Source organism: Neoarius graeffei, chromosome 9 (genome assembly GCF_027579695.1).
Source record: "Neoarius graeffei isolate fNeoGra1 chromosome 9, fNeoGra1.pri, whole genome shotgun sequence".
NCBI lineage: Eukaryota > Metazoa > Chordata > Actinopteri > Siluriformes > Ariidae > Neoarius > Neoarius graeffei.
Window position 1 is genome coordinate 50348748 of NC_083577.1, and position 103506 is coordinate 50452253.

The 103506-nt window shown below is 42.2% G+C and overlaps 1 protein-coding gene across 1 annotated transcript; it reads left to right on the forward strand.

Annotated features, from left to right (window-relative positions):
• The first annotated feature begins 12574 nt into the window (after positions 1–12574).
• cacnb4a (calcium channel, voltage-dependent, beta 4a subunit) lies at positions 12575–91896 on the forward strand. The gene is made up of 14 exons (XM_060928744.1): positions 12575–12637; positions 14729–14812; positions 75709–75825; positions 75958–76080; positions 76176–76303; positions 78070–78146; positions 78326–78345; positions 83422–83502; positions 87265–87323; positions 87449–87558; positions 88992–89143; positions 89909–90004; positions 90094–90279; positions 91666–91896. The coding sequence occupies exons 1-14, from the start codon at positions 12575–12577 to the stop codon at positions 91894–91896; spliced, it is 1527 nt and encodes a 508-aa protein (XP_060784727.1).
• The last annotated feature ends 11610 nt before the right edge of the window (positions 91897–103506 follow it).

Here is a 103506-nt window from a genome sequence, read left to right on the forward strand (position 1 = left end):
AAGCTAAAAAGCCTGTGTCTACACTTTTCTTTCGCCGAGTGGCAGCTGGGAGGGACATGACTGAATGGGTGTTTCTGATTTGTCAGCTGTCTTTAACTGGGGCGGGAGGGCAGGACATGACTGAATGGGTGTTTCTGATTTGTCAGCTGTCTTTAACTGGGGCGGGAGGGCGGGACATGACTGAATGGGTGTTTCTGATTTGTCAGCTGTCTTTAACTGGGGCAGGAGGGCGGGACATGACTGAATGGGTGTTTCTGATTTGTCAGCTGTCGTCCTTACACCGTATGGCATGCCCCAAGTGTTTACAACACGGAATTCCAAGTCCTCCGCTCCAAAATCGGCAGCTTCAAAACAATTGATTTTTTTTTTTTAACCGACAACCAAAAAAAAATTAACCGGTTGACGTTGATTCGGTCAACCACCGGTCAAACGGTCATCGGTTAACATCCCTACACTGGACCAGCTCTTTACCCTTGTTATGGTACTGGAGGGTGCATGGGAGTTTGCCCAACCAGTCTACATGTGTTTTGTGGACCTGGAGAAGGCTTACAACCATGTTCCTTGTGGTGCCCTGTGGGGGGTGCTTCAGGAGTATGGGGTTCAGAGCCCACTACTGCAGGCCATTCGGTCCCTGTATAACCGGAGCAGGAGTTTGGTTCGCATTGCCGGCAGTAAGTCGGACTCATTCCCAGTGCATGTTGGACTCTGCCAGGGCTGCCCTTTGTCACCGGTTCTGTTCATAACTTTTATGGACAGAATTTCTAGGCGCAGCCAAGAGGCGGAGGGTGTCCGGTTTGGTGGCAGCAGGATCACACCTCTGCTTTATGAGGATGATGTGGTCCTGTTGGCCTCATCAATCTGTGACTTACAGCATGCGCTGGGACAGTTTGCAGCCGAGTGCGAAGCGGCTGGGATGAGGATCAGTACCTCCAAGTCCATGGCGCTCAGCCGGAAATGGGTGGAGTGCCTACTCCGGGTCAGGGGGGAGTTGCTACCTAAAGTGGAGGAGTTTAAGTATTTCGGGGTTTTGTTCACGACTGAGGGTAAGGGGGTGCGGGAGTTGGACAGATGGATCGGGCAGCGTCAGCAGTGATGCGGACACTAAACCGGTCTGTTGTGGTAAAGAGAGAGCTGAGCCAAAAGGCAAAGCTCTCAATTTACTGGTCCATCTACGTTCCCACTCTCACCTATGGTCACAAGCTATGGGTAGTGACCGAAAGAATGAGATCATGGATAGAAGCAGTAGAAATGAGTTTTCTCCACAGGATGGCTGGGCTCTCCCTTAGAGACAGGGTGAGAAGCTTGGACATTCAGGAGAGACTCAGAGTAGAACCGCTGCTCCTCCACATCAAAAGGAGTCAGTTGAGGTAGTTCGGGCACCTTGTTAGGATGCCCCCTGGACGCCTCCCAAGGGAGGTTTTCTGGGCATGCCCCACTGGGAGGAGACCCCGTGGCAGACCCAGGACATGCTGGAGAGATTACATCTCTTGGCTGGCCTGGGAACACCTTGGTACTCCCCCGGAAGAACTGGTGGAGGTGGCCGGGGAAAGGGAAGTCTGAGCTGCTCTGCTTAGGCTGCTACCCCCGCGACCCGGATCCAGATAAACGGTAGAAGATGGATGGATGGATGGGTGGATGGATGGATTGGCTTCTTTTCATTATAGCCATCCTTCTTTTTACATCAAACCCACCTTTAGTGTTTATTACAAAAAGCTCCATTTTTGTTCCATCAGACCAGAGAACACAGTTCCAGTCAAAGTTGTAGTAGCATTTTACAAACCTCAGGAACTTACATTTGTGGTTCACTGACAGAAAAGGCTTTTTTTCCCTGGCATACCTTCCAAATAATCTGTTGGCATGGAGGTGGCATCTGACGGTGGTTTTGGAGACTTGGAAACCCCCAAGATTTTATTTTTTCTTGTAATTCACCAACAGTGACCCTTGGGGATTTTTTTTGCCTCTCTTACCATCCTCCTAACTGTACATGTGGGCAAAATAAACTTGGTTCCTCTTCCAGGCAAGTTTGTAACCGTTCCATTTGGTGTCCACATTTTATTATTGCCCTAACAGTAGAAATTGACATTTTCATGTTAGTAGCTTTTTTTTTTTTAAATAACCATTTCCTGACTTATGCTGGTCAACACACTTCTTCTCCCTCATTTGGTTTGTGTGTTCTCTTATCTTTCCCATGTTGATGGATGACTAAGGGAATTTGGCCTCTGTGTTAACTCATATTGTATTTGTACTCCAGTTAATCAGGAAGTCCTGGATTACAGCTTGAAAGTTCCTACACACTCCAATCAACTCAAAAATACTGTACAACTGAAATGGGAAACATACTTCAGTTACACTGTGTTCACTATAAATTCCAGGGGTGTCAATAATAGGGGCACGTGTTTTTGTTGAAAAAAAAAAATTTCTTGATGAGGGATTTGTTTTTCTCTGAATAAATTAATTTCAATTAAAGGTTGGATTTTTCTCATTTTTTCAGTGTGAGATGAAGCTACTTCACCAAAAGGTGGATTTTTTTTCTTCCCTTTTTTACTAATCTTTACAAGGGGTGCCAATAATCATGGAGGGCACTGTACATGCATCTTACAACCAATCAAGCATCTCATAAATGAGGTGATCAAAACAATATCAATGTCTTCTAAGCATATTTCAGAGATACATTAAATCATGTAACAAAAAAAAACTATAAACAGCTGCACAAATCATAGATCTTATTTCTTTAGTCAAGTTCTTTTGATTTGAAGATCCTGTGCAATGCAGTTAAGAAGACTGACAGCACTGCCTTTCTGATGGACATGCACATAAGAATCATCACCAGGGCGTATGACATTTAAAATTCTATACCACCCTACCATCCATTATCTGTAGCCACTTATCTTGTTCTACAGGGTCGAGGACAAGCTGGAGCCTATCCCAGCTGACTATGGGTGAGAGGTGGCGTACACCCTGGACAAGTCGCCAGGTCATCATGGGGCTGACACATAGAGACAAACAACCATTCACACCTCTGGTCAATTTAGAACCACCAGTTAACCTAACCTGCATGTCTTTGGACTGTGGGGGAAACTGGAGCACCTGGAGGAAACCCATGCAGACACGGGAAGAACATGCAAACTCCACACAGAAAGGCCCTCATCACCCACTGGGCTCGAACCTAGGACCTTCTTGCTGTGAGGCGACAGTGCTAACCACTACACCACTGTGCTGCCCATAATACATATGGGTATTTCAAATAGTGTTGTTCTTGTTTTAATAAACAGAAACTTTGTCATGTCTACATTTTGTAAAGAAATGTTTTCGAACAGGGGCGGCACGGTGGGGTAGTGGTTAGCGCTGTCGCCTCACAGCAAGAAGGTCCTGGGTTCGAGCCCCGGGGCCGGCGAGGGCCTTTCTGTGTGGAGTTTGCATGTTCTCCCCGTGTCCGCGTGGGTTTCCTCCGGGTGCTCCGGTTTCCCCCACAGTCCAAAGACATGCAAGTTAGGTTACTTGGTGGCTCTAAATTGACCGTAGGTGTGAATGTGAGTGTGAATAGTTGTCTGTGTCTATGTGTCAGCCCTGTGATGACCTGGCGACTTGTCCAGGGTGTACCCTGCCTTTCGCCCGTAGTCAGCTGGGATAGGCTCCAGCTTGCCTGCGACCCTGTAGAAGGATAAAGCGGCTAGAGATAATGTGATGTGTGATGTGTGATGTTTTCGAACAGAAATTCTAAACTGTTTAACTATTTAGCAAGTTCACAGTGCAGTAAATTTAAATATTTAGTAAAATGGCTTTCATTTGAACATTTTAAAGCTCTGGGCTGCTCTGATCCTTGTGTTTGTGTCCCTAAAGCTTGAAATATGCACACTACCTCAAATCTATGTGCTGCGAATGGCTCTGCTCATTCTCCTATCTCCTACATACTGTAAGCAGTACTGCTGTTCAACTGCATTACAAAATGAAAGTGAACAAGATATGCAATGTGTATAGAAAGGATTACTTAGAGCAAAAGGCAATCATGTGAGGGGAAAAATGTGAAATACAGTACATAATTTGTATTTTTTTTCATTAAGGACATGGAGAAAACGTACTACACTGAAAGCAAAACCTTCATTTCATTGCTCTTATGTCTGACATCCTGCAAGGTAGCCAAGTGTAGTATAGATCAGGGATCTCATCTCATTATCTCTAGCCGCTTTATCCTGTTCTACAGGGTCGCAGGCAAGCTGGAGCCTATCCCAGCTGACTACGGGTGAAAGGCGGGGTACACCCTGGACAAGTCGCCAGGTCATCACAGGGCTGACACATAGACACAGACAACCATTCACACTCACATTCACACCTACGGTCAATTTAGAGTCACCAGTTAACCTAACCTGCATGTCTTTGGACTGTGGGGGAAACCGGAGCACCCGGAGGAAACCCACGCGGACACGGGGAGAACATGCAAACTCCGCACAGAAAGGCCCTCGCCGGCCACAGGGCTCGAACCCAGGACCTTCTTGCTGTGAGGCGACAGCGCTAACCACCGCACCACCGTGCCGCCCTAGATCAGGGATATTAAACAAAAATTAAAAGTTACATTTTAATGCTTAAACATTAGTAATTAGTTTATGGCTATAAATAAAACAATTAGAAGTGGTTATGTTTTGTTTCATAGTACCACTTCACCATTTTTGACTCATGGCCCAGACTCACACAGACACAACACACCTTCAGGGGTCTTGTGGAGTCCATGCCTCTAATGGGACTTATACAATATTAGGTAGGTGGTTTTACTGTTATGGCAGATTGGTGAATATACAGTTGTGGTCAGAAGTTTACATACAGTGATATTAATGTCATCTTGGATATGAATGTCATGGCAATATTTGGACTTTCAGTAATTTCTTTGAACTGTTTATTTTTCCTGTGGCAGAATGATTGTACAGCATACATATTTAATTTAAAACACACACACACTAGAATTTGGTGCACAAGTTTTAATTTTCTTTGGGTTTTCTGAAATCAACACAAGGTCAAAATTATACTTGCAGGGTTAAACATTTATATACGCTCACTGAGATTATTAATTCAGAGGTGCTGAAACTTCCAAAATGTCTCTTATCTTTCCAAGGCCGAGGTCTCTTAACTTCCTGTTAGTGATTATGATTGACTACAGCTGATAGCTTCTCTGTGCCTTCATAAAAAAGATTTGTTTATAGCACTCATTGGATTGATCAGCACACAGTAAAAGGGGAAAGTCCAAGGAGCTCAGTGCAGATCTGAAAAAACTTGTGCACCAAATTCTAGTGTTTTTTTAAAAAGATGTATGCTGTACAATCATTCTGCCACAGAAAAAGAACAGTTAAAAGAAATTACTGAAAGCCCAAATACTGCCATGACATTCATATCCAGGATGACATTCATGTCACTGTATGTAAACTTCTGACCACAACTGTAAATGGATAGGACAATTTGTTCAAACATCTCCATTCAGGAATGAGAATCCACTTTTTGGACATTTATTTCTTAAGTAATGCAAGAAAATAGAGCAGTCCGAATATGCACATAAATTTCTTTTAAAAAAATAATTTATACAGTACTGTGCAAAAGACTTAGGAGCATGTAAAGAGATGCTGTAGACCAAAAACAGCTTAAAAATAATGAAATGAAATGTATCAACATTGGAAAAATAATATAAACAGCAGTAAGCCATAATAAATTAAACAAAGTCAATATTTGGTGTAAGACGACCCTCTGCTTTAAAAAAATAAACAGTAGTCTCAGGTACAATGAGTGCAGTTTTATAAAGAAATGAGCTGTAGGCTTTACTGAGCATCTTGCAGAACCAGCCACAGTTCTTCTGGACACTTTGTCACACTTGCTTCTTAATTTTGCTGCAAAACCCAGCAGCCTTCATCATGTTTTTTAATTTGAAAAGTGGTCTCTTTTGTCATATGTGGAGACTTTACAGTTTACCGTACTGTGTATTCAGAAATCTAGGGTTAGGGTTAACCCTAGTTCCAGCAGTACAGTAAAGTGTAAAATAGCGTAACATACTGCTCAGATATAAACATTTTTTTTCCTGAAACATTTAAGTCTGTGTTGGAAAACATCCATCCATTATCTGTAGACACTTATCCTGTGCAGGGTCACGGGCAAGCTGGAGCCTATCCCAGCTGACTATGGGTGAGAGGCAGGGTACACCCTGGACAAGCTGCCAGGTCATCACAGGGCTGACACACAGACACAAACAACCATTCACACTCATGGTCAACTTAGAGACACCAATTAGCCTAACCTGCACGTCTTTGGACTGTGGGGGAAACCACCTCGTCAGCTGGTGGGCTTGAACCCAGAACCTTCTTGCTGTGAGGCGACAGTGCTAACCACTACACCACTGTGCTGGAAAGCAAATGTTTGGAAAACGTAAAATATTTCTGGACTGACTCAATAATGTAGACGTCATAAAATGCTTCAGTTACATTGTGTGGGAAACCATTGCCTAATGGTTAGAGAAGCAACTTGGGGACCAAAAGGTTTAGTTTTAGAGTTTAGAGAGTTTAGAGTTTATTGCCATTTGCACAAATACACTGCAGTACATGTACATTGGTATTTTTGAGCGTTTTCAATGAGTCAGCTTCATAGACATTATTATTAAAAAGGGGGGGATTACAAAAATACAAAACAACATACATTTTAAAATTTAAAACACTATAATACACAATTATAACAATAAAAAAATAAACAGTGAGGGAACTAGATAGAGCTATGTAAAGCTGTCATTAAACTGGGTGCAACTGTATATGAATAAATATATTTTTAAAAAGTAATAAATATCTATCTGAAGTGGTATTGCACATATTGAATATTACACAAATTGAGCGAGTATTGCACATTTTGCTTGTTGGTTTGATTCCCTGGGTGAACAGGAATGGCTGAAGTGCCTTTGAGCAAGGTACCTCATCCCCAACTGCTCTGGGTATGTTGTACGTTGCTCTGGATAAGAGAGTCTGCTGAATGCCTGTAATGTAATAAAATTGAAATCTGTAACAAAGGTTGTATGAAAAAATAGGGTGCTTAAGACTTTTGTGTGTATATATATATATATATATATATATATATATATATATATATATATAAAATCTCATCTCATTATCTCTAGCCGCTTTATCCTGTTCTACAGGGTCGCAGGCAAGCTGGAGCCTATCCCAGCTGACTACAGGCGAAAGGCAGAGTACACCCTAGACAAGTCGCCAGGCCATCACAGGGCTGACACAGAGACAAACAACCATTCACACTCACATTCACACCTACAGTCAATTTAGAGCCACCAATTAGCCGAACCTGCATGTCTTTGGACTGTGGGGGAAACCGGAGCACCCGGAGGAAACCCACACAGACACGGGGAGAACATGCAAACTCCACACAGAAAGGCTCTCGCCAGCTGTTGGGCTCGAACCCAGAACCTTCTTGCTAACCACTACACCACTGTGTGTGTATATATATATATATATATATATATATATATATATGGGGCGGCACGGTGGTGTAGTGGTTAGCGCTGTCGCCTCACAGCAAGAAGGTCCTGGGTTCGAGCCCCGGGGACGGCGAGGGCCTTTCTGTGCGGAGTTTGCATGTTCTCCCCGTGTCCGCGTGGGTTTCTTCCGGGTGCTCCGGTTTCCCCCCATAGTCCAAAGACATGCAGGTTAGGTTAACTGGTGACTCTAAATTGACCGTAGGTGTGAATGTGAGTGTGAATGTTTGTCTGTGTCTATGTGTCAGCCCTGTGATGACCTGGCGACTTGTCCAGGGTGTACCCCGCCTTCCGCCCATAGTCAGCTGAGATAGGCTCCAGCTTGCCTGCGACCCTGTAGAAGGATAAAGCGGCTAGAGATAATGAGATGAGATGAGATATATATATGGGGGCGGCATGGTGGTGCAGTGGTCAGCGCTGTCACCTCACAGCAAGAAGGTCCTGGGTTCGAGCCCCGTGGCCGGCGAGGGCCTTTCTGTGTGGAGTTTGCATGTTCTCCCCGTGTCCATGTGGGTTTCCTCCGGGTGCTCCGGTTTCCCCCACAGTCCAAAGACATGCAGGTTAGGTTAACTGGTGACTCTAAATTGACCGTAGGTGTGAATGGTTGTCTGTGTCTATGTGTCAGCCCTGTGATGACCTGGCGACTTGTCCAGGGTGTACCCCGCCTTTCGCCTGTAGTCAGCTGGGATAGGCTCCAGCTTGCCTGCGACCCTGTAGAACAGGATAAAGCGGCTAGAGATAATGAGATGATATATATATATATATATATATATATATATATATATATACACACTAGTGCATCTCAAAAAATTAGAATATTGTGAAAAAGTTCAATATTTTCCATCAGTTATTTAAGAAAGTGAAAATGTTATATATTATAGACTCATTACACATAAACTAAAATGTTTCAAACATTTTTCTATTTTAATTTTAATCAGTATGGCATACACTACAAAAACATTAAAAACCCCATCTCAAAATATTAGAATATTTCATTTCGATTTTGAGTAAAACAGTATGAACACAGTGTATCTCTCGGTCTAGTTCAGTACACACAACCACAATCATGGGGAAGACTGGTGACTTGACTGTTGTCCAGAAGATGATCACTGATGCCCTCCACAAGGAGGGTAAGCCACAAAAGGTCATTGCTGAAAAGGGTGGCTGAAAAAGGTGCACAAGCAACAGGGATGGCCGCAGTCTTGAGAGGATTGTCAAGAAAAGTTGATTCAAGAACTTGGGAGAGCTTCACAAGGAGTGGACTGAGGCTGGTGTCAGTGTATCAAGACCCAGCACGAACAGACATCTTCAAGAAAGGGGATACAACTTTCGCATTCCTAATATCAAGCTACTCCTGAGCCAGAGACAATGTCAGAAGTGTCTTATCTGGGCTAAGGAGAGAAAGAAATGGACTGTTGCTCAGTGGTCCAAAGTCTTCTTTTCAGATGAAAGTACATTTTGCATTTAATTTGGAAATCACAGTTCTAGAGTCTGGAGGAAGAGTGGAGAGGCACAGAATCCAAGGTGTTTGAAGCCCAGTGTGAAGTTTCCACAGTCTGTGATGATTTGGGGTGCCATGTCATCTGCTGGTGTTGGTCCACTGTATTTTATCAAGTCCAAAGTCAACACAGCCATCTACCAGGAGATTTTAGAGCACTTCATGCTTCCATCTGCTGACGAGTTTTTTGGAGATGCTGATTTCCTTTTCCAGCAGGACTTAGCACCTACCCACAGTGCCAAAACTACTACCAAATGGTTTGCTGACCATGATAGTACTATGTTTGATTGGCCAGCCAACTTGCCTGACCTGAACCCCATAGAGAAACTATGGGGTATTGTCAAGAGGAAGATGAGAAACACCTGACCCAAAAATACAGATACTCTGAAGGCCACTATCAAAGCAACCTGGGCTTCAATAACACCTCAGCAGTGCCACAGACTGATCACCTCCATGCCACACCGCATTGATACAGTAATTCATGGTAAAGGAGCCCCAACCAAGTATTGAGTGTATGAATGAATATACTTTTCAGAAGTTGGACATTTCTGTATTGTAAATCCTTTTTTTTGACTGATCTTAGGGAATATTCTAATAATTTGAGATACTGGATTTCTGATTTTCATGAGCTATAAGCCATAATCATCAAAATTAAAACAAAAAAAAGGCTTTAAATATTTCACTTTACATGTAATGAATATAGACTATATGAAAGTTTACCTTTTTGAATTAAATTATGAAAAAAAGGAACTTTTTCATGGTATTCTGATTTTTTGACAGACCTGGGCATTTTCCGGCCCGCGGGCCGCATCCGGCCCTTTGGTTCATTCTGACCGGCCCGCGTAAGGTTAATTAGAAATTACAAAATAAAAGTATTTCCTAATTTTACCTCATGCATGGACTGAATGTGCATTGCTTTTATTTTGAAGTTGTGTTCAACAAAAACGCAATGCGCGCGACATGAACATGATATGAAATCCCACGAAACCTAATCCCGCGATAACTACTTCCGTAATTTGTCCAGACCAACCACAAACTTGTACGTCATCCTCCAAACGGTCCAGCCAATCACATAGTGTGACGTCACCAGCAGGCGCCGGAGCCCGAGCCGATCTGTAGATCTGAATCCTACACCGAATCGACTGATGATCATCTGTCAGCTGTGCTTCGCATCTCCACCTCAGACATTCAACCTGACTCTGATGCACTCGTTAAAGAGCAACAGAGACTAGATTTCTCTCACTGAACAAATAAAAAACACCAAATGAGGTGATTAGACTACAAATGTGGGCATCATTATTATAATATGATGTATCTTGCTTGATATTTGGAGTAGAAAGACAATATTGTGATGTCTTTATTGTGTTTTGGGGTGAATGTGACTGAAAAAAAATGGTACAAACGTTCACATTTTGTTAACCATTGTTTTGGGAAATTTGATTGAATAAATGACATTTTTTGTAAGGCAACCTCGTTTTTTCCATACTCTTACCAGTCTTAGCAGCTTGTAAAAACAAATGATATTTATTGCTTTATATAAAGAAATACAATTAATATTATGCAGAATTTAGTTCAGCCTTTTGGTCCGGCCCTCCACAAAATTTTCTGTTTCTCATGTGGCCCCATGGAAAAAATAATTGCCCACCCCTGCACGTGTGTGTGTGTGTGTGTGTGTATATATATATATATATATATATATACAGAAGGTGGTGTAGTGGTTAGCATGTGTATATATGATTTATGCATTATACTTGGTCATTTATTTATTGAGGAAAATGATCCAGTATTACATATCTGTGAGTGGCAAAAGTATGTGAACCTTTGCTTTCAGTATCTGGTGTGATCCCCTTGTATAACTGCAACTAAATGTTTCCAGTAGCTGTTGATCAGTCCTGCACACCGGCTTGGAGGCATTTTAGCCCATTCCTCCATACAGAACAGCTTCAGCTCTGGGATGTTGGTGGGTTTCCTCACATGAACTGCTCGCTTCAGGTCCTTCCACAACATTTAAGGTCAGGATTTTGACTTGGCCATTCCAAAACCTTAACTTTATTCTTCTTTAATCATTCTTTGGTAGAACGACTTGTGTGCTTAGGGTCGTTGTCTTGCTGCATGACCCACCTTCTCTTGAGATTCAGTTCATGGACAGATGTCCTGACATTTTCCTTTAGAATTCGCTGGTATAACTCAGAATTCATTGTTCCATCAATGATGGCAAGCCGTCCTGGCCCAGATGCAGCAAAACAGGCCCAAACCATGATACTACCAACACCATGTTTCACAGATGGGATAAGGTTCTTCTGCTGGAATGCAGTGTTTTCCTTTCTCCAAACATAACGCTTCTCATTTAAACCAAAAAGTTCTATTTTGGTCTCATCTGTCCACAAAACATTTTTCCAATAGCCTTCTGGCTTGTCCACGTGATCTTTAGCAAACTGCAGATGAGCAGCAATGTTCTTTTTGGAGAGCAGTGGCTTTCTCCTTGCAACCCTGCCATGCACACCATTGTTGTTCAGTGTTCTCCTGATGGTGGACTCATGAACATTAACATTAGCCAATGTGAGAGAGGCCTTCAGTTGCTTAGAAGTTACCCTGGGGTCCTTTGTGACCTCGCCGACTATTATACGCCTTGCTCTTGGAGTGATCTTTGTTGGTTGACCACTCCTGGGGAGGGTAACAATGGTCTTGAATGTCCTCCGTTTGTACACAATCTGTCTGACTGTGGATTGGTGGAGTCCAAACTCTTTAGAGATGGTTTTGTAACCTTTTCCAGCCTGATGAGCATCAACAACGCTTTTGCTGAGGTCCTCAGAAATCTCCTTTGTTTGTGCCATGATACACTTCCACAAACATGTGTTGTGAAGATCAGACTTTGATAGATCCCTGTTCTTTAAATAAAACAGGGTGCCCACTCACACCTGATTGTCATCCCATTGATTGAAAACACCTGACTCTAATTTCACCTTCAAATTAACTGCTAATCCTAGAGGTTCACATACTTTTGCCACTCACAGATATGTAATATTGGATCATTTTCCTCAATAAATAAATGACCAAGTATAATATTTTTGTCTCATTTGTTTAACTGGGTTCTCTTTATCTACTTTTAGGACTTGTGTGAAAATCTGATGATGTTTGAGGTCATATTTATGCAGAAATATAGAAAATTCTAAAGGGTTCACAAACTTTCAAGCACCACTGTATATATTGGAAAATCCAGTATAAGAGACTTGAAGGCAGTGGAACTGTACAGAGACACAGGGACTGGTCCATGCGCACCTGCATGACCTTTCTCTGATGACGCAGGAGCTCATTGGGCGCTGTAGAGGCGCGCGCTGCTGTACACACACACACACACACACACACACACACGCGCGCGCAGTTGGAGCTCACACTCAGTGAAACAGGAAGCGCGCGTGCAGTAGCTGAGCTTCCCTCTCTTTCTCTTTGTGTGAAAATCCGTCGAGCCGCAGGTGAAGCTGGAGGCCAGCAGCATCCATCTCTCTCCTCAGTATGAGTGCAGCGGCAAAGAGAGACAGCCTCCTCCATGGAGCGATGAACTGGCCCAGATGTCCCGACACATCTACACTCGACACGGGACAAACGATGGAGCTTCTAAAGCCGTGTTTCAGGTGAACGGAGAGGACAGGCTGTCTGGGAGCTGTGCGTGGGGAAGGGTGCATGCTGTCATGGGGTAGGATTCATGCTGTCAAGGGGAAGGGTGCATGCTGTCATGGAGAAGGATTCATGCTGTCATGGGGAAGGGTGCATGCTGTCATGGAGAAGGATTCATGCTGTCATGGAGAAGGGTGCATGCTGTCATGGAGAAGGGTGCATGCTGTCATGGGGAAGGATTCATGCTGTCATGGAGAAGGGTGCATGCTGTCATGGGGAAAGATTCATGCTGTCATGGGGAAGGGTGCATGCTGTCATGGGGAAGGATTCATGCTGTCATGGGGAAGGGTGCATGCTGTCATGGGGAAGGGTGCATGCTGTCATGGGGAAAGATTCATGCTGTCATGGGGAAGGGTGCATGCTCTCATGGGGAAGGAGTCATGCTGTCATGGGGAAGGATTCATGCTCTCATGGGGAAGGGTGCATGCTCTCATGGGGTTTTGTGTTTACATTTTTGAGATTTGAAGTGTTGTGTCTCCAGCGAGCTCCGGGGTTCCTCTCTCTCTCTCTCTCTCTCTCTCTCTCTCTCTCTCTCTCTCTCTCTCTCAGGGTTAGTTCCATCCAAATGTGCAGGCATATTCCCTTTGGGAAAAATTATCTTTTATACATGTAGTAAAGTCTTATAATATGTCCTGTACGTTTCTGGGTATTGTGTCCCCTACAGGGTTATGAAAACTATCATTTAAATTTCTTCATGTATCTCACATTCAGTGTTTCAGAATTCATGAAGCAAGCTGGTTATAGCACAAAAGACGATAGGTTTATTTCTGGATTTAAATGTTGAACTTTAATATTCATTCATTCTCTAAGTTAATTCATCAATTCCTCCATCCACATCTCCGAACAAAATCGTACTAAACTGTAGCTTTCCTTGGTGGTACTTTGAGTTTCTTGTGCCTTTAATACAGTATGTATCCTTTACCTGGAAACATGGATATTGTACAAAAAAAAAGGTCACCGGTTTGATTCCCTGGACTAGCAGGAATGACTGAAGTGCACTTGAGCAAGGCATCTAACCCCCGACTGCTCCCCAGGCTGCTCTGGGTATGTTGTACGTTGCTCTGGATCAGAGCGTCTGCTTAGTGCCTGTAATGTAACATAAAAGATTTAAGTGGCACACTGGTGCAGTGGTTAGCACTGTCACTTCACAGCAAGCAGGTTCTGGGTTCAAATCTGCCGGTTGACTGGGACCTCTCAGTGTGGAGTTTGCATGTTCTCCCCGTGCCTGCGTGGGTTTCCTCCCACGGATTAGGTAATTGGTGACTCAAATGTGGCCATAGGTGTGAATATGAGTGTGAATGGCTGTCTGTCTCTCTGTGTTAGCCCTGTAATAGATTGGCAACCTGTCCAGGGTGTACCCTGCCTCTCGCCCAATGTCAGCTGGCTCTAGCCCATTCATGATCTGTTTTAGTATACATTTTTTCTAAAAGTGCATCCATCAATCCATCTTGTTGGAGTATAACTGTTTAATAATAAGAGAAGTATTTATTCATGCGCATGAGCATTGAGCAGACTGCATTTGATCATCCTGCAAGCAGCCAGTCTGAAGGACAGTTTAGCCATAAAGAGAGCATCCTGGTGTCTGTGCGCCACTGCAATGTCCAACTCCTTGGAGATGATATGACACATTTTCAGAAGCTTTTGCATGTATTTGACAGTCATTTTAACAGCCTTGATAAACCAAACCACAGCAGCTTGCTCTGCATTTGAGTTTATAAAATGCATTAGTGCTTTAATAGGTGGATTTTAATTGTGACTTTAGTAGAAGTCAGTATGTGACTTTCCTGCAAATATGCATAGTGGAAATAATCTTCTTCATATAAATACCCTGAGTACTTTTCATGTTGCATGGATGTTATGGATGAACATATTAATGACAAAATATACTATTGAGTAGCAGCTTGTTTCAGCAGCGTATGGTTTTGTGCCCGAGCGTAGGGCTGTTTGTGTGTGTGTGTTGGGGGAAGAGAGGGAGGTGTGTGTTGTGAAGGTGCCCTTGTTATACCTAAACTAAAGAGAATAATGAATTGCCTGTGCTCCTGCTGCAGATCAACAGAGGCACCTATTCCCGCCGTAGCCGTCTCAAGAGGTCTGATGGCAGCACAACTTCCACTAGCTTCATCCTCCGGCAGGTAGGAACATTCAGCTTGAGAATCCTACTATCTACTAAACATCTACTAATTATTATATTGGGAGAACTAGTAAGCAAGTTAGCTAGCAAGCAGTATTGTACACTACAGAGAGACCTAGCGAAAAGGTTTGAATTGGCAGTGACCAAATAGAGTACAAATAGAACTAGAGTTCCTTTTTTTTTTTAACCTGGGTTCAAATAGCTTCTGCCTAAAATTTTAATATGCTCAATCACGTTACTTATGTCAGCTCAAAAATAATAAAGCGTAGTACGGTGGCAAAGTGCCTCACAGCTGGATTCTGAATTGGATTTAGCGTTTATGTGGATTTCCTCTGCGTTCTCTGGTTTCTTCCTTCCTTGTAAAAATATACTTATACAGTGGTGCTTGAAAGTTTGGGAACCCTTTAGAATTTTCTATATTTCTGCGTAAATATGGCCTAAAACATCATCAGATTCACACAAGTCCTAAAAGTAGATAAAGAGAACCCAGTTAAACAAATGAGACAAAATATTATACTTGGTCATTTATTTATTGAGGAAAATGATCCAATATTACATATCTGTGAGTGGCAAAAGTATATGAACCTCTAGGATTAGCAGTTAATTTGAAGGTGAAATTAGAGTCAGGTGTTTTCAATCAATGGGATGACAATCAGGTGTGAGTGGGCACCCTGTTTTATTTAAAGAACAGGGATCTATCAAAGTCTGATCTTCACAACACACGTTTGTGGAAGTGTATCATGGCACTAACAAAGGAGATTTCTGAGGACCTCAGAAAACGCGTTGTTGATGCTCATCAGGCTGGAAAAGGTTACAAAACCATCTCTAAAGAGTTTGGACTCCACCAATCCACAGTCAGACAGACTGTGTACAAATGGAGGAAATTCAAAACCATTGTTACTCTCCCCAGGAGTGGTCGACCAACAAAGATCACTCCAAGAGCAAGGCGTGTAATAGTCGGCGAGGTCACAAAGGACCCGGGGTAACTTCTAAGCAACTGAAGGCCTCTCTCACATTGGCTAATGTTAATGTTCATGAGTCCATCATCAGGAGAACACTGAACAACAGTGGTGTGCATGGCAGGGTTGCAAGGATAAAGGCACTGCTCTCCAAAAAGAACATTGCTGCTCATCTGCAGTTTGCTAAAGATTACGTGGACAAGCCAGAAGACTACTGGAAAAATGTTTTGTGGATGGATGAGACCAAAATAGAACTTTTTGGTTTAAAGAACCTTATCCCATCTGTGAAACATGGTGATGGTAGTATTATGGTTTGGGCCTGTTTTGCTGCATCTGGGCCAGGACGGCTTGCCATCATTGATGGAACAATAAATTCTGAATTATACCAGCGAATTCTAAAGAAAAATGTCAGGACATCTGTTCATGAACTGAATCTCAAGAGAAGGTGGGTCATGCAGCAAGACAACGACCCTAAGCACACAAGTCGTTCTACCAAAGAATGTTTAAAGAAGAATAAAGTTAATGTTTTGGAATGGCCAAGTCAAAGTCCTGACCTTAATCCAATCGAAATGTTGTGGAAGGACCTGAAGCGAGCAGTTCATGTGAGGAAACCCACCAATGTCCCAGAGTTGAAGCTGTTCTGGATGGAGGAATGAGCTAAAATTCCTTTAAGCCAGTGTGCAGGACTGATCAACAGTTACCGGAAATGTTTACTTGCAGTTATTGTTGCACAAGGGGATCACACCAGATACTGAAAGCAGAGGTTCACATACTTTTGCCACTCACAGATATGTAATACTGGATCATTTTCCTCAATAAATAAATGACCAAGTATAATATTTTTGTCTCATTTGTTTAACTGGGTTCTCTTTATCTACTTTTAGGACTTGTGTGAAAATCTGATGATGTTTTAGGTCATATTTATGCAGAAATATAGAAAATTCTAAAGGGTTCACAAACTTTCAAGCACCACTGTAGGTGGACTGATAATGTTAAATTGCCTCAGATGTGAATGTGTGTGCACAGTGCACTGTGATGGACTAGTATTACAGACCACTGGAGTGGTTACTGAAGATGAATGAGTGAATGATGAAAAAGAATATAATGATGGCAGAAATGCTGCTCTTTAGCAATAATTGCACTACACTCAATGTTTCTGACCATCTCGGTCAGTGAGCAGGCTTTATGAGCACAGCATTGAGTCTAACAGTAAAACGAACCGTGAATCTCAGAATTATAACTCGCGTATGTGTGAAAAATAACAATCGAGCAGTGCAGTAGGTCAGTAATGGGTGTGTAGGTCATTGTTTTCCTTTTCTACTGAATGTAGTGTCGGATTGTTTCTAAGGTGAATTGATTCAAGCAGTGTACTACACTCTACTGTATTATGGCACTCAAGCAAACCTTGTCGTCGATTGTTCTTTGAACCTTGGGTATATTGTTAAATAAGAACATAAATACGTATCTTTTATTAAGACCGGTAGTTGTGAATAACTTTAACACTTCCTTTATAGAATTGGACAGTAGTGATGTCCATATGACTTCCAGGAAGATGACTCTCACTTTTTTCTGGATCTAAATGATAATACATTCAGGTGCTTTTTCAGGAGCAGTTGCGCATCCATAGATTACATCTCTGTGATATGTGAAGAACCAAAGATTGGATTTGGAGTTTGATTAGTGTAAAATGTGGTCCAGTCTCAGTTTCACCATCGACACTGGTTAGTGTTTAACCTGGAGGAAGCCGATGGGGTTTGAAGTGCTCCTGAGGGAAATAATAGCCTTAATGTCCGTGTCAGTTTGCCTAGCTACAGCAGCCTCCGAGTTCAGCATCCCTCATGCATCTTTCATGAAAGGCAGGCGGCTTTTAAAAGATCTCTACGCAGCTCTTTGACAAATGCAAATGTTCTTGTGTTGTAAAGTCATTATGATATGGTGTGCCCACCACAGTGAACACATCTGTTGCTATGGGTACAGAAGAACGGCTACTCCGGGTAAAAGGCTACTGTACAGCTGTACACCTTATTGTTTCATGTTCATGTTCTGTGGATTAATATACTTATTTATATATTTATACTTCTGTCTTCACTAACTGCTTAATTCCCATCTGGGATAAAGATTTTACTTTATTTAGTAATATACTGTATGTCTCAGGTGAATACAGCACATCTGTGTAACGCAGGAGAAAGTGTGTGTGTGTGTGTGTGTGAGAGAGAGAGAGAGAGAGAGAGAGAGAGAGAGAAATCTAGGTCCCTTTGCACCTTGAGAACTTCCATTTTTGAGTAGCTTGCAAGTTTTATTTTAGCAGTGAAGTCAAAACACTACCCTCCATCTGCAAACATTAATCATTCGACGATGTGCATCTGGATTTGTGGTTTCGTTTTATTTGAAGGAACTTATGGTTGATGGCAATAAAGTTTACTCAGATATTTCGAAGTAATTGGCTTAAACTGTGTGATAAGTTTCACAGTATGTTTAGTCCTTTTTTCTGTAAACTTAAGCCCACTCATAAAATTGTTACAAAAGAGTTGCATGGCCCCATGGTGACGCAGATGAATACCTCAGATAAAGGAACATGACTCAGGCTCCGAGGCGCAGCCATGGAAACTATTCAGATCTCCACTGCATTCAAATACAGTCAACTCTATAATTGACAAGGACACTTTTTCATATTTTTTCATTATATCTTGGTCTTGTCTCAAATGTTTGTTTATTTGTTTATTTATTTATCCAATAGGTCTATTTCAGTAACATTTTATGGCCCTTTTCCACTACCCTTTTTCAGCTCACTTCAGCTCGCTTCAGCTCACTTCAGCCCGACACGGCTCGCGTTTCGACTACCAAAAACCAGCACGACTCAGCTCGTTTCAGCCCTGCTTAGCCCCTAAAACTCGCACCGTTTTGGAGTGGGGCTGAAGCGAGCCAAACCGTGCCGAGTGAGGCTGGGGGCGTGAGCAGACACTCCCCTGTGCACTGATTGGTGAGGAGGAGTGTCCTCACATGCCCACACACGCCCCGCGAGCGCGCTGGGATCTGTAAACACCGCAAACCCGGAAGAAGAAGAATTACGAATTACGAGAATTTCTGAAGCCTTATGCGCCTCGCCTCATCTATACGCTCTTGCCAGTATCTGTTGGCGTTGTCGGTGACAACAAGCCACAGAACCAAGACCAGCAACACTAACGACTCCATGTCCTCCATGTTTATTGTTTACTATCCGGGTCGTGAGACTACCGCTTAAAAGCTCACTGAATCAGTGACATACAGAGCATCGTGGACGAGTTCGCGGAGCGCAAGGCTCGTCGTATGCCCTTCAAATAATGCGCGCAGTAGGCTATTGATGTTTTATTATGAGCCATGTACAGTATGTCGCCTAATGTTTTTTTTGTTTCTGAGTTACATGTTCGTTTGAAGGACTTAATGTACAAAATAACATAGTTGCACCCCGTAGTGCTGAAATTGGTAAACACAGTGAAATTGGTAAACACAGTGAAATTCAGTGAGGTTTGCACCGCCCTCCCTTTATTTCTGACTCTTCCTGTCACCACTCTGAGCGCTCATTCGTATGCCCTTCAAATAATGTGCGCAGTATAGGCTATTGATGTTTTATTATGAGCCATGTACAGTATCCTAATGTTTTTTGTTTCTGAGTTACATGTTCGTTTGAAGGACTTGATGTACTAAATAACATATAGTTGCACCCGGTAGTGTTGAAATTGGTAAACACCGCAGTTGCGGACATTTTGTAGCCTAAAATGATGTTATGATAAGCTTTAATAAAGGGCCCGGTCATTTGCCCCGCCCCTGGCCCGGCTCTGACTTGTTCCGCCACTGTCACTGATGTCACTGTTTGCGCTACTTAACGACATCATGTGACGTCCACCCACTTTCACTAACTCCACCCAATGTGTCCACCCACTTCCAGCCAGCACGGTTCAGCGCGGTTGTAGTCGAAATGCAACTCCAACAGCCCCGCTCAGCTCGACTCGGCACGGCACGGCTCAGCCGCGTTTGTAGTGGAAAAGCGGCATTATATACAGCATGCTCGAAACCCAAAACCGTTTATGTAAAAAAAAAAAAACACCAGAAAATACATTGTTAATCCTTTAGTTTTTAATGTATCAAATTTTTGCCAAAGTCTTACAGCTAAATCACAAGGAAAGATTTACTGTTTGTGTCTCAGCACTGGGATTTAGGGAGCCTTATTGCATTCTATCATGAGGTGATTAGTGTTAGGCGTTATCAATATTTCATTTAAGCCTGTGGTAATAGATATAATTATATAGAAGCCTTAAATAAATGAGCTATACTGAGCAGATACATGCCAAGGGAGTTAAGTGAGCAATTTAATTACTAACGTGTGTTTGTTCCTTTCTTGACCGACCATTACTGGTCATGAGTGACTGCTTTAAGACATTAGTGTATGAGCTGTGCAGTATATGGCTGAGCTGTTTAATGTATTTCTTATTATTGATGCTGTGTCCTCTGAACACCAGCCTGAACAGTACATCAGCAGACTACAGTTAACATTGAATTGATAACTCCTGACCTTTATTATGTTCTTCATTAACATTCTTTGGCTCTTCATTCTGATTCATGATTCAAATAACATCCACATTGAATATTTGAGTCAGATTTATCTTAGATGAGAAATGCAACTTGTAATAACAAAACTTGTAATAAAAGTTTTAAGATTTAACTGGCACAAAGAGGGATAAGTTTATAAAATATGTTGAAATGTCTGAAGTTGTGGAACTGAAATATATATTAAAAGCCAGTTCATTCTCTCATCTCATTATCTCTAGTCGCTTTATCCTGTTCTACAGGGTCGCAGGCAAGCTGAAGCCTATCCCAGCTGACTACGGGCGAAAGGCAGGGTACACCCTGGACAAGTCGCCAGGTCATCACAGGGCTGACACATAGACACAGACAACCATTCACACTCTCATTCACACCTACGGTCAATTTAGAGTCACCAGTTAACCTAACCTGCATGTCTTTGGACTGTGGGGGAAACCGGAGCACCCGGAGGAAACCCACGCGGATACGGGGAGAACATGCAAACTCCACACAGAAAGGCCCTCGCCGGCCACGGGGCTCGAACCCGGACCTTCTTGCTGTGAGGCGACAGCGCTAACCACTACACCACCGTGCCGCCACCAGTTCATTCTGATTATCATAAATGAAACCTTTGGTGTCTACATACACTGTGTCTTGAATACAAGATCATTTTAGAAAGCATGCGATTTATCAACTGATTCACAAATAATAAGGAAAGATTTTACCTGCAGAGAAGTATTATGCAAGTTTGTTTACTTAGTGTATTATGGTTCACTGTCACTTCTAAATATATTTGATATATTTGAGAAGTACATTAGGTGTAAAGTTTTTCTTCTAGTTGTAGTAATAAAAATAGGATTAGAGGCAGTAGTACTGTACTTTTACTGCCCAGTATATTAAATACTCTCTTCTACTCGTATTAGGGGCACTTACTTCTTTCTTTTACATCAGCCAATGAGTTTGATGATTGACTGAGTATTGATTTTTTTATATATATATAATGTGTGTGTGTGTGTGTGTGTGTGTGTGTGTGTGTGTGTGTGTGTGTATATATATATATGTATGTTATTTACCAGCTGGGAGGTCCGTATCGTGAAATACCGTGACCGAGGTCTTGAAAGTACTGAGCGAGGCCCTCTGGGCCAAGGTCAGTATTCAAGGCCGAGGTCGCGGTATTTCACGATACAGACCGACCTTAAGCTGGTAAATAATATATTTATTTTTTCTTTACCAAATTCTAACAGAAAACAAGAGCGCCCGAAAGGGAAAACCGAGCCGAGCCGCCATTTTGAATCCTTATTCACGGCTATAATGCAGATGGCTTCCTCCTCGGTATACAAGTGCACTTCCATGGCAGGAAAAAACTACATTTTGCCGCTTATGTAGTCCCCTATTTATACAAAATTGAGTCATTCAGGGTTCAGCCATGTTTTTGCTCAATGTTAGCAAATTACAGGTTTTTAACTTTCTCCTGAAATGGTTTCTTTTATTTCTTCTTCCTCAGGGTAGTAAAACTCGCTTTCACTGTGAACACTGTCATTATCGCTATCCATGCTGTAAAATTAATGCTATTTTGAATCCTCATTCACGGCTGTAATGCAAATGGCTTCCTCCTCGGTATACAAGTGCACTTCCATGGCAGAAAAAAAACCCTACATTTTGCCACCTATGTAGTCCCCTATTTATACAAATAGGAGTCATTCAGGATTCAGCCATGCTTTTGCTCGGCGTTAGCAGCAGTTACAGGTTTTAGTTTTCTCCTGAAATGTTTTATTTTATTTCTTCTTCCTCAGGGTAGTAAAACTCGCTTTCGCTGTGAAGACTGTCATTATCACTATCCATGCTGTAAAATTAATGCTATTCTCCTGAGAAATGCGAAAATAAATGTTGACAAAAATTGCTACTATGTTTGTTGTTGTTGTGAATATATATATATATATATATATATATATATATATATATATATATATATTAGTTATGCCCGGCTCTGCTGTGCTGTGGCTGTCTCATTCCTCCTCTACATAGCCAGTCTTCCAGCTCCCAGGCTGCAGGGGGAGCTGGTCAACATGGCTGTATGGGCCATGGTGGCCAGTTTGCCAGCTAATTGGAGCTCATTGGGAGGGGGTTTTAAACACCTCCTCCTGGGACACTTGTCTGTCGTTTCCTGCTCTGGCTGTTTCGGCCCCTTGCTTCTAGGGCTGACTGCATGTGGCCTCCTTTTTTTATTCTCTCTCTCCCTTTACCTTTTTACTCATTACATTTTACAATGCTGACTTTCACCACATTTTTGGTTACTTTACTGTAAAGCTCTCTGAAGTGTGGGTGGAGCACAGAGGACAGCAGGACAAAGCTTCAGGTACTAATAGGCTTTTTATTGCCAGACTTTTCAGTATAACAGCCTAGTTTTATTCTGTAGAGAAACACACACACACGCTGTGTTCTTGTCCCGGGATGAGCTCTCCTCTGCTCTCCCTCTGCCTCCTTAAATAGGGCGCGGTTACTAGGAAGACACACAAAACACAGGTTAATTACCATCAGGTGTAGTGATTCTGCCACTCACCTTCCCTGGCTCTGCCCTCCTGTCACAGACCGGCGCTTGACCATGCCCCCGCTGCCACATACCCCCACTGCCTGACTCAGGCTGGGCGCCCGTCCGGCCCGCAGCCGACTCCCCCCCCATTGACGGGAGAGGAAATCCGCCACGACCATCTGCGCCCCCGCCCTGTGGACCACCTTGAAATTGAAGGGTTGGAGTGCCAGATACCAACAGGTGATCCGCGCGTTGGCATCTTTCATGCGGTGGAGCCACTGGAGGGGTGTGTGGTCCGAACAGAAGGTGAAAGGGCGCCCCAGCAGGTAGTAACGGAGGGCGAGGACCGCCCACTTGATCGCCAGGCATTCCTTCTCAATAGTGCTGTAGCGCCCCTCACGCACCGACAGCTTCCTACTAATGTACAGGATGGGGCGGTCCTCCCCCTCCACCTCCTGGGACAACACCGCCCCCAGCCCTCTGTCCGACGCGTCGGTCTGCAACACAAAAGGGAGAGAGAAGTCAGGGGAGTGTAAAAGTGGCCCCCCCACACAGTGCAGCCTTTACCTCAGAGAAAGCCCGCTGGCACTGCTCCGTCCACTGGACCAGATCTGGCGCCCCCTTTTTAGTGAGGTCAGTCAGCGGGCTGGTGACGTCCGAATAATTAGGTATAAACCTACGATAGTAGCCAGCCAGCCCCAGGAACTGTCTCACCCCCTTTTTAGTCTTGGGCCTCGGGCAGGCCGCAATTGCTGCTGTCTTATTAATTTGGGGACGCACCTGCCCGTTGCCCAAGTGAAAGCCCAGATACCGTACTTCCACCCGCCCAATCGCACACTTCTTCGGGTTGGCAGTGAGACCCGCCCGCCTCAGCGACCTAAGGACGGCCCTCAGGTGTTGCAGGTGCCGCTGCCAGTCGTTACTATAAATGATAATGTCATCCAGATATGCGGCCGCATAGGTGGCGTGGGGCCGGAGGACCCTGTCCATCAGCCGCTGAAACGTAGCGGGCGCCCCAAACAGCCCAAACGGAAGTGTGACGAATTGGTGTAAGCCGAATGGTGTGGAAAAGGCCGTATTCTCCCGGGATAATGGAGTCAAGGGGATCTGCCAATATCTCTTCGTCAAATCCAGTGTCGAGTAAAAGCGAGCCGTGCCTAGTCGATCGAGCAGCTCGTCAATACGAGGCATTGGGTATGCGTCGAATTTAGACACTGCGTTGACTTTTCTATAGTCCACACAGAACCGGACCGACCCGTCGGCCTTGGGTACCAAGACCACCGGGCTGCTCCAGTCACTGTGGGACTCCTCGACGATGCCCATTTCGAGCATGGTCTGAAGTTCTTCCCGAACCACCTTTTTTTTGTGTTCGGGTAGCCTGTAAGGGAGGCTACGCACTACCACCCCCGGGGGCGTCTCTATGTGGTGTTCTATGAGGTTAGTGCGACCGGGCAGGGGCGAGAACACATCCGAAAACTCGGCCTGCAACTGGGTGACCTCCGTGAGTTGGGTCGGGGAGAGGTGGTCTCCACAGGGGACCGGAGAGGTACGTGATGCCAATGTCCCTTTTTGAACCTCCAGCCCCAGCTCTGCCTTCTCCGGAACTACCAACACCAACGCCACGGGGACCTCCTTGTTCCAGAGTTTAAACAGATTGAGGTGGTAGATCTGTAGCGCCCCCTCCCTGTCCGTTCGCCTTACCTCACAGTCGACGTCCCCGACTCGCCGTGTGACCTCAAAGGGTCCTTGCCACTTGGCGATTAATTTGGAGCTCGACGTGGGCAACAGTACGAGTACCTTATCTCCCGGAGTGAACTCTCTAAGGCGCGTGCCCTTGTTGTACAGGCGGGCTTGCCATTCCTGGGCCTGCCGCAAATTCTCCTGAGTTAGGTGGGTGAGCGTGTGGAGTTTTGCGCACAGGTCCATAACGTACTGAATTTCGTTTTTACTCTGTGAAGGCCCCTCCTCCCAATTTTCCCGCAGCACATCTAAAATGCCGTGCAGCTTACGCCCGTATAACAATTCAAATGGGGAGAACCCCGTGGAGGCTTGGGGGACCTCTCGCACTGCAAATAACAAGGGTTCGAGCCATTTATCCCAGTTACGTGCGTCCTCACTTACGAATTTTTTAATTATATTCTTGAGGGTGCGATTGAACTGTTCAACTAAACCATCCGTTTGTGGGTGATAAACGCTGGTGCGGATCGGCTTAATACCCAACAGCCCGTACAGTTCGCTCAGTGTTCGTGACATAAACGAGGTGCCTTGGTCAGTCAGAATCTCTTTCAGGATTCCAACCCGGGAGATGACGTGGAAGAGGGCCTTCGCAATACTGCGTGCTGAGATATTGCGAAGAGGCACCGCTTCCGGGTATCGCGTTGCATAGTCCACCAGAACCAATATAAAGCGGTACCCTCGTGTTGACCAATCTAATGGCCCGACGAGATCCATCCCAATTCTTTCGAACGGGGTCTCGATTAATGGTAGGGGGCACAAAGGCGCTTTTGGAATGGCCGCTGGATTTACTAACTGGCATTCGCGGCACGCCGTACACCACTTACGGACATCGCCGCGAATCCCCAGCCAATAGAATCGGGCCATTATCCGGGCTAGTGTCTTATCCTGCCCTAGGTGTCCAGCCATGGGATTAAAGTGAGCCACCTGAAATACCAATTCCCGGCGGCTCTTTGGAATTAACAGCTGTATGACTCGCTCTTTCGTCTGAGTGTCCTGCGTCACTCGGTATAATCTATCCTTCATAATAGAAAAATAGGGGAAGGACGGGGTGGCGTTCAGCTGGAGCGTTTCACCATCGATTACTCTCACTTGGTCAAACGCATGTCGCAGAGTCTCGTCTCGCGATTGTTCTAATGGGAAATCCGCGAGGGATTCCCCAACAGAAAGAGGAGGAGCCGGCGGCTCCTCACTCTGTCGCGGAGATGACGTAGACGGCTCTGCGACAGCAGCTCCAGCCAAAGCGACACCGGGACCTCCCCCTGTCAAATGGCAGGACCCACTCTTTACTAGGCACGTCATTAAACCCCGAAATCCCGGCCAATCAGTCCCCAAAATTAAAGAGTGGGTAAGGCAAGGATTAACCGCCGCCTTCACTGTAGATTTTTCCCCTCTGAAAAATATGTGGACCGACACCAAAGGGTAGCTGTGAACATCCCCGTGCACACACAACACCTTCACCCCCTGTGCTCCCCCCAATGCCTCGTCTTGCACCAGGCTTTGGCGGATCGAGGTCTGATTGCAACCAGAATCCACCAACGCCTGATATGTAGCCCCTTGTACACTCACCGGTATGCGATACGCTCCGGCCGGATCGAGGGCAGCTTCTGGCGCGTCGGGGATCCGCACCACCGCGCCCACCTCCATTGCTGCGCACTGTTGCTGCAGGTGGCCCGGTTCCCCGCAGCGCCAGCAAACCGGCCCGGGCTTTCCCTCTGCACCGGTGCTCTGGGGCTCACTCACCTGAGGAGGGGGAGAGACAGACACAGAAGGGAGAAACGGGAGGGCACCACGGGTGCGGCGGGCCGGCTGGGGTGGAGCCGGCCCCCGCCTCCATGGTGGGGGAATGGGGCGAGGACGGGACACAGAAGGGAGGGGAGAAAGAGAGAGAGAAGAGGAGAGAAGACGTCGTCGGTTGTCCTGCCGCCGGAACAGCCGCCAAATGATCCTCCGCCAGTCCTACTGCCTGATCCAGCGACGCCGGGTGGTGGCACTGGACCCACTCCGCGGTTCCGGCTGGTAAGCGGGCGATGAACTGCTCCAGCACCACCTGATCGATGATTCCCTCGGCGTCACGATTGTCGGCCCTCAGCCACCGCCAGCAGGCGTCCCGGAGCTGCTGGCAGAACGCGAACGGCCGGCCAACTTCCTCCAACCGCAGCGCGCGGAAGCGCTGGCGCTGTTGTTCTGGTGTGTGCCCCACACGCTGGAGGACGGCCCGGCGAAGGTCCGCGTAGGCCAGCCGGCGGTCAGCGGGAAGCTGTAGCGCGGCCAGCTGCGCCTCTCCCGTCAGGAGGGGGAGGAGGCGCGCCACGCGCTGCTCCATCGGCCACCCCGAGGCTTCGGCGACCTGCTCGAACAGTGTGAGAAACGCCTCGGGGTCGTCCTGCGGGCCCATCTTGGTCACGGTGAGGTGAGATGGGCCCACGGCCGGGGCACTGGTGGACCCCGCCGACGCGAGGAGATGCCGGAACGCCTCACGATCTTCCTGCTGGGCCAGCACCAGGGCTTCGAAGCGCCGCTCTTGCTCCTTTCAGAGCATGATGAGTGCCTGGTGCTGGCTTTGCTGAGCTGTGGCGAGGGCGTGGACCAGGTCCGCGAACGGGGAGGATTCCATGGGGCTGCGAGGTTGCTGCTCCCCCTTGTCCTGGGTTTCAGCACCACTGTAAAGCTCTCTGAAGTGTGGGTGGAGCACAGAGGACGGCAGGACAAAGCTTCAGGTACTAATAGGCTTTTTATTGCCAGACTTTTCAGTATAACAGCCTAGTTTTATTCTGTAGAGAAACACACACACACACGCTGTGTTCTTGTCCCGGGATGAGCTCTCCTCTGCTCTCCCTCTGCCTCCTTAAATAGGGTGCGGTTACTAGGAAGACACACAAAACACAGGTTAATTACCGTCAGGTGTAGTGATTTTGCCACTCACCTTCCCTGGCTCCGCCCTCCTGTCACAGACCGGCGCTTGACCATGCCCCCGCTGCCACATTTACATTCACTGATTTCTCTTGAAATTTAATGTATTAAACAAGTATTGTTTAACGTTGCATATCGGTGTGGTCTCCCTTATGCTGTCGCCGCTTTGAGCCAAGTGGTCATAACATATGGGGGCTCATCTAGCCATTTGAATCCCGAAGTTTTGTTGCAGGATAATTTAGTTTCTGTAGAGACTTTGAACTGGCATATATTTGACTAGGCTACTCCCACGGCTATGGTAGAGCGTGAGGTGTGTAGGGTTACGTCACTGGTTGCAACTTTATGAATGAATGGAACGTAAGTTGGGCCTGCCGGCTTCTTGCTGTGTTTGTTGTGGGAGATCTACATTGTTTGTGAGTGTAATGGCAGGGATGAAAGTCTTCCGGAAATACCCGGAAATCTGGATATTTGACAAAACTCTTGAAAATCTCCGGTTTTACGAATGGAGAAATTTATTTTTTGGATTTTTCGCGCTCCTAGACGTGGTGTAATACTTTACATCATCCTTGCATGGGCGCGGTCCTTAAACAGCCCAAACACAGTTCACTGATTAAAGACAGGTGTTCTTTGTTAACGGTGCGTGCGCGCCCTAGGCGGTGCGCCTTCAGGTGCACGTGCTAAGGCGCGCAGGACTGACACCATTCTGCGCAAGCACAACACGATCGCACTAGAAAGCATGTTCAAGCTGCCAGTGTAGCTGCAGTCTTTTTAGTTGCGAATTACGAGTATTTCCACTTGTGTTAATAATTCGCCATGTCAAAACAAGCGAACTTTCCTCCTTCTTTCGACGTGAAGAGAGGTAAACAATTTATTATATATTTTTTTCCATCAAAGTTGCATTTTGTGGTTTCAAAGCTAAGTTTTAGTGCCGTTTCTAGAACACAACATCAAGAAAACGTGGAAGAACCAGCAATAATGGAAGAGCCGGTTTCTAAGCTACCTAAAACTAGCAATGGTAATTATTTTTTGTTACATAATGTACTCAGGCTGCCAGTCAGTGTGTGACACACACACACACACACACTACGTCCCTGATTTACATGAGAAATTTGGTATTCATTGGTGTTTAAATTTACAGACAATACAAACTAATGTAAACAACTGGCTTCAACTCGCATAAATATGAATTGGAAATGTTTAGTTCACTTTAGCTTATGCAAACGCACAACTCTACTAAAAGATTGATAAACGAGGCTCAATGTCCCCTAACATTGAAACCTGAAAGCTTTAGAAACTCTAACAGACCTTTACTTTTTAACAGTACTGTTTTGGGATTTTGCTGAGTTTACCTTCAACTGTCTGATATTTTTCAAAGTAATGAACTGTGTAGCAGGAAAATCACCGCGTTTTCTAAATGCGCTCCTGAAAATTACTCATTAACTAGGGGAATTAAATATGATATTTTTGATATGTTAATCATTAATGTACATGAAAGAAAAAGGCTTAAAAGTTATAACTTGTTTTAGCAAAAAATAAGTACTAAAATGCACTAGAATGCAGGGTTTTGCATGTTATGTTATTAAAATATTTTCGGGGGATGTTGCCCCCCCATCTTAGTTTGACTTTCAAAAGTTCAGGGTTTTTTTCTTTGCTCCACTTTCATCTCTAGTAACATTAATATATGAGTTGGGAAGAGTTGAGCGGAACTGAGGATATAGTCCAACCATTTTTGTTTTCCTTGTTTTTGCGAAGTGTGATTTGCAATCCTGTAGCTGGGTATCAGCGTGTAGAGCTTACCTTATCCCCATTCTAGAGCTCTGTAGCGCTTGGGTTAGGCCACAGTGTCACTGGAGCCTGGACCTTGGGCACCGCCGTGGGTTACCGAGCTGGATCGTTTTACCGGGCAGTTCGGCTCCAGCTGCAGGGCCGGCTCTAGGTCTTTGGCTGCCCTAGGTGAGATTGAGTTTTGGCGCCCCCCCCCCCCCCCCCAAGAAAAAAAACCCCTCTAATAACATCTAAATAACACTTTAATCTAATCACTCTATTCTATTACTATTAAACAATGTACGGTGCATGGACAATAAACAAGAAGTCATTTTTATCTTTTTCATTATTGTTATTATTGTTATCATTATTCACATAAAGTGTCACAAAGTAAAATGACCACACAAATTCAATACATATCTCCATATAATGGGCAAAAACTCTTCCGCACCCTGTTCAAAGTGTAGTGCATGGACAATAAACAAGAAATTATTTTTAGTTTCTTTTTTGCTATTAAAAGTTAAGTCATCTCTGAAGAATTAACAAATTAAATGAATAAAAAATTCTACAATTCTAAATTGTGCAAACTTAAGCACCCTGTTAGGACATCAATGGGCTGTATTTTCAAACAAAAGTGCTATTATGGGTACTTTGTTATTGAAGTCTATTGCTGTTTGCATCTAGTTAGCTAGGCAGACATTGATTCAGGCACCTAAAATATTAATTTGCCACTATAATGGTTGATATGAGAGATTAGATCAGATTTACCTCTATACTTGGCTCTATTTGTTTCTTCCTGTAGCCTTCGTTTGCGCGCTTGCGCACCCGAGAGTTTGGATTTCTTCATTTAAGCACTTGTAGTCTGGGCTACTTTTTGCAGTGGATAGCCACTCTCATTCCCCGATGAGCACCACTCCCCCCGCCCCCCTTATAACCTATCATTGTGCATTTTTAGTAGGCATAAGGAAATCACCAACCACTACTGCGTAGGCTACACTTGTTTTTCAACCTTTTTGAGCCAGGGCGCACTTTTTTCAATGAAAAAATCTCAAGGCACATCACCAATAGAAAATGTTGACTGAAACTAAGGCCATGTACACACGTCGGGTATTTTTAAAACCGAACATTTTCCCCCCCTCCGTTTATAAAAATGTTTTATCCACACCACCTCGTCTTCGAAAAAAATCCCTTCCACACATAACCGAACATCTGCATTTTCAATCACATTCATAAGCATTCCAAACCTGTAGATGGCATTATTTCCCCAAATCCTACCCCCTAATCACATCAGAATAGCCCTCTGTTGGCGTCACTTCCGCCTAAACATAAAACATGGCGCCAAGCTCGTTTGTCTGGACAGACTCGGAGACAGAATTGCTTCTAAACACAATTTTGGAGTATACAGTAAACTTCAAAAGACGCAAGAAAACGTTGATTGGGAATCTTGTCAAAGCAAATATGTGGACATATTGACCCTGTTTTTGGAGCAGTAGTTGGGCTTCTAAAATTAAACATGTAAATAGCACCTGCACAATAATTAACGCTTTCAAGGCACTACTCCGATCCATTACTCTTTGTCCATGCTTAATCTGGCTTCTGCAGTAAACAAAGGTCGCACGTTTGACGTCAGGGCAGATTTGTTGTCATTTTTTTGGCGCAGATTGTGACGTTCTAAAACGCAAAACTCCGGTTATCTCTGTCTACACGAAAAGGCATACACGGAGTTTTCAAAAATCTTCACTTTGCCCGGAGTTTTTTTAAATATTCGTTTTTGATGTGTTTTCATGTGGATGACAGGCCAAAACGTAGAAAAATATCTTCGATTTAGCAGATACCCGGCTACGTGTGGACAGGGTCTAAAACGCTGTTGCCAATATTTACAATATACAGCCATTCTATAATTTTCCACGGTACACTTGGTGATCTCTCACGGCACACTAGTGTTCCGCGGTACTAGAGTTCGGCAGCACAGTGGTTGAAAACACTGTACACCACTGATGCACTTGGTAACATCTCCATTCAATAACTCCATCCCTCCTTTTTGATGGGGTTTTGGTCGCCCTTGGCGCCCCTGGGCACACTTTGCGCTCTAGGCAATTGGCGAAAACAGAGAATAGCCGCGGATGCGCACTTGTGTGCCCGAAGACACACTATAGACAGGGCGAACTACTGTTGAGCGCTTATTGTTTCATGATTAACAACCACCACCACACCCCACCCCGCTTTTTTTGACAAATCGCACCCTGACTACATGCTTTTGCTGTACAATTAAATTAGGCTAAGACATTATAATGCTGACTCGTTTTCAGAATAGTGGAAGTCATAATTTTTCTCCCCCCGTTTCTGCGCCCCTGGATGGACGCAGCGCCCTTAGCATTTGCCTATATTGCCTATGCCACGGGCCGGCTCTGTCCAGCTGTATTGGTGAGTGAATCTTTTGGTTTGCTGATCCTCGGTTCTTGGGTTCAGTGTGAAGATAAGTCAGTCTAGTGGGGGGTAAATGTTTAGGGGGAGCTCTGCTGTTACTGTTACGTGTATTGCAAGCCACTTTGTGTTATGGTTGGTAGAGTTAACCTGAAAGACAGTGGTTATTGATTTATTTGAATTGTTTGGTGTTTTTTTTTCTTTCTTGTTGTTGATCGTTGTTAAGTGATAAATATTGGAAAATGAGCATGCTTGAGGCTTTTTCTAGCAGTGCCATCCGAGAGTTTGTTGGTAGCTTTAACTAAAGACCAGTTGCGTAGTGTAGCTGACCATTATGTGATTGAATTAACGTTGCCAAAGTCCGCAAAGAAAGACTAACTTCTTGTATTTATTTCTGTTTAAAAGATAAGCAAGTGCTGCCTGGTGGTATTCCGCGGGAGCACGCAGGTGAGGGAACGTCTTCATTGAAAACCCCTGTTAGTCCAGAGATGCAACCGGTTAAGCCAAAGGAGTTCTCATCTCATTATCTGTCAAACAATTCTGCTCACACTTTGTTTCTCATCCAAAAGTGGAAATTAAATTAAATTTATCCCGGTGCAGGGACTTTGATCTCCCCCACCACATGTACCACACTCGCCACAAATTGTTAAAACACCTCATCACATTATCTGTAGCCGCTTTATCCTGTTCTACAGGGTCGCAGGCAAGCTGGAGCCTATCCCAGCTGACTATGGGCGAAAGGCGGGGTACACCCTGGACAAGTCGCCAGGTCATCACAGGGCTGACACATAGACACAGACAACCATTCACACTCACATTCACACCTACGGTCAATTTAGAGTCACCAGTTAACCTAACCTGCATGTCTTTGGACTGTGGGGGAAACCGGAGCACCCGGAGGAAACCCACGCGGACACGGGGAGAACATGCAAACTCCGCAGAGAAAGGCCCTCGTCGGCCGCTGGGCTCGAACCCAGGACCTTCTTGCTGTGAGGCGACAGCGCTAACCACTACACCACCGTGCCGCTGCCAAAGGAGTTAACATTTGAAAAACAAAAAGAATTGTTGAAAATGCAACATGACTTGTTAATGGAACAAAAACGGTTGGACGGGAAAAAGATCGTCAGTTGGAACTGGAACGAATTAAAAACCTAGAGCAGGGTCGTGTAGTAGAGCGATAACGTCTTAAATCCGAGGGGAGGGCAGCCGAGGGGAAACTCCAAAGGGCCTCCTCGCCATTGGGCTTGGCTAATATGGTTAAATTCCTTCCCAAGTTTGACGAACGAGATCCTGATGTGTTCTTTTCGTTATTCGAAAATGTAGCTCTTGATCAGGAGTGGAGCGATGAAGATAAAATACTACTGCTACAAACAGCTTTGACTGGGCGCTCGCAGCAAGCTTTTATTGTGTTGTCACCTTCCGAAAGGAAAAACTATTGTTCTGTCAAGGAAGCAGTGTTGAAATGTTATGAATTAATTCCTGAAACTTATAGGCAACGATTTCGTTTATGGAGGAAATTCGATAAGCACACATATGCGGAATTGGCTAGAGATTTACAACCCCGATTCCAAAAAAGTTGGGACAAAGAACAAATTGTAAATAAAAACGGAATGCAATGATGAAGTTTCAAAATTCCATATTTTATTCAGAATAGAACATAGATGACATATCAAATGTTTAATATTCCTGAGCCCATTTTGTGATTTACAATACAGAAGCATGCCTGTATGTGATGCAGTGCCGTCTAAGGGTCCGAAGATCACGGGCACCCAGTATGGTTTTCCGGCCTTGACCCTTACGCACAGAGATTCTTCCAGATTCTCTGAATCTTTTGATGATATTATGCACTGTAGATGATGATATGTTCAAACTCTGCAATTTTACACTGTCGAACTCCTTTCTGATATTGCTCCACTATTTGTCGGCGCAGAATTAGGGGGATTGGTGATCCTCTTCCCATCTTTACTTCTGAGAGCCGCTGCCACTCCAAGATGCTCTTTTTATACCCAGTCATGTTAATGACCTATTGCCAATTGACCTAATGAGTTGCAATTTGGTCCTCCAGCTGTTCCTTTTTTGTACCTTTAACTTTTCCAGCCTCTTATTGCCCCTGTCCCAACTTTTTTGAGATGTGTTGCTGTCATGAAATTTCAAATGAGCCAATATTTGGCATGAAATTTCAAAATGTCTCACTTTCGACATTTGATATGTTGTCTATGTTCTATTGTGAATACAATATCAGTTTTTGAGATTTGTAAATTATTGCATTCCGTTTTTATTTACAATTTGTACTTTGTCCCAACTTTTTTGGAATCGGGGTTGTATCTACTTTTTTCAGTCACTGGCTTACAGCTGAGGGCGTTGAATCATTTGATGCTTTGCGTGACTTGATGATTTTAGAGCAATTTAAAAATCTTTTGCCCGATCGAATTTGCACATATGTTAATGAACACCAGGTAAAAACAGCAGCAGAGGCTGCTGTTCTTTCAGATGGGTTTGCTCTGACCCATAAAAATCAGGTGCGAGATTTTGTGCCGCGTCAAGAGTAGAACCGTAGAGGGGCAGCGCTTTAATTGCATTAATGCTGTTCCACCCGCTATGTTTGATTCAGTCACTCCAATACACTCTGATCAACTTCAGAATCATAATACAGAAAATAGGTTTGTATGTCATTTTTGTTTGGAGCCAGGTCACTTCAAAAGAGATTGTATGTATGAAAATGTTGAATGAACGTGAAAAGAGGAGTGTTGAGCAAGGCAAATTGGGCCTCTGCGCTTCCTCCATCCATGCTCTGTGTCAGAATAGGTCGAATTTAAAATCTGATGTGTGCGTTCATTCCATCAAAGTCAGTTCATCAGTCACAATGTGCTGTGTTTAACGAGAACGAAAATGTTAATGTGCAAAGTGATGAGTGTGACAAAACAACTGTGGCTGACATGGCGGACTATGTTCCGTTTGTCACAGAGGGTTTTGTCTCGCTGGTGGGTGACTCGCGCAGAGTTCCAGTGAAAATATTGCGCGATACTGGTGCGTCTGAAAGTTTCATACGTCAGTCAGTCCTGCCTTTCTCTTCTACATCTGACACTGGGAATGTTGTGTTAATTTGGGGAATTGGGCTTCAGGCTTTTCCAGTGCCGTTGCACAGAATGCAGTTGTTTTCTGGTTTTGTGAACAGTGAAGTAATAATTGCGGTGCGTCCATCTTTGCCAATAGATGGAATTGATTTGATTTTGGGAAATAATCTGGCTTATGATTGTGTTTTTGCCTGATCAAGTTTTACCCCGGGCAGCACGGTGGTGTAGTGGTTAGCACTGTCGCCTCATAGCAAGAAGGTCCGGGTTTGAGCCCCATGGCTGGCGAGGGCCTTTCTGTGCAGAGTTTGCATGTTCTCCCCATGTCCGCGTGGGTTTCCTCCGGGTGCTCCGGTTTCCCCCACAGTCCAAAGACATGCAGGTTAGGTTAACTGGTGACTCTAAATTGACCGTAGGTGTGAATGTGAGTGTGAATGGTTGTCTGTGTCTATGTGTCAGCCCTGTGATGACCTGGCGACTTGTCCAGGGTGTACCCCGCCTTTCGCCCGTAGTCAGCTGGGATAGGCTCCAGCTTGCCTGCGACCCTGTAGAACAGGATAAAGCGGCTACAGATAATGAGATGAGATGAGAAGTTTTACCCCCGCCTGTGGTTAGGACTGAGGCTTTACCATCGGCTGAGCCAGATAAGTGCGTTTTGGATTTTCCAGAGGTTTTTACAGCGTGCGCTGTGACGCGTGTGTGGGCTGCAGAACCATCTGAGGTGTCCAAGAACACTTTAGCTCAGATTTTTATTCCCGAATTACCGGCACCTTTGTCCCGTGAGAACATTGTGAATGCCCAGAAAAGTGATCAGAGTTTGCAGAAATATTTTGATTTGACTGCTGATGCCAATAATCTCGATCATGGTTACTTTGTGCAGAATGACTTGTTGCTTCGAAGGTGGTCGCCAACTGCAGACTCTGAGGTGGCAGATCAGATTGTGCAGGTGGTGATGCCTGAGAAATACTGGGAGGTAGCATTAACAACAGCGCATGAGGAAATGTCAGGTCATTTTGGGGTGAGAAAGACCTACAGTCGTTTGTTGCAGCACTTCTATTGGCCACAAATTAAAAGGGATGTTGCACGTTTTGTGAAGTCCTGTCACGTGTGTCAGATAACTGGGAAATCTAATGCTGTCATTAAACCTGCACCACTACAGCCCATTGCATCCGTAGGCACGCCCTTTGAACATCTAATTATCGACTGTGTAGGGCCCTTGCCACCATCAAAATCTGGCTGTAATTATTTGTTCACAGTTATGTGTCAAGCTACCCATTATCCCGCGGTATATGCGCTCCGAACCATCACCACAAAATCTGTTGTGAAGTGTTTATCGCAATTCATGTCGATCTTTGGAATACCTAAAATCATTCAAAGTGATCGGGGGTCTAATTTCATGTCAGGAACATTTGCTGCTGCGCTCAAGCAGTTGCAAATACAGCTGCATAATTTAAGCTCTGCATACCATGCTCAGAGCCAAGCAGGGCTGAACGATATGGACAAAATTTCATATCTCGATATTCATGCCAGATATCTCGATTACGATATGACTTCGATGAAAACCAAGCATTTTTCAGAAAAATAAAAACATCATAATACAAAAAAATGTGGAAAGTGCAATTTTATTTTTAAGAACTCACTGCCAGTCATCAACATTAACATAAATTACGAATAAATAAATTACAAATCAAACATTTTACTGCAGCTCTGCTTTAACAGTAAATAACAAATGCAGCAGCTGGTGGAACATTGAAAGTGCATTGAAGTGCAACATCTTATATTTTTCAAAAGATCACATAACTGTATGCAGAAAATGCATTTATATGCATTATAACTCATTATAGAGTTTCGGAATGGCCACTTGATTAAAATGTGTTCGGGAAGGTATTTTATAACGCTTGTCCAGCGTCCGAACCATTTTTTTAAAGCCCTCTTTCGAGATTGTGTACACAGGTACCATGTCTTTTTGCAATGTGGTATGTTATAGCGTCTGTAATTTCTTTGTCTGGTGGACGTTGACTCGTACGGTGTAACGCTCCTGAACGCATCAGCAATCAAACTTTGCTTTGGCTTATTTTGGGATGACTGAGAAGTCCCCGGTGTTTCTCTCATTGTCATACACTCTTCGTGCAGCACGCGATGGTGGTGTTTCAGGTGGTGAAACATGTTTGTTGTGCTACCTTGCTTCTTCGCAATTTTTGCTAAGCACGACCTGCACAACACCTCACTCTGGTTAACATCGTCCTTTTTGAATCCAAAATGCCTCCAAATAATGGAGGAAGATTTATGTTTTGGCACCAAGTCAGATTCTGCACCGCCACCGACCGCATTATCTTCCGCACTCATTTTCTTTCTTTCTTTCTTTCTTTCTTTCTTTCTTTCTTTCTTTCTTTCTTTTTAATTTCCCCACTGTGTCTGTAGTTTGTGCGCGCGTGTGTGTGCGTGTCGGTCTCCGTCTCCCTCACTCCCGCCCTCATATGTTTGTCATTGGTTGGCTTCAGCTGTCGATCCACAGCAAGCATGAAATAAGGTTTGTGGTTGGCTGGCCTTAGCGGTGCATTCAAGGGCAATCGTAAAAATGATGTTTGTTGTGGCTGCCAGAGCTGTACATGCAGGGCGATCATGGGGAGGGGAAATCTATATCATCTATATCGTTGCTTTTTCGATATTAATATCTTGAATGTTCATATCTAGATATAGATACGATAACGATATATCGTTCAGCCCTAGAGCCAAGGCGCGCTCGAACATTTTCATGCTACTCTTAAGTCTTTGCTCCGTGCATATTGCGTGGAGATGAAACGCGAGTGGGAAGACAGTTTACTGTGGTTATTATTGGTGGCTCGAGGGGTTGTGCAGGAAAGCACAGGCTTTAGCCCCAATGAGTTGGTGTTCGGCCACAAAGTGCGCACTTCGTTGTCTGTCTTGGCGAGTGACTTAGACACGTCTGACCCTTCTGAGAATTTGGCCAAATATGTCCATGGTTTCAGATGTAGGCTGTTTTTAGCGTGGAAAAAAGCCAGTGAAATTTGACCGGCGCACAGAAGAAAATGAAATGTAATTATGATCTCAAGGCTGAGGTGCGAGTCTTTAGCCCTGGGGATCAAGTTATCGCTCTTTTGCCCCTTCCTGGTTCTCCTTTCGGAGCAAAATATTCTGGTCCATACACTGTCGTTCGGCAGGTTTCGGATGTTAATTGTGGTCGCTACTCCAGAACGTAGAAAAGCTATACAACTTTGCCATGTCAATTTACTAAAGCCATTCTCTTCAGTTAAGGAGGAGAAGGTTGAGGTGAGAGCTGTTGGTCTGGTTGCAGTTGAGGGCGCACCTCAGGCCTCTCCGGTGGCAGCGGAGGATGGTGTGCGTGCGCCCGATGACTCAATCTTGCACGCACGTCTTAACAATTCTGAAACATTAGCTGATTTGGATGGTCTTTTTGGTCATTTGGAGTTGCAACAGCGTGAGGAGTTAAAGTTTTTAATTTTGGATTTTTCAGGTTTATTTTCTGATACACCTAGCTGCACTAGCTTGATTGAACACAACATTGATGTCGGTGATGCAAATCCTATACATCAGAGGTTCTACCGTGTTGGTCCTGATAAGCGTAAGAGTTTAGATGATAGTGTCCAGTACCTTCTTGATAATGGGCTTGCTAAACCATCTTACTCGAGTTAGTCATCACCATGTTTTCTTGTGAAAAAAATCTGAGAACACCTTTAGATTCTGCACTGATTACAGGAAAGTAAATGCGGTGACTAAGCCAGACTCTTATCCTTTACCTTGTATAGAGGATTGTGTCGATCAAGTGGGTGCAGCGCGTTTTGTTAGCAAATTTGATTTACTGAAGGGTTATCAGGTTCCTTTAACTCCTAGGGCACAAGAAGTTTCATCCTTCATTACACCTACTGGACTTTACTCTTACACACACATGTCTTTTGGATTGCGCAACACCCCCTCCAGTTTCCAGCGGCTCATGAACTGAGTCGTTGCGGGACTTGAGGGGTGCGCTGTGTGTATATATAGATGATGTGGTGTGTTATGCTGATACGTGGGAAATCCACCTCTCACGTATTCGTTCACTGTTTGAGCGGTTGACGGCAGCAACCCTCACAGTGAATTTAGCCAAATGTGAATTTGCCAAGGCCACTGTTGAGTATTTGGGTAAGGTCATGGGCCAAGGCCAGGTGTGTCCAGTCAGGGCCGAGGTCTTGGCAATAGACAAGTTTCCACCTCCAGTAACCAGGAAGGAACTTATGCACTTCTTAGGAATGATTGGGTATTATAGAAGTTTTTGTTGCAATTTCTCCTCTGTTGTAGCGCCATTAACTAAGTTGCTTAAAAGTTCAGTGAAGTTTCAGTGGACTGCTGAATGTCAGCAGGCTTTTGAGAATGCAAAAGCTCTGTTGAGTTCTGCACCAGTCTTGGCGGCCCCAAAGCTGGAAGAACCGTTCCAGCTACAGGTGGATGGCAGTCAGGTTGGGGTGGGTGTAGGGTGACCACCTGCTCATAAGCCCAAGGGGGGACAAGGGGTATGTTTTTGAGGGACAATGTGGGACGCCGCCCCCACTGCACCGCGCCAGCCGCTGGAAGACTCACAGATAGTGGTTTACCCATTTCTAGCACATACTACCTTACATGGTATATCAATAATACCCTATTCTGCTGTTATTGGTGATGTATGGTCATGAACAGGCCACCAAATGTGTTTTTTTTTTTAAAATAAACATTCATAATATTTTGACCATTCAGTGACTTGACAGACACACTTCCACTTATGATTTACTGAAGCTACTCAATTTTATTTATTTTCCATTACAATTTATTCACTTTAAATCAATCATAATATAATATTGAGTCTGAGGCTTTGCAGTGCATCAGTAGGGGAGAGCGGGGTAAGATGAGCCAGGGGGTAAGATGAGCCACCCCGTTTCTAAGAAACAGTAAACAAATGTGACCATGTGACCACATTCAAAGGGGGGCGGGACCATTTACTTACACTTGTGGAGAGGAGCACCACATGTCAAACTAGGTGAGGGAAATATTTATAAAAATGTGTTTTTGTGCTTTCTAAGTCAATTCCATGTTTGTCCACAGTGAAGATGATTTAGAGAAGACAAAAGTAGAATATTTAGACACATTAGGGTTAAGTTAGTGGCTTTCTAAGCTATGATATGAATGCTAATAAAAATAATTTTGATTAGCCTAATCCCCTTTATTAGCATTTTTCTACAAAATGGTGGCCACGGGGTAAGATGAGCCATTAGATGTGGGACAAGTTGAGCCACTGGCTCAACTTACCCCATTGGTGGCTGAGCTTACCCAATATGGATGACACTTAAGTTTTCACATTTACTGGTCATATATGACAACAACATATATATATGACATCAGATGAGGAAGACCAGTTGTTAGATGTGGAGGATTATGTTGTGGCAAAATTCACGGGGAAGAAGAAAGTGCATTTCTTCATTGGCCAGATAATCAAATTGGATGTCTTCGAAATAGAGGCAAGGTTTCTCAAAAGAAGCCGGTCATGCCATGGCTCTGCAAGAAAGCCAACCTTTGTCTTCAAAGAGAAAGATGAGGCTGTCCTGTCAAGACAGGATATTGTGAAAAAATTGCCCCGCCCCTTTACTGTTGGGGGGACAGCACGGAGGGAGAGGCAAATGGTGTTCCCTTGCAATTTGAACGCTTGGAACATTGAATAATGATGAAATGATTGAATGATTGATGGAATGATTGCTGCATGTTTTGGCAATGTTTTAACCTACTGAAAGAAATAAGATTTTTTGGCACTGTTCTACTGTTTTAGTAATTTCTATAATATAGTATATCTCTCATTCCCTCTCTAACCATCCCTCTTTCTATCTATCTATGCATATCTCTCTCTCTATCCATCTATCTATCCCTCCCTATCCCATCTCGTTCTATCACCTCTCTCTTCATCTCCCCTTCTCTATGCAACGGCCCTATCCCCCACTTGATTGACTTGACTTGATTCACTGATTGCATTTCTAATAATAAAAGTTGTTTACTTTGTTAACCTAACATGTTTTGTGTTGGCTCAATTTACCCCACACAGTGGCTCATCTTACCCCGGGCATGGGGTAAGTTGAACCACCTGACATTTTTTTTTTCAAGAGGTAATATCACTCTAACCATAAGAGCTTATCAATTATTTTTTGCTCAGATAGTAACAGTACACTTTGAAATTTGGTATGGTGTGTAGACTGGAAGCAAAAATGGCTTTAACATGTAGTTATGATGAAAAATGTAAAAAGTGGCTCATCTTACCCCGCTCTCCCCTACAGCAGGAATAGTGACAAGTCTCCATTTAGTTTTCAGTGGATTAACAGGAATTGTAGTGGCTCAGCACCACAGAAACAGTAGAAAAAAAAGTCTCTTAACTCACAACCACAGCTTTGTGCCACAATCTCCTGCCTGATATGATATTGCGTGTTGGACAGTGTGATACACATTCGTCACCTCTGCCGCAGTCACTTTGTCAGCTAGAGGGTCGTTTTTAGGCTGGAGGAAAGCATCCATAGATTTAGACGTTTCTTTCTGTTGCACAAGTTTCTTGTGAGTCTCCGCGAGCCTGTGTCGTTTCACATCGTATTCCCCGCCATGTCCGATTGAGAAAGATGTTTTGCAAAGGTCACAAAAAGCCCTCTCGGTATCCCCCTCAACCCCTTTCAGCCACAAATATTCATTTTCCCACTCTTTCCTGTACATACACCTTCTCTTTTTAACTGGAGGTGGCGGTGCCTCACCTGCCATCTCCCCGGTACATTTCTCCATTTTTTAATATGAAAGCAATGCATGCGTTGCACCTGCGTCCCTCGTCACTGTCTGTGCACGTGAGTGCGGTGTCATGGCAACAACAAAAAGTTGACAACAACCAGTCAGTTGTGAGGGGTGTGTGTGTGTGGTTTTGTTCTACAGTCTATAGTGGCGACGGTGGTGTGCTGAAATGTCAAGTACTCGTAATATTCGTTTGGCTGCCTGGGTGGCCCGGGGAGAGTGACAGCCCCCTCAGCAAGCATCAATTAGTTTAACTATCAGTTTAATATCAGTTTAACTATTCAACGATCGAAAAGGAGGCTCTTGCCCTTATCTGGGCCCTTCAGTATTTTGAAGTTTATGTTGGTGGTGGTGTGCACCCACTTATTGTTTATTCTGATCACAACCCTTTGACTTTTCTTTCTTCACTCCAAACTTCTAACCAGTGCCTTATGTGTTGGGCACTCTTCCTTCAACCTTATAAGTTATCCATTAGGCACATCAGAGGCTCTGATAACATCATGGCAGACGCCCTGTCTCGTGCGCCTGAGGGTTAGTGTTAGTGTTGGTCTTTGCTGTCTTACCTTTTTCCCATTTCTTTAATGTCTTTCAGAGTAATGGTCTAGTGTAACTTTAGTATAATCTTTTAGTGCCGTGGCCGGTGAGGGCCTTTCTGTACGGAGTTTGCATGTTCTCCCCGTGTTCGCGTGGGTTTCCTCCGGGTGCTCCAGTTTCCCCCACAGTCCAAAGACATGCAGGTTAGGTTAACTGGTGACTCTAAATTGACCGTAGGTGTGAATGTGTGTGTGAATGGTTGTCTGTGTCTATGTGTCAGCCCTGTGATGACCTGGCGACTTGTCCAGGGTGTACCCCGCCTTTCGCCCGTAGTCAGCTGGGATAGGCTCCAGCTTGCCTGCGACCCTGTAGAACAGGATAAAGCGGCTAGAGATAATGAGATGAGATGAAATCTTTTTTAGTGTTTTAAAGTAATTAGTTTACTTTAGTTTTGTTGGGTATGGGATTGGTGTTGTCTCTGACAGAACCCAGTTATGGGTGTCTGTCTTGTGGGGGGAGTGATGTTACGCCCGGCTCTGCTGTGCTGTGGCTGTCTCATTCCTCCTCTACATAGTATACATGGTTGCCTGGTCTTCCAGCTCCCAGGCTGCAGGGGGAGCTGGTCAATGTGGCTGTATGGGCCATGGTGGCCAATTTGCCAGCTAATTGGAGCTCATTGGGAGGGGGTTTTAAACACCTCCTCCTGGGACACTTGTCTGTCATTTCCTGCTTTGGCTGCTTCGGCCCCTTGCTTCTAGGGCTGACTGCATGTGGCCTCCTTTTTTTATTCTCTCTCTCCCCCTTTACCTTTTTACGCATTACATTTTACAATGCTGACTTTCATCACATTTTTGGTTACTTTACATTCACTGATTTCTCTTGAAATTTAATGTATTAAACAAGTATTGTTTAACGTTGCATATTGGTGTGGTCTCCCTTATGCTGTCGCCGCTTTGAGCCAAGTGGTCATAACAATATATTGAGTGGAATAACTGTTTTATTCTATGCACATTCACTGGATTTTGAGAAACAGAGCACTTTTATTTTTTTTTAATTCGATAAAGAAAAACTTTCTACAAAATGTCCGACAAAATCATTTCCACTTGGAACGTAAACATACTGGTGAAATGACAGTAGCAATTTGTAAAAAATACTATAATAATCATTCTTGAAAAAATAAATATGTTCTTACCACCAAATATTTTTCATTCCATATTTTGTTGCTTTTTTGTATTTTTTGAGGTTTTCTTCTTTAGGTTTTTTTTGGTGGTTGGTAAACCAACTTCAAGGTGCATTACTGCCACTCACTGGGCTGGAGTGTGGAACAGGAGCTACCTGGGGGGGGAACTATATTCTTTTAGCTATTGCTGTTAAATACTTGATAATTTTTGGGGTTTTGTTTTTGAGTAGAGTTTTAATTTAATTCTCGCTTGGTTCAGCAACACGGTCCGCCATTTTTTTTCTCTACTCATGGTATATGAGCTGATAGCCTAGTAGTAGAGTAGCCAATCAGAGTGCGCGATTGCTCATATCCAGTGAATGTGGATAGAAAAAAAATTTTTTTTCTTCACCTGTCCAGTGTGTTTTGGGTTGGGTCCCTTTCCTAGGCTAAGTAAGTACAGCTGGCTAGCTACTCCTCTGCTGTACAGCTTTTGGTCATGGACAATTTAGAGGTGCCATTTAGCCCCCACACAGACAGAACTTGCAAACTATACAAAAAGCCCCCTTATCAGCCATGAGGTTCGAACCCAGAACCGTCTTGCTGTGAGGCAACAGTGCTAGCCATTGCATGTATATGAAGTGTGTATGTGTATATACACATATACACACACTATATGAAGTCCACCAGTGTTGTGTTTGAGATTAAAAAACCCTTCTCTCCTTCTAAAATTCGATGATCTTTGAAGTAATATTTTACACTGTGTTCCTGAAGAAATGAAGTATGAAAGATGCACTTTCTCTGTTGAACATTAGAGGGCTGATGTGTTCCACTGTATTCATACCCTCCAGAGTGAGATGCAGTAATTATCAGCAGTAGATCCCAGTAGATTATTTGGTCATAATTATATGACACGAATGTGACCTACTATTACGTCTCTAAATTAAATTATGAATAGGAATAAGAAATTTAGATTTTTTTTCACACACAAATACTACGTACAACGATATATAACATTATTTTAGTTAATAAAGAGCACCTGAAAACACAGTTCTTGGACCCCTCCCTGACATGTCAGCATAGATTTATTTTTATTTCAGTGTCTCTTAGGCAGGTGTTACATCCTCGCTCTACACAAAGGGGTAATAAAATGTACTTAAACAATTCAGTAAAATATTCTCCACAGAGCTGTGCTATTGGCAGTGGTATTAGACAGAGAAGTGCACTTAAACTAATCCTCATCTATGAGACTATAAGGTTGAAAACACTAGCTTAACAATAAGCTTATGCTTTTTGTTTAACAAGTGTACTTGACTGTATTATACAACCTCAATTCCATAAATTTCGGAAACTGTGCAAAACGTAAATAAACAGAATATGACGATTTTATGTACCATAGATGTGATCCCCAAATTCTTTGCAATTTTACATTGAGGAATGTTATTTTTAAATTGTTGCACTGTTTGCTCACACAGTCTTTCACAGAGTGGTGAACCCCTCTCCATCTTTACTTCTGAGAGACTCAGCCTCTCTGGGATGCTCTTTTTATACCCAATCATGTTACTGACCTGTTGCCAATTCACCAAATTATTATTATTTTTTTTAAACATTACACAATTTTTTCAGTCTTTTCTTGTCCCTGTCCCAACTTTTCTGAAATGTGTTGCTGACCTCAAATTCAAAATGAACATATATTTTTTAAAAAACCAATAAAATTTCTCCATTTCAACATTTTAATATATTGTCTTTGTACTATTTTCAGTGGAATATAGGATTTCCATGATTTGCAAATCGTCATTCTGTTTTTTATTTACGTTTTACACAGTCCCACCTGGGCGGCATGGTGGTGTAGTGGTTAGCGCTGTCGCCTCACAGCAAGAAGGTCCGGGTTCGAACCCTGTGGCTGATGAGGGCCTTTCTGTGTGGAGTTTGCATGTTGTCCGCGTGGGTTTCCTCCGGGTGCTCCGGTTTCCCCCAAAGACATGCAGGTTAGGTTAACTGGTGACTCTAAATTGACTGTAGGTGTGAATGGTTGTCTGTGTCTATTGCCCCTTTTCCACCAGGGCTGGTTTGGGGCCAGTGCTTAGTTTGGAACCAGGTTTTCTGTTTCCACTGACAAAGAACTGGCTCTGGGGCCAGAAAAAACCGGTTCCAGGCTAGCACCAACTCTTTGGTGGGCCAGAGGAAAGAACCGCTTACATCAGCGGGGGCGGAGTTGTTAAGACCAACAACAATAGCAAGACCGCGAAAGGTCGCCATTTTTAAGCGACGAGAAGCAGCAGCTGTACAAACGCGAAGTCATCCATTATTATTGTTGTTGTTGTTGCTGCTTCTTCTTCTCCGTGTTGTTGTTGCTTCGATGTTCGCGCCAAGGTTTATGTAAACGCAGCGACGTAGCTGATGTACACAGCGACGTAATGACGTGGCTCCCCTTAGCACCCCGAGCTATGGAAAAGCAAACTGGTTCTCAGCTGGCTCACAAGTTGAATGAGTTGTGAACCAGCACCAGCACTGGCCCCGAACCAGCCCTGGAACTGATTTGGTGGAAAAGGGGTATATGTGTCAGCCCTGTGATGACCTGGAGACTTGTCCAGGGTGTACCCCGCCTTTCACCCGTAGTCAGCTGGGATAGGCTCCAGCTTGCCTGCGACCCTGTAGAACAGTATAAAGTGGCTACAGATAATGAGATGACATGAGACAGTCCCACCTTTATGGAATTGGGGTTGTATGTCTCTGAGAGAGGTTTGGTGCTTTTTTTATTTCAAGGGTTAAAGTAAAACAATTAAAGTCTACATAATAAGCACTAAAACTCTATGAAGGATGCATTTCACCCTGTGCTCACCCCTGAAGAAATATTTTTTGAACAAGAAACTCTTCCTTTCATGTAGAGTTAAGCATAATGGTAGTTTTAACTGACTAATGACATTTACCACATGCCCACAGTATGTTGAGATATTTTGTCTGGAGGTTTGCCTTCTTATCATTAGATAATGGAAGCCAAAGCTAAAAGGAGCACATCCGGCCTGACTCCTCCACACCACTGATACCTCCTTGAAGTTTTATCCATGAGATGAACCTTCAGTTCTTTCATTAAGTGAACATTTGTGACATTTCCTGGATTTTATTCAGTGAGGCTTATGTACATTCAACAGCTAAATCTTTGTCGATACTTGACCATCACGTCTGTATGTGGGCCTTCCCCAAACCTTTGCCATAAAGTTGGAAGCACACAATTGTCTATGTCTAGAATTGTCCTCAAATGCTGTAGCATTACAATTTCTCTTCAATGGGGCTCAATCATGTTCCAGCTTGATGGTGGCCCTGTACACAAACCATGAAAACATGGTTTCCCAAGGTTGGTGTGGAAGATCTTGCACAGAATCCTGACCTCAGTTGTTATAATTAATGAAGAGGACCTGAATACACAGTCCTTGGACCCTTCGCTGACATGTTGGTGTAGATTTATTTTTATTTCAGTGCCTCTTAGGCTACGTTTACATTACGTCGAATCAGCGGATCCTCAGATTAACGTTCTTAAAACGATTCGCGTTTACACTAAAACCGTTAGCCGTGCACACAGCAACACCAATACACGGATACGCTAATCACATGACTTTAGACGGCGCGTAACATGATCCCAGTGCATTTCAGACGGCGCGTAACGTGATCCCAGTGCATTTAGGGCATGCGCAAGGCTCACCACTTGCAAGTAGAAGGATGGCAAGCCGCGCAAGGCTCACCACTTGCAAGTAGAAGGATGGCAAGCCTAATACACGGATACGCTCGGCTCCGCAGGCATCCTGCGCTCCAAATCACTCCGCCCTGAACAGCGAGTGCCCTCTGGAGGGTGCGCACTCCGGCCCTGCGCAGCTCACACAGCGCGCGAGTGAAGTGAACAAACCACGATTCAGGACTGAGCCGCTGTGTGTGTGATCCCAGCGCATATCACTTACTACTTGCAAGTGGAAGGATGGCAAGCCTAAAGACAATCATAACTACACAATGGGCAGTATTTGCATCAGTATTTGCAGTATTTTCATACTTTTATACTCTTTAATGAAAGGTGATACAAGGCGGAAGTCCGCGCCGATTTTCAGCAGTCGTGTCACATGACCAACGCCAGCGAATCAGGAAGGTGGATGTCACAGTGACGTTGTCCAATGAGACGCCAGCTAGAGCTCAGCACAGCGTATCCGTGTATCTCAATGTTTACACAGCACCGGACCAGACACGATCTGGATTGAATATGTGGACGCTGGCGGATTCCCGTTTCCCGGCGTTTCCAGGGGGTTTAATGTAAACGGACAGTGCATCCGCGAAGAAAACGAGACAGATACGGTCTAATGTAAACGTAGCCTTAGGCAGGTATTATATGGCTGCTCTACACAAAAGGGCAGTGAAAATGAACTCAAATAATTCAGTAAAACATTCTATACAAACCAGTGTTATTAGCAGTTACACCAAATCTCATCTCATTATCTCTAGCCACTTTATCCTGTTCTACAGGGTCGCAGGCAAGCTGGAGCCTATCCCAGCTGACTATGGGAGAAAGGCGGGGTACACCCTGGACAAGTCGCCAGGTCATCACAGGGCTGACACATAGACACAGACAACCATTCACACTCACATTCACACCTACAGTCAATTTAGAGTCACCAGTTAACCTAACCTGCATGTCTTTGGACTGTGGGGGAAACCGGAGCACCCGGAGGAAACCCACGCAGACACAGGGAGAACATGCAAACTCCGCACAGAAAGGCCCTCGCCAGCCACGGGGCTCGAACCCGGACCTTCTTGCTGTGAGGCGACAGCGCTAACCACTACACCACCGTGCCACCCAGTTACACCAAATATGGTTCAATATTCAGTTAAACTTCCAGCCTTTTATTTTTCACAACACACACCTCCCATATGTTATGCATTTGACCTAATACTATTAATGTTGTTTGGGAAAAAAAAGTAGCTTGTTTTCTGCTTTTGAGAAAATGACATTTTGTGAGGAGCGTCCTCACATCAAGACCCTGAGACTTGGAATATAAAGAAAAGGTGGGAGTGCCGAGACAAAGGAGGAAACAATAAGCAAAAAATAGAAAGGGTGAAGGAAAAAAGACAGGAAATGGGCCTCAGTGGTGTAAGAGAGGATTGTTCGAGACCCCTTCCCTCCTCTATCCTTGTTATTCACCATCAAGGGAAGAGAGCGCACTTAGCCAATGTGACTGGAGCTGGTGCCAGCCAATCAGCAGCTAACACCCCCTCCTCCCCCTGCATTGTCATCAGCCTGTGATTTGAGAAAAGCTCCACTCTCCTGCACTGTATTTACAAGACTGATAAAATGTGAGGTGTCTTCTGCCTCTTAGGAGTAACTCTTTGCCTTATATGATCTGAAGGATCAGACCTGATGCACATTAAAACATCTGAGTGACCGCAGGTTTTGGAAAGAAAACTGAGACCACCATTTTTCTGTCATCCTTGCTTTGGTGGTCTTTCTGCTGGGACAGGAATCATATTTTGCTCATTAACCTTTCAACAAGAAACTCTTTGGGGATATCAGACCTCCATGTATGACAACTTGTACCTGCATGGCTTTGAAGACTCGGAGGCGGTAAGTGAGAGGGAGACACACGAGTCTGTATGGACCATGCTGTTTGCATGTTCAGGGGGTTTGGTGGCGAAATATCCATCTATATATAAAATCAGTCAATAAATGCATACACCAAGCTGCTGAAGATATGCAGCATCCAGATATGGCTGTACTGAGTAGACAGCAAATTAAGACTTGTGTGTTTTGTGAGTGTGTGTCAGGTACACCTGCTTATTTTCTCCATGAAATGCATTCTCTCTTCCTTGGAGGCTGTGTGTAATGAGGGACCTGGGGGAGGGCCGTGAAACAGCAGCCTGTTATTCCATGTCACTGAACAGCCACTCACGCTACACAGCATGTCTGGTGTGGTTTGGGTGTTGCTGAGTGGATTTTCCAAGGCTATCACTCACATTTTTTGCCTACAATCATGCATCATTTTGTATGCTTTAAAATAAGGACTTAATTTAAAGGACCAACGTTTCTGATCTTTCTCATTCACCACGAGTTTGAAGAGAGAAACAGAAGAGTGCTACATTACCTCCTTAATCATTTGAAAGCATATCGCCCTTATTACTGGGCCCAGTATTACCCCTTTTGTGAAATCCACTTTGGGATCTACAGGTAAACGACAGAGAACTCCACTTATCAAATATAAGGTTGATAACCTTCCTGTAGGGCTTATGGTTTAGCTAGTGCATTGGACTGTGTTATATCTCTCAGAGATTTGGAGCACTTTTACTTCAAGGGTTAAAATTAAAACAATTAAAGTGTACATAATAAGCAGTAAAGCTCCATTTCACCCTGTGCTAACCCCTAAAAATTATTTTTGTGAACCGAAAACAAGAAAAACTCTTCCTTTCATGTAGAGTTAAGCATTATGGTAGTTTCACTGACTAATGACATTTACCATATGCCCACAGGTACACTGAGATATTTTGTCTGGAGGTTTGCCTTCTTATCATTAGATAATGGAAGCCAAAGCTAAAAGGAGCACATCCGGCCTGACTCCTCCACACCACTGACACCTCCTTGAAGTTTTATCCATTAGATGAACCTTCAGTTCTTTCATTAAGTGAACATTTATGACGTTTCCTGGATTTTATTCAGTGAGGCTTATGTACATAATATAGTCAAATTTACTGTAGACCTCTGATCCTCACACCTGTATATGGTTCTTCCCCAAGCTGTTGCCATAATCTTAGAAGCACAAAATTGTCTATATCTTCAAATGTTGTAGCATTACAATTTCTCTTCACTGGAACTAAATGGGATTAACCATATTCTAGCATGAGAAAACACGCTGACAAGTTTCAGGACAACAGGTGTCCTCACAGTGGTGTAGTGGTTAGCATTGTCGCCTCACAGCAAGAAGGTTCTGGGTTTGAGCCGACGGGAGCCTTTCGGTGTGGAGTTTGCATGTTCTCCACGTGTCTGCGTGGGTTTCCTCCGGGTGCTCCGGTTTCCCCCAAAGATGTGCAGGTTAGGTTAATTGGTGGCTTTAAATCGACCGTCGGTGTGAATGTGAGTGTGAATGGTTGTCTGTGTCTATGTGTCAGCCCTGTGATGACCTGGCGACTTGTCCAGGGTGTACCCTGCCTCTCGCCCGTAGTCAGCTGGGATAGGCTCCAGCTTGCCCGCGACCCTGCACAGGATAAGCGGTTACAGATAATGGATGGATGGAAGTGTCCTGACCTCAACTCCACTGAACACCTTTGGGATGAACTGAAATGCTGAGTAGGCATCAAGCTAACATCAGTGTGTGAACTCACTAATACTTTTGTGGCTGAATGGACAAATCACTACAGTCACACACACAAATCTAGTAGAAAGCTTTCCCGGGGGGAGTGGGGGTGGGTGTCTAAATGTGGAACGTGATGTTCAAAAAGCACATCAGGGTGTGATTAGTCAGGTGTCCACAAACCTTTAGCCATATAGTATAGCATAAAAGTCATAAATTGTAGGTAAGCACAGGACACTACAGACACAGTGGCAGGTTTTAATGCCAGATGGCAATTGTGCTTTCAGCCTACGAGCTGTCCAAGGTTGTCATTTTATTCTGTTTATTTTTTTTATGTAAAACCACAGGTGAACACCAAGAACTCCGTTACGGGTTGTTTTACAATCAGGGTACGCAAGCTAAAAATCACATTTAACACTTATTATCTTCAATATCAAAAGGCTTGACTAAATAAACTTGGTTGTTTATTGTAGCCCTGTGATAGCTCTATTTACCATGCAAAAAAAAAAAATTGGTGATAACGTTATTTTTGGTGAATGTATGGCAATATATGTCATATTTAGCAAAATTACTCGTGTCATTTAGAAAAAGTGCTTTTTTGACCACAGGTAGCTCCAAAAGGGATGCACTTAAATCATTCTTTATACCGTAAAACACATATTTGGTTCCATATCATTGGAAACATAGTTAAGTTTTAATGTTGAATGCCAGTAAGTTTTCAGACTATTTTGATCAAATTAGTATGTAATTGTGTCAAAAAAATGTCCTCTCCGAGACAGCTAATTTTTCAATATAAAATAACATATCTAAAATGATTATTTTCATCCTAAAATGTGGTCAAGATATTGGGACATAAATATTAGAGACACCTAACACAAAGCTTACAGCCTTATATTTAAAAGCACTGTGGAAGTAGTGGATTCTGAATTGTCCAAAAAAAAATGTCCTCTCCGAGAATCACTTCATTTGTTTCTCCCAGCCCTGTTTAAAGCTACACTTAATCTTCTTTATCTTATAGCAGATTACACAAAACTACCATACACATTATGTCAAAAAAACTACCTGAAATCTGTTCTTTAACTTGTCCTTCACTTAAAAACTGGTACAAGAACCAGTTTGAATCAATTTGAATTTTGGACCCCTGTGACACAAACTTTGTACCCTGATTGTAAAACAACCCTTACACATGTTGCAGTGCACTTCCCAGCATGCACCTCACCGCTCCCCATCACCTGAGTATTAATCATGGACACCTGTTTACAATCATAGCCACTCTACTTAAGGACTCCTGCAAACACACACACCCATTCATGTTGTAAAGTACTGATCTTGTTCATACCAAGTTGTTTGGTTATCTTGCAAGTGTTTAAACAGACCCTCCAGGATTTTGCGATGTTGCGATTTGCAACATCAACGCAAATTCAACCAATCCCCGCGAATTCAGGGCGGTGTTGCAATTATATTCAATCACCGCAACTTTCCTGCAAATTTGACCAATCGTTGACGTCGTCTTGAGGTGACGTCGACAAACTACCTTCCGCCTTACTTCCGTGTATACGTTCAAGAGAAGCAGCATGTGCGAGTCAATGTTTATATAGGCTTAAATTCTGTTACTGAAAGTGTGTCATGTTTACAGTGAAGGACTGTGTGCACTTTACATTATTTTTTACTTAATACAAGAAATTAATGGATGCCAACGTTTTTGCCAAAATGGTATTTTATTTTCCATTGTTTAGGCAGTTTCAGCATCATACTGTGAGATTCTGTTCAAATTGTTTTTTTTCTTCTATGAAGCCTGAGCCATTTATTTTATTAGTTTATAATTATTGTTTAATTTAGTCTTCAGGAGAGACTGCCTGCACACAGTACTAGTATTAATAGGTTTTTTTTCTTACATGAAAGCTGAGGCATTTATATTATATTTTAAGGTAACTTCATGTTGTGCTGTGAGGTTCTATGCACTTTAACTTTTGAACCAACAGGTGCATTTGGATAAGTAAAGCCTATTTTTCTGCATTTTTGTAGTCCTGGTAATCTTTTATATTGGTAAAGTTGTTTATAGGACCATTTCTCAGTGTCTTTGTTCTTTTAATCAATAGTTTTTCAGTAATAACTTAATATTTAACATATCACTCAATTTTAATCACAAAAAGAGAAAATCGCAACAATTTCTCGCAACTTTCACTTCCTCCCGCAATGTAATCGCAACAAAAACCTAAAAAATACCGCAACTTTCATCGCAATTTTTTGGAAACCCCCGCAACATCAGACATTTTAGCCTGCAACAATCACAAAAAAGGCCCGCGGAATCCTGGGGGGACTGTTTAACCTGTTTTGCTTACAGCTCTGCATTTTGGATTTAGTCTACAATATCCTGCTTGTGCCTCGGTTTATCTCTGCCTGTTTTGACCATGATTCTGTTTGCTGTTTTGGATTTGCTTGCTTGCTTGAGCTCCCATTAAAACCACCTCTAACTGCACTTGCATCCTCTCATCTCATGCTTGGTTCTCATAACAATATGTTGTTTTTTTATGTATATCATCACAACTAAAGTGGTGCAAAGTCTGATTTATTTAAGAGACATCTGCCAGTTTCATTTGAAAAAATTGTGTTGTGTTTATCATGAGTAACAACACAGCTGCCGTTTGGTCATATGTTCCTTCCCATTCTGAGCTAGTAAATATAAGACATTACATAGATTTTGTTGGAGGAAAAAGTGCTGCTTTCACATATAACTGCACAGCTAGAAAGCTTTTCAGACTGCATGGTCAGACCTGCTGTATAACATTTAAGCTGACTTCTGGAAAAGATGGACAGAATCTAATTAGTAAATTTATAAAGTACTGTAGGTACAATTTAGCTGCCAGCTGGAGTCTAACCAATCTTGTCAGAGCCTCATGCTCTTTTAATCACTAATTGTGCTTGCTTTTCTTTTCTGTTGTGGACTATAGACATGAAATGTACAGCCCCAAATCAGAAAAAGTTGGAAGTATGGAAATGCAAATAAAAAAAAGAGAGCAGTGATTTCTAAATTTACTTTGGCTTCTATTTCATTGCAGAGAGAATGAACCCAATATATTTCATGTTCTGTCTGGAAAACTTCATTTCATTTGTTTATATAGATCCATTCCTGCAACACATTTCAAAAATGTTGGGATGGGCGCAATTTAGGGCTAGTAATGAGGTAAAACAAATAATGAGGTGATATAAAACCAGTGATGTCAACAGGTGATTGTAGTCATGATTTGGTACAAAATCAGTATCCAGGAAAGGCCTAGGCTATGAGGAGTAAAGATGGGCTGAGGATCTCCAATTTGTCAACAAATGCATGAGAAAATTATTTAAATGTTTAAAATGAATGTTCCTCAAAGAAAAATAGGAAGGGATTTGAATATTTTACCCTCTATGGTGCATAATATCATTAAATGGGATTCAAGGAATTTGGAGGGATTTCAGTGTGTCGAGGGCAAGGGCACAAGCCTAAGCTGAACTCCCATCATCTCTGATCCCTCAGAGGGCACTGCACCAAGAACCGTCATTCATCTATAGCTGATGTAACCACACGGGCTTGGGATTACTTTGGCAAACCTTTGTCGAGCACTACAATACGACATTACATCCACAAATGCCAGTTAAAACTTTACTGTGCAAAATGAAGCCTTATTGTTCAGAAACACTGCTGTTCAGCAGCACAGCACATTGTTCAGAAACACAGAAATACTGTGTTCAGAAACACTGCTGACTTCTCTGGGCTTAGAGACATCTGGGATGAACCATCACACAGTGGAAACATGTATTGCGGTCATATGAATCAGTATCCCAGGCAATATTCCAAGTGATTTGGAAAAAATGGACACTGTGTAACCCAAGCCCCAAAGACAAAAAGGACCATCCAGACTGTTACAGCAACAAGTCCAAAAGCCAGGATCTGTCATGGTACATTGAGATTTTGGAGCAACAAATTCTATCTTCAAGACGACATCGTTTCTAGGGATATTTCAACACGACAATGCAAAACCACATTCTGCACACATTACAAAGGCATGACTGTGGAAAGAGAGGATGTCTGTCCCCTCTGTCCTCAATAGAGAATCTCATCTCATCTCATCTCATCTCATTATCTCTAGCCGCTTTATCCTTCTACAGGGTCGCAGGCAAGCTGGAGCCTATCCCAGCTGACTACGGGCGAAAGGCGGGGTACACCCTGGACAAGTCGCCAGGTCATCACAGGGCTGACACATAGACACAGACAACCATTCACACTCACATTCACACCTACGGTCAATTTAGAGTCACCAGTTAACCTAACCTGCATGTCTTTGGACTGTGGGGGAAACCGGAGCACCCGGAGGAAACCCACACGGACACGGGGAGAACATGCAAACTCCGCACAGAAAGGCCCTCGCCGGCCCCGGGGCTCGAACCCAGGACCTTCTTGCTGTGAGGCGACAGTGCTAACCACTACACCACCGTGCCGCCTCAATAGAGAATATATGGCGAATTTTGAAATGAAAAAATGACAGCGACCGTGTACTGTTGCACACCTTAAAGTGCATATCACGGGTAAATTCAGGAGCAAGATCAATGTAATCCTCCTATTTTATATTAAACTTTGGTCAAATATCTGTAACATTCTGCATTCTCTGCAGTTTTTTACCTTGCACAATACCAGAAAAATTCAGTTGAAATCAAGCCATTTGAGGCGAATTGGTCCGCCTCTGAAAAAACTTGCCATTTGGATTTCCCGGAAAACATTGATTTTCATGACGCCATCTGCGGGACACCTCCTTCTGAATCCTACGTCAGCGCTGGTTTGTTTATGAGAAAACGACCTGGTGGTTTTCTGCAAATTTCTTCAACGTTATCACATAATTATTAAAATGGTTAACACATGTATCGTAGGAGGGTGTAGCAACACTAATCTTGATGGGATTAGTACTCATCGTTTTCCAAAAGACCGGACAATGAGAGAGAAATGGGAGCGCTTGGTCTACACAGGCTTTGCACTGAAACCGTGCAAAGCTTGCGCAGCCTGCTGGCGCTTCCGCAGGTAACGTCACGAATCTGGCTCCAGACTCCCTTGGGATTTTTCCAGAAGAGTTTTGTTTTTTTTTCTGCTGTAGACAGATGGCCTTGTGCAAAATTACCCTTCTGGATGAGTGTGTAAAGGGACATACTTTCATATAAAAAAACCCGAATTTGGTCCAGAATATGCCCTTTAAGATCCGTCTGCAGGCAGAATGGGACAAAATAACACCTGAAATGTTTCATCACTTGGTGTCCTCAGTCCATAAACATCTTTAAAGTATTCGTGAGAAGGAAAGGCAAAGTGATAAATGCTTTTATTGTCCCAAGATTTATTGAAATGTGTTGCAAGAATGAAAATTTAAATGTCTTTAATCTCATCTCATTATCTCTAGATGCTTTATCCTTCTACAGGGTTGCAGGCAAGCTGGAGCCTATCCCAGCTGACTACGGGCGAAAGGCGGGGTACACCCTGGACAAGTCACCAGGTCATCACAGGGCTGACACATAGACACAGACAACCATTCACACTCACATTCACACCTACAGTCAATTTAGAGTCACCAGTTAACCTAACCTGCATGTCTTTGGACTGTGGGGGAAACCGGAGCACCCGGAGGAAACCCACACGGACATGGGGAGAACATGCAAACTCCACACAGAAAGGCCCTCGCCGGCCGCTGGGCTTGAAGCCAGGACCTTCTTGCTGTGAGGTGACACCGCTAACCACTACACCACCGTGCCGCCCATGTCTTTAATCTGAAAATCAATAAATAAATAAATAAAAACCATGAGGTAAAACATGAAATAGAGGTCATCTAGGGCGACACGGTGGTGTAGTGGTTAGCACTGTTGCCTCACAGCAAGAAGGTTCTGTGTTTGAGCCCATCGGCCAATGGGGGCCTTTCTGTGTGGAGTTTGAATGTTCTCCCCGTGTCTGCGTGGGTTTCCTCCAGGTGCTCCAGTTTCCCCCACAGTGCAAAGACATGGGGTGGCCTTGGGCTGAGGTTGGGCTCAAGTGCCCTTGAGCAAGGCACCTAACCCCCAACTGCTCCCTGGGTGCTTTAGTGTAGTTGCCCACTGCTCTGGGTATGTGTTTGTGTGTGCTCATTGTTCACTTGTGTGTGCATGTGTGTGTTCACTGCTTTAGATGGGTTAAATGCAGAGGAGGACTTTCAGTGTGTGCTTAAGTTTGTGCTTGAGTGTATGTGTGACAAATAAAGGCTTCTTCTTCTTGGTCTAATCTTTGCAGGTCAAAGATTATTTGCAAATCATTGTTTTCAGTTTTGATTTCAATTTCAGCATACCATCCCAACTGTTTCTGATTTGGGGTTGTAATTGCGAAGTGAATCCCTGCACAATTTCTATTCCTTATATATTGTTCATTTTTTCCCCATATTTTTCCATAATAATGCTCCTTTTATCTCTATTTTAACAGCAAGGCAAAACGTAATTGTCCTTAATTATACTATAATACCATTTCAGTAGGAACAGAAGATGCTCTCTCTATTTTTTTTTTAAAAATATATAAACAGGAAGAGACCAAAATAGTAACATGTTTCAGTAATGCAATGTGTATGAGCATTTCAGCCTCAATCTGAAGCACATTACACACGGTGCCATGCTACATGATGAATAAAATACAGATCATGATGTTAAAACTTTAGGAAAACGTAAAGTCACTGCTACAGGTATATCTGTTTCACTTTTGGATTCATGATCGTTTCAAGGAAAGTTGGGACAAAGATCCAGACATGTAGTGGGCACTAAGTGCTTTTAGTACTGGCTCTCTTACTGATATCAAGCTTGGGACATAGCGGAGCCCCAACTGGCATCTGGAAAGATAAGCTGAGAGTGTGGTCTAACACTACCATGTCCCTACTCCTAACATGGTCAGATAATTGTGTGTGTGTTTCCAAACAAGTGGTTTTCAACAGTAAGACAAAATAGTTTTGGCAATATTGGGTGAGGACAGCAATCTGGAGCAAAGCAACATGGTCCAGGGGGTCCATACTCTATGGTGTCTGGGCTGAGACTGATGAAAATGCTAGATTCGGCAGCGTTTTATACCCTATCGGGGACCATTCCGGTGGCATTCTTGGTACACTCGGGACATTCGTATTACATTCTAAGCACATTCGAAGTATTCGAGCTGCATTCTCTTTGAATTCTTAGATGTTCGAAACACATTCGGCGGCTATTCTGGGAGCGTTCTGACTGCATTTGAGGTGAATTCGTACAGCATTCGAGGCACCTTCCAACCCGACTTCGGGTGGTATTCAGGCAGCAATCGAACTGCACTCGTACAGCATTCGAAGTGCATTCTTAATATTCTTATTGCATTCTAACAGCATTCTAGGTTTTCCTACTGTGTTTCAACTACATTTGAACTGCATTCGAAAGCTAATACACCTGGAATGTGCAAGAATCATTCGAGGCGGGTTCAAAGTGCATTCTAAGTATCCGAACGGCATTCTTACAAAGCTGTAAGAATGTTGGTTAGTTTGAAGTTCCCGCCGGAATGTGGCACGAATTTTGAAAAATTTTTCATTCCGGTTGGTTCTGCTTGATTCCTGCTAATTCCCAATAAGTGTGACAGGGGCTTTAGATTTTACATATTTAACGTACATTTAACAAAACTTAGATAATGTTACAATTTTGTAAACGCTGCTGATTTGGAAACACCTTGAACAGTCTTACTGTGTGTGTGTGTGTGTGTGTGTAATTTTAAAAATCATTATGTCTTAGCTTCTGTGAACTTATTAAATTTTTGCATTAAATTATTTTATTAATCATCTTATTTACTTAATGTGTTTTTGTTTTATTTATTTAATGACTTTCATATTGGTAATTAGATATTTTGTACTTGGGGTCAAGTTTATTTGTATAGCGCTTTTAACAACAGACATTGTTGCAAAGCAGCTTTGCAGAAAATTAAAGACTTTAAACATGAGCTAATATTATCCCTAATCTATCCCTAATGAGCAAGCCAGTGGCAACAGTGGCAAGGAAAAACTCCCTCAGACGACATGAAGAAACCTCGAGAGGAACCAGACTCAAAAGGGAACCCATCCTCATTTAGGTGATAACAGATAGCGTGATCATAAATAATTTGCTTCTATAGTAGTGTCCTATGGAGTCACAAAGTGCAACTGTGTAACCAGGAAAAATCCTAAAGTTAGCAAGTCAACTGTAGTCCTCAGCCATAAAAGCATTACTGTAAGTGTCCAGAGTGTCTTCCAAGTGCGACTTTTGACTGTCCATATGGGGCCGTCCTCCACAGGAGCGATGTGATGAGACTTCAGCCAGACGTAGGGCATCAGGATGGATCAGGCAGGTCCGAGGAGCAGAAGAGGTCAGCATCTCTGGTGTCTCAGGATCAACATGTAACTCAACAGAGAGGGACAGACAGAGGGAAGAGATGGGGGGACACAGGTTGTTAAGTATGCCCAATGTCACCTAATGAGTAAGAACAGGATACATTTTGCGCGGAGTGCAAGCAGGGACTCCGGCAAAACTAACTATGACAGCATAACTAAAAGGGGAGAGCCAGAAGGTAACACAGGTCTGAGAGTGAGCCGGGACATAAAGCAGCCAACTACTACACCGTCAACACACTCGAGTGAGCAAGTAAGAGTGGGGGGCTGACAGCATCCATACATCCCAGTTTACCAAAACACTCTATGTCTGAGGATCCTCCAGATCTACTCCTTTACCTAATAAAAACCATTAACAAAAGGCTTGACTAAAAAGATATGTTTTCAGCCTAGACTTAAACACTGAGACTGTGTCTGATTCCTGAACACTACTTGGAAGGCTGTTCCATAACTGTGGGGCTTTGGGTAATTGTCAGGGATTCTGAAGTCGGATGCCAGTGGTTTCACCTTATTTACAGGTGAAATAAAATCATTAACAGTACAAAAATAAGGAGTCTAAACGTGAGCTATGGACACAAAACGTAAACAGCGAACACAAAGGTGAGCAACACACAGCAGGTAACATGACAAACAGCAGGAACACACAAGAACCAGGGTTTAATTACAGTACTCATTAGGTACAATCAGGAACAGATGTGTGTGTGATCGAGGCTGATGGACAGTGTAGTCCACCTTTTTATACATACAGTACAGACACCTGACCTTTAAGTACAAAAACATCACATGTAACCATCTACAGATCTCAACCATTGTCTTGTGACTTCTTCAGTTTTTAAATAAACGGTCTTGAGGCTTTATGTTTCACTCCAATGGAGGAACAAGACAATTTCAAGGGGGATAAACAGTCTTTTTTGGAACTTTCTTTTTTTACGCTTGCTATTAAAAACAGGTTACGGTCTTGGGCAGATTAGGGTCATAAGGACATTGCTTTCACCACCACCACCGCTGGCGCTTGATTTTGACGTTGATGCTAGCAAGTTACAAAAAAATTTAATGTTGAAAGACATTTCCAGAACAAGCACACTGCATTTGTCTGGGGATGAGAGAAAGCGAGTGGTTTAGGAACCGCTGCGGAAAGCAGAGCAGAGCAAAGTTAGTTTTAAGAAATGGATCAAATCGCCACAGTCTTACTGCTGCTATTTCCATGGCAGCTCAGGAGCTAATAAGGTGCAGAAAGCCATTCACGGGTGGTGAATACATGAAAGAATCATTTATAGGCCAGTTTAGATTAAAAGGCTGTGGCACCTGCATTTAAAGGTCTCATTCTCATCTCATTATCTCTAGCTGCTTTATCCTGTTCTACAGGGTCGCAGGCAAGCTGGAGCCTATCCCAGCTGACTACGGGCGAGAGGCGGGGTACACCCTGGACAAGTCGCCAGGTCATCACAGGGCTGACACATAGACACAGACAACCCTTCACACTCACATTCACACCTACGGTCAATTTAGAGTCACCAGTTAACCTAACCTGCATGTCTTTGGACTGTGGGGGAAACCGGAGCACCCGGAGGAAACCCACGCAGACACTGGGAGAACATGCAAACTCCACACAGAAAGGCCCTCGCCGGCCACGGGGCTCGAACCCGGACCTTGCATTTAAAGGTCTCAAATATTTTTTTTGTGGCCCCAGAAAGATTTTTTTTTTTTTCCTTTCTGTCCAAAATTGGCTCTTTTAGATAGTAAAGGTTGCCAGTCTCTGGCTTGGATGGTATTACGGTATACTGGCGTATTTAGAAACCCCGACAGTATGATTTTCACTATCGTCAAAAAGACAGACACTCCTCTTTCTGTTAAACTGATAACTAAACTTTATTAAACTAGAGATGCTGTACTGAAGTGAGGTAGTGCACAGCACGACAGAGGTCAGTCTACTGGTGAGAAATAGGATGATTACATCGTTTGTTCTGTGACAAGGAAGTACAGTGGTGTTAATCTGTCTTCATGTTTCCCTACTGCTCAGTTTCCACACTGGTGACCCCTTTTACTCTGGAACGATTCTGGAGTTTACAGCAGTGGTCCCCAACCACCGGGCCATGGCACATTCACTCCCAAAATCAATGGAACATCTGCATTTAAGTGGACAAATGTTTTCTTCTACACAAAAGGGTTAAAAGTCAGTAACAGGAACAAACTTGCCTCACAGATGTTCCTTAATATTATATGTAACTATAAATGGTTAAAAAAAACCTGATCCCTTTTGTGTTTTATTCCTTAACCTATCATACCTAGAATTATATTAAATCCTATTAGTATTTAATATATGTAACTGGGAAGTGACCCTTCAAAATGGAGTCATAAGGGGTAGGAGTCGAAATCTTTACCTAGGGAATGGGACAACACTCGTTATGTCATCGGTAGCCGACAATACGTGGCACATACGTAATACACCAGTGATGAAGTATTTCCATTCTGGCCATTGGTTTCCACAATGCTAGTGCCAGGTGTGGTGTTATCATCATGATGGACTGTAATCATCATGAATAGTACTGCTGTATCAGTGGCGGCTGCTGGTTTTTAAAACAGGGGAAGCCCATTTTACACATTCATTGTAAAACCTGTAGGCCGGATATCAAAGCATAGAAAGGTGTGCCCCATTAGCATAGTGAACTAGACAACCCCACCTAGTGGCAGAAAGTATTTTTGCTTGTATATTTCATGTTATAGTCTGGCTTGCCAGGCTAGTGCCTCATATCCTTAATCAAAAATATCAAACATCCAAAAATCACTGGCTATTCAACGAAGAGCCTTGAACATCATACCCTGATATGCAACACAGAGTCTTTAACACAACACCCAGCTGTGCAACACATCCTTGAACATCTTCTGCAATACAGTCTGGAAATTCATAACCAGGTAGGCTATGCAACACACAGAACCTTGAATATTATACCCAGGTATAACCTATAACACAGAGCCCACCATTCTCTTAACATTACTGAACAATATACACACTTCAGATTCATGAACATTATATGATGCACACTATTTATACGAGCACCTTCATCGATGGCATGTTCCACCCTGATCCTCCCCAGACAGCTAAGTCTTGCACAAGAAGTGACATGCTCATTGCTCGTTTCATGCCTTTTGCAAGCCCTTTTGAAATTCACCAGGTCCCCAAACCCATCTTTTGACCAAACTAAATTTCCCTGAGAGGGCTTCATCAAAAGACATGGCCAACAGTACATTTTATTAGTCACAGGAGACCCAGTCAACCAGTTCACATTTTCATACCAAGACACCTGAAAAGACCTGTTATGACCTGCTGATTTTTGAATGAGATTAAGCTTGGGCTTTGGTCTGCCTTGCTCTTTAATTCTCACTTTCTCCTCATATGGCAGTGTCAAAACGTTTTGACAAAAGCATGTCCACGACGTTTGCCATTATAGCAGATAGATACCAGCTGTTAGCAGCTAGCACTGCAGATCCCAATAAGGCTCAAGCTAGCCTACAACGACGTTGATTGAACTACAAATGAAATAAACGAGTGAATTCATGAATTATCAAACTGATAGAATGGATGAAAGTTAACGGAGCACAACGAGTAATATTTACATTTATTTACAGAGTAATGTACAGAGACATCAATGAGAAGAAACGTTTATATGAAAAGAAATTCAGACAGCACTTTGGCACACGACTACACTTTCTCGACATCCGCTAGGGACTGACTGATCATGCTTACCGTGTTCCTCGCCGAAGTACAGCGACCGCCCTCCTCGTGTCTTTCAAACACCACCTCCAATAATCCTTTATCAGCCGGCTTCTTGGCCCTCCCATGTCCCATTTACCCCCAGAGATACCCGGTTTCCCTGGAAGTGACGATTTTGTCGATTTTAACCAATAACAACTAGCCAAAATTGGCTGTTAAGAGCTGTCTCGTAGACTGCAACGGATACCCGGCTGCCAGTCCATAGAGCCCATTGAAATAAGAAAGGTTACAGCCTGGCAGCAAAGGTGATTCTCGTAGCGAACTGCAAGTTCGTCAGACATCACTCAAATAAGTTACAGGATGACATAGGGATAGTTATGAACGTAAATACAGTCTTGGGCATATATTATGTAAGTTATTGTTTTTTTTGTTTTTTTTAAAGATATTTTTTGGGCTTTTTTTTCCACTTTTTTATTGGATAGGACAGTGTAGAGACAGGACAGGAAATGAGTGGGAGAGAGAGACGGGGAGGGATCGGGAAATGACCTCGGGTCGGAATCGAACCCAGGTCCCCGGATTTATGGTATGGTGCCTTAGCCACCTGAGCCACGACGCCCCCGCAAGTTATTGTTTTAATGAGAATTCAACGTCGTAGATGCCGCAGTTTGGGGAGAGAATTTTAGGGGAAGTTCGGCTTCCCTTGTTGTCTCTGAGAAATCGCCCCTGTGCTGTGTACAGTTTATATTCATGCCTGTTTCTTGCAACCATTATCAAAGATTATAGTGACAAATCTGACCAAATTTGCAGGACAGCCCAAGACAACATTAATCTATTGACAATAGAGACTATGCACATGGCATTATCATGACACTTCATACATATAAGTAAACTATAGATTGTATCTGTGCATTAGACACACAGAGACACACACACACACACACACACTTTCATGTCCCCCACCCACACATTTTCCTGCTGGTCCAGAGAATCGAACCAGTCCCAAACCTGCGTCTCTAACCTTTAGGCCATAGCTTTCCTTTGGAAGGAGTGTAGGAGTTCTAGGAGTCATGTAAAAATGACCAATGACAGGCATACATAGGTGGCTGCAAATCAATGAGCCATAAATAGTCACCACACCACCAAGTCTCCAACAATTATATGAGAACAGACTAATACAGAGGTTACTATGTGTATGTGAAAAGGTGAAATGAGGTGAGGTCCCCTAGAGACTGCTTGGGTAAGATGAGAAGTGTTAACATTTGAATAAATGATTTTGGTCACAATAAAATGAACCCGTTGAGAACCTGTGCAGTCAGGCATTATGGACTTACTAAACAATTAACAAATTAGAAATCCCAAATGCAGCTGCCTGTATGCCATTATGTGCGTGTGTGTGTGTTTGGGGGGGATAGATTGCCCTGCACAATTCTTATTATGCCATCAACGAAACCTTGTGATTTAATTAATTTCTCACCCGCTAACAGATTCATTGTTAGGCTACTGATAAATATTAGATTTTAGTCCTCTCATGTAATATCACCACTAGTCATCACTTTGCATTAGACCCTATTAGGATAAACTGATGGCTAATCAGAGATGAGTGTTGTATCATAAAGAGCATCATGAGTATAATTTTGAACACTGTACTGGTGGTAATAGTAGGATGATGCAGTGAATCATGAGAACATATTGCCATACTGTGTACTTAAAATGCATCAGCCATTATTATACAGTAACATATATTGCAGTGTAATTTTATTGCCTGATCTAATGGATCTGCATATCTACAGTATGTAATGAATGAAGAAGACAGAAACACAATAAAACTTGGTTTCATCTCCTCTTTTCAGAGAAATTTATATTTATATGTTAGAACTGGTATAAATCTGAATATTGGATGAGCTTAATGTTTATTTTTTGTTGTTTTGTTGGCTGAAAAATTGATGGTTCCCAAATAGAAACTGTATTAGGTGATGATTACACACCCATGAGTGAAATGAAAGTTGAACAGATGCTTGATCTGATGCCGTTTCATAAGAAATTCTGTATCATGTTGTAAGGAAGGGCTTTAATCTCAACTTTACTGAGGTTTTAATGAGACCCAGCTCATTATAGGTCCTGACTGGATATGAGCATATTGTTGATTCGAGAGTGTAAAAGCTCAAATTTAATATAAAAAAATATGTCATTAATGTCAGACAGATTTCTTATTAACCCATATTGTTTTATATTATTGACCAGTTCTGAACACTTTGTGCTATTAGACTGTATGTATAGTTGATGGTGGCCCAAGCTGGGGAAGCATGTTGGCAGCCATTTGTACAGAGATTGTACTGTCATCTGTTGGGTAAATATTGAGCCATGCTGTACTCTTCATTACTTTCCATCCATCCCACAGTAGTGCTGAATTGGCACCACAGTGGAAGAAACCCAGCTGCCCACTAAGTGTAGCGTTCCAAAGTGGAGAGCTCAGCTGACAGCACATTCTGTGAACACTAAGCTGATAGGCTGGCCGTGCTATTGCAAGTCGGCACCCATAATAATTAACACCAATGTCAGCCTGTACCACTGAGACCTTCAAAAAAAACAAAAACCCTGATTTCAGCTTTTCTTTAAACACTTGCAATTTTTCAGGGTTAATTATTTGGATTTTATTTAGGGACTTAAGTGGTAGGTGAAGATTATATTAAATTAGTAATCATTTTCTGGATTTTATCATTAGCTAAGTCATGGTCTTAGTATGGTAAGGTTCAATCTCTTCTTCTGTTCATTCTTAACCCAGATTGAACCTGACAATACTTAGGTCAGGAAGCATGCCTTTATTCCACTGATCCGCAAATGTTGTAAGTGCAAGTCTGCAGAATTTGCATCTTCATGTGCATCTTCAACATGAATTATGACATCGTTATGTAATATGGCATGGCATTTCTGTTCGTGGACCCTTCACTCCTAGAACGTGCAACCCTGTTTTGAAAAAAGTTGGGACACTGTGTAAAATGTAAATAAAAACAGAATGTGAAGATTTGCAAATCATGGAAACCCTATATTTTATTGAAAATAGCACAAAAACAACATAGCAAATGTTGAAACAGAGAAATCTTATTGTTCTTTTGAAAAATATGTTCATTTTGAATTTGATGCCAGCAAAAAAAAAAGTTATATAATGTTAAAAAATGTTAAGCACTAATTTGGTTAATTGGCAACAGGTCATTAATATGATTTGGGTATAAAAAGAGCATCCCAGAGAGGCGGAGTCTCTCACAAGTAAAGATGGGAAGGGGTTCACCGCTCTGTGAAAGACTGCATGGGCAAATAGTGCAACAATTTAAGAATATCGTTCCTCTATGTAAAATTGCAAAGAATGTAGGGATCACATCATATATGGTATATAATATCATTAAAATGTTTAGAGAATCTGGATTAATCTGTGTATGCAAGAGACAAGGCTGAAAACTGACATTGGATGCCTGTGATCTTCAGGCCCTCAGGTGACACTGCATTAAAAACAGACACAATTATGTCATAGAAATCGCTGCATGGGCTCAGGAACACTTCCAAAAGCCATCATCTGTGAACACAATTCGTCACTGCATCCACAGATGTAAATTGAAACCCTATATAAAGTGTGCTGTGGTCTGACAAGTCGATATTTCACATTATTTTTGGAAATCATGGGCGTTGTGTCATTCAGGCTAAAGAGGAAAAGGACCATCCAGATTGTTGACCATCCAGTTCAAAAGTCAGCGTCTGTGATGGCATGATGGTACATTAGTGCAGATGGCATGGGTAGCTTGTACATCTGGGAAGGCATCATTAATGCTGAATGATATATAAAGGTTTGGGAGCAATATGTTGCCATCTGGATGACCTTGTTTATTTCAGCAAGACAATGCGAAACCACATTTTGCACGTATTACAACTGCACAGCTCCATGGTAAAAGAGTCTAGGTGCTAAACTGGCCTGCCTGCAGTCTAGACCTGTCTCCCAGTGAAAACATTCAGTGCATTATGAAGCACAAAATATGACAAAGGAGACCCTGAATTATTGAGCAGCTGAAATTGTAATATCAGGCAAGAATGGGACAACATTTCACTTTCACAACTACAGCAATTGGTCTCCTCAGCTCCCAAACATTTACAGAATGTTGTTAAAAGTAGAGGTGATGCAACACAGTGGTAAACATGCCCCTGTCCCAACTTTTTTGAAACATGTTGCTGGCATCAAATTCAAAATGAGCATGTATTTTTTTCAAAAAAACAATAAAATTTCTCAGTTTCAACATCTGATATTTTGTCTTTGGACTATTTTCAATGAAATATAGGGTTTCCATTATTCATAAATCATCGCATTCTGTTTTTATTTACATTTTACACAGTGTCCCAACTTTTATGGAATGAGGCTTATAAATAACAGTGTCTTGCAAAAGTATTCATCCCCCTTGAATGTATGGGTTTCGTACCGGTACAGTATCGGTACTGTAGCGCTTCGCGTAGTGTGGACAGATGAAGCGGTTCTGTATCGATACAAATATAATGCGCATGCACAAAGTCACACACCTCAATCGATGTCTTCGCTGAATAAAATAGTGAAGAACGGAGATTCGTTTGTTTCTTTCTCAACTGCCTCGCGCGTTTTATACGATTCGACTGAATAAATGACCACCAGAAATACAGACTGTATATTGACAACAAAAAGCACACACACGTTGTTTCATCCGTACGGAAGCCGAGAGAGGCCCTTCATATAATCTTTTTTTATTCACCTTGTTATCCCGAGATAACGACATAATTAATTCAGGATCTCGAGAAAACAACACAACTAATTCGAGATCTCGAGAAAACAAAACCGTTATTTCGAGATCTCGAGAAAACAAAACAATTATTCCGTGATCTCGAGAAAACAAAATTATTTCATGATCTCGAGTAAACAGCTGAGAAATGGTTCATTCAGGTGCGCCAAGAGACTTGTGATATGCTGACTTTGGGGCTACAGTATTTCTCATTCTGTATAGACGCAACTTTGGTCATTAGAATGTCTGGAATAATCGATCACCTAATAAGGCAATATTTTGATCAGGGGTTGACACAGGGAGAGATTGCATTAAGTCTTTTAATAAGGGATAATTTCAAAATGAGTCCGCAGCACCTCCGCAGAAGACTGGCCCGGCTTCGTCTCTACCGATGGAGATACAGTGATCCAGCTGAGATCATGAAATAATTGTTTTGTTTTCTCGAGATCACGGAATAACGGATGCCATATATTCTCGGAAGGAAGTTACTCGGTAACCACGGAAACATTTTGCGCACACGCATTTCAACTACCGTGAAAGAAAACCGCAAACATTTCTCGCTAGTGTGGACAGATGCATTAAACTGTACCGGTATACTTTGTATCGATACAGTTATACCACTTTCGTACCGGTATAAGTGTGAACACAGCAGGTGTTTGTCCAAAGACACCAAAGATAACACTGAAGGAGCTGCAGAGATCCACAGCAGAGATGGGAGTATCTGTCTGTAGGAACATTTTAAGCCATACAATCCACAGAGTGGGGCTTTATGGAAGAGTGGCCCAAAAAAAGGCATTACTTAAGAAAACATGTTTGGAGTTTGCCCAACAGCATGTGGCAGACTCCCCAAACACATGGAAGAAGATTCTCTGGTCAGATGAGATTAAACTGAACTTTTTGGCCATCATGGGGAAACGCCATGTGTGGCGCAAACCCAACACCCTGAGAACACCATTTCTACAGTGAAGCATGGTGGTGCCAACATCATGCTGTGGGGATATTTTTCAACTGGTCAGGATTGAAGGAAAGATGGATGGCACAAAATAAAGGGCAATTCTGGAGGAAAGCCTGTTTGAGTCAGCCAGAGGTTTGAGACTGGGATGAAGATTTATGTTCCAGCAGGACAGTGACCCTAAACCAGGGGTCGGCAACCCTAGGCACGCGTGCCACAACTGGCACGCCGAGGAATTTCCGGTGGCACACTGACGATGATACACAAACCTAATTATTCAATACGTTAAAAATGTTCAAACGTCATCTTGAACTGTCATTAGCTGTTGCATGGCGAGCCTGCTCTTTTAGCATGACTACACAACAATATAGCGCCCCCCTCCCAGTGTTGCCAGATTCTGCTGACGTTTTCCAGCCCAAAATATGTTCAAAACCCACCAAAATGCACTTAAAACTGCCCAATCTGGCAACACTGCCCCCTCCCCATATTTCTCACGAGATGGGCCCACTTGATGCAGCAGTTGCACTAAGATGGCAAAGAAGCTGACAGTTCGGGCTTTCCTCTCCTCGTGGACCAAAGAATATGGGTTCGTTTCTCAGAGGGACCGTGCTGTGTGCACGTTGTGTTTTGAAAGTGTTGTGTGTCGAACATCCAGTGTTAAACGTCATTTCGAGGCAAAGCACAAAAAGAATTTCAAAGATCAGGCAGATAGGGACGAATCACTCTCACGCGCAGTGTGCAGATATGGGAAGCAAGCCCACACTTTAACAGTCTTTACCTCAGCTAAAAACAATGCCACTGAAGCTAGCTATGTAATTTCTCACTGCATAGCTAAACATGGAAAGCCATTCACAGACGGTGAATACATTAAGGAGGCCTTTCTCTCCGGCTCGGATAGTCTTTTTGAGGGGCTGCCAAATAAAGAGACAATAAAATCAAGAATAAAAGACATGCCCATATCAGCCAGAACTGTTGAGCGACGAATTGGTGAAATGGCAGAAAACGTAAGCGTGCAGCAAACAACTGGCATAAAAGATGCAGCGGTATTTAGCATTGCGCTTGATGAAAGCGTAGATGTGAATGATGTGGCACGTTTGGCAGTGATGGCAAGATATTGTGATGTGACTGTGAGAGAGGAGCTCTGCTGTTTAAAGCCAATGAATCCTGCTGGGCATCTTTACCCGAAAAGTTCAATTGTCTTCGCAATATCGCACTGGCTTTATTGTCAGTGTTCGGATCAACATATCCGTGTGAACAGATATTTTCACACATAAAGAATGTACTTTGCCCCTCCCGAAGTCATCTGACAACGGGTCATTCGGAAGCATGCGTCCAACTCAAAGTGACCAATTACCATCCCCACATCTCGGAGCTACAGTGGTGCTTGAAAGTTTGTGAACCCTTTAGAATTTTCTATATTTCGGCATAAATATGACCTAAAACAACATCAGATTTTCACACAAGTCCTAAAAGTAGATAAAGAGAACCCAGTTAAACAAATGAGACAAAAATATTATACTTGGTCATTTATTTATTGAGGAAAATGATCCAATATTACATATCTGTGAGTGGCAAAAGTATGTGAACCTTAAGGATTAACAGTTAATTTGAAGGTGAAATTAGAGTCAGGTGTTTCCAATCAATGGGATGACAATCAGGTGTGAGTGGGAACCCTGTTTTATTTAAAGAACAGGGATCTATCAAAGTCTGATCTTCACAACACATGTTTGTGGAAGTGTATCATGGCACGAACAAAGGAGATTTCTGAGGACCTCAGAAAAAGCGTTGTTGATGCTCATCAGGCTGGAAAAGGTTACAAAACCATCTCTAAAGAGTTTGGACTCCACCAGTCCACAGTCAGACAGATTGTGTACAAATAGAGGAAATTCAAGACCATTGTTACCCTCCCCAGGAGTGGTCGACCAACAAAGATCACTCCAAGAGTAAGGCGTGTAATAGTTGGCGAGGTCACAAAGGACCCCTGGGTAACTTCTAAGCAACTAAAGGCCTCTCTCACATTGGCTAATGTTAATGTTCATGAGTCCACCATCAGGAAAACACTGAACAACAATGGTGTGCATGGCAGGGTTTCAAGGAGAAAGCCACTGCTCTCCAAAAAGAACATTGCTGCTTGTCTGCAGTTTGCTAAAGATCATGTGGACAAGCCAGAAGGCTATTGGAAAAATATTTTGTGGAAGGATGAGACCAAAATAGAACTTTTTGGTTTAAATGAGAAGTGTTATGTTTGGAGAAAGGAAAACACTGCATTCCAGCATAAGAACCTTATCCCTTCTGTGAAACATGGTGGTGGTAGTATCATGGTTTGGGCCTGTTTTGCTGCATCTGGGCCAGGACGGCTTGCCATCATTGATGGAACAATGAATTCTGAATTATACCAGTGAATTCTAAAGGAAAATGTCAGGACATCTGTCCATGAACTGAATCTCAAGAGAAGGTGGGTCATGCAGCAAGACAACGACCTTAAGCACACAAGTTGTTCTACCAAAGAATAGTTAAAGAAGAATAAAGTTAATGTTTTGGAATGGCCAAGTCAAAGTCCTGACCTTAATCCAATCAAAATGTTGTGGAAGGACCTGAAGCGAGCAGTTCATGTGAGGAAACCCACCAACATCCCAGAGTTGAAGCTGTTCTGTATGGAGGAATGGGCTAAAATTCCTCCAAGCCGGTGTGCAGGACTGATCAACAGTTACCGGAAACGTTTAGTTACAGTTATTGCTGCACAAGGGGGTCACACCAGATACTGAAAGCAAAGGTTCACATACTTTTGCCACTCACAGATATGTAATTTTGGATCATTTTCCTCAATAAATAAATGACCAAATCTAATATTTTTGTCTCATTTGTTTAACTGGGTTCTCTTCATCTACTTTTAGGACTTGTGTGAAAATCTGATGATATTTTAGGTCATATTTATGCAGAAATATAGAAAATGTTAAAGGGTTCACAAACTTTCAAGCACCACTGTAAGTAAGGGGAAGCAGGGCCAGGGATCACATTGACTGATAGGCAAAACATGTATTTTGTAACAAGGCTACTTCAAATTTGCAGTTTATTGTTAAGCCACTTTATGTAGGCTACTTGTCAATGTTCTCTGACACTCATTATTTAATTTTTTTTCTGTAGTTTTATTATTCATCAGTTCCATTTCCATTAGGCTGCTACGTCTTTATTGTGAATAACTTGGGCCTGTTACCTACTGAAAGATTTTGGATGTTATTTTGTGAATTTGTATAAGCTGCTTGCAATGTTGTTATCCAATGTATGTGTGGGGGGGTGTTCTTAAACCTTGTGTGTGAGGTTAATGGCATAAAACAAGTGCAATGGCGTTTTACATTTGCTCAATGCATTAAATATCCATATCCGTCTAAAATGTGTGGTGCCTAATTACACATAGTTAACAACACCTATTTGAATGGCACACTAACTAACAAGAAAATTTCTAATTGGCACTACATGGCAAAAAGGTTGCCGACCCCTGCCCTAAACATACTGCTAAAGCTACACTGGAGTGGTTTAAAGGGAAACCTTTATATGTCCTTGGAATGGACTAATCAAAGCCCAGACCTCAATCCAATTGAGAATCTATGGCATAACTTGAAGATTGCTGTACACCAACACAATCCATCTAACTTGAAGGAGTTGGAGCAGTTTTGCCTTGAGGAATGGGCAAAAATCCCAGTGGCTAGATGTGCTAAGCTAATAGAGACACACCCCAAGAGACTTGCAGCTGTGATTGCAGTAAAAGGTAGCTGTACTAAGTATTGACTTTGGGGGGTGAATACCTATGCACACTCCAGATTTCTGGGTTTGTTTTTCTTTTCATCTTAATTGCTGTTTGTGTCACAATTAAAAAAAAATTCAAGTTGTAGGCATGTTGTGTAAATCAAATGGTGCGAACCCCCCAAAAATCAATTTTAATTCCAGCTGGTAATGCGACAAAACAGGACAAACACCAAGGGGGATGAATACTTTTGCAAGATGCTGCAAATACCTTCACATCAACCACAATGGTCCCCTAAGTCCCTTGCTTAGCCAATAGAGTTGGATCTTTTTTTCATGAGAAATGAAAATACATTTTGCTATACAAAGAGAGACCTGTAGCTGATGTACAAGTGGAGATAATAGGCTGGGGACCGAGGGAATGAGAATGAGGTGATGACAAGTTAGACTTTGGTATTATCAGGAGCTTCAGCAGTGCCTGTCAATAGATAAACCACTAAATGTTTCTTATGTAACACTGGTCGCCTGGCCTTGTTGGGCTGAGAGGTCCATGATTTTCTTGGGATGTCCAATACAATCAGATGCAAATTTTATCCTCCTTGGATATTCATTTGCGATTGAAGCCGAAGTAATTTAGTCTTCGACTTGTGTGCTTAGGGTCGTTGTCTTGCTGCATGACCCACCTTCTCCTGAGATTCAGTTCATGGACAGATGTCCTGACATTTTCCTTTAGAATTCGCTGGTATAATTCAGAATTCATTGTTCCATTAATGATGGCAAGCCGCCCTGGCCCAGATGCAGCAAAACAGGCCCAAACCATGATACTACCACCACCACGTTTCACAGAAGGGATAAGGTTCTTATGCTGGAATGCAGTGTTTTCCTTTCTCCAAACATCTCATCTCATTATCTCTAGCCGCTTTATCCTGTTCTACAGGGTCGCAGGCGAGCTGGAGCCTATCCCAGCTGACTACGGGCGAAAGGCGGGGTACACCCTGGACAAGTCGCCAGGTCATCACAGGGCTGACACATAGACACAGACAACCATTCACACTCACATTCACACCTATGGTCAATTTAGAGTCACCAATTAACCTAACCTGCATGTCTTTGGACTGTGGGGGAAACCGGAGCACCCGGAGGAAACCCATGCGGACACGGGGAGAACATGCAAACTCTGCACAGAAAGGCCCTCGCCGGCCACGGGGCTCGAACCTGGACCTTCTTGCTGTGAGGCGACAGCGCTAACCACTACACCACCATGCCGCCCTTCTCCAAACATAATGCTTCTCATTTAAACCAAAAAGTTCTATTTTGGTCTCATCCGTCCACAAAACATTTTTCCAATAGCCTTCTGGCTTGTCCATGTGATCTTTAGCAAACTGCAGACGAGCAGCAATGTTCTTTTTGGAGAGCAGTGGCTTTCTCATTGCAACCCTGCCATGCACACCATTGTTGTTCAGTGTTCTCCTGATGGTGGACTCATGAACATTAACATTAGCCAATGTGAGAGAGGCCTTCAGTTGCTTAGAAGTTACCCTGGGGTCCTTTGTGACCTCGCCGACTATTACACGCCTTGCTCTTGGAGTGATCTTTGTTGGTTGACCACTCCTGGGGAGGGTAACAATGGTCTTGAATTTCCTCCATTTGTACACAATCTGTCTGACTGTGGATTGGTGGAGTCCAAACTCTTTAGAGATGGTTTTGTAACCTTTTCCAGCCTGATGAGCATCAACAACGATTTTTCTGAGGTCCTCAGAAATCTCCTTTGTTCGTGCCATGATACACTTCCACAAGTATGTGTTGTGAAGATCAGACTTTGATAGATCCCTGTTCTTTAAATAAAACAGGGTGCCCACTCACACCTGATTGTCATTCCATTGATTGAAAACACCTGACTCTAATTTCACCTTCAAATTAACTGCTAATCCTAGAGGTTCACATACTTTTGCCATTCACAGATGTGTAATATTGGAACATTTTCCTCAATAAATAAATGACCAAGTATAATATTTTTGTCTCATTTGTTTAACTGGGTTCTCTTTATCTACTTTTAGGACTTGTGTGAAAATCTGATGATGTTTTAGGTCATATTTATGCAGAAATATAGAAAATTCTAAAGGGTTCACAAACTTTCAAGCACCACTGTGTGTGTGTGTGTGTGTGTGTGTGTGTGTATATATATATATATATATATATATATATATATATATATATATATGTGTGTGTGTATGTATGTATGTATGTGAGGGCGTCACGGTGGCGTAGTGGTTAGCGCTGTCGCCTCACAGCAAGAAGGTCCGGGTTTGAGCCCCGTGGCGGGCGAGGGCCTTTCTGTGCGGAGTTTGCATGTTCTCCCCGTGTCCGCGTGGGTTTCCTCCGGGTGCTCCGGTTTCCCCCACAGTCCAAAGACATGCAGGTTAGGTTAACTGGTGACTCTAAATTGACCGTAGGTGTGAATGTGAGTGTGAATGGTTGTCTGTGTCTGTGTCAGCCCTGTGATGACCTGGCGACTTGTCCAGGGTGTACCCCGCCTTTCGCCCGTAGTCAGCTGGGATAGGCTCCAGCTTGCCTGCGACCCTGTAGAAGGATAAAGCGGCTAGAGATAATGAGATGATATATATATATATATATATATATACAAAATAAAGAGAAAATACTTCAATTTGTACGCAAAATTTTATTGTGCACGTCAAGCCTGTTTCAAGAGTGACTTGCTCTCTCATCAAGTGTGGCAAGAATATCGATACACAGCTTATTCTTGCCGCACCTGATGAGAGAGCAAGTCGCTCTCGAAACAGGCTTGTCATGCGCAATAAAATTATGCATACAAATTGAAGTATTTTCTCTTTATTTTGTTGTATTATTGCTCCTAGTTTGAGCACTCTTGGGTCTAAGGATTACTTTATTATTTTATATATATATATATATATATATATATATATATATATATATATATATATATATGTATGTATGTGTGTGTGTGTGTGTGTGTGTGTGTGTGTGTAAGCATCACTGTGTGTGTGTGTGTGTGTGTGTGTGTGTGTGTGTATATATATATATATATATATATATATATATATATATATATCTCAAGATCTCATATACAGTCCAGAAAAAGCTGCTTATCCTGTCTTTCCATTTACCTGTGTGATGGATGGATAAATTCAGATGCACCTTAGTGACCTTTCATTGTCGAGGTTAACATGGTAAAGTAGATTTCAACTGAATCATTCGAAAGCACTCAATAAAGAGCTATTATAAATGCAATTTCATGATACTAACATAAATGGATGTGTGCAATTTTTCCCCCATTTTCACAGCTGTCTTAGATGAGTGATGAAACTCGATGATTGTCGTTATTAAAATTATTTTTAAAAGCATTCATTTACAAACAAATTCACAGTTTGTGTAGGTTTTTTTAGACCACTTTGAGGCAGTTCTGCATTGGCTGTACTTTTGAAAGTGCTACAGCAGTGTGAGCAATGAGTTGTGAGGTGACTGTAATCGTGACTCATCATTTTTGCAGGGTTCAGCTGATTCCTACACGAGCAGGCCATCTGACTCAGATGTGTCTCTTGAGGAAGAGCAGGGTGGTCGTCAGGAGAGAGAGCAACAGGCTGTGGTGCAGCTGGAGAGGGCTAAGGTCACATCACCATATACATCACTGCATTTTGAGTTATTTTGTGCAACACATAAATGTGTCGGAAACGAATTTTCATTCGCAGTCATATATTTAAAAGACAAACATCATTGAGGGAGGGTCTCTGTGTTATAGGCCAAAGCAGTAGCCTTCGCTGTGAAGACGAATGTCAGTTACTGTGGTGCTCTGGATGAAGATGTTCCTGTAGCTGGAACTGCCATTTCCTTTGACATTAAAGACTTTCTCCACATCAAGGAGGTAAAACTAACAGGCTAGAAGGATATGAAGACACAGTATAATGCTAATGATTTTACTGTAACTTTTTCTTCCAATTCTCTGCATGCGTCCCACAGAAGTACAACAATGATTGGTGGATTGGGCGACTGGTAAAGGAGGGGTGTGACATTGGTTTTATCCCTAGCCCTTTAAAACTGGAGAATATCCGTCTTCAGCAGGAGCAGAAGAGGGGACGCTTCCATGGGTAAGACTGAGTGCCTTTGCAGCAAAGAGTGTGTGCTCAATTTTGTTGGTCAACGTTTATTTATATGACACATTTTTATTGAAAAAATGATTTAAAAGTAGGGCGACACGGTGGTTAGCACTGTCACCTCACAGCAAGAAGGTTCTGGGTTCGAGCCCAGTGGCCGACGAAGGCCTTTCTGTGCGGAGTTTGCATGTTCTCCCCATGTCTGCGTGGGTTTCTTCCAGGTGCTCCAGTTTCCCCCACAGTCCAAAGACATGCAGGTTAGGCTAATTGGTGGCTCTAAATTGACCGTAGGTGTGAATGGTTTGTTTGTCTCTGTGTCTCAGCCCTGTGATGACCTGGCGACTTGTCCAGGGTGTGCCCCACCTCTCACCCATCGTCAGCTGGGATAGGCTCCAGCTTGCCCACAACCCTGCACAGGATAAGCAGTTAAGGATAATGGATGGATGGATGGATGGATGGATGGATGGATGGATTTAGAAGTACAGAGCACATGGCAGGCTGACTGGTTGAGGAGTAAGGATCTTTAATCAAGAACTCAACTGTAGTGTTCTAACAATTCTGAAATTTGAACAACCTTCTAGTCACTAGTGTAGGACCTTAACCCACTGTTAATACTAACAAAAAGAGTCCAGTGAAGTGTATTGACTGAGACAAATTTCTGCTTTTTTTTTGTTTTGTTTTGTTTTTTTCAATAATGATTAAACAATAAGGATCTTCAAAATGTGCTGATTATTATGACGCATGAAAGGCATAATTGGATCCTGGCTTACACGGTTTCCTGTCAACATCAGTGATACGCTGTGTTCTGTGTCAAGTCATGCATTAGTCATACTTTACCTCTGGAACTAAAGATAAATATTCATCTTGATTTAACCTTATAATGTAGAGGATATCACACTTAGTTAAATTTAGCCATTTAAAACTCCTTTTTTCATGAAGAAAATTGATTCATTTGAACAATTTGGTTGTGTTCACTTTCAAGCAGCCATGTCCAGAATTTAATTTTAGTTTGGTTGTGATGATAAATGTTGTCAAGCGGAGAGAATGTCAGAATGTTATTTCACATCATTGTTGTATATGACTTGATATTTATTCACTGAATGGTCCAGTGAAGCAGAGCTACTGTTACCACCTGTATGTTGATTATTTTCCAATAACAGCACATGCTGAAGTGTTCTGCTTCTCTTTTACCCCAGCACTAATATATATATATATTTTTTATTGAAGAGTGACATGCATGTTCTATCCAAGTATAATTATACAGTGTTGAGGAACAAGTTAGTTACGGTAACTACTTATGACATAGCAGCTCTAAACAGTCATTCCATCCTGAGCATCTCTTTTTCTCTCTTTTGAAGAAACATGCAGTTTGTCATGTTACAGAAAACCACAAAGCCCTCCGTTCTTATCCTTAACTGTTACAGAGTGCTGAGACTCCACCCCTAAAAATGAAATGTTTCCTAATAGAAAACTTTACCCTGTCAACAATTACACTTTTTTTATGTGCAGCATTCAGCACACAATTCATGTTGTACTTTACTATAGAGATGACAACATATTAGAACAAACTCATAAATAATGCATGAAGTCTTGCAGCTGGCACCGCTGTTAGAGCTGTGAACCTTCTAATCAGTCAGAATCCAGAATTCAAGATCATGATAGAATTTATAATATTTTATTATAATAATGACAGTTTGCTGGACATAAAATCGCTTGTTGGATTTTCATTTTCATCACGAGCTCTGTTCTGCACCCTGCAGGAAGTCCAGCGGGAATTCCTCTTCCAGTCTTGGAGAGATGGTGTCCAGCACCTTCAAAACCAATCCTCCCTCTGCAGGCAAGCACAGTGCATGCTGGGATTCAAGTCTTTACTCTATTCAGACTTTAAATCTTAACAGTAGACATAAGAGTGACTAATAGCTGTAACAGTTTGTAAGATAATTCTGTTTGAGTGTGACAGAAAAAAATATATTTACAGTTCTCCCTTCTAATGCTGTTAATTTCTCCTTTCAACAGCTAAACAGAAACAGAAAGTGGTAAGTAATGCTTTCCTTACAGAAGAGAGCAGTTCAGTCAGGAAAATTAGGAAAGTGGTTTTAGTGATGGCGGTGTAGTGGTTAGCGCTGTCGCCTCACAGCAAGAAGGTCCGGGTTCGAGCCCAGCGGCCAGTGAGGGCCTTTCTGTGTGGAGTTTGCATGTTCTCCCCGTGTCCGCGTGGGTTTCCTCCGGGTGCTCCGGTTTCCCCCACAGTCCAAAGACATGCAGGTTAGGTTAACTGGTGACTCTAAATTGACCGTAGGTGTGAATGTGAGTGTGAATGGTTGTTTGTCTGTGTGCGATGACCTGGTGACTTGTCCAGGGTGTACCCCGCCTCTCGCCCATAGTCAGCTGGGATAGGCTCAAGCTTGCCTGTGACCCTGTAGAACAGGATAAGCGGCTACAGATAATGGATGGATGGATGGTTTTAGTGATAGTTCACCTTATTGATAAAGTATATTATACACACATACACAATTTTTTATTTTTTTTTATTTCAGTGGATGATTTGTAGACCAGGGGCAGCACGGTGGTGTAGTGGTTAGCGCTGTCGCCTCACAGCAAGAAGGTCCGGGTTCGAGCCCAGCGGCCAGTGAGGGCCTTTCTGTGTGGAGTTTGCATGTTCTCCCCGTGTCCGCGTGGGTTTCCTCCGGGTGCTCCGGTTTCCCCCACAGTCCAAAGACATGCAGGTTAGGTTAACTGGTGACTCTAAATTGACCGTAGGTGTGAATGTGAGTGTGAATGGTTGTTTGTCTGTGTGCGATGACCTGGCGACTTGTCCAGGGTGTACCCCGCCTCTCGCCCATAGTCAGCTGGGAGAGGCTCCAGCTTGCCTGCGACCCTGTAGAACAGGATAAGCGGCTACAGATAATGGATGGATGGATGGATGGATGGTTTTAGTGATAGTTCACCTTATTGATAAAGTATATTATATACACACACACAATTTTTTTTTTTTAATTTCAGTGGATGATTTGTAGACCAGGGGCGGCACGGTGGTGTAGTGGTTAGCGCTGTCGCCTCACAGCAAGAAGGTCCGGGTTCAAGCCCCGTGGTCGGCGAGGGCCTTTCTGTGTGGAGTTTGCATGTTCTCCCCGTGTCCGCGTGGGTTTCCTCTGGGTGCTCCGGTTTCCCCCACAGTCCAAAGACATGCAGGTTAGGTTAACTGGTGACTCTAAATTGACCGTAGGTGTGAATGTGAGTGTGAATGGTTGTCTGTGTCTATGTGTCAGCCCTGTGATGACCTGGCGACTTGTCCAGGGTGTACCCCGCCTTTCGCCCGTAGTCAGCTGGGATAGGCTCCTGCGACCCTGTAGACAGGGATGAGAATTTTCCGCCGATCGGCGGATTTCCGACTTTTTCAGACCAAAATGATCGTTTTTGAGATCGATGTAAATCCATTGAGAAATTTTCGGGGGGGGTATGGTTAACGATCTGCGGTCACCTTATAACCCAGACATCCCAAGTCTCCCGGGAGTCTCCCGCATATTGATAGTGGCTCTCTGATGCCCACAAATTGGAGAATATCTCCCAGAATCTAGAGCAAGAGCGTGCACGCGAAACATTAATGTCTGCATCGCGCATCTTAGAATGTGCGCATATGACGGAGTGCGCGAGGGAGAGCGAGAGAGACTGCGCGTGTGCCTGTTCATGTAGCGCATGCTAGACAAAGAGCATCCTGATTGGGTTACTCAGCAAAATAAGCCAATCAGCTTTCAGTGTGGGCGGGCTTTTATCTCTTTTCTCAAGGACCGAAGTTTTCAGTTGAGTCAGTGCAGCCTACAGGATCGTCATGGCAGAGAGAGAGCGCGCGCCCCAAAAAACGAAAATACAAAACCCACTTCACCTCAGATTACACAAAAGAATCTCCCTGTCTAATAAGGGTCAACAATAATGACAGTTTTGCACGATGTACTGTTTGCAACAGTGATTTCAGCATTGCCCATGGTGGCTTAAATGATTGTAAAAGACATGTTGAGGTGAGTAGTGTCGTTTCATGTGCATTATATTTAGGTCTACAACAGGCTGTCATGAAAAGACCAAACTTATTGAAGATTTCCGTAAAATAACAATGTATGAATAAGCATCATACAACCCCGATTCCAAAAAAGTTGGTACAAAGTACAAATTGTCAATAAAAACGGAATGCAATGATATGGAAGTTTCAAAATTCCATATTTTATTCAGAATAGAACATAGATGACATATCAAATGTTTAAGCTGAGAAAATGTATCATTTAAAGAGAAAAATTAGGTGATTTTAAATTTCATGACAACAACACATCTCAAAAAAGTTGGGACAAGGCCATGTTTCCCACTGTGAGACATCCCCTTTTCTCTTTACAACAGTCTGTAAACGTCTGGGGACTGAGGAGACAAGTTGCTCAAGTTTAGGGATAGGAATGTTAACCCATTCTTGTCTAATGTAGGATTCTAGTTGCTCAACTGTCTTAGGTCTTTTTTGTCGTATCTTCCGTTTTATGATGCACCAAATGTTTTCTATGGGTGAAAGATCTGGACTGCAGGCTGGCCAGTTCAGTACCCGGACCCTTCTTCTACGCAGCCATGATGCTGTAATTGATACAGTATGTGGTTTGGCATTGTCATGTTGGAAAATGCAAGGTCTTCCCTGAAAGAGACGTCGTCTGGATGGGAGCATATGTTGCTCTAGAACCTGGATATACCTTTCAGCATTGATGGTGTCTTTCCAGATGTGTAAGCTGCCCATGCCACATGCACTAATGCAACCCCATACCATCAGAGATGCAGGCTTCTGAACTGAGCGCTGATAACAACTTGGGTCGTCCTTCTCCTCTTTAGTCCGAATGACACGGCGTCCCTGATTTCCATAAAGAACTTCAAATTTTGATTCGTCTGACCACAGAATAGTTTTCCACTTTGCCACAGTCCATTTTAAATGAGCCTTGGCCCAGAGAAGACGTCTGTGCTTCTGGATCATGTTTAGATACGGATTCTTCTTTGAACTATAGAGTTTTAGCTGGCAACGGCGGATGGCACGGTGAATTGTGTTCACAGATAATGTTCTCTGGAAATATTCCTGAGCCCATTTTGTGATTTCCGGGCGGCACGGTGGTGTAGTGGTTAGCGCTGTCGCCTCACAGCAAGAAGGTCCTGGGTTCGAGCCCCGGGGCCGGCGAGGGCCTTTCTGTGTGGAGTTTGCATGTTCTCCCCGTGTCCGCGTGGGTTTCCTCCGGGTGCTCCGGTTTCCCCCACAGTCCAAAGACATGCAGGTTAGGTTAACTGGTGACTCTAAATTGACCGTAGGTGTGAATGTGAGTGTGAATGGTTGTCTGTGTCTATGTGTCAGCCCTGTGATGACCTGGCGACTTGTCCAGGGTGTACCCCGCCTTTCACCCGTAGTCAGCTGGGATAGGCTCCAGCTTGCCTGCGACCCTGTAGAAGGATAAAGCGGCTAGAGATAATGAGATGAGATGAGATTTTGTGATTTCCAATACAGAAGTATGCCTGTATGTGATGCAGTGCCGTCTAAGGGCCTGAAGATCACGGGCACCCAGTATGGTTTTCTGGCCTTGACCCTCACGCACAGAGATTCTTCCAGATTCTCTGAATCTTTTGATGATATTATGCACTGTAGATGATGATATGTTCAAACTCTTTGCAATTTTACACTGTCGAACTCCTTTCTGATATTGCTCCACTATTTGACGGCGCAGAATTAGGGGGATTGGTGATCCTCTTCCCATCTTTACTTCTGAGAGCCGCTGCCATTCCAAGATGCTCTTTTTATACCCAGTCATGTTAATGACCTATTGCCAATTGACCTAATGAGTTGCAATTTGGTCCTCCAGCTGTTCCTTTTTTGTACCTTTAACTTTTCCAGCCTCTTATTGCCCCTGTCCCAACTTTTTTGAGATGTGTTGCTGTCATGAAATTTCAAATGAGCCAATATTTGGCATGAAATTTCAAAATGTCTCACTTTTGACATTTGATATGTTGTCTATGTTCTATTGTGAATACAATATCAGTTTTTGAGATTTGTAAATTATTACATTCCGTTTTTATTTACAATTTGTACTTTGTCCCAACTTTTTTGGAATTGGGGTTATATATATATATATATATATATATATATATATATATATATATATATATATATATATAAAATACACGTCATATATAAGTGTGTATCTTTTATAAATGGGGTTAGCTTGTCTAATGTAGCATGTTGGGGAGAATCATAGTATCGTATCTATATTTCTGATAAAATTTTAGGTATGATACCATGTATAACTCTCCTACTTATTGCTCATTTCATGGGGGGGAATTGCTGGCATGTGCCGCACGGGAGCGTCTGCCCAAATTTTTTAGGCCAAGATGAACTTATAGTTTTTGATTTTAAAAAAATTTCCAATATGTAATGCCAATTGTACATGCCTGTTTAATTCAAAATCACCATCTTGATCTTCAAATTGACCATATGGTATCTGTATTACATTACACAACATCCTGTCCAGATAAAACCTAGTTAGTACACACAACAGTTGAAAGGGAAGTGATGAGTGATGTTGAATGTTGCCTGCTTAATATGCAAGACCTCCTGCTACCATGATAACATCAGAAGAAAGCTTAAGAGAATTATATGATAGAACTTTTTTCTGGTTTGCACTTCATTTTAAAGGATTAGAGTATTAAAAGGCATGAATAGCAAAAATGCAGAAATATAATACTGTAGAGCTCGTTTATAAAAATGGTGCATTGATTTTTTTGAAATCATCAAATGTGAATTGATTAAAAACAAGTCTCTTGTACCATATTAATAATTTTCACCTGGTAGTCCACCAAGAAGGGGAATTTATTTCCAAATAAATTGTAACTTTTTGCTGATAAAATGAATGGTTTTGGGGTAAAAAAAAATAGCCAAAAATCATTAGCTCCCGCCCCCTGGGCCCCGCTGGGTGCCTGCAGCCCCCAAACCCCTGTCTTTTTTCAGACTTTTTAAATATTTTTCATTCTCATCCCTGTGTAGAACAGGATAAAGCGGCTAGAGATAATGAGATGAGATGAGATTTGTAGACCATGTGTTTATGTTGTAGGCTGAGCATATTCCTCCATATGATGTTGTCCCCTCCATGAGGCCGGTGATTTTGGTTGGTCCATCACTAAAGGGATATGAGGTAAGCATCATCCCTTGAGACTCTTTTTCATGTGTATATTTAGATGTGCTAAAGAGATCCTAGAAGGAGCAGAGTGTCTCTCTTTAAGCGTAGAGGGAGAGGTAACTTGGGTCCTCACTGAATACCCATCATCTTCTCCACATTGGGTTGCTAAGGCAACAACCTTCTGGGTACAGCATGCCATAGTCTCAAAAGTGGAGCATGTTTTGAAATTATAAGCAGAGAAAATCAGTCCCCAATATCACCGTGGCAATAATACATTTTGCCATCGTAGGCCACTTACTGTATAAGAGAAATCCTGATGCTCTCGCTTCCAGTAATTTAATGATTTATCGAATGTAAAAATAGAAAGAAATTGAAAACAACGCATATTGCAAAACAAAGAGTGAAGCAAAAGGGAACATCCGAGTGAGGGTGGAGTAGTTGCCGTGCTTACATGTTTTGTTATTTGAATTTACCAATGAATATACCAGTGACAGATTGTTAGATGCCAGATTTTCCAGAACACTGACAAAAAAATTATCTATAAAAGTCAAAGCATGCCTTTCTTGAAAATGTGCTTTCATGTTCTGTATGATTTTATTCTGGCTAAAAACCATCTCTTCTTTTGTAATACAAAATATTTTGGTTTCAAATGGTTTCAAAATACAATAACCTTATTTTGGATGAACGTGTGCTTCCAGGGTAACACATGAGAATTGTTGCGTCCCAATGTTGTAAAAGGTTAAATGTGTTAAAAGAGAAGAAATAATTGAATGAAATTTCATAGTAAGTCAATGAAATCATGTCATGAAAAGCACAAACTTTATGCATGAAGTGGGCGATGCTCATCATGTTTAAAATGAAGTAAAATTATTTCTTACATATCAATTAGGGTGCATCAGTTGCCCCCTAAAAATGAAAAGTTCCTCCGATCATGATGCATTTTTGTTTTTATGTTCCTTTTGGTAAGAAAACACACTGGGTGAAATATTTTTGACAAAATTCAAAAGTTTAATGGTGGCACCAGGAGCTCAAAGTTATGGAAAAAGCTGCTATTTTATGACTTTTATGACAAAATTTCGATCACTTTTCATGAAACATTATGGCACCTTATAGAGTATACCAAATATCTTAGATACACATTTTTAGTACGTATTCTAAATATATTATCAAGCACAGTTTGAGTTTTAGCTGTTCATTGAATCATTGTTCAACTACTTTTAAACAATACAAATGTATTATGAATCACATTAATGCTTCTCAATCCCTTGCAAAGGTTCTTAACATGATCTCTGGCTCACAAGAAATCAATAAATGGAGTCCAACATTATGATTCAAACCTTACGCGAAAACATAAAATAAGCGTTTTTTGGCAAAAAATGAACCTCATGGTGCCACCATTAGACTTTTGAATATGGTCAACAAATTTTACAGGATGTCTTTATTGGTGAAAAGGAACACCCAAACAAAAATGCATCAGATTTCATGAAAGTGAGGGCAACTGATGCACCCTAATATCAATCATATTCAAATAGTGTAGTGGTGGATGTGGGTTTGGTAAAAGCACATTGACGCAGAGTGTTTGAATAAATGTTTGATACGTTTTTATGTCTGTATGCTTGTGACAGAACATTGATGCTCATCGTATAGAAGGTGCTATGTTGCTGCAGACATTTTTTTTCTGTGCAACTGGGTTGCAAAATTAAAGGATAAATTACTTTTACATTATTAGCTTTGTGTTACTCATTATTTATCTATGGGAAGTCAAATTAAAAATAGGCTGTATTCATGTGAATGACCTACATATGTACAGTACACTATAAAGAATCCTATTTGATATGGCCACATGATTTATCGACAAGATAGGCTGCATACATATTTTCATAAATAATTATTTATTGGGGCGGCACGGTAGTGTAGTGGTTAGCGCTGTCGCCTCACAGCAAGAAGGTCCTGGGTTCGAGCCCCGGGGCTGGCGGGGGCCCTTCTGTGTGTAGTTTGCATGTTCTCCCCGTGTCCGCGTGGGTTTCCTCCGGGTGCTCCGGTTTCCCCCACAGTCCAAAGACATGCAGGTTAGGTTAACTGGTGACTCTAAATTGACCGTAGGTGTGAATGTGAGTGTGAATGGTTGTCTGTGTCTATGTGTCAGCCCTGTGATGACCTGGCGACTTGTCCAGGGTGTACCCCGCCTTTCGCCCGTAGTCAGCTGGGATAGGCTCCAGCTTGCCTGCGACCCTGTAGAAGGATAAAGCGGCTAGAGATAATGAATGAATGAATGAATGAATGAATAATTATTTATTGGCTACAGTGTCTTGCAAAAGTATTCACCCTCCTTGGTGTTTGTCCTGTTTTGTCGCATTACAACTGGAATTAAAATGGATTTTGGGGGGGTTGGCACCATTTGATTTACACAACATGCCTACCACTTTAAAGGTAAAAATTGTTGTTTTATTGTGACACAAACAATAATTAAGATGAAAAAACAGAAATCTGGAGTGTGCATAGGCATTCACCTCCCCAAAGTCAATACTTTGTAGAGCCACCTTTTGCTACAATTCCAGCTGCAAGTCTCTTGGAGTATGTCTCTATTAGCTTAGCACATCTAGTCACTGTGATTTTTGTCCATTCCTCAAGGCAAAACTGCTCCAACTCCTTCAAGTTAGATGGGTTGCGTTGGTGTATAGCAATCTTCAAGTTATGCCACAGATTCTCAATTAGATTGAGGTCTGGGCTTTGATTAGGCCATTCCAAGACATTTAAATGTTTCCCTTTAAACCACTCCAGTGTAGCTTCAGCAGTATGTTTAGGGTCATTGTCCTGTTGGAACGTTAACCTTTGTCCCAGTCTCAAACCTCTGGCCGACTCAAACAGGTTTTTATGTGACTTAAGAGGTGAATTGGTTGGACCAGCTCCTATTTAGGGGTTTCATATGAAAAGGGGTGAATACCTATGCACACTCCAGATTTCTGTTTTTTCATCTTAATTATTGTTTGTGTCACAATAAAACAACAATTTTCACCTTTAAAGTGGTAGGCGTGTTGTGTAAATCAAATGGTGCTAACCCTCCAAACATCCATTTTCATTCCAGCTTGTAATGCGACAAAACAGGACAAACACCAAGGGGGATGAATACTTTTGCAAGACACTGTATTTGGTGCTATAAAGATCAACCTCCATAGGACAACTGCTGGCCAATCTGTAGACCATTCTCAATACAACTGTGATACTGACTATTTATTACTTCTCGCGCACTATAAATATAGGCTGCCATTTTGCCCTTAAGCCTATTTCATGAAGATGGAACATGTTGTAAACCTGTATATATTTGCCCCACAAATAAGAGTATTTGGGCAGTGAGAGCCATGTTTTATTTTATTCTTATTTTATGACCTTGAATTCTGAATGCATAATGAGTCTCCAAATGGTAAAAAATACCTTTTCCAAAAGCATGACATTTAATGAATGATTTGGTTTTCAGGGAAGGATACAAGCAGGGGTCGGGACAGGGTGAAGAAAAAATTTGAAAACTTGTATATTAAATATGATATTCTTTAAATTTAGGTCAGTGTGTTTAAAGCACAAACCATGTGGGGAAAAAAACACATTGGAATCACCTTTGATCTGTTTCTGCTTTTCCTTATCTGACTTTGTAATACTATACTATGGCTACTCCATGACTACTGACTTTCTTTTCATTGTTTTCCTTTCCTCCCCTGTGTCCATATCTGTCCCTCTCTTTCATCTCTCATTCTTTTCGGACTTTCCCATGGGGTTTGTCAGGTGACAGATATGATGCAGAAAGCACTTTTTGACTTCCTGAAGCACAGGTTTGATGGCAGGTGAGGAGGTTTTGCTTTCCAGTGGAGGCTATTTTGGCCCAGGCCATGTTTAACGTCTGTGTTGTGGAGGAGGCACATTTTCCAGCCATCCTTTTCATGATATGGCTTTGTTTTGTCAAACACAGGATATCTATTACAAGAGTGACGGCAGATATCTCATTAGCAAAGAGATCTGTGCTCAGCAACCCAAGCAAGAGAGCCATTATTGAAAGATCCAACACCAGGTCAAATTTGGGTATGTTTTCAGATTCTGGGTTTTGAATGTTATGCTTGACATTTGCTTTAAGTCTCTGTCATTAACCTTCATCCTACCAAGTGGGGTCCATCTGGACCCCGCACCTATATGTTTGTTTGCCATTTTAAAAATATGTGACATACTGCCTCACCGTTTTATGAATTTGTCGGAATTTATGTCTTAATTAAAACACTAAAGCACTGGAAGATCAGCTTTTTGCATTGTGAAGGTATAATTAATTTGTTACTGGGGTCCAACCGGACCCCAGAGTAAAGTTTATCTGTCTTTCATTTTATAATTGAATAGCACACTGAAAGTTAACTTCTTTTATTTCTTTTATGTTCCATAATGAAACTACCAAGGCATTCCTTCTTGGGGTCCGTGTGGACCCCACTGCTGCAATAAGCACAGGCTGCAAAACAAAAGCCCTAAATTATTTTACAATTACTTTTTTGTTTTAAATTCTGTAAGAAAAGACCTAAGTTGTAATCCAGAATGTTTTACAGCTGCATGAGCTGCAAAAATCATGTATATAATGCCAATTTTTTTGTGGCGCTATAATTTGCTACATGTATGCTAGTTATTGCAATATTATTGCAATGTTATTGCATTTATAATACATCATTGATATTCAGCCATAGTGGATTTTGTTCTTCAATAAAGTTATGTCTGTTTGCTGCATTGAATTGGTTCTTACTGCATTGATTTCAAGGTATTCCCTCCTGGGGTCCATACGGACCCCGCCTGGTAGTTTGTGTATGTAAAATTGGCTGGTAGGATGAAGGTTAAGTGTGTTCTTTATGCCTTGGGCCCTATAGTGTATTGCTGTTATTAATACAAGATGTTCTGAACAAAACTTATCTGGTGATTTTGTCTTTATAAGCTTTAATTTTAAAGTAAAGTATTGGGGTCCAAACGGACCCCACATGGTAAGATTAAGGTGTAAAATAGCATGGTAGGATGAGGGTTAATAAAGTGTCTTTGCAAAATTAGACACATGATTTCAGCTTACCCCGTCCATCAGTAGAACGGGACAATAAATGACTTTAACATGGTAGTATGTGTTACTGCTACAAAAGAATTGCCCATAGTAGTACTGATGTGGTTTTTAAACACTGTTTTCATTATTGGCCATTTTATTAGACACACTTACATTGCTGATCCATCTAGTAGGTGTAAAAAGACTATAGAAGATTTTCTATGTTCATCACCGGTTGGGTTCTGACCATAGCATCATTACAGGCTTGATACTTTTACTTGACTGATTGTTCTTAACCCAGCAAAGTTGCTATGCCTGGCACACCTCACACACTACCATGCCAGAACTACTATTGCGATATGCTCCATCACTCAAATACAAGTTAAAAGGAAGGTATATCTTTAAAAAATGTGTGCCAAGATCTGTAATCACAAATAATATCTTTTTATAATAGCGGAAGTCCAGAGTGAGATCGAGAGGATCTTCGAGCTGGCTAGAGCTCTTCAGCTGGTTATTTTGGATGCTGACACGATCAACCACCCAGCTCAGCTCATTAAAACCTCATTAGCACCCATTATCGTGCATGTCAAAGTATCTTCTCCCAAGGTAAGAAAATGTGTAAGTTCCTCTACAACCAGATCAAATGTCTTCGATCTTAGAAAATAAGGATCATCTAATTCTTTGAGGATGGCAATTGATGTGTTGCTGCCCTCTTCTGGTTCATACAGTTTGTTCAAGTGCACATGGGTAAGGGTAACATGAGTCATATTTTTATCTATCTGGTGAAAGGTAGCTAGCTATAAACCGTTAGGCATCTATTTTTCATTATGGGTTATTTTAATTCTCATTCTCATCTCATTATCTGTAGCCGCTTTATCCTGTTCTACAGGGTCGCAGGCAAGCTGGAGCCTATTCCAGCTGACTACGGGCGAAAGGCGGGGTACACCCTGGACAAGTCGCCAGGTCATCACGGGGCTGACACATAGACACAGACAACCATTCACACCCACATTCACACCTACGGTCAATTTAGAGTCACCAGTTAACCTAACCTGCATGTCTTTGGACTGTGGGGGAAACCGGAGCACCCGGAGGAAACCCACGCGGACACGGGGAGAACATGCAAACTCCACACAGAAAGGCCCTCGCCGGCCACGGGGCTCGAACCCGGACCTTCTTGCTGTGAGGCGACAGCGCTAACTACACCACCGTGCCGCCGTTATTTTAATTGATTTCTGTTTATTTATATTAGTTGACATAATTAATATGAATTTATAAAAAATATTTCCTGCAGCCTCCATTCATGTTCTGGCTAAGCCAGTGTTGTAACACATTATGGTCCCTCTGATTCAGTTTCTTCTGTGTTACCAGGTCTTGCAGCGGTTGATCAAATCACGTGGGAAATCACAGAGCAAGCACCTCAATGTACAGTTGGTGGCTGCAGATAAATTGGCTCAGTGTCCTCTGGTTAGTCTCAACACACAAGTCATAAGAAGAGGTTTATTGTATGTTTTCTGTCAGTGGTCTGTTGTCCTAAATCAGAATATGCCTTCCAGGAAATGTTTGACATTATTTTGGATGAAAACCAGCTAGAGGATGCATGTGAACACCTGGCTGAGTACCTGGAAGCCTACTGGCGGGCAACACACACATCACTGAGCACTCCACTCAACCCTCTGCTGGGACGCAACCTGGGCTCCACTGCTCTCACACCCTACCCCACAACCATCTCCACTCTGCAGGTCAGCACTTACAGAAAGGGGGCAACAGCCTTTTAAAAGCTTAACGAGAGCTTATGGATTGAGTGATGATGAGAAACATACAGTTGCAGAGAAGATTACTTTCCTCCTGCTTCAGTTTTAGCATAAAGAGTGATGTGAATTTTGGCCAAAAGCAAACAGAACCATAATATTCTGTAAGCTCAAGTAATGTTTCGTTTTTATATGTTTCTACCTCATTGAGTAATACCCGAATTTAAATAAATAAATAAGAAACTCACAAGACTGCGACATTTTAAACCAATGTCCACATCGTAATCATGTTTGACCGATTTATTTCTCTTTGTCTCTTTCTGTTCTCTGAGATTTAAGTTGCAAGATACTTTGCTGCTGAAATGTTTGATACTTAACCTCCAAAAATTCATTTTAAAATTTAGGTTAAAGCCCTGAATTAGACAATACTCTCCCACACTGAAGACTTGTTTGAACAAGACGTTGTTAAAGTAGAACCAGAGAGCAAAAACGGACTCATGTGAACAGCCCAAAATGCTATCGTTAGCTATTAGACTGAAAAAATGTGAGCGGTGGGAAAAGCGAGGATCAAGAAAATGAGGAAGAATCTGTAATGGCCCATACTGCATTTGTTCTACAAGAATTTGGCCCCATGTCAAATCTAATTAATGGGCCCTGTTTTAGAGCATACTTGTTCAGTTCAATTAACTAGCAGGTAGAACGTCATAAAACCAAGTTTCTATGCAAGTTTGGAGATAAAAACCTTTTTTTAATATTACAAAAAAAATAAAAATCTCATCTCATTATCTCTAGCCGCTTTATCCTTCTACAGGGTCGCAGGCAAGCTGGAGCCTATCCCAGCTGACTACGGGCGAAAGGCGGGGTACACCCTGGACAAGTCGCCAGGTCATCACAGGGCTGACACATAGACACAGACAACCATTCACACTCACATTCACACCTACGCTCAATTTAGAGTCACCAGTTAACCTAACCTGCATGTCTTTGGACTGTGGGGGAAACCGGAGCACCCGGAGGAAACCCATGCAGACACGGGGAGAACATGCAAACTCCACACAGAAAGGCCCTCGCCGGCCCCGGGGCTCAAACCCAGGACCTTCTTGCTGTGAGGCGACAGCGCTAACCACTACACCACCGTGCCGCCCTAAAATAAAAATCACAAAATAAAAAAAATAACACGACAGGAGAATAAAATAATGATCAATTTTGTGTAGTTTTTCCACCAAAATACTCGAGAGAGCATTATAGTTCTGAGGTCATGAGATGATTATTTCAGAGTGTCGACTGTTTAGGACAACGTTAAAAATAGAGGAATCTGAGTAGCATCAAATGGCATGAGACCCTACAAATGGGAAGCCTTTACACTTTTCTCAACAGAGCCAAAGAAACAGAAACAGGAATCATTCCAGCAGTCATTCTCCAATTGAGAGGCGTAGTCTGATGACATCAACTGAAAACTACCACAACACGGAGCGTCAACAGAAGAGCCGAGAGCAGTGGCCACTGGTGGAGGAGGACTACACTGACCCATACCAGGACACATATAAACCACATCGGAGCCGTGGCTCTCCAGGGGGATACAGCAATGCCTCGCACCACAGAACCTAAGTTCAGCTTCTGCTCCCTCTTCGGCCATTGTCTGAATCCTTTTCTGAAGCATAGTACCTTGTATTCCCTCTTGCACTGGTTCTCACCAATGGGCAAACATTGGAGCAGATTTACTCTGCTAAATGTTTGCCAAATAAATTCAAGGTACAGTATTCTGCAGTTCAACATATCGCAATCAGGGAAATTGTGATCCTGGGATGGCCAAAAATGAATCGCTGTCCGTCTTGGAAATGATCTCTTTAGGGATTCAGGTCAGAATAATTCTGTGTCTTGTACTGTAGATAAGTTCTCTGTGCATTTGCAGAGCCAGGTGATGAAGCAGGTTGGCTCAGGTTAACATGCAGAAATGTCACAGCACTAAGACCCTTTTGCACGTATTTAGTTATTCCTAGAAATGGAGCACACAATTCCAAAACAGTGCCAAGGAATGACATCTATTCATATGGCATCAGTTTTGATTGAGAGTGCTCAGGAACAGGAAATGCAGTGGACATAAGTATATATGCCCCTCTTAAAATTGCAGGGTTTTGTAATGTAAAAAATGAAACCAAAATAAAATGTGTCAGGTCTTTTTCCACCTTTTAATGTTATCTAGCAACCAACAAAATCTAAGTAAAAAACAAGTAGAAATGTTTTTGGGGAAAAAATGTAAAATAGCCTGGTTGCATAAATGTGCACATCCTCTTATAACAGAGCATATGACTGTGCTCAGAGCAAACCAATCACATTTACACTCATGTTCAAAAGTAATTACCATCATTTTGGAGCCTGCTGCAGTTGAGAAGTTGTTAATTAAAGCCCAAACAGAAAACAGAAGGCAAAAAGTAGTAAGTCACCTATAAAGGATGTGCAGTCACGTGACTCGCACGTGTGTACTCCGACCACTCCGCCATATTGGACGGCATCAGGATTGTTTACCTTGTGCGAGCATAATGGATCCAGGGAGTAATCCCCAAGAAAATTCAGAAAATACCCCATCTACATCGCGCGATTACTTGTCTAAGTTTGTTCAGCATCTTGTAGGTGATGTGAGGCAGCATTACGTGGAAAAGTGTTCCAGGTTGGGGACTGCAGATCCGTACAACTTGCCGCAATCCTTGTTCAGGGAAATTCGGAGCTGCGGTGCCGGCGATTTGCCCGATCTGGCCTACCACGACATTTACAATTTTCTTGTTAATCGTGTTACACTGGCAAAGCACTCAAAGCTTACAAGAGCCTGGAAGCTTATAAATATTTTGTTGTGGGATGGGTATCTCAGCTATACCTCTGGAAAGTTCCGAAGAAGAATGTCTACTTGATAACCTCACGGGTAAGTGGCATTAAGACATTTATCATAAAGAGACTATGCAGGACGTTTTATCTTAAGAATGTTCGTAATCTAAATTCAGTTCCAGAATATGACAGGGTTGTAAATATGTATGTTTTTGTCTGAAAAACAGAAAATCAGAAAGCCGCGCATGCCTGCGTGGAAGCTGCGCAAATGTGCGCAGCTTTCTAACCAACTGCCTTCTTCTCATACTAATACTTCATATGTTTCATGGACTGTAACAGCATTTGCTCATTTAGTAATTTTAATACATAATTTACTGTGATGAAATTATTCAGACACTCCAACGCCCCCCCTAAAAAAAAATTGGATCTGCGCGATTCAGCCATGAAAAAGGCGGCATCTGCCGTTTGCATCCCTGTTTAAACTCGTAGGTTAACCGACTTTAACCGGCTAATGAGGCTCAGTGGTCGGTCAAGATTTTTTTTTAGTTTTCGCCATCCCTACTATGGATTGGCCTTTCAAAGGCATATATGAGCCAAAAAGATAAAACATTGTCATAGACTAGGCCAGGGTAGTAGGGCTAGGCATAGCCATTTTAAACGTTAGAGATCAAGCAGACTGATGGCCACAAACACTGTACTGTCTAGTTTCTAAGTAAGCAGTTATCATTCAATCCGAAAATCAACTTAACAGATGTACTAGGAGTATTGAATTAGAAGATTACAGTGGTGCTTGAAAGTTTGTGAACCCTTTAGAATTTTCTATATTTCTGCATAAATCTGACCTAAAACATCATCAGATTTTCACACAAGTCCTAAAAGTAGATAAAGAGAACCCAGTTAAACAAATGAGACAAAAATATTATACTTGGTCATTTATTTATTAAGGAAAATGATCCAATATTACATATCTGTGAGTGGCAAAAGTATGTGAACCTTTGCTTTCAGTATCTGGTGTGACCCCCTTGTGCCGCAATAACTGCAACTAAATGTTTGCGGTAACTATTGATCAGTCCTGCACACCGGCTTGGAGGAATTTTAGCCCATTCCTCCTTACAGAACAGCTTCAACTCTGGGATGTTGGTGGGTTTCCTCACATAAACTGCTCGCTTCAGGTCCTTCCACAACATTTCCATTGGATTAAGGTCAGGACTTTGACTTGGCCATTCCAAAACATTAACTTTATTCTTCTTTAACCATTCTTTGGTAGAACGACTTGTGTGCTTAGGGTCATTGTCTTGCTGCTTGACCCACCTTCTCTTGAGATTCAGTTCATGGACAGATGTCCTGACATTTTCCTTTAGAATTCACTGGTATAATTTAGAATTCATTGTTCCATCAATGATGGCAAGCCGTTCTGGCCCAGATGCAGCAAAACAGGCCCAAACCATGATACTACCACCACCATGTTTCACAGATGGGATAAGGTTCTTATGCTGGAATGCAGTGTTTTCCTTTATCCAAACATAACGCTTCTCATTTAAACAAAAAAGTTCTATTTTAGTCTCATCTGTCCACAAAACATTTTTCCAATAGCCTTCTGGCTTGTCCACATGATCTTTAGCAAACTGCAGATGAGCAGCAATGTTCTTTTTGGACAGCAGTGGCTTTCTCCTTGCAACCCTACCATGCACACCATTGTTGTTCAGTGTTCTCCTGATGGTGGACTCATGAACATTAACATTAGCCAATGTGAGAGAGGCCTTCAGTTGCTTAGAAGTTACCCTGGGGTCCTTTGTGACCTCACCGACTATTACACACCTTGCTCTTGGAGTGATCTTTATTGGTCGACCACTCCTGGGGAGGGTAACAGTGGTCTTGAATTTCCTCCATTTGTACACAATCTGTCTGATTGTGGATTGGTGGAGTCCAAACTCTTTAGAGATGGTTTTGTAACCTTTTCCAGCCTGATGAGCATCGACAACACTTTTTCTGAGGTCCTCAGAAATCTCCTTTGTTCGTGCCATGATACACTTCCACAAACATGTGTTGTGAAGATCAGACTTTGATAGATCCCTGTTCTTTAAATAAAACAGGGTGCCCACTCACACCTGATTGTCATCCCATTGATTGAAAATACCTGACTCTAATTTCACCTTCAAATTAACTGCTAATCCTAGAGGTTCACATACTTTTGCCACTCACAGATATGTAATATTGGATCATTATTCTCAATAAATAAATGACCAAGTATAATATTTTTGTCTCATTTGTTTAACTGGGTTCTCTTTATCTACTTTTAGGACTTGTGTGAAAATCTGATGATGTTTGAGGTCATATTTATGCAGAAATATAGAAAATTCTAAAGGGTTCACAAACTTTCAAGCATCACTGTACACCTCCCTGATATGAAGTGTTCACTACAAATTCGGCTGGTAGAACTGGGGTACCAGTTTTCTCTTCACACAGTGGACACCCATTTTGCGCGTCTCTCCTCGTCTGCGGGGAATCTATAAAATGACAGGCCCTCCTTTTGGCCCTGTCTATTGGTACAACCAAATGCTGAACAAGATGTAACCATTCTCGAAAGATCTACTCCCACACACTTGATAATTAGAACGGGTTCGTCTAAGTTCTATGCGCGACCTTGCCGTCCAAAATGGCGGATAAACAAATATCACGTGACCTCGTGACGTCACGTGCACGCTCTCTATACCAGATAGTCCTGGATACTGCTCCTAACACTACATTTCAGGTAAAAAGTTGCTGGGAAACTGAAATGAATCTACATATACCAGAGGAGAAGTGGGAGGAAATGTGTGATGAAGCACATACTGTAACCAACTCAAATTCTTGGAAGGAATTTAAATGGAAGGTATTAATGAGATTCTTCCGAACATCAGAAATTCTGACAAAAATGGGCCAAACACATGTGTTGGAGAAAATATGGCTCACAAACTGGCAACCATACTTGCATATTTTGGATGTACGCGAAACTGAGTAAATTTTGGAAAGAGGTGTTTGAGACACTTACAGAAATATTTCATCAGAACCTCACAAGAGATCCACAGGTGGCACTACTGGGCCTATCCCCAGCAGGTTTTGAGAGTAGAGCAAAAAAACCAAAAACTACTGCAAATACTATTAACAGCAGCAATCAAATGCGTTACAATTAAGTGGTTGAAACCAGACCCCACAACACATGATATATGGATTAAGGGGATATGGGGAATTTTCCAGATGGAAAAGATAACGTGCTCGCTGAGACTTCAAGGACACATATTTCTCAAAAGATGGAGTCCTGCTACCGCTCTACTATCACAGCACGTGATTTAATTTCTCCTGCACAGCCAAACTCATATACCACTATATGTACATATACACACCATACACACCCCTCCCTCTTCTCTCTTTTATTAATTACTTAATTCATTCCAAATATTTGTAACCATCAGTGGGAAGTTAATTGTTTCATTTTTAATGTAAAAACAATACAGCAGAAGTGTTGTATATGAATGCAAAATGTTCACGCTTTAATAAAAAAAAATTTAAAAAGAGTTTTAAAAAAAGTAATTACCATACACCTATCATCAATTAAGTCATTCAGATTAACCACAAATAAAGATCAGATCCTTCTTACAAAGCCTGTACAGGATCTCATTGTTGAAAAGGTTACAATAATTTCCAAATGATTTAAAAATATACCATGGAACACTGAAGGCCATCATCAACAAGTGCAGAAAATGGGGCATTCCAGTGACATTACCAAGAACAGGATGTTCCTTCAAAATTGAAGAAAGGACAGGAAGAAAACCCATCACCAAAGCTGCAAAGAGACCATCACCATTAATGGAGCTGAAGGAACATCTGGAAAGTATGTATGTTCCTTTGAAGGAAGCCCTCTCTCACTATTTAAAAAAAAATAGCCAGCTTAAATCATCCCAAACCATATGGCATAGTATGGACTGATAAGACCAAGGCAGAACGTTTTTGAATATACTGTAATCCTAAAACATGTGTTTGACGCAAAAATAAGACAGCAAAGAACACCATACCCTCAATGAAGCATGGTGGCGGCAGCATCATGCTATAGGACTGCAGCTTTACTCAAGATAGAGGGACTCATTGAGACCTCCAGATATCTATTTTGGCACAAAGCCTACATGTGTCTGTTAGACAGCTGAAGAAACAAAATCACTTTCCAGCATAATAACAATTCAAAGCAAAAATCCAGAAAAATTTAAATCCTATCAGAAACTCGTGGAATCAGTTGAAGAGGGCTGTGCACAAGCGATCCCTTTGCATTTTGATAGAGCTGGAGCATTTGTGCCAGGAACAATAGACCAAATCAAGGTGTGTTAATTTGGTGGATTCTTACCCAAAAAGCTCGAGTGTTAGATGAAAAGCAAAAGGTGTTTTAACAAAGTGTTAGTTAAGCGGTGTGCACACTTATGCACCTAGGTTATTATATAATTTTTTTTGGATTAATTTTATTTCCCTAAAACTTTTATATTTATCAGGAAGTTAGAGTCAGATGCAAGTGCAGATGGTTTTATTAAAGGAGACACAAAAGAAACAATGTGAAAACGAAAACCATAAACTTTGATAAGTTGGACGCCACTTGCAGTCTATGCACAACAATAGGCTACACAAGACAAAAACCTGACAAAGAAACACGCTGAAACCAGAACTTATATAAGGGTGCTAATTATGCGCAACCAGAAACAGGCGTGACGTGACCTGGTCATGTGATGTGCTGGGGATGATGGGTAATATAGTTCAAACATGACACATTTGAATTGTGTTGTTCACTCGACCACATTAAAGGGCATATCACAGGTAAATTCAGGAGCAAGATCAATGCAATTCTTCTATTTTATATTAAACTTTGGTCAAATGGGGGCGGCGTGGCTCAGTCGACTAAGGTGCCATACCATAAATCCAGGGACCCGCGTTCGATTCCAACCCGAGGTCATTTCCCGATCCCTCCCCGTCTCTCTCTCCAGCTCGTTTCCTGTCTCTACACTGTCCTATCCAATAAAGGTGAAAAAAGCCCCCCCCAAAAAAAAAACTTTGGTCAAATATCTGTTGCATTCTCTGCAATTTTTTACCTTGCGCAATACCAGAAAAATTCAGTTGAAATCAAGCCATTTGAGGCGAATTCGTCTGCCTCTGAAAAAACTTGCCATTTGGATTTCCCGGCAAACATTGATTTTCATGACGTCGCGTGCGGGACGCCTCCTTCTGAATCCTACGTCAGCGCTGGTTTGTTTATGAGAAAACGACCTGGTGGTTTTCTGCAAATTTCTTCAACGTTATCATGTAATTATTAAAATGGTTAACAGGTGCATCGTAGAAGGGTGTAGCAACACCAATCTTGATGGGATTAGTACTCATCATTTCCCAAAAGACCGGACAATGAGAGAGAAATGGGAGCGCTTGGTCTACACAGGCTGTGCACTGAAACTGCGCAAAGCTCTCTCAGCCTGCTTGCACTTCCGCAGGTGACGTCACGAATCTGGCTCCAGACTCCCTTGGGATTTTTCCAGACGCGTTTTGTCATTTTATTTTTCTCTGCTGTAGACAGATGGCCTTGTGCAAAATTACCCTTCTGGATGAGTGTGTAAAGGGACATACTTTCATATATATATAAAAAAATGAAATTGGTACAGAATATGCCCTTTAAAGGTGGAAAAAGATCTTACATGACTTATATTGGTTACATTTTTTTTCCATCACAAAACCCTGAAATTTTAACAGGAGTGTGTAGCTTTTTTTTTTTTTTAAATATATATCCACTGTATGTGCCAAAATATTGACTGATCCTTTTATTGCCCAAAGCCACTTTTTGAATAGAAACTGCATTCCTAGCTGAGAACATGCTGGAACCCCCATTCTGTTTTTTCACTTCACATTGGTTAAACATGATATAACATGGGAACATTCAGTAATAAAAACCTGGTTAATGTCAAAGACAATTATTCTTTAATAATCTAATCTTGTCTGTTTATTATTAAGTGTGTTCCCTTTCTTTTATTATGCACTAGAAAGCACCTTTAGATAAGCAGACCATAGAAAAAACCCTTCACAGCCATAGCAAACTGAAGGTGAAGAAGTCGATTTAAACATGGACATGCTTTAATAAAACATAACCCCTTCCCAAATGTTGATATTGACAATACTGAATTATGAGCCACATTGATTACTGACACAGATGTATTATTTTAGTCTTATAGAGAAGGCTACAGTCTCATGTGATCGTTAAAGTGCATTCTGTAATGTAATTACACATTGGGTCTTAAACGTAGAATTGAGTTAATTCAAATATTTAAGCAACTGGTAGAAAACAGGAAACCTAGATTTAAATAGCATTAAAATGAAATTTTGCAATAAGCGAAAATTGATGTTTGACCTCTTAGTTCTGTCAAATCTGTGTATAGAGTAAGTTAAGGAAGCAATACATAGATTTATAATCAAATATCTAAAACATGGATGCACTAATATCATTGAAATATTAGTAAATATTAATATTAGGGTAAATATTCAATGTCAATAAGTGGTGTCCTAGAACTTCTGGAAATGTTTCTATTATCTGCAGTGGCTGTTTTGTGGCTGTAGTTTCTTATGCCATGGACAGCATTATGTATTGCAGTGATAATATACTCGTAATGTCCAACTCATGAGGATGAGGCAGAGCTCTTTTTTAGATCAGACATAGTTTATAAGCGTGTCCGCTGTTTTATGGTGTGTTTTGTCTTTGAGCAATGGATGTGCAGGTAGGCTCTCAGTCGCACAGATTACATGGAAAGCTTTATCCACTAAGAAAACCAGTTTATCGACTAAGCAGTTTCCAAGCCTGAGCCAATTAAATGCAGTGCAGTTGAGTAAGATTTCCTTACTGTGCTACTTCTGCCAGCTCCATTCTGCCAGGCCTTTAGCAGTATAAAATCCATTAGTTTACATTCAGCAAATTGCTAAACGGTGTCGGAAACAACAGTTTACTTTTAAAAATACGTGTATTACATAGACACATTTTCATTCATTAAAAAAGGAAACCGAGAATGTTGAGTCAAGTCTTCGCTACACGTAATCAACAATATGTTTCAGTGAGACGGCTTCAGATTTGTTTCACATTTATTTGTCACACATTTAGTTAATGAGAGAGAACTACATTTACATCGACAAAACCCTGGTGCTTAACACTTTGTTTTGCTAACTGCTGATTGTCATATAATAAAAATCAATAACAGGTTCTATGAATGCCATATATACAATGACCTATGAATACATTCATAACCTGCATTCATAAAGCATTATGTACATTATTATAATTTATGAAACTGCATTACAGTTTATAACAGTGGTTATAATGCATTTTTAAGTTTAGATTATGTGGAGTTGAAGACACACTGACAATAAAGATAGCTGTAAAGTTTCATGCAGTATCATAAATTATTAGAATCATGTGTATAACATCTTATGACTGCATTATGAAATATGTGAATGTGTATATAGCGCATTTTAACTATGATCTTCATAGGAAATGTTAGCTAAAACTCCTCCAGGATGGTGAGGTTTATACACTGAATTAATATATTTAAACACCCCCCTCCACACACACACTTATTTAGTTGTTTATGTATAAGTTCTCAATGTTATATTGATATGCGAGTCTGTCTTGTCTATGTATTGTAGCTAATGCTCAGGGTCTTTATGATATCATGCCATCAGGTTGACATTTTTGTGGTCCAGTTTTTTGTTTTTTAAATAAATTTACAAGGTGTCATATCACAATGTATAGTTTTGTTTCATCTGGTACATCATGTGAGTTTTTTTCTTTCTTTCTTTTTGATTATTACGACTATGCCTTAAATTTGACACCTTCTTTCACATTGTAAAGACGTGGTCTGAATAAAACTCCAGATACAATCGATTTAACAGTTATTCCATGAAACCGAGTCGTACATGAGCTGATATAAGCCATGTATGACAAGATTGAGTGGAATAACTGTTTTATTCTATCCACATTCACTGGATTTTGAGAAACAGAGCATTTTTATTTTTTGCAAATTCGATAAATAAAAACTTTATACAAAACGTCCGACAAAATAATTTCCGCTTAGAATGTACACTGAGTGCAGAATTATTAGGCAAGTGAGTATTTTGACCACAACATCCTTTTAATGCATGTTGTCCCACTCCAAGCTGTTTAGGCTTGAAAGCCTACTACCAATTAAATACATCAGGTGCTGTGCATCTGTGTAATGAGAGGGGGTGTGGTCTAATGACATCAACACCCTATATCAGGTGTGCATAATTATTAGGCAACCTCTTTTCCTCTGGCAAAACGGGACAGAGGAGAGATCTGACAGACTTTGAAAAGTCTAAAATTGTGAGATGTCTAGCAGACGGATGCAGCACTCTTGAAATTGCGAAGATGTTGAAACGTGATCACCGAACAATCAAGCGTTTCATTGCAAATAGTCAACAGGGTCGAAAGAAGCGTGTGGAAAAAAAAAAGGCGCAAAATAACTGCACATGATCTGCGGAAAATCAAGCGTGAAGCTAACAATCAGCCATTAGCATCCAGTTCTACCATATTCCAGAGTTGCAACATCCCTGGAGTGTCAAAGAGTACAAGGTGTGCAATACTGAGGGACATGGCCAAGGTAAGGAAGGCTGAAAAACGACCACCACTGAGTAAGGCACACAAGATAAAACGTCAAGACTGGGCCAAGAAATATCTTAAGACTGATTTTTCTAAGGTGCTGTGGTCTGATGAGATGAGAGTGACTCTTGATGGGCCAGATGGATGGGCCTGTGGCTGGATCAGTAATGGGCACAGAGCTCCACTCCGACTCAGACGCCAGCAAGGTGGAGGTGGAGTACTGCTATGGGCTGGTATCATCAAAGACGAGCTTGTTGGACCTTTTCGAGTTGAGGATGGACTCAAACTCAACTCTCAGACCTACTGCCAGTTCCTGGAAGAAACCTTCTTCAAGCAGTGGTATAGGAAAAAGTCAGCATCTTTCAAGAAGAACATGATTTTCATGCAGGGTAATGCTCCATCTCATGCATCCAAATACTCCACTGCGTGGCTAGCCAGTAAAGGTCTGAAAGGTGAAAAAAATAATGACATGGCCCCCTTGTTCACCTGACCTAAACCCCATAGAGAACCTGTGGTCCATTATAAAACGTGAGGTCTACAAAGAGGGAAAACAGTACACCTCTCTGAACAGCGTCTGGGAGGCCGTGGTTGCTGCTGCACACAATGTTGGTCGTGAACAGATAAAGAAACTGACAGAATCTATGGATGGAAGGCTTTTGAGTGTCCTCATGAAGAACTGTGGCTATATTGGTCACTGATTTGTTTTTGTTTTGTGTTTGAATGTCAGATATGTTTATTTGCAAATCTGGAGTTGTCATATCAGTGTACCTGGTGAAAATAAATAAGTGAAATGGCTACATATTTGGTTTTTATTAAGTTGCCTAATAATTCTGCACAGTGAAAGTTACCTGAACACATACATATTCTCCCAAAATGGCCAAAACTAAAAACGCCCCACTCTAACTTCCATACATATTCAGCTTTGATATTTATGAGTCTTTTTGGTTGATTGAGAACATAGTTGTTGTTCAATAATAAAACTAATCCTCAAAAATACAACTTGCCTAATAATTCTGCACTCAGTGTAAACAAACCTGCGAACTGATAGTAGCAATTTGTTAAAAATGCTATAATTCTTGAAAATTGTTTTTAAAAAGATACGCTCTTACCATCACATCCTTTCATTCCATATTTTGTTGCTTTTTTTGTATTTTGTGGGATTTTGTTTTTGAGTAGTTTTAATTTCGTCCTCGGTTGGTTCAGCAACACGCGCCACCATTTTGTTTTTCTCTACTCATGGTATATGAGCTGATAGCTTAGTAGTAGAGTAGCCAATCAGAGCATGCGATTGCTCATATCCAGTGAATATGAATAGAATAAACAGTTTTAGTTTATAATGATGAGTGATGTGTTGTAGACACATTTGTCTCACTGAGATGACAAGTTCTATTTCCCTCATTTGTTCTGCTGTGGCTGATGTGATGCAGATTCATGAGAATTGTCAGTAATAAAATGGATACTTATGTAATCAAGAATAAATGACAACCATTTACTATGCAAATGTGTACAGTGCTGCATGCTGATGCTTTAGTTCCCTTTGCAGTTTCTTTGGAGTTCAGTTGAAATGTTGGCACTATTTTTGGGCAGGATGGCATCTGAGAGCAATGCAAAATTGCATGCATTCTGTTCAATTTGATTCAGTCTAATTAAGAACGAGTGTGGTTTTGGAGCATGGGAGAATGTATGTGTAAAAACAGATGGATCAAGCTGCATTTGTTAATGTTTCCTTTTAT

Bases quoted from the DNA above. Each gene is read 5' to 3' on its own strand.
- cacnb4a (XM_060928744.1), top strand. From the start codon at position 12,575: ATGTCCCGACACATCTACACTCGACACGGGACAAACGATGGAGCTTCT. The intron at 14,813-75,708 runs GTAGGAACATTC...TCATTTTTGCAG, and splicing joins CTAGCTTCATCCTCCGGCAG to GGTTCAGCTGATTCCTACAC. The intron at 90,280-91,665 runs GTCAGCACTTAC...TTTTCTCAACAG, and splicing joins CAACCATCTCCACTCTGCAG to AGCCAAAGAAACAGAAACAG.